Source organism: Phoenix dactylifera, chromosome 2 (genome assembly GCF_051530095.1).
Source record: "Phoenix dactylifera cultivar Ajwa chromosome 2, Ajwa_hap1_PhDact_Kaust_v1.1, whole genome shotgun sequence".
Taxonomy (NCBI): domain Eukaryota; kingdom Viridiplantae; phylum Streptophyta; class Magnoliopsida; order Arecales; family Arecaceae; genus Phoenix; species Phoenix dactylifera.
The window spans coordinates 51,307,236-51,451,414 of NC_143191.1; the positions used below are offsets into that span (position 1 = coordinate 51,307,236).

The window sequence follows — 144,179 nt, forward strand, 5'->3', positions numbered from 1 at the left end:
AGTGTATTGGCTCAATGACTCCTAAACCATTGAATTTGAAGTAAATCTTTTGGAAAGAAGATCAACGTAGATTGTTTAATCGAATTGCTGAGGAAATCCACGGTTAACTTATTTTAAATTAAACCTAGATATTTTGAATTCTAAAATGGTTGTGGAGATCACATAGTGACCTTAAACTTGACTAAAGGATCGGGGGTTAGTTATGGTATGTACACTCTATATAAATTGAGGACAAAAAGATCTAAAGGTTTTGCTCTAGTTCTACTTGGAAATTTGAAATTTGGAGTTTCTTAGTCTCAATGCAAAGTGATACTTTAGTCAGAAATCATTTTGTGACTTTAAAGAATTAAATGAATTAAATCAGAGTGTGCAGCGGAAGTGTGGTGGTTTGACTTATTTTGAAACTGGTTAAGATCATTAATATTTGATCTAAAAGGCATTATGGTGAAATACTTGAGTTAGTTTCAGGAGAATGTTGTTGATTCTATGGATCTCTTATTTGTTGGAATGATGTGGGAGAAAGAAAAGAAAAATTGATTATAGAATATTAAGAGCATTTGATACTAAAGATTTCTCCTATTTCTGTTAAGCTAATTATGATCTCAATGTAGAATCAAGAGAAATTAATTTCGTTGGGATATAATTATGGCATTTTAATCCAAGGTTGGGAGTTTGGAATTCTTTTGAAGGAGATCAAAAGAACTTACTACGTGTGGTAAATAGAAAGGATCAAGTTTTGAGATGCTATGATTTTTGTATGTCAAAATCTTGTGAGTAGGTACTCCGAGAGGGAGACTATTTGAGATCTCAGGGATGATATAACGGATGTATTTTTTTTAAAGTTTGAGGCTTCAAGTAAGTCAATTTCGAGGACGAAATTTTTTTAAGGGGGAGAGAATGTAAAACCCCCCCCCCAAAAAAAAAGGGAAACGGGCCGGCCCAAAAAGACCGGGCCCGTCTCCTCTTTTACGATCGTGCCCTAGGCACGATCGTGGACGAGGGGGGGCTGTAGAGGGGTGAGGGCGGCGGCATTAGAGGGGATCGCCGGAGGAGACCGGATGCCGGAGAGGAGGACAAGCGCCGAGATCCGGCCGGCCACGGGGGAAGCTCCAAAGCCTCGTTTCCTTCGGTGAAGATCATCCACAAATCGGGAGAAGAGAGGAGTTTGATCCGAGCTCGCTTCCTCTCCGATTTCTCGTCGGAAAGGTCGCCGGAGCATGCCGTCGGACCGAGGTAAGTGGGGCTCCCTTCCTTATGCTTCATTTCCTTGACTTAGGGCGGTGATGGTGGGGATTTGACCGACGAGACCGTCGGAGAAGGATCCGAAACAGGGTACCCCTGTTTCGGCTTTTCTCCTTCGGATTTCGTCGCCGCCGGCCGCCGGTTGGCCGGGATCCATGGCATTGGGGGGTTGATCGAGTTTGTGGCAGGATTTGGGAGGGATTACAGGTTGTTTGGAGATGAGGGATGGCGGATCCGAGGCCTTCTTCCTCGTGATCCCATCCTCTCCTTCTCCTTCCCCTCGTTGGTTGGCCGCCGGCCGGCGACGACGGTGGTTGGCCACCGGCGGCGACAATGGCAAGGGGGAGTTCACTGGGGTTGCCGCCGGGTGGGAGGTCGATCCACTATCAGTGGATCTTCGGTTGGTGATGAAGGAGGGAGGAAACCTTTCGGGTGTTGGGGAAAGAAGAAGAAGAGGGACCTCCTCTTCTCTCTTTCTTTTGGCCGGCCACCATTGCCGGCGACTGCAGCGGAGGCGGCCGGCGATGGTTCGGCCAGCGGTGGCCGAGGGTCGGGAGGGTGGCGGCCGAGGATTGGGCAGGTGGCGGCTGCTGCCCTTGGACCAAGAAATGGAGAAGGGGAGATGTATTCCCAACCATGAAGAGAGAGGAATCATCCATTCTTTTGGTCTCTTCAACGGGACCAATCATCGTCGCGGCGTGGCTGCGGCCACGGCTGGCGACGACGTAGGCTGGTGGTACGGAGTGGGAGTCGGGCCACCCCGACTGCCCTAGATCTGGAGAGATTGAGATGTTTGGGGACCTGGTGATGGACCCCATAGCAGATGTGAATTATAGTTTTGAATATTTAAATATTAAATGATTTAGTTGTGATTTATAATTGATGTTGTAGAGGAAGAGTCGGCGGTGCCAGGAGATTTTGATCAGGGGACTCAGCACCCCAGCGCGTAGGTGTGATTCGGACTGTGTTTGAGTCAGTCTACAATTTCTGTAAGAATCCCTACATCTGAGCACTTCTATGCATATATTGATTTATCGTTGGATTTATTTACGGTTTTGATGTTATTGCTTGTGAGTTGATATGATACATATGAGACGAATTTTTATCAACATATTTTCATTATTATGTTGTTATTGTTTATGAGTTGATGCGGCACCTATGAGGCGTGCATGTTGTTTATAATGAAAATATTGAGATAAATTCATTTGGGAACAAATAACATATTTTTGAAAATTTATGAAAATATGTGATGTGATGGGAATGTGATTGAACATGTAAAACTAGACATGTAATATGGGTTGGACTAACCTTGTCATGAGATAGCCTCTACGAGCTTATGCGTAGGATAGCGGCCACGAGCTGATGCGTGGGATAGCCTCCACGGGCTTACGCGTGGGATAGCCTCTACGAGCTTATGCGTAGGATAGCGGCCACGAGCTGATGCGTGGGATAGCCTCCACGGGCTTACGCGTGGGATAGCCTCTACGGGCTTATGCGTGGGATAGCCTCCACGGGCTTACGCGTGGGATAGCTGCCACGAGCTTATGCGTGGGATTTGTGCAGTCTTGGACTGGGACATAATCTTGGTTAGTCCAACGCCAGAAATGAAAAGTTTGAAAACTTTGGAATTTGAGTAATATGGGAATGGATCACATAATGTGAAAAAGGATTTGTGTATATGTACTGATTACATATATTTGTTGTTTGTTGAGCTTTTGAAATGATGAAATGATATATATATTTTGATACTTGATTATTTTATGATTTTATCGTGTGTGGCTGTTGGGATTCTTACTGGGCTGGAAAAGCTCATACTATTCTTACTTTTTTTTTTTCAGAGGCACTGGATTTGTAGAGTCCATCGGGTGGGACGAGAAATGAGATCAGCATGGAGTCTGATTGCTGGATAGATAGGAGTTAATCTATCTTTTATTTATGGACATTTGAAATTATGTAATCATTCAGTACATTGTAGCTGGATTTGATTGAATTACATTAATCTTTGATTTTGGCATATATGTGAATATTGTACCTTTTAGGCCTTGCATGATCTTTAGGGCACTGCTCTAGGGCTTATGCGGCCGGTCGCGTACCGGACCCGGGCGCTGGGTTTGTAGCTGGATTTGATTGAATTACATTAATCTTTGATTTTGGCATATATGTGAATATTGTACCTTTTAGGCCTTGCATGATCTTTAGGGCATTGCTCTAGGGCTCATGCGGCCGGTCGCGTGCCGGACCCGGGTGATGGGTTCGGGGCGTGACAAGGATACACCTTCCTTCGCGCCCAACAACTATTGGATCCATGCCATTGCACAGATCTCAAAGCGGTCTGACTCAATCATTCATCTCCTGCACAAATCTCAAATCGAGCAGTATACGATCCAACGGTCGAAGGGCGTGAAGAAAGGTGTATCCTTCTTTCATGCATGGGATACAATGACAATCACTAAGCACCATTTAGTGCTCGTTGTTAATCTATAATTAGTTCTTCTGCAGCATAATAATCATTCATAGAATATCCCAGTAGAACATAATTACATGGAATATTGTGATGCACATAAACTAAAATATATCGTCGTTATTAGTTTATTCACTTATTTTGAGTTTTATAAAGGATTCCAATAGCAAGCTTTATTTGTTAGTTTGTCCAAAACTGTCTTTTTTGGATAATAATGCGAAGTTATCTAAATTTGCTTGAGATTAAACCTTTATTATGGCTTTAATTGATTATGTGATTTATTCACCCTCAAAGCCTTCCAAATAGTTATTTACTTTTTTATTCTTTTATTTCCATGAGATCTTGTCCAAAAAGGTCATGTATCTAAGATTTTTAATACTTGTTCTCTTTTCTTATGTAACTTATGATGTAATCTTTGTTTGTTGAGAGTAAAATATATTTAATGAGCCTTGTCTATGATTAAAACTTCAAACACAGGGACTTTGCTAGATGTTAAGGTCCTCATATCTTTGGATAGGGTAATCAGCCTCATGATTAATTGGCTTCCTATCATTAATGAGCCCTTTTTTTTGGACAAAAAAAAAGTATGTACTTTTTCTCATGCTGATGAGAACCATTTGTTATCTCATGGTAATGAGTTAGGATGTACTTTTTCCAAAATTGATTAATGAGGCGTTCCATTTGCCTCAAAAGAAGAAAGAGGAAGAAGAGCCTTGCCTCTTGAATTGCAATCTCAACTGCGCTTCCTTTTAGTTTTTTGGAGTATTTCTGAGAGATTATAGGTGGTTTTAATCCAATTGCTTCTTTCTCTTTTTATAATTTCAAGGTGAGTTGGAGACATATACTATCATAATATGGGAAAACGATTTTTTATTTTATTCCAAAAGTTCAAAGGAATACAAATTAACAAATTCAGAAATCCCAAGAATATAAATAACATAAAAATACAAAAGATAACAAAAGTTTTTCTCCTCATCTCATTCTTATTACAAGGTACAAAATTATTTTTAAATCTCACTCCTTCATGCATCTAGTCATCCTTTATTTAAAATAATCTAGATTTTCTCTCATAATACGACTCATGGATGTATAGCCATACATGCTTCTCACCTTCTCTTATGTGTATGGTGGAAACTTTAATTGATAATTATCCCTTAAGGTGGCCCCCACACCACATTCATGTACATCTTTTTTGATAAATCGAAGAGTTGGATAAACATCATTATGAGGTAGTTGTGGAGTTAACCAAAATCAACGTATCTGTACAGTATCTGTTATTATTCTGTGATGGATTGAATGCTAATATTTATTACAATAGAGAATCAAGGGTCCCTAGTCTTGCCTATAAAAAGGGCCTGTGCACATCCATCAGTATGTCCCATAATGTTAGGAAAAGACTAGAAGTCCCTTTTTTACTGAAGTGTTTCTTGTCGAGTTATCTTGATCGGGACTTCAACGCAAGAGCTTTACGTTCCTATTTCCGCTACTTTATATATGATATTCGGATTATTCATATATGTTTAATGCTTTCATTTGGTATCAGAGCAAGCCTCCTTGTCTGGTGTTTGTCGCTTTTGAGATTTGCTCTGTGCATATTTTAATATACTGGGATCATATCTTATTGACACGCATAAAGTAAATATTGTTTTTTTATTTTATCTCGAGATTAATTTTACTATCCGAGAAAATCATTTAAACCCAAAAGCTAAGTTACTGGTCAAAGACAATGCCTTTTTTTTTTTTGAAACTTTCCTCTCAAAACACATTCTGGGTTGTCTTTCACCATTTTCGTCCTTTTCCTTGTTTAAAGCTATAACACTCTCACGGCAAGAATGCTATTGGGTTTCTCACGATCTTGGCTTGATTTCTCTTGGATGGAAGCATGAAAGGTAAATGGTTTTCTGGGTTTTGCTCGGACATACTTTGGGTTTTCATGTTCCTATAATCCAAGTGTATGCATGTATCTGAATGGGTTATTTTTGCATTTCTGTTGAATCCCGAAGTGGGCTTTCAATCGGTGAAGATGGGATAATTTGCAACTGTATTTTCTGTTCTTGCTGCACGAATTCTTCTTTGTGTTTAAACTTCCGTTATAGATCTTGGGCTATCTTGTTTCTAAAGCCGACTGGGATTTCAATTGCTGGAATTCAATGGGTTCTTTGCTCAAAATTAACCGCATTTGTAGCAAACAATGTTTTTGCTTAACTTTGTGAATCTGTTGTTCTTGTTGGTTGTCAACTTTGTTGTCATTCTCGAACTTGTTCTATGAAGTCAGGATTAATTTTTTGGTTGGTCGGGCTTTCTGTTTTATGGAAGTCGAAATGAAGTGCTCTACTACCCAGAGGGTCTTCTCGATTTTTAAGCAATTATTTTGTAAATACCATAAAGTAGTGTTTTATTGTTATTATTAGGGGTCCAGCCACAGCGCCCTAATAGTTTTGGAAAATCACATTTAGATTGAACTTCATAAGGATCTGGTATTGAATTGTGATTGGGTCACAGTTATTAATATTTTATCCCCACAAGAAATTTATTAGTTTCTTGTGATTTAATTATAATGGGAAAATGGATTTAGAGCATTGACGGTAATTTTATCCTCTTGCCCACAGGTGTGGATATCTTTATTTGTTGATGTTTTAAATTATATGTCCCATTAATAAAGTAAAGTAAATCCATGCTGTTGCAACCTTTGCCCACAGGTAGGTGAGAATTTGCTTTAAGGAAATGCCTCATACACTAAAGATATTTTCCTTGGTTACTGCAGCTATACCAAAATCTTTTATCAAAAATGGTGAATACATTCCACTGCTTGATAATCGCAACTTTTTTGTCTGGAAGGATGCTATTGAGTTTACCTTGGGGTATAGAGATCTTGATCTGGCGCTTCATGAGGACTCTCCACCTGTCCCCACAAATACGGATGCGTCTAGTGTCACTGAAAAGTACCAATTGTGGGAGAAAAGCAATCGCTTGGAACTACTATTTATTAAATCTTGAGTTAGTAGAAGCATAAGGGGTGCTATCAGTGACTGTACCACTCTCAAGGCTTTTATGAAGGCTGTTGAAGAGCAATTTTCTCGATCGGATAAAGCCTTGGTGAGTACTTTGATCAAGAAGCTCACAGCCAAAACTTATGACAATTCGAAGGGCGTGCATGAGCACATTAGGGAGATGAGGGACTTAGCTGTTCAGCTTAAGTCTCTAAAGATAGATATGTCTGAGTCATTCTTGGTTCACTTCATTCTGAACTCTCTCCCGTCCAAATGTGGACCTTTCAAGATTTCTTATAACACACATAAGGAAGAATGGTCAATCAATAATTACTGGCCATGTGTGTTCAGGAAGAGAAAAGGATGAAGCACGATTAACCTAAAAAGGCTCATATGGTTGTTTGTGATAAAGAAAAGACCAAGAAAGGCAAGAATGGCCAAAAGAGAGAATACAAGGCACCACCAAAATTTAATGACAATTAAGGTTAACTATTTTTTCTGCAAAAGAAAGGGCCATGTCAAGAAAAATTGCCCGAAATACCAAAAGTGGCTAGAAAGGAAAGGTATATCTATCTATCTTGTATGTCATGAATCATTTTTCACTTATGCTCCTAAAAATTCATGGTGGGTTGACTCTGGTTCTTCAATCCATATTGTAAATACTTTGTAGGAATTTTTCAGCCAAAGGAAGCCAACAACAAGTGAACAATGGGTTTTCTCTGGAAACAAAGGTCGTTCACAAGTTGTGGCGGTTGGGACTTTCTGGATAGTTTTAGATTTAAACAATGTCTTTTACATATCAGATTTTAGTAGAAACTTGGTTTCTATTTCCCAATTGGTTGTAAAAGGATATGGGTTTTATTTGAAAATGAAATGACTATTTTTCTTGATAAAATTCCTATTGGTTCTTGTTCAATGATTAATAATTTATTTAAAATAAATTTAGATTCCGATTTTGAGCAAAACTATATGTCCCTACATACAGTTGGTGTTAAAAAAAATCTTTTGAACGAAAGTTCTTCTCTACTATAGCATAAGAGATTGGGACACATCTTTGTAGAAAGAATGAAGAGGTTAGTGAGAGAAGGAGTCTCACCGACTCTTGATTTCACTTATCTCAAAAGTTGTGTGGACTGCATAAAGGGTAAGCAGACCACCAAGTCATCTAAAGGTTCAAGAAAGAGCACAGAAAATCTAGAAATCATACACACAGATATTTGTGGATCTTTTCCTACTCCTTACTTTAATGGTTAGAGGTATTTTATCTTATTCATAGATGATCATTCAAGGTACATGTATCTCTATTTTCTGAATGAGAAGGCTGAGGCACTTGATGCTTTTAAGTCTTATAAGGCAGAAGTAGAAAATCAAAGTGAAAGGAAAATCAAGATTGTAAGATTTGATAGAGGAGGAAAACATTATGGAAGGTATACAGAAAAGAGACAAGTGAAGGAACCATTTGCAATTTTTTTTGAAAGTGAGGGTATAGTTGCTCAATACACTATGCCTAGCACACCACAACAAAATAGTGTTGCTGAAAGAAGAAATCATATGCTCATAGATATGGTGAGGAGCATGATTAGTAACTCTAGTCTACCTCCGTCCTTATGGAGTGAAGCTCTTAAAACTGCAGTGTATATTTTAAATAGAGTTCCATCCAAGGCCGTTCCCAAAACACCTTTTGAATTATGAAAAGAATGGAAGCCTAGTCTAAATCATGTATACATATGGGGTTATCCAGCTAAAGTAAGAATTTATAATCCTCACATAAAGAAGTTGGATTCAAGAACAACTAGCAGTTTTTTCATTGGCTATCTAGTTAACTCCAAAGGATACAAATTTTACTGTCCATCTCATAGCCCAAAAATTGTTGAGTCAATAAATGTGAGGTTTCTTGAGGATATTGAGCCTAGTGGGACGTCGGATTGAATTTGAGGAAACACTCGAACAGGATGTACTTTCTTCAGTTAGAGGACCTTCGATTGTGGTAAGGAATGTTGAGGTACAACCGAGTCCTGTACAACCTGTTTATCAGGAAGAGGTTCAAACTAAGGTTATTGAGCCAGTGCAGTCTAAGCCGACCAAGTTATCTTGGGAAGGTGGAAGCATGGCTTTAAGGAAATCCTCAAGAATAAGGAGACCTATCATTCCCAATGACTATATTGTATACCTCGCTAAGTCTGATTTTGATGTTGGACCTAAGGATGATCCTACTACATTTTCACAAGCCGTGAATGGAGAGTCACTACCAGAAAATACGCATATAGTGACGGAGATTTCCGTCACTATACCGTGTTTTCGGTTACTAATACGGAATTTGTGACCAAGGCTCCCGTCACTGAATTGGTTACAAAAACACGCGTCACTAAATTCTCAGTGATGGCGGCGATTTCCGTCACTAAATACTCTCTGGCTAGATGCCATGAAGGATGAGTTAGAATCAATGGCCAAAAATCAAGTTGGGGATCTCGTTGACTTACCTAAGGATGCAGTTGTTATTAGCTGCAGATGGGTTTTTAAAACCAAAAGGAATTTCTCAAAAAATGTCAAACGATATAAGGCCTGACTTGTGGCTAGGGATTTAAATAAAAAAGAAGGCATCGACTATCATGAAACCTTCTCTCCAGTTTCTAAGAAGGATTTATTAAGGATTATCATAGCTTTGGTAGCTCATTTTGATCTCAAGCTACATTAGATAGATGTGAAAACAACTTTTCTTAATTGGGATCTTCAGGAAGAAGTGTACATGTGTCAACCTGAAGGTTTTAACAGTAACAATCCGAAAGTATGCAAGTTAAAAAAATCTATCTATGGATTAAAACAGGCTTCCCGACAATGGTATTTAAGGTTTCATAAGGTTATCTCTTCATTTGGTTTCATTGAGAACCTTGTCAATCAATGTATATACCGTAAGGCAAGTGGGAGCAAATTCATTTTTTTAATCCTATATGTAGATGATATTCTTCTTGCTAGCAGTGATTAAGGTTTGCTACATGAGTCCAAATAGTTTCTCTTCCAAAACTTTGAAATGAAAGATATAAGTGAAGCCTCTTATATCATCGGTATAGAGATTCACAGAGATAGGAAATAAAGAACTTTAGGACTGTCTCAAAAAGCCTACACTAAAAAAAATTTGGAGAGATTTAGTATGCAGAATTGTAAGCCCTCTGTAGCTCCCATAATCAAAGGAGATAAATTTTCTAAGGATCAGTCACCCCAAAATGCATTGGAACAAGAGCAGATGAAAGATATTCCATATGCATATGCGGTCGGAAGCTTGATGTATGCTCAGGTCTGTACTAGACCCGACATATGCTTGGCTGTTGATATACTCGGGCGCTTCCAAAGTAATCCCGGTTTCCTACATTGGGTAGCTACAAAGAAAGTTATGCGGTATTTGCAAAGCACCAAGAACTACAGACTGACTTTTAGACATACCGACATGTTGGATGTAGTCGGTTATTCAGATTCGGATTTTGCCGGTTGTGTAGACTCCAGAAAGTCAACTTCAGGATATATCTTCCTTCTTGCTGGAGGAACTATATCTTGAAGGAGTACTAAACAGACTATTGTTGCTACGTCTACTATGGAGGCAGAATTCATTACTTGTTATGAGGCAACTACACAGGTCTTATGGTTGAAGAATTTCATATGCGGTCTTAAAGTTGTCGATTTTATAGAGATACCTCTCAGGATATACTGCGATAACAGTGCTGCGGTGTTCTTTTCAAAGATCAATAAAAGTGGCAGCCGGAGTAAACACGTGACATAAAGTATCTCAGTATGAGAGAGAACATCAAGAGTAGTACGGTCTCTATTCACCACACCACTACAGACTTGATGATTGCATATCCAATGACAAAAGGTTTACCGGTTAAACAGTTTAAGGGTCATGTGGATTCTATGGGCATATGCATTTAGTTCTCTCATTGTACTCTCTTGTTTCACAAATATTATCAATGAATTCAGTTTGAGTATTGCATAATAAAGTTTGTGAATTCATTTATCCGTCAGAATGATAAAGTTGGACCCGAGTGACTTGCTAGTCATTCATAAAGTTTTCTCATAAAGCACTACTTAAGGGGTAGAGTTCATCATAGCATAGGGAAGGGACGATTTCGATAAATAGAGCCTTACCGCCATGGTTCGTGTATGATGTTTCTTGAGTTAGTGAGAGTATCCACAGTAAATGATGTATAAAATTTGGCCATACTAAAGTTGCCAATTCTATACGGTTTGAATGTGTCATGTGGGCCAAGTGGAAGAAAATGTAAACTTTAATTGATAATTGTCCCTTAAGGTGGCCCCCACACCATATTCATGTACAGCTTTCTTGATAAACCGAAGAATTGGATAAACATCATTATAACTAAAATCAACGTATTTGTATAATGTCTATTAATATTTTGCGATGGATTGAATGCTAATATTTATTACAATAGAGAATCAAGGTCCCTGGTCTTGCCTATAAAAGGGGCCTGTGCACATCCATCAGTATGTCCCGTAAGGTTAGGAAAAGACTAAAGGTCCCTTTTCTCACTAAAGTGTTTCTTGTCGAGTTATCTTGATCGGGACTTCAACACTGGAGCTTAAAAGACAAAAGACATTCACTATGACAGGAGGTATACATTCCTATTTCTGGTGCTCTATATATGATATTCGGATTATTAATATATGTTTAAGGCTTTCATATAGTATGTGCTAAATACTAGTTAACAAAATAAGCAAAAAGAGAGAAAGGTTGCGATCACTTTCGTAGAAAAGAATATTTTGTTTTATCTAGCTTAGCAATGAACCAAATATGTGTAGAAGAAAAACAGATGTGTAGTAGACAACATCTTGATTGTGGTTTTTGCCTTTTGTCAAAGATCTCCTCTTGATACCAACAAGTTTCTACAATCAAGCGTTCATGATATACCATTTATTATAAAATACCAATTTTTTCCTTCCATCCATACCAAATTAATATATCCTCGTAATGTGCATGGGCACTTAAAACTTAACTATAGTTGTTTTAGAGCGATAAATATTTTAAAATCTCAAGGGAGCATGTTAATCATTAAAGGTTCCCACCATAATTGAGAGGATATAGGATAACAAGGTTCAATAAGATTTGATTCTTTTGAAAGAGTTTTTGATGCCTTCAAAGTTGCTCCTTGCACCCATTCTTAAACACCTTATTTCCCACCCTTTTCCAAGCTTGAGAGCCCAACTCTGAGTGCATGCATGTTGCCCATAAATCCACGTATCAGTGAGAGTGTTGGATTGGTGATTTCAGCAGTAGGGGCATCAAAAATTATGCTGTCTATGCATAAGATCTTACCACCTAATTGTTTAAATTTAATATAGAGGTGATAGCTAGCCACTACCTAGCTAGTAAAGTATTTTGGGTTTGTACCAGAGAAATTAGGTTGAATCTTATGTAATGGGAACTGGAAGATTTTGGAACATTGGCTGGCCTACTGTCTTGGGAACAAAAAATGATAAAAAAATCAAGAAATTAAATCTCCTATGTATATGGATGTTGCCACTTGCCAATCAGCATCAAAGAGTTTTGTAAATCCAGTAGTCTTAATAGGACTTACCAAAGCCTATACCACTTGAGTGCACCACTGTCTTGTACATGAGGATGTAGGTTAAGTTTGGACATGATATATATAATGCTAATCATTTGTTTTTTCAGTACTGTTTATAAGATGATCCACCATCTCAATGTTATAATAGTTGTTTTAAAGATCTCTCATGCATCTCTTTAGTTATAGATAGATATACACAAGTTTCGAAACATATAGATGCACCTGCATGCATGCACATGAAGCATATATTAATTGTATCGTTATTTGGCTATAACATTATCATAGTAATAGCTGTTATATATATAATAGAAGTAACTGAATATTTATTTCTCTTTCTTTTATTTAAATATTTTTTTCTAACAGTGATTGCTTAGAAATTTGAAGGTGTTGATCTAAAAAATAATTACACTATTTTCATCAAAAAAATAATTCCATTTTTTTTGGTAAGATAAATTACACTTACTAGCTGGTCCTTCATATATAATATTCCTATCCAATACATGAGAGTTCTCAAATATGTTTTCACAAAATTTGAGAACAATATCATGCAACTCATATTTTAATAATATTCCTTTCCTATGTCATTCGAAATCATGCAACTCGTATTTTTTAATAGAAATATATTTGATGAAAGCTTGATATAACTTTCCTTACCAAACCGTTTCTGATGCTCATTGTTTAGTTTTCCCTTGACTTTCAGCACAGCTGGGAAAACTAAGTCCTTGGTTTTGGAGAATGTATTTTTTTTTTCCTTAACGAAAAAGGGGGCAAAAGTTTGTCATGACTGCAAAACATCAAACGAAGTTTAGAGGATCTTCCAAGTAATCATTTGACCCCACCAACTCCAAATCTCATCGATCACACTCATTCTCACACAACGAAGGCAAATTTGTTTAGTATAGACATGCAGCAGTTGTACTTTGTTTTTCCTTTTCTTTTTTAAAAGAAACGCAATCTTTTATATAGTCCTTGATTGTAAAATGAGATGGTTCAAAAACGAGTGGAATTAAAACAAAAGAAAACTAAGAGAATATCAAGAAAAAAATATGAATTTTGAAAAAATATACAAAAAATAGCAAAAAAAAAGTAAATTCACATTTTGACATTAATATATCCTTGTACAATAAAAATATTGGGAAAGATTAATATTATAATACATCCATATATAGATTTCAATGAATATAGATACATTTCTTAGAACTTAAATGAAATAAGAAAATATTAAGCTAGGAAATATCCTACATGCATGCACGTTCCCAACAGAAGGTCTTTTGCCCTCTTTGGTCATAGATGCCATAACTCACTCCCTGTTTCCAAGAATTGGAGACTATCCTTCCGTGCACGACAAATATTGTGGGGATATCACCAAGGCCTCATTTGGAGAAACTTTTGGAGGGTCAAAAAATACTTTCTAGCTTTTCAAAAGTACTTTTATATGAAGTACGTAGGGATATTTAGTAAAAATTTCAGAATGCTATTTTAGCTTTTTTATAAAGCTAAAAATAGCTTTTTGGAAGAAGCTCCATTTTGGAGCTTTCCGGAAAACCACTTTTAGGCTCGTTCAAAAACTTATTTTTTTTACTAAAATACCCATAATAAAATTTAATAATTACACAAAATGTCCTTTTAATAATTGTTTAACCAATTTTATCACCTAGCTAGAAAATTTATTATATTATGAAAAAATAATTTACACTAATAATTATAATATTTTATACCTTTATTATTGTATTATACTATAAATATAATATTAAATTACATATTATATTATATTATATTAAATAATTTATTATTATATTTAATTATTATGCTACAATATATAATATTATATTACTATATTATTATAATATTATATTACATTACAGTAATATTATACTATATCATATATTTATATATTAATATATATTATATTTTATTATGCACTATTGTATAATACTATGTAGTATCCTTTATAGTCATTTTATCATACCAAAAGTATTTTCTCAGTTTGTTTACCAAATACATATTAAAGTGGCATAATACTTTAGAAATATAGTTAGTAAACAACAAACAGCTTTTTATAAAAATTCTATTTTAGAAAGTTCTACTTCTAAAAGCTCTACTGCTAACAGGTCCTCCAAACGAAGCCTTTTAAAAAAAATGGTGTATTCATGACTTTTGCAGTCTAGTTTGATGAGTTGGCATATTCCTATTGGCCGACGAAGTGAGACCCACATGTCATCCTTTATAATATTTATTTTCTGGGTAGAGCAAAACATTGGAGAACTTAATTCCTGCACTATTCCATGACACCCGATTTATCCCGACTATTCCGAGGTCAGAAGACCTCCATTTGCCGTTTCAAATCAGTGGATAAGATCCTTCGTGACATCATAAAGCTGGCTGCGGATATGTAGCCTAAGGGATCGGGTCAAACTTGAAGTCTAAACAAGAAACACTACCCGCTTATACAAGACATGACCTCAAACTTGGCTTTGTGGGTATGGTGTACCCAAGGAATCATCAGCTTGTGCGTGGGAATTTAGCATGACATGATGGTTAACTTCTTTGAGGAATGTTTGCAGCACCACAGACCAAAATCTAGGAACCACTTTAGAAACACCTCCAATTAAGATTTGGAAACATGTCCTCCTCTCAAGTAGAGAAAGGATACAACCACCGGCCAGAGCCGGCTCAACCCTTAAGCAATTGAGACGGTCGTCTAAGACTCCAACCTAAACACTCTTAGTTATAAATGTATTGAGGCCTCCAAATAATTTCTAAATATATTTATTATTATTATTAGTGAGTTCATCTTATGTTTTCAGATTTATTGAGCTGCTTCTGTCACCAAATAACTAAATGGTTTTCTATTGCTAGCCACCACCACTTCTCTGGCAAGTTATGTCAAGGATACTGCCATAGATGATTTGTTCCCTTCCTTTTGTTCCCTATTCAATTCATTTTTCTTAAACCAAAAATCATTATCAAACTATCCTCTAAACGGTCACCAAGAATAACTTAATTCCAGCCAAACAACAGCTAGGCATATTTGACAAGTAACATAAACAAAACCAATATTTCAACTTAAGCATCCTAAACAAAACTAATATTTGCAACGACCATCAAAGAGTTGATGATGGTTAAGAAGGTGGGAAACACATTAGCTGAAATTATTCTTGCAGTCTATGTGGACTGATAGCCACTTTGCTTCCCCATCACTCATGGAGAAGATTAACATACTAATATTAATTAACTCAACAACAATATAATCATAGTTACGTACAAGAAACCTCTTCCAATTTCCAGCCATGAATGAACTCTGCCACCGAAACGGCAGTCTACCATTCAAAATACGAACAGCGTGTAGCTGCTGCCGCCTTCAACCTATATAAATATTCCCATATACCCCTCTTCCGGTCCCAAGTTTATATGATCTTTAGCCAACTTTATAACTTCTAGCAATAATTCCCATATAGAGACCATGGCTACCACTGAGGTGATCACTGAGACCACCACCACCACCGATTACGGCAAGACCATGCCGGAATCCGGTTACGTTCCTCCCAGCTCTCCCCCCAACTTCTTCGTTGTGGACTTCGCCCTAAGGCTTCTCCTTCTGGCGTCGACGGTGTCTTCGCTTGTGGTGCTGGTTACAAGCAAGCAAACCAGAACCTTGCCCGCCAACTTTGCCCCACCATTTTCATTTGTCACCCGTGATGCCTACTTCAAAGATTCTCCAGCCTTGATGTAAGTTGTCTTCTTTCCTTTTCTTTTGCTTATTTTCTTGAGAAAATAAGTTGCCTGCAGATCAGCAAAGGCACCATAGCAGTGCAACTTAATTAGGTTAGGTAAACTTGGATATAAACCGATCCAACATGAATTTTAATATATTTTTAAATTTGGTATTGTTGGACTTATATGTGTATTTGCATGTGATATAGAATCTCTAGTGCAACTCATATATTCTCCAATATCACTTTCTTACTTTAAGTTAATTGTCTTAGTTTATTCTATTGGTCATAATATTAATCATCTTCTCTCTCTTTCATATTGCTTTTTGAAAAAATAATATATAATTCTTCTCCCAAGTTAAGATTTTTTGTCTTCTAGATTCTTGTAAATTGTTTACATAATATTATTCTGATTTTGTCTTCTCCCAAACCCTCACTGTGTTTGGATTGCAAGAATATAAATTGGATGTAAGTAAAGTTTTGTTTGGTTTGGGAATGAACTGGTCCATAACCTAACCCAACAAAGCTATTTTAGCCACACTCCTAAATTAATGCATGTAATTGTTTAATAACTTCTCCATCTGTGGTGGTTTGCAGATACCTATTGGTGGCGCTTTCAGTTGCTGGTTTGTACAGCATCATCACAATCCTTGCTTCCGGCTTTGCCATCTCACGCCCCTCTCCATCAACAAAGCTGTTGTTCCATTTAATTGTCTTTGATGCAGTAAGTTGAACAAATGAGTCACTTTCTTGTTTCTTACCATTCTTCAGAAGGTGTAAAAAAAAACAACTAACCATTACTTAAATTTTGTTTTGCAGTTGATGGCAGCAATTTTGGCTTCAGCCACAGGTACTGCAGGATCGGTCGCATACATTGGTTTGAAGGGAAACTCTCATGTTGGATGGACCAAGATTTGCAATGTCTATGGAAAATTTTGCAGGCACATTGGGGCCTCAGCAGCCGTCGCTCTCGTGGCATCAATCGTCCTAGTCTTACTCGTCGTGCTCTCATCGTACTCGCTCTACCGTCGAAGCCATTGATCGCAAGCTTTAAATCCATAGGCCTCATAGTTATCCCCTCCTTGGCATGTAAAATGGTGTGCAGAGTTATGCTTGCTTCCTAATTTGTAAGATATGTGTGTGTTGTGTAGTCTTGAATCTTGTTGTGTAATTGTTGTTGTTTCATCTCTTTGATTGTAATCTGATTGAAAACTACTTCTATAATTTAATGGACCCTTTTGTGGTTGTGTTGAATCTTGGCCAAGCTGGAACTGAAGCATTTACATTTGTTGTACCCAAATCAGGTTGGCAATTCTTCTATCCAATATTTATTGTAGTGTAGATAGGGATATGAGAAAAAAATTGAAGTGTCTGGAAACTTTGAAAGTGGCGGCTAAAAGATAGAGGAGATATTTTTATATCATCCAATAACAAAGTGGATTTGTGTTAGGTGATGACTTTAAGGAGGAAAATGACATTGAGAACGAAATGAACTCATATGTATGTCTAAAGTTGTTCCCACTTGCATCAAAAAAAAAAAAAGTTCATACTTATGGAGCAAGAAAGCAGGACCTCAATAGGATGTTTGGACTTAAATTTTGTAGATGGAGTTCCAAAAGTGATATATAATTAGATGGTGCTGGTCTTCTTCACAGAAACATAGCTAGTTTGCTTAAAAAATTAGGTAGAATAATACTATGCATGCCATGAAGGCTGTGGAAGGGATCTCAACACTCCATGGATTACATGCCAATGACATTAGATTTGGGGTAGCATTTGCATGACATGAACCCTATGATTCCTGTTCTGCATATAACTAGGAGATAAGCCATGCTCTTTTAATTTGGATTCAATTAATCGTCCTAGATTATGCATTTCCAACAATATCTTGAAGAATTTTCAATATTCATGTGAAGAGTCGAGAAGATGAGTAAACTAGACTAATCTGTTGCAGGCCAATTAATCTGGTGATTAAATTGTATCAGCATATGAGAATTGGGTCAAAAAATTTAAATCCAAATTTAATTCCACTTCTATATAGTTTGGTCAAATTATGTATTATTTTGTCACATTAACTCTCGTTTTGATACTGATTATACCAAGCCCATGTTTCGCAGGCAATGGTTTGGCCTAGCCAAGATGGGATAGGTACATGATAATAGATGGAGAATAGCCCCTCCTAGTCTCATAAAAAACTATTTATAAGAAAAATTAATTAATTTTCTAAGAAGTTACTATCAACGACATGTTAGTTTCTTAAATTTGAGAAGGTTCAAGATGGGCGAAGGAAAATCTAGTTTTAGGTTAGTTCGGGTTCATATTAGGTTTCATATACCTTGACTGTATTTGAAATTGGTTAGATTTTTCGATCCAAACCTAATGTAGATGGCTTTGGCTTGTATTAGATCAAGTTATTTTCAAGTTAATCTCAGTTGATAACTGGTCAAAATATCCATCCGTAGTCTTGTCATAAAGCATGTTTAAAAACAGACAAATTTGTTTGCTCATAGAAGACCATACAATTGTATATATGTAAGGGTGTAAATAGGTCGGGTCGGACCGTCTTATAAGTGACTTTGATCCAATCCAGTTCCTTATATGGATCCTAATGTTGGACCCAGATGCAACCTAATAAAAGATTAGGTTGGGTCAGGTCGGGTTTACAGCTACAATTTTTGACCCAACGGGTCATTCGGGTCTGGTCGGATCCATGTTTAATCCGGTCCCAACCCAAAAAATTCAAGTCCGAGTCAGGTCCATGTATAAAACTACATTACAGAAGTATGACACGACTTAGATGCTAGGGTAGAATTTATCTATGTCTTAGTGCTCCTTCTTATTAGTTTCTTTGAGCTCTGACAGAAAAAACAAAATGGACAGAACACCTTTGCTTAAATAAAAAAGAAGAATATATATGTCGTTGCAAGCTTATATTTAGATGCACTTCAACACAATTGCATGTGTATAAGATATATTATCAGCCTCCTGAACTTAAACTACAGAGAAAAATTTGATATACATGCATATATGAGCATATGATGTCGACCTTGTTATGCTGCAATAAGCTTAACAACACTAGTACCTGCCATGTTTAGTGCACTCGAAATATCAAACTTACATGTTGCTTCCTGAACAAGTTCTGATGTCTATCTTGCAAACTAGCAACCACAACCAAATCTGCTTGACTCTTAGTCACACCATTCCTGTTTATAATCAATTGAGAGCCCCTAGTGTGAAAGCATTTAGCTGCAAAAGACACTGTCGCTGGATTTATTCTTCAAACTAGTGACAAGGATCATGCCTTTGTGGTAAATAGAGTTCTCTAGCTTCACCAAGAAGTTCAACATCGCTGTGCTGTGCTTTCCTTGAGATGCTAACTTTTTCAGTGTAATTTCATAGAAGTTGATTTCTCAATCTTTGATTTATGACTTGCACGGCGAAGTTTCGCATAAGATTCACTTGCAACTGCCTGGTGATTAATTCAGCTGTAGATTTGGTAGGTTCTGCATAGATTCTTCACCCTTGCAGCCTGCGGGTCCAAATGGTTTATCGGGTTTGGGTCGGTTGAGTCGTATGGTTGAAACTCAAAATTGTATAAATTTCAAACGGATCGAGCTGGATCGGATCAGCATTCAGAAAATCCAGATCCGGCTTCGAAAATGGATAGGTCCAATTTTGGAATCTAGCCCGACCCCACGAGTTCTTTAAAACGGGTCAAATCGAGTCTAACCGGGTCGGGTCATATATCAACCCGGCCTCACACACGTGCGGGGCCCTGCCTTGTCAGTTTCATATTGTTAGGTAGGTTTTTCAAGTATTAATTTTATCCACTACTCTATCTTCTCATGACGCTATCGACAGTTTGGCAAGAAAATTTGCATCACAAACTTCTCCATCTATCCTCTATGAGATCCAAATGCTTTAGTCTTTTACCTAACGAATTAACGACAAGCGATGAGTTGTCGGATGAGGACGGGTTTGGGAGAATCCTATTCGTGGTGATTTGATTGCTTTGGTTCAAATAAAAAAAAGAGAGGCAAAATCAAATAAAAAAATGCTGCAACCATCACGATAAAAGAAAAAATAATATAATAACATCGTATTAAAATCCAAGTTGGAAACTTTTACAAGAATTCAAAACTTGTTTCTTCTTTTTTTTGGTGTTATTGATAAATCTACAGCCCAATTGTATTAAATATTAAATACAACCAGCATAGAGTATGGCGAAGAAAAGTCGACAAACAAGTATTAGTATAGCGAACAATATATGTAATGCTGCCCAGTCGATCTAGATGTATACATGTATGTATGTATACATGTACAGTCAGCAAGTCATCCTCAATCCAAACTCTACAAGCTTGTAGCTGACACCAATCCAATAATTCATTACTTGTCATTAATATGTCTCTTAATTGCCAATGAATTTTTTGCGCCCATTTCTTCTAGAGTGATGGAGTTACAAATGCCACAAGAAAAAAATACAGAGATTTTTGTGGATAACAAATCTTAGATTGTAGAATTTTAGCTTTGGAACATTGATCATATCCAATAAAGATATGTTTTTTATTTTTATCATCAAGCTTGAACCTCTCTTAACCGAATACATGAACATAGCCAATGCTTCAAAAAAATTTAAATGGGAAACTGATGTAGGTGCAGGAGTCCGAGTCATCCTAGATATGCGTCGTATTTGGATCATCGCTTGGGTGTGCCCGAAACATAATGGATCCAATATTTTCAATACTTAGTTACATTGACTTCTTAATTTGGGTTTGTAATTTGCTGATTTGAGTTTCAAATCAGCTTTGGGTCCAACCAATTTCAGCTATTATCCACCAAAAATCTAGCAACTTTTCCACCCCGACTGCGTCAGAAACACTTGACTTTCTTCCACTTCATACTTTTTGGAGAATTTTGTCCCATAAATTTTTTTATTGGACACCAATTGGATAAGTGACACAAATATAAATATTACAACAAATATAGATGTTATGTGACAAAATAAACCATTATTTTGTTTCTTTCAAGAACTTAAGGGTGGCCCACCTTCCCAAGTTGCAATTGGAATTAATAATCTGCCTCTCTTCAGGATCATGGTTTGAATGTGTCAAAAGTCTTGTCAATGCAAATATGAGAGTTAGCTAACAACAGTGCCAACAATAATTGTATCTAGGAGGAAAGATAGGCTTTGGAGGAATCCTTATCTTAGTGAGTTGATTTCTTAGGCTCATGGGTCCTGCCTAGATGGTGTTGTTCCTATGAAATGACACCACCATTCTTAATTAGAGCTTGCATGTCTTCCCAAAAGAACAAAAAAATCTCTCCCCATATCACAGTCATTGGAGTTAAAAAGACAAAACAAGAAGAAATCATCTTGGCTCAACAACAAAATCCAAGTTGGTGAGGTCCAACCAACACACCATGTAGGCCTCCCTTCAGCTTCCTTCCACTTGACCAATAGACATAAAAACAAAAGCCAACTGCATGCCTTATCAGCTAGCCTAACCCAGGCATTATCACCACCACAAGTACACTTAATTGGTGACCTCCAACGGCACGTCTCCTCATATCGCCTTGACTCGTGACTACCAAGTTCCTAACCACAAGTCCTTATATTATATCAATCAGCTGCTTCCATTGATTCCTATTCCAAGCTTAGCCACTGCCATTGCTACCACCATGGCCTCCACCGACCCGAAACCTGAACTCAGCAAGATGACTACTGAGTCGAGGCCTGTCAGGCCGACGACGCCGATCAACTTCCTCCAAGCTGACCTAGCCCTTAGGTTCTTATTGTTCTCTACGACGCTGGTATCTCTTGTTCTCATGGTCACAAGCAAGCAAACTAAGCTTGTGAATGTTCCACTCTATCCAATTCCTGTGATCATGCATGCAAAATTTAACTACTCACCTGCCCTCATGTGAGTGTCGAAAAGATGCATTCGAGCTTCTTTTGGTCTTCTCTAATTAAGTTGGTGGTGAAATATTTCTAAGAAAAATTGGTTTTGAGAATTGTTCTAATTGAAGCTTTAGGAGTGTGAATTGGAGATTTTGGACAATAATTTGGGTTAATGATGGTTGCAGATATTTTGTCGCGGCGATTTCTTTGGCTTTATTGCATAGTGTGCTGACAGGGCTTGTATCTGCCCTTTCGATCTATAAACCAGCACCAGCAACTAAGTTGTTGTTAGTTTTAGCCTTCTTGGATTCGGTATCTCTCTCTCTCTCTCTCTCTTCCTAGTTAAATATTTATGAATAGCATCTGATGCTTGCATAAACTTCATTTCATGAGTTTATTTTCGAATTTATGATAAATTATCTTGGATTTTGTATATTTCTCCTGGCATGGGTGCGATATAAATCTAAACATGGTCCGATCTATCGCCACCTTGACCCAAAAGGTCAAGAAGTAGTTGGTTTAACTTTGAGCTTTTAGCCCCACCTAGTAGGTTCCTAGGTTAATTGGGTTAAACTCATTTAAGTCAGGCCAGAGTCCTGAGCAAGAGTTCAAGGTATTCCTTGCTTGATTGGAAGCATATACAGATTCCTAGGTTAGCTTTTTCTCACAAGAAGAGGAGGTTCTAGGGCCAATCTTGGTGTATTTCTACTATATTTTGTTCTAAAAACAATTAATTCGACCTTTTTACTGCAATTGAAGTATGAAAGAAAGGTCACAGTGACTGCTGCATAGGAGTTCCGAGCCATAATTTTGCCTGAAATCATTTGGTGGTGGCTTAACCCAAAGGCTCACCAACTCCACCCAAAACGAGCTTTTTTCATGCTAGTTTTGGACACGGGTTGTATATTTCGTGTGAAATAAGGATTCACCTTCTCTTGCATGAATCTACCGTTGGATTGCATAATGACTGCTTCGAGATCTGTGCAGACTGATGAAAGGATGCGGTCGTAGTGCTTTGAGATCTGTATGGGACTTGATCCAACGGTCAAGGTCGCAAAAGAATGATCAATAATTCTTTCATGCAGAACACACAACCCGAACCTGTCTTTACCTTGGAGAAGAGAGGACTATATTTTTCTGGGCTTTTGAGGCCTTTGAGACTGGCATAGAAAAAGTCTTTAGGTTAGCAAAGCACTGACTATGCCACCATGATGAAGTGAACCAGAGGGACATATACCTAGGGTCCCAACTTTTACTAAAGATTCTACACAGATTAATTATTTGTATTCAACTAGAATCTAGAGATGCAACCACAATCAAATGTTAAAGCATGTAAAACTCCAGCTTCTATATACTACTAGAGAGACAAGATTAGTTCTTGTACTAGTGGCCACCCACTCAATGACACAATTATTTTTGTTGCCATGTCAAGTGGGAGAGATTGGTGCAATTTATATGGCTTGGGGCATTGCTTGGGGGGTTGGTTAAACCAGGAGCTATCAAACCAGAACCCACAGGCTTCAGTGGTTTTTAAATAAAAAAAGTCTCCTCTTCTCTCCCTCCCTCCTTCCTTCCCTCTCTTCCCATCTCCTATTGTGCAGTCTATTATATAAAGTTGAGTGATAGAAAGAAAACTAGATATGTTTTTATGCATTAAAAAGGTGAGAGAAAAGATACAAGAAATTAAGTCCCTTAGCTTCTGTCATTCCATATTTTATCTCCTCTGCCCATACATGCTTCTAGCTTATTCATTTCCAAATTGCAGAAAAATGGTATATGGCTAGCATATTATTTTCTTACCTTGATATATTTTTATAAATAATTATGTTTAAAATTTTGTTCGATGTAGTTAATCCTGGGGGTGGTCGCTTCAGCTACCGGAGCAGTGGCCTCTATTGCATACATTGGATTGAAGGGAAACTCTCATATTGATTGGCATAAAGTATGTAATATCTATGATAAATTTTGCCGATATGTTGGAAGCTCAGTTATTATCTCTCTGGTGGCCTCAATTATCCTAGTATTACTTGTAATGATTTCTACATACTCCCTTTACCATCGAAGCAAATAGCTTCATTGAAATTAGTTCTAATTATTGATCTCTAATGGGATAGTTATGTGTTCAAACAGAAAATGTACCTTTAAATATACTTATATGTATATTGTAGTGAATGAGCATTTGAAGTCAAGAAATTAAAAATAATATGGTATTTCTTACCTATAGTCACATGTGTCTTTTTTCTGTCATTCCATTAGGGCAATGTTTATGTATGCGAGAATTCATGAAGTATACATCTGCATAAGATATCTTATCTTCTTTTTAATATCGATACATAGATTTCATTTTAAGTTAGCAGAAACCTCTTCTTGACAAAAGGAAAAATAATTAATTTCTAATTTCACCAATCAAGAAAAATGAGTAATTTCAAAATTTGTCCATTGCATGCATTGCTTTCTAAATTGATTTTTCAGAATTTTTTTTTGTTGGGGAATATGGTTTGCATTATTATTAATGTTCAAATGTGAATAAGTAAACAACATTAACTCTAGCCACTACATGGAAAATCATGGGAAGTGTAATTCTAACTTAATATGTCTAAGGAATCTAGAAAAGAATCCCCATTGCTTAGTAATTTGATAGCATATGGTGCATCATGTCATTCTTAGACATGATTCTGTTATTCTATTCTAGAAAGAATAAAATAGTGATATAAGTATCTTCAGACTAAATTTAATTGTGATAATTGGTTATTTGCCATATCTGCAGCAGTTTGGCACAAAATTGCTAATGCTTGGATTTGATATAACTTATTTGACTGCTACTCGGTTCATTATACTTTTATACTATATTTTTGTCTCCCTAATATTGAGCAAGTACATAAATAAAACATATTTATTATCATTATATGCATGATGGATATCTGACATATATCAGAGTTGATATATACAAAATATGAAAGCAATAGGTTTTTATATGTTCTTTATATGCCTTTATGGCTTCTTCCTTCTTTTTTTTTTCTTTTTTTTTTTTTTGCTAATGCGGGTGGATCATACTCGACGGGTACGGATACACCCAATAAAGTCAAAAAATAGGATACCTCGGAGTGTCAAAGGCAGCTCCCTATCTCCAGTCCATAAGATGCCTTCGGAATGACTAGCTACATACGCAGCCACCCTATCCGCTGCACCATTGGCTTCACGGTAAATATGCTTGGCCTGAAAAGCCCATCTATCCCTCACCATAGCCCAAATGTCCCGGAGCAAGGGATGGTTGCTACCGTCACCCCTATGGCTTCTTCCTTCCCCTTACCTATTGCACTCCCTGCCCCACTTCCTCTAATATTTTCCTCTAATATTCTCCATCTGCACTCTCACCAAAACACATAATAGAGAAAGAAGAAAAAAAAACAAACAAACCACCATGCATGCCTTGGCTCGACTCTTTGTGAAAAAGCTTTCGCTCATCTTCCCTCATGAGCCCTTTTTGATAGTATCACATTGGTCCACAATTGGATTCCTTGCTCTCTTCTTGATTGAGAGGCAGGTGCACCCATATCTTATGCTTCAAATACATGTGGGCTGTGACAACAAACTTCTCATCCAGTTGGATTGCTACAACCATATAATAGCACAACCAAAATTAAAATTTTAGACATAGTTGAACTTTTGCAAAGCTTGGTCGATATCATCATCATCATGCCCCCTCAAGCGAATTGGGAGGATGGACATGTGCATGAGTTAAATTTGAGTGGAAGATGATATCCGCTACTTGATCAATGGTAGAGAGGAAGTGAACATTGAATTCCTTATGGGCCACGCTCTCATAGAGAAGTAGAAGTCAATCTCAATGTGTTTGGTTCATTCATGGAAGAAAGCATTTGCGCTAATACACAACAATACTAGTAAGTAAGGTCGAGAAACATGGAGCTCTTGGAGAAGATACTAAAGCTAACAAAGTTTAGCTTTAGTATGAGCACGAGCATGATATTGAACTTTTGTACTACATCGAGCTACTACTATTTAATTGCTTTTTAGTACTCCAAAATATGAGATTAGGCTTAAGATGTATGCATAATCATTTGTGGAGCATCCATCGTCAAGACAACGGTCGATCGACATCTTGGAAGTAGAGCTGATCATGAGCTGGGTTTGGGCACAGAAAATGTCAAATTAAGGAGATTAGATGGAAATGGGTCAAAAGGGTAGGAGTAGCAATGAGAGCATGTCCAATAATTGTGGCAACGAAGAATGGTCACAATTAGGTCACGGTAGTGCCAAGAAAATAGAAATGGGCTTGTGGTGAGCTCGAGTTGGGCCATGAAAAAGTGTGCTCATCATGAAGGGTTTCATAAGGTGTTTTTCCTTTAAGACCCGAATCAGAAGCTGGTTTATGAGATACACAGCTGCATTGAAGCCTACAAGCCAAACAAGGTTGAAGCTTGAAGCATGATAAAAGAGAGAAAGTCTCATATTTCAATTGCATGCCCTATTTTTCTCTCATCAATACCATTTTTTCTGGGTATCGCTTTTTTTTAAAAAAAATCTGCAATATTATTTTTAAACATACTTAAAAAATAAATTATTGAGTATTAGAGTTTAGCTTGTTTTCAATAGGATCATAGGGTTTTTACGATATATTGGAAAATAATAAGTGTCCTATATTCTTCATAAATTGCAAGTATTAGTTTGCAGTTCACCTTTATTTTTCCTATCAATAATTCAGAATATTCTTTGAAGGCGTGATTAATTGATACAAAATAGAAATGCTAGCCAAGAGTACATATCAATACTAGGTTCGGTTCTGATTCCAAATAAGAATGTACAAAATCGATATGGGCAGAATCTCGATCACAGATTCAATCAGATTTGTACTTAGGTATCCTAAAAATTATACATCATTAAATAAAATATATATGATATAAAACTCCTAAAAGTTTATGTATTAAATACCATCGTTACTCTATAATCACAAGATAAATGAAATTATCTATATTTTAAAGAACTTTTATGAAAGAATTATATATAAGTATAGCAATATGTTGAAGCTATCGATATTTCTAATATTTTAAACAGAATAGTTTTGAAGATATCATAAAGAATAAAACAAAGTTACTCATTTTTTTATATTCAATCAAAAAGAAAATGATTTAATATTTATAAAAATAATTATTAAAATATAAAATGCCATAATATACTCCAAATAAGTATATTATATAATGCGAATAAGTTTTTAATAGAGCTTATAATAAATCCTAACTTTAATAAAATATATAACTTGTTGTCATGGTGGCTGGATGGTTCTTAGCCAATTAAAGGATTATTAGTTTGATTCCCCCTATGAGTGGTGTATAAAATAGCCCTTCTAGGTGCCATTGGATTAGGAGTGATTTCCTGGCTCAAGATTGCTGCATGAATGTCTTCTTTAAGGATGAGCCAAAGTTCTCTGGAAGTGGAGAAACCAAGAGCTTGGTGAGCAGGTAATTGAAAGAGAGTTGCATTGATGCAACTCACTACAAAGCATTCTCACTGAGGATTAAGGATGGTTTTGTGGTCTTTTTGGCGACTGTTCGATGTGGAGCAATGAGAGATCGATCGATGTATCCGATGAGATCGGTGCCGATGAGGATCCAAGTTAATTACACACTCATGTCCGCTAATCGCATGCATTGCACATACCAGATAATACTAGCATTTGGCAACATGTGAGAACATGGTTTGGTTTAAGTCCAAGTTAAGATCCACTTCGAGATTGAATTAGAGAAATCCAGTTTTGAAATCACAGCCATTCGTGAAACAGGTGATCATTTGTGATTTATCGGCATGTGTCGCACACGGGTAGCACATTGGAAGATGCTCGTAGAGCTCACCCACTTATGGGCTATTTTGTGGTTCATGGATGACTATGTTTGCAAGATCTGGTTCAACGCCAAACTAGAGAAGTTCCAAACTCAAGTTCATTGGCAAGTGAAAGTTTTGGGTCCAAGTTCGAACTTAAGACCTCTACTCTGATACCATATTAAAATCACCAATTGTCCCAAAAACTTAAACTAATAGAATGAGATAAATTTATTTATATATTTTATATTTTATATTTTCTTACATGATAAATGAGATACTACTAATTGAAATTAAATCTTGTAAAAGAAAAAAAATAAAATGATGAATTGAAAATAAGAGTCTGAGAAAAACATATTTTTGATAGGAATGTTGCCTCCAAGATAAAGATGTCTCTTGAAAAAGAAGTCATAAAATCTTGCATGCATTTCGTGTGTCTGGTGCTACTTCGCTTTTCATTGATTTGATGGTAGCTGTTTTTGAATAGAACCAATGGGCAGGTGCATTGTATATGATCACGAGAGTAAAAGTACTTCAACGGGGACCATAATCTGGAGCTCAGAAGGTAAGCATCAAGATATGAGTTTACTATATTTTATATAGGTTTTTTTTGCATGAATATCCTCGTAAATATCGAATTTTACATGAATATCCTTCCAAAATTAATATTTGCATACATATCCTCGTAAAACACATGTTTTTCCATTCTATCCTTTTTTTTTTACATTTTTGTTTTTGCATATATACCCATGCTATCTAATAACGTTAAAAAATTAACGGTTTCAAATTAAAATAACTAAAATACCCTTAATGGGTAGGCATGCAAATAGATCGTGATTCCGATAGCAGGAGAAAAAAACAGGGACACTAGCATAATTTTAAAATTTTATTTTATTTTTAATTAATATAAATATGATTTTTCTTAACACCATTAGAACAACCGTCATATTACGGGCATTTGTATAATAACAGAGATTTATGAGGGTATACATGCAAATATCAATTTTGGAAGGGTCTTCATGCAAAATCCGATATTTAGAAGGGTATCCATCCAAAAAAACCCTTTTATATAATATAAATATATGCATACATACTTATATATATATACACACACACACCCAAAGATGGACTATGTTTTTTTTCCTCGAGAAACAAACGAGAGTATCGACTCTTCTTAATTCCAAAATCAATAACAAAGAACCATATTGTTGATTACGATCTATATTAGAAAACATGTCTAGAAACCAAAACTTATATACTCCAATGATTTCTAATATACATGTCATGTGCATTCCTAGTTACATTATATGTATGCCATTGAGTTACATTAGTTTGACCTAACTTTCTCGGAGTGCCACGAAGCTATATATATATAGATATGCCATTGAGTTACATTAGTTTGATCTAACTTTTCTCGGAGTGCCACGAAGCTGGCCCTTTATTTTTCCTCAAAAGGATATACGATCATAGTTTGATGCAATCTTTTCCTTTGGAAAAGCAGGCCAGCTTAACGGGCAGTATATGGTTCTTTCTGCTTGGTTGCAGCAATAGGACGTAAGGCTGCCTTCTTTTTTGTTTGGTTACAAGTCAGGCCACTTTCATTATAGGCACGTAGCACGCTTCATGGCCACCCGTTTCACTTCTCTCATCCTATATATCTCCGTCGCCATCCACAGAAGCTTAGGAACAGTCAAATGTTTATCATATGTACCATAAAGGAATTTATGATCATTTAAAGAGAGTTTCTATAGGAGTTAAAACATCATACGAATTTAACATAAGCAACATGTTGGCCCCTCCTAAGTTGTGACCACCTCATTATCTAAAATCTGAGAGCATCGTGCATGCACATATTTTAAATTGCCATATCCCATAACTCTCTCTCTCTCTCTCTCTCTCTCTCTCTCTCTCTCTCTCACTCACCTATGAATGATTCAGCTGTGTAAAGTTAGAACCTCGTAGAAGAATTTTCCATACATTATATGTGAACTATAGTCCCTACATTTTCTGAGTTTCTTTTCTTTTTCGATACACACATTTTTTAAGGTTTTTTAATAAGAAGATAGATCGCACAAATCTAGTAGGAATATTTTTTAAAAATTAAAAAATAAAACATGATGGAAAGGAGGAAGGATCACATCGTAGCAGCCCAATCAGCTGCACGTGAGTGACAAGGAAAAGCTTTTTTTTATATAGTTTGAAATCCTAATTTTTCATCGTCAGGACCGGCCCAACTCGTAAGCGACTGAGGCGGTCGCCTAAGGACTCGGCCCAAAAAAGGCCCACTGCACGAAATACATTAAAGACAAAATGAAAAAGAAAAGGCTTCTGTGAGTTTGCCTTAGGCCGGCCTACTGCAGAAAAGGTTTAAAAGATAAAATAGCTTTAGGCCCCTAAATACATTTGGCCGCTCCAGTAGACTGCTCACAATTTACCAAAATTGTGAAGGAAGGGAAAGGGACTGGTCACCAACTGATTCCCGCTGAAACCGGCTTCTGTGGTCCTCTGCGAAGCCAAAGTGCAGTACTCCTTCCCACGCCGCCGGGCCCTCTCCCCTGCCGACCATCCCAGGGAAGGGCCATTACAACATAATAATGGCTATTATAACTGCATCTTAGTCTTAGCAGCTACTATTTAATTTTTAACCATTGTATGATAAATTGCTAGCTTTAAAATTAATATCTTAACAAATGCAGAACTAGTGATGCTAGGGTGTATCATCTAATTTTTGCCGTTATTGGTAAGTCTAGATTAATTAAATATATAAAAATGCATTTTATTTTGTTTTATTCAGAAGTTTCGATCCATTGGGAAGACCAATTATGGATTTTTCACAGTAGTGAAAAATTTGATAAAACAAATTTGTAAAAGAACTAAACTTAAATTCTTAATTAAGTAGTATTATATAAGTTTGTATGAATTTTAAGTATTAGTTGCATGGACCTATGTGCTAGTAAGGTGAGGGTTAATGGTATTTTTATCCAGTTTGGATTCTTTTGAAATTGAGATTGAATCAAAGTGATCTAATTATAGTATATCGATTATTCTTGAGTTTTAGAATGGTTGATAATTAAATAGGATTCACCTATTCGGATAAAACTCCATCAAACCATCAACCATTTTGCGATGGATAACCATCGATCGTTCTGCAAAAGATGAATCACTAGTGATTTAATAGCCCTCATCACTTTGGTTCAATCCTATAATTTCCAGCTCAACCCTGCAAATAAAAATGTGCTTCATTTTCGTCACAAGAAGAACAATCATACTATTTGTATTTTCAGTGCAAAATACAAATAGTAAAATTAAGATGCTATTTGGCATAAAAAAATAAAAATTATGTTTTTGATTTTTCTAAATTTAAAATATAAATATATTGATATAATTAATAATTTTTAAAATATAGATACGATGGTTAGCAAAAGTGACGATAATAATAATCGAAGATGGTGGATATCTTGATGGTGTCAATGATGGCAATGCTAATAGTATGGTGAAAATGTAGTAATAGTAGCAGCGGTGCGATAGCGGTAGCGGTAGCGGAGCACCAATGATATGAAAGTGGCAAAGGTACTGAGTACTTAGTGGAGACAATAATGATGGTAATAATATGTTGAAGGCAATCATGGTAATGTAGAGCAATGGTCATAGTGGATGGGGTGGTGAATTTTTTGAAAATATTGGAAAGAAGAATTTTGTACTTCCATTTTCCTAAAAATAATAACATAATTTTAAAATAATAATAATAATAATAACACTAAAAGTATTTTTTTATCTTGATTTTTATTTTTTTAATTTTAGAAATGGTGAATAATAATAAAAGATGCCGATCAGGTTACCTTCGTTTGCAAAAATTATCCTCGAAGGTATGGCTGCAATTATTCCTCTGTTGTAACGTGGTTTTATTACTCGCAATTCCGCATTCCATTTATTTCCATGGCCAATTCTCCCCTCTGCTCTCGCCAAATCTTGTCCCATTTCGCTTCCCTTGGCCCACCTTCGCACACCGCGGCCTCTCTCTCTCTCTCCCGCCATCCATGGCCATCCCACCCTCTGCTCTCCCCAAATCGTGTCGCATTTCGCCTCCCTTCTCTTGGCCCACCTTCGCCCACCGCGGCCTCTCTCTCTCTCTCTCTCTCTCTCTCTCTCTCTCTCAATCATTCAAAACTTATATCTCCAACATTTCCCACCATCTACTCACTTCGCCGACCTTCCCCTGTTCTCCTTCCTCCCATTTCCTTCTCGGCCTCTCGCCATGCTTCTGTCTTCCGCGCAACTTCCCTTCCTTCCCCTCCGAAACCCAGCATCTCCGTTTCACTCCCCGAAGAGGTGTCGGCTCGCCGCGGTTAGCGAGAACCAAGTGAAGCATGCGTCAAGTTTGGAGCTTGATCGGTCTCGGCCCGGAATTGAGGATTCCCATGCCGGGAAGAAGGCGAAGGCGCCGGGAATCGAGGCTGGAGAATTGAGCGTGCTCTATGATGATGGATTCGGGGCGAAGAGCGTGAAGGACTACGTCGACATGGCGAAGGAGATCATCAAGCCCGACGGGGGGCCCCCTCGCTGGTTCTGCCCTGTCGAGTGTGGACCGCCGATAAAGGACTCTCCTTTGCTGTTCTTTTTACCTGGTAGGTTATAAAGTTTACTCCTTTGTTAAGGAGATTTGTTTTTTTTTTTGATAACACGGAGCAAGTTGGGGCAAAAAAGTTGCAACCTTAGGATTTTTTGGGGAATCCACGAACTAAATTTTGATGTCTTATGGTCTGCAGGTATTGATGGCACTGGAATGGGACTCGTTCGGCATCAAAAATCACTTGGAAAGTATGTTGTCTTGTCGAGCTATTTTTTAGAACTCGTGTAATTGTTTACTTGCACACCTAAAGAAAATGAGAAAAAATCATGTCTAATTCTAAATTGAGGCATTTTGTTTTCTAGAGATTTAATCACTGTTATAGATATGTCTGAATGCAATACAGTTGAATTGATAACTTTGACTCCTTGTTGATATTTTGCAAGAAATAATTATGACCAAGTGTAAGATATTATGGATTTAGGAGTGAATTAAAAACTCATGCAATATGTCTAGGGGATTTTACTTTTTTGTAATGTACCCTGAATTAGTACTATATTCCAATATTGGAAATGGCAAGGATCATTTATTTTAATTTCATCTTATGCAATAGCCGCTACATTGATCCCACGACACAAATGATATTCCTAATTGGTCAAAATAGTACTAATATAGAGATGTACCAGTATCTTGTTAACGAATATCTAATATCTGTACTTTCCCAGTTGAAACCTGTCAATATATGGACCCTGAAAGTGACAATGTGTTTCATCACAGCAATTAGTGATTTCCAGATTTTCAGTGGCACAGGTTTTACAAAGATAAAAGGAAGAAAACAAGAAAAGATTAAGAAAAGAGAGAAAGAGGAAGAGAGAAAAGGGAGTTCTCAAGGTGGAAAATAGATGGGAGAAAGAGCGCTGTTTGGTTTAATTTGCTACCCTGGCAGTCCTCTACTTGCAGAGGTTGTTCTTTCCAACCACAATTGAGGAAAAATCATAGGGAAAATTTATCCCATATAGGTGACCGATTACATGAATGCTATATTAGTGCTAATTCACAATTAAAATTCTAAACTAGACCTTGATTACAATCAACTATTTATGCATGAATCAACCCATGATAGCTATCATGTAGTGCAGAATATTATTTAGTATTGCCACAGTCTTTCATCACATTTTATAGAATCTTCGCAATCTTTTTTAAAATATTTCAAGTCTCTCGAAATGGAGCATTGGTCTCAGTCAAATTAGAGAGCTATGTTTAGCATAACTGCCGACCGGATCTCATACCGAGCGAATAGTGTGGAGATCTTGTGGTTAAACCACCTTCTTCAATAAAATATCAGTCAACCTCGACAAACTTGCTTCATTCATGAAACACAAGATCTCTAGCAATATATAGCAGCTTGGTTCTCAGACAGTAATGGAACAGAAACATGCTCAACCATGTTAGCTCTCATGTAGTTGGAGTCATAGATTTAAACTCAGTCTCTGCACTAGAGAAAAATCCAATGGTTGAAGTGCATGTAATCAGAGGTAGACTGTTAGTCAGATGGGCAATTTGAGTTAGTGCATCTTAAAACTTCAAGTTGTCCTTATGCAGATGCAATCGGAGGTAGATCGTTTGTTGGATGGGCAATTAGATTTAGTGCATCTTAAAAACTTCAATAGGTCCTCATTCAGATTCGTTGAAAACACCAGACCCCTTGTAGGATCACTATTAAGGTTCCATAAATGCTCTACTTGATGGGCACATAGTCTCAAGTTGGTTTTCTACAGGGAATTCTATTGCTTGTCTCCAGAAAGTGTTACAGCATAAGTCCCACCCTTGCATGCTGATTGTGCATCTTTCTTGGAATGATGCTACTTCAATGCCAAGAATAAAATGAAGCTGCCCTAAATCCTTGATTTCAGATCTTTGCTGCATAAGTTTCTTTAAAGTATCAATCTCAATCAAATAATTATTCTATATCATTGAATAGGCAATACGCATAAGTGCACAACGTGTCAGTGAGAGGTTCTTCTGGGGAATAAAGATTGATCAAGTTGGCTGCTTATATGTCCAAGTTTGAAGAATAGATGGCTAAATTTGCCAAACCAAACATCCAGAGATTCCTTGGGTTGATCTTAGGAGGCAAATCCAAATACACTTCTTCATGTAAGTCAGCATGCAGAAACACATTCTTGACATTTAATTGGAATAACGTCTATCTTAGATTAACTGCATTACAGATTAGTCCTTAACAAAATTTAATTTGATTGAGATGAAAATTTCTTGAAAAAAATTCGATCGATAAATGTGATCGTAGCTTCACAACTAATTGTTGCCTTGATATTTGATAATCTATATCCCACGACATCGTATTATATGTTTTCCTTCAGATATGGCTACTAATTCACAGGTGTTCTTCTTTCTACATACCTCCATTTCATCTAATATAGCATTTTGTTAGTCAGAAATATGTGCAATGCTTCATTAACTGACTTGGGAGTAGATATAGATGAGATAAGAAAGGTAAAGTTTTTATAAACAGGAGAAAGAGGCATAAAATAAACAAAGTGATTATACGATAAGAAGCACATTTTCCTTTCTGCTTCCTAATGCATATACGTATGAATTCACACATAGTAGTATATATTTATGGGCTTACTTGTTTTTCTGATGATGTAGGGTTTTTGAAGTTTGGTGCTTGCACGTTCCAGTAAATGATCGAACACCATTTGAAGGTTTTGCTCTCTTCTTTTCATATGCCGAAATGTTCTAGTCGAGCATTTCATCTTTAATTCTTTTCCTGACTATTTGACTTTCTATAATTAATTATTATTAAATGTTTTCATATCGGACCAATATAACTCTGTTTCTTTTTTTTTCTTTTAAGAACTTTCTTCTTATGCTGATTATTTGCTTACACATCAAATTGTAATTTATATATCTTTTTTTAAAGAAAATAGATAATCAATTTTCTAGTTGTTATTATCAGTGCCATCAAGATTGACAGAGATGCAACTTAATGTTTGCTGTATGTATATATCCTTTTTAACTATTTATAATTCCTAAAACGAAAAATATCACAAATTGGTGATATTAATCACACATAATGTTAACAGCAACATAGCTTATTTGCAATGAGAATTACACTGTCCTTGTTATGAGCGGTACATAACAAAATTAACTAAAGAAGAAGAAACAACCACATAATGCGAGAGCTAAAGTGAGTGATCTTTTCATTTGTAAATTTATTTCTTTTTTATATTAAGCAATTAACTGAAAGAATAGTTTCGTTTGTCCGTGTAAGAAAATAGTAAGATAACTCAAAACACTGATGATTACTATAAATTTAATAAAAGGTATCCCACTTGATGAATTCTATTACTTTAGTCTTTCGTCTACAGTGGCTTTAGACTTGCACTGTCGGTACCCATTGGTTACATCAGGCATTCCAACATGGAAAGCTTTGAACTATAAGGTTTAAGTAATTTTAAAAAATATTTATTCTTGAATACTTAATCCAACATTAGCTCAGTAGGGGTGTTTTGGTTTCTTTTTTTAATATATCTATGTATTTATTTTTGGAAGACCAGCAAGGGTTTTCAAATGATCAGTTGATTCAGAATTCGATGTTGTTTTCTTCCGTTCTCATGTACTCTAAAAAATTTAATAAGAAAATTTTCTTGTACTTTAGAAAGTGATTCATAATTCTGCGTTGTTTTCTTCTATTCTAATGTATTCTAAAAAACTTAATAGGAAAATTGTCTTGTACCTTAGAAACTTGCTTTTCTTCTTTATGTAAAAGTTTTGTGACTTTCTTAAAGATTCTGTATATTATAAGGTTCTTTTTTTAAAGATAAAAATTTTATGGAATAAGAGAAAGATAAGTTCTTCTTTTTGAGCATGTTAGATATTTCAGATCTCTATCATGATTAATGTTGAAGAAGTTCGCACCTTCTTTATGAAAAGGTGTTTCCTAAAATTTAAAACCATATGATTACAACCCATTCACAAATGCAAGTAGAATTTGTAAAACTATTAAGCAAATTTTCCTTAAACTTTATTGATCCATATTTGAGCTTCCTTACCTGATTTGATTCAAATAGTCATTCTTCATAGTCAAAGCTAGAAGATAGAATTAAAATATATAGATGTAAAAACCTAGGATCTTGCCCAAAAAGGCTAGATGGAAGGTATTATTTGGGTTTCTTGGCCCTGAATAAATTTCCAAGATCTACCTTCAATACATAATCGATGTAGGGCTAAACACATGTCTGCACGGGTTCTTACATACTCCATCTATTTAAGTCCTGGCGGCCTCATCTATTCAAATCCACTTACAACCATAAATCCATTCACAAACATCATAATCGGCTTGTGTTCAGCTCAAATAGGCTTGTGCTACAGTGTCTCCTAGTCCACATGTCACAAAGCAAGACCATTTTAATTTCTTTTGTAACAACCTAGAATCTACCCAAAAAAGCTAGCAGATAGGTATTATATGGGTTCCTTGATCCTATATAAGTATCTAAGATTTGCTCAGTGCATAGCCAATATGGGACTAAACGTATGTCCGCATACCATGCTTTATGGTATACATTGTCTAGGCCATTCCATCCATTAGCACAGTCTTTTAGCAGCATCATGAATTAAACTATCCAACTTCTCAATGATACCCTCTTTTTGGTATGCATTGAATTCCATCATTGTCCAAATATTAGAAAATTAAGCAAGACTTTTGTTTACATTTTTCATGCCAAAGTAATCATACATCTACTTTGTCAATTTATTACTTTTCTATATGTTTATAAGTACTGAAAGGCAGTTTCCATTTTGAGTGTGTTGTTGAACAGAATAATTTTCTTTTTGAATTTCGGTGAGTTGATTTTTTTCTTATTTTTTTGCACGAAGGACTTGTGAAATTCGTGGAACGGTCGGTGAATTCTGAGCATACTATGTCTACAAATAAGCCAATATACCTTGTAGGAGATTCCTTCGGGGGATGCTTAGCACTTGCTGTTGCTGCTCGCAACCCTACTGTTGACATTGTACTGATATTAGTCAATCCAGGTTGGTAAAAACTATGCATAAAACCTGTTAACTTTATTGTCCATAATTTTGAAAATCCTCCTTCATTATCTGCATTAATTATTCAGTGATGGTTACTGATGTATTTGCCATTTTCTTCAGCAACATCATTTGCCAAGTCACAATTGCAGCCTTTATTTCCTGTCTTGGAGGCACTACCAAGCAACCTCCACATCACTGTTCCTTACCTTCTTAGCTTTGTCATGGGTACTCATCCGTTTCATTATTTTTATTCTTAATCTGCAAAGTTTATGGTGCTCATTGTTAGATTATTTCTCTCATGGCAATAGGTGATCCTGTGAAGATGGCAATGGCCAGTGTTTCAAAAGACCTTCCTCTTCCACAAACATTCGAGGAATTGTCAAAACGTCTTACTTCTTTGTTACCTATACTCTCAGTAAGATAACTCTAGGTCCTGCTGGAACATCTTTTCATTATGTTTTTCTGTAGTTTATGTTACATATCATTATTATGCAATAAGTTGAATAGATAAATTCTTCTTCATTCATGGTAGTGACTCCATGCCCAAGGTTGAGTGCCTTAAAAAAATGTGAAGATTCCTAAATATGTTACGCAATCATGATTACTCCATTGTACTTATCTCTTGTTAGTTTCCATTTCTTCATCTTCTTTCTTCAAAACACTTTGTCTTAAAGCCTTATAGAAGCCTAGAAGCATAGATTCTAGGATACATTTTTCTATATAGATATTTTTCTGCTCTGTAACCTTTTAAATTTATCTGTAAGTTAGTCAGACCTGCTCTAGAAGTTACAGCAAACCAGAGATTTAGCTTGCTCCATCACAAAATCAGCCACCAGAAACCAATTATAGCCTGTTTGCTAGGCCTTACTCAACTATCAAGTGATCTCCAGGAAAATCATCTTTATTAGTTTCAGTGGGATCCATATATCAGATAAATTGAGATTCCTTAAATTATACTTGGATTTTCTAAATTCTAATATCATAGACTGTACCCAAATAAATCCTGCATCAAATGGTCAGATAGATAAATTTCATGGATCAATGTTTTTAGACAATTTGTGTTTTAAGGTCTTAATGTTTTTGAATTCCTCTTATGCTGAATTCCTGAAATTAGAACCTTTATATTTTAAAATCTTTAACATTGGTCATTTTGAAGAGGATCAATTGCGAGTATCTTAGGATGGAGTCCCTTTTAACTTTTTATATTTGTAACCTTGAAGTAAACATAAGGTATGATGCTTTATAATTTTTTTCGCGTTAATTCTTCTATAAGAACCATTTTTAAGTTATGATCTACATTGAGTAATCAACCCTAAATTAACACCAAGGTATGTATAACAAAATAAATCCTTGGCACGATATTAGTTTGTGTTGGTTAATGTAGAACTAAATTAGTGACTAGGATGATGCAAGTATCAAGAACACACCTTTATGAAACCTTGCATAGTGAGTATAATAGAGGAAAATCTATCCAGTCCGTCATCCTATAGTATCGTATTTTTTATGTTCGTTCATAATTTGATATAGTGAACTTTATCATCATCTCCTTTAAGTGATTTTAAATTTTAAAACTTGATAAAGTCCTTTTTTGTCAAATTAGTTTTTTGCTGTCTTTCTCGAAATCGATTTTTGATATGCATTCTGAAAGTTGTGAAGGCCATTGATTAAAATAAACCAGAGGGTGCATTTTCCATCTCTTTAAGAAGCATATATAGTGATGCATTTTGCATGTTATGCATCTTCTTCACATCAGGCTTTTTCTCTCTCTCTTTTTTTTAAAGCCAATTGTGGTTGTAAATAAAGAAAAGGGAAAAAAGTCATGTATGGGTATTGTGGACCTCAAAAATGTCTCTATTAATGTAGGACTCTATGTTAGGTTTTAGATATGGTGGTTTCTTTTAATTTTTGTGTGATAACAGGATTTGGCAGATATTATACCAAGGGACACTCTTTTGTGGAAACTTAAGCTTCTCAAGTCAGCTTCCGCTTATGCCAATTCTCGTCTACATGCTGTAGAAGCTGAAGTTCTACTGCTTGCCAGGTTTCTTTTTTCTGTGATTTTCTTCCGCTTTTATCTTCTTTCAGTGTGTCCCTGTTAACTCCTTTGTTCAAGCATCAATGACATGAATAACATCCTTACCCATCTGATCTGATAAAGTTCTCCTATATGTGCCTAGGATGTCATATTTGGACTTATTTTCGGAAATATTTGAGCAATGTGTTAGGAGAAATTTCTTTAACATTGACACTTATCCGAGTATAATATGGAACCAGCAAATTTATGAAGACAAGTTAGATATTGTATATGTGGTTTTTTGCCAACTGCTTAGATGCAAGTACCTGATTTGATTTATAACTCAAATTTTATCTCTTCTTGTGAGTTCATATCTGACTGTATACTCATGATTTAGTGGAAAGGACAACTTGCTACCAAGTGGAGAAGAAGCAGATCGACTTTGGAATTCACTAAAAAATTGCAGAGTTCGATACTTCAAAGACAATGGTCACACCTTACTTTTGGTCAGCGAACATTTCTAGTTAAATCCTTATCACTCATTGTAGAGTTGCCCTTAATTGATATATTAATAGTTGCCAGTATTAGTGATGGTGTCAATTATGTTGATTCTTGCTTAGAGTTATCATGCTAGAACGTGATATTTATTTAACTCTTTCGTTAATACCTGAGTGCATGAAATATAGAAATAAGAAAGTTTTCTCCAGTTTATGAGTTTATTAGCTTTGTCAAAAATTACAAAGTTTCATATTTTTCATTCTTCATTTTGCAGAAAGATTTCTAGTATGAGATGTAGGCTGAATGATACCTCTCAGTAATTTCTTCCTTTCATATTTATTATTTTAGAAACACTCAAATTTTAAATCAAAGAAAAAACAGAAAAAGTTTAGTTTCATTAGCTGACAGTGAAACACTCAATGTTTGAATCTGTTGTGATGATGCAGGAAGATGGAATCAATTTGTTGAGTATAATCAAGGGTACCTGCATTTATCGTCGTTGTAGACAACATGATTATGTCACAGATTACCTTCCTCCTACTCACAGTGAATACAAAAAACATATTGAACAATATTATAGGTACATGTTCCATGTTCTTAGAATAGTTACCAATGCTCAACCATGCAAAGCATTTTCATACTGTTTCATCTTATGCTGAATAACTACAGATGGTTTCTCCTTGCAACAAGTTCAGTCATGTTTTCAACTCTGAAAGATGGAAGGATAGTGAAGGGTCTTGCTGGGGTTCCTGACAAAGGTCCTGTCTTGTTAGTGGGTGATCACATGCTGATGGGGTTTGAACTTAGCCCACTTTACAGAGCATTCTTGAAAGAGAAGAATATTATAATTCGGGGCATGGGACACCCAACATTGTTTTCAAGGAAATTTGAAACTTCACGACAGGAGTTCTCCTACTTTGATATGATTAATATCTTTGGTGCATTACCTGTTGCTCCAATCAACATGTATAGGCTGTTTTCAAGAAGATCATTTGTGCTCCTTTATCCTGGAGGTGCCCGTGAGGCTCTACATCGGAAGGTGTGCTAAATTGCTTTTTTCACTTCATTATTAAAGATATCTTTGATCATCTAACTTTACTGTGCTATGTATCAGTACATAACTATAACCATGCTATAGATAGATATAGATAGATGGATGGATGGATGCCTTGCAAATACATTGACCACACATAGGCTTATAGGATAAAAAATTGGGGATATTTTCTATATGCCCTTTAAAATTCCCTTGTTTACTTATTTACCCTTTAAAACACTGATAGTGCATATATGCCACTCTTGATGTCTAAAATTTTACCTATGCTGTTTGTTTCGTGCTGCATTCACTTCTGTCGGTCTAATTTTAGCTAGATTAAGAGCCGACATAATTTGTCCATTGACTATTTTTCCATATGCATATTGTTTGAAAACCTTAAGGGAAATATAGGAAATTTTGTGCCTGTGGCACATGCATACTTCTCAGAATTAGAAGGATTACTAAGCAACTAAGCACTATTTGCAGAGTATATGTTAAAAAACATCTACAAGGTAACACAATAAAATAATTTGATAATGTCACTTTTCATTTGCAGACTTAATCAGCCCACAAGGGCATATATGCAAGTTTCTGATTTTAGAGTGGCATACATGCAAGTACTTTAGAGCGGTATATGTGTAAGTTTTGTACATCTTGATATATGTGCCCAGTTCATTTTCTATAGGTCTACAAGCATATTGGCTCTTTTTATAGGGTATATATACAAATTTCAGAAGTCTGGAAAAAATTTAAGGGGCGTCCGGATCAGATGGTCAGTAGAGGTGCAATACTAAGTAATTCATGATTAGATGCAAAAATTAGAATTGTCTCAATGATTATTTGCAATAATGCATAATCATGGTTTGACATATGCAAATGCAGAGAATTCAGACCAAATAGAAGACTGAGTCATGATATTTTGTCATGATGTTTTGCATGCAGTAGACAAAACTATATTAGCCTATTCTTTTTATTCTTCAACCAGTAAGTGCATGGAATCGATGTATGAAGCTTGACCAAGCCCTAATGGGAATAGTGCGTTGATTCCAAAATTTTATTTTAATTTCCATTTAGCAAAGTTGAATTGGGGCCTAGGGCCATTTGCCATGTCTCAAAGACTTAAACATAATGCACCAACTAATATATGAGTATACATTTGGGGATCATGCTGGTTAGTACATGTTGTGATGTATATCTACTGTTATAGGCCACTTCAATTCTCTAACAATCAATTTTGATGCATGAATGGTCGGCAGGGTGAAGAATATAAATTGTTTTGGCCAGATCGGCCTGAATTTGTGAGAATGGCTGCTCGATTTGGGGTCACGATTGTACCATTTGGGGTTGTTGGAGAAGATGATGTAGCAGAGGTAAAAATTTCATTTAGTTTGGTAGAATTCTACTAAACAAATTTTAAAATAATGCATATTTTTGGAAAACTATTGTCTAAAAAATAAGGATTCAATTGACAGCTTGTGCCGGTTGGTACATGCCATGCTGGGCCAGTACCAGCATGCAACCTTGGATTGGTATATCGTCGAGCTGACTAAGTGCCTTTGCATGAGCATTTCGTCCCAACATGTGCTGTGTGTCAGCCAAGGTTTGAAGAACTGGCTGTACCACAGTATGGTATTCCTAGGGATGTAACAGAGCCAAGCTCGATCAAGCTTGGGCCTAATCAATCTCGGTTTGAAATCAATTTCAAGATGGAACTCTAAGATCAATCTTGATTTGTTTACATAACTTGAACCAAGCCAATCATGAGCATAATTAATCCTAAAATTAAGTTCAGCTCAAACTTGAATAAAACATTGATTCAAGCTTGATTTTAACTTGGTTCAAGCCTGTTTTAACATTTAATTGATTCAAAAAATAAAAGGAACTAATTATAACCTGGATCCAATGATCCACTGTCTATATAATATATAATATACATATAATGTATAATATAAAAATACAATGCATAAATATATTCTAACCTTATTGAGCCAAGCCTAATTAAGCTGGAATGATTTCTGACTACTAGGCCTGAAATTAATTCCGAGCCTGTTTTGTTGGTTCAAGCTTTGGTTAGCTTCAAACTGAGCTTGATTCAAGCTTTTCTCAAGCTGACCTCAAGCTGCTTTGTTTGACAGCCCTTGGTATGCCTTATACTGAGGCACACTGAGGAATGTACCATGGCATATGGGTCCATGAGTAGTTACAGGGTCATACATAGTGTGCTGGTACATTACCAGTATGCCCCTGTTCCATGATTCTTCAAACCTGTCAGGATGATACTATAAGTGTTCTGCTGGCCATTTTACCAGCATGCCCCGTGCTGGCAGCACTTAGATCCTTCATGATTGTTTCAATTTGACATTGTGACAAGATGTCAATTTCAATTTTGATCTATATAAATATCAATATCCATGTAAATGACTTCTTTTTTGTTGACTCGTTTACTCCATTAAGGACTACTGTAAGTTGCTTAAAAAATACAGTAATAAATGTTGTCAAGGGACAATATCAAGTGCATGAGGCTATGATCCTATCAAACAGTAATCTAGTAAAAGTTGCTCCCAAGGAAAAATTAGGTTTAAAACAAACTGGAAATTTTCCTAGATTTACAATACAATTGGTTAGATCATAAGTACCCTTTTCCTCCTGTGAGATTACTAATTGCCAAACTATTGATCTTTAGACACTCATCTAACATGCTATACATTCTACTCTATACAATGTCCTGGATATGCAAATATCAGGCACTTTTGCTATTCAAGCTTATGTACAGAAGATAACAATAATGAATTTAGATAAGTTGATTAAAGCAGAATGCCGTCAAATGATATCTGCACTCAAAAAATACACCACACTGGATGAGTGAGTTGTTCAAATGAAACCATGAGCTCAAAAGGAAAGGGTCGTGAATTTAACCATTTTTTTGTGCTAATATGAATCTAGGCTGCATTTGACGTCAGTACCACATCTCTTGTTTTTAGAAACAAAAAACATGAATTCATTTTCTACCCCAGTTGTCTGAAGTAAGAAGCATATTTAGTAGCTATAATGATATATAATTATAAACATACATACATAAATTCATAAACACATACATGTTACATACTTACATGCCCATATGCATACATGCACATGCACATATCCATACATGGCCTAATAAGAGTTCCCATTCACCCAGACCTAACCAAAGGAGATTCCAACTGTTGGATTGCATTGTTGTAACGCCTAGCATCACTGCAACAGTTGAGTGTTTTGGTTAAGAATTTCATGAGTATCCTACTATCCTTTTGTTGTTGAACCATTGTGAATAGTTCTCGACTTCTGGCACTTATTACTCCTACCATGGATAGATTTTGAATCAACAGGGGGGGAGGTTGTGTTGACTTATATCTTCATTCTTGAGTCATTCAAGTGTTTTGAGGATTCCATAAACATTATCATACTGTCTTGTTGGCCAGCTATGTCATAATCTCAGGTTGATTTGATACCAAAACACTAATCATTTCAATTTTCTCTAGGTGATAAAGAAAAACCTTTCCAGCCTTTATCTGATTTTCTCTAATGCAATTATGGTTCTCATATGATCTTGTGATCTATTTACACTAGTTATTGATGAATTTCAATGCGCAGAGTCAATCAGTTAGCAGTGTACTGTAATCCAGACCCTCTAACTTTGTCAACCCAAACCTCGCCAATCATTCTTTACCATTCATCAATATTGTTTTGTTAGCTTTGGGGGCTCTCTTTTCTGTTATGTTAAGGATGCATCTTTGGCTCCTGTTACCTTGCTAATTTATCACTTGCAGATAATTTATTTACAGTTGAGGTGGTCAATATTTTCAGCTTTTCATGGCTAAGGCTCTCTTTTTTGTTTTCCCGTAGAATAATTCATGTTCTTCTAAATTCTATTTGTTGATTAATAGCTTGTGAATATGTCGACAGTTGGTTCTCGATTACAATGATCAAAAGAGCATTCCATTTATCCGAGAATGGATGGAAGAAAACAATAAAGATGTAACTCTAAGGTATCCATTCTGTATCGGTTGTTCGTAATTATTTAGTTGAGATGGTTAGTCTTTTCTTATCTCCATGCTGTATAACTATCAATGGAGATTTCTCATATTGCTAAATGCATGCTAAACAGGAGCATTCCTTGGTTGTAGGTCTGATTCCAGTGGGGAGGTATCTGAGCAACAGCTTTATCTTCCGGGACTTCTCCCGAAATTACCTGGGCGTTTTTATTATCTATTTGGGAGACCATTTGAAACACGAGGAACGGACATTCTAAAGGACAGAAGTAAAGCAAATATAATGTATATGCAGATTAAATCAGAAATTGAGAATATACTTTCTTATCTGAAGCGAAAGAGAGAGGAGGATCCATATAGGAGCATCATACAGCGGACTCTATATCAGGCTTCTTCGGGTTCCTCAGCTCAAGTCCCCACCTTTGAGCCATGACGGTCTTGGATTGTAAAGATGCAACTCTTGCTCTGATATCTATATCACACTCTCGGTTCGATCATGGAGATGGTAGTATTTAAACTGCATAGTCTGCAAAGCATGAGCAAAGAATTCAGCATGGGTGCAGAAAACTGAGAGTAACAACAGAAAGCATGCCATTTTCTTATTCCAATAAAGTTGAGGAGAAAAGCAGCCTTGCTAATTGCATCCGAAATGATAGGCTTTTTGGCTTAGGATACTCTGCTGATAGAGTGGTATGATAAGCTGACAGTCTCTGTTACTCAAGATAGTGGTAAGTGAGATCGTGAAGTGGTTAATATTCAGAGATAAGGATCGGTAGTTCTTAGCTGCTGTTGGGTTAATATCAAGCTGTTAATGATCTCATTGCATGCTGTAAAGCTGCCAGTAGTCCAATAAACATATGCCTGCGAAAACAGCAAATTCTCCAATTAACATTAAGGAATATTACGTTTCTTTCATTTTATCATCAGCCATGACCAAGAGAGAGATTAAGAAGGAAAAACTTAAAACTGAATTCTTGATTGTGACAAATTTTGGCATCTTTTGAGATCAGAAGAGATAGGTGAATAAACGAATTTTGGTAAATCATGGATTTTGCATATGATTGTGCTTTGTAACAAAAATAACAAGAATGTCTACTTTATTTAATTCCTCATTTTGTATGTATTGGTCATTATATATCATTCATAATCTTCAAAGTATCGTCACATTTATGTAAAGGTGCATTATTCACTGGACTCCGGCTCAAAGGATTTGTTGGACAAAATTGTCTTGCAATATCTGATGTGTTAAAATCGTTCTTAAGGACCTTATTTTACTGAAATCACCTATAGTTTGCTTCTATTGTTAATTGCAGTTCTGCAAGTCACCACCTGTTTCACCTCCACCTTGTGGGCTAAGCAGCTATCAGAGTGGAAAAGCTAACATGGCAAGAAACTTGGCTAAAAAGATTCCTGGTCCCAACCTAGGCATTAAACAACATGGTAGTCCTCCTAAATGCCCTTCTTTGCTGCAACTGAGTATTAATCACCATTCTGGAGAAAATTGAACTTCAATTAGGCAGCAGCTCTATTTGAACAGCACCCTTACAAGGTGATGATTGTGCCTAATTGAAACTGTTTGGGAAAAAAAAAAAACTTTCCAGAAAATGCGGCAGATTCTTCGATAAAAAATTATGTTTGGAAAGAAACTTCAAAGGGAGAAATCTGAGAAAAGTTTTATGATTTGTTTTGAGCACAACATTTTTATTTGAATTTTTGTTCAGTATTACCTGTACAAAAAAGAGACAAAATGGATACCATGGAACAATGCTGCCAGGGGCTGGGATACAATATTTAGGGGTAAAAAAAAAGCTTCCACTTTTTCTCAAGGATCCCCTACCAAAGGGTGTGAATGCTTTTTTTTTTTTGTGTGTGTTGCATATGAGATCTAGTAGTTATTTTCTTTTGTTCTCTTTTATTCTACAAAATTATCTTCTGGCACTCATATATAAACTAGCAAACAGGTATGCAGGATGGGCGTTTTCTAACAAAAAAAAAATAAAAATAGATTAGATAAAATAATAGTAAATAAGTCTTATGATTCTGAATAAATATTGAAATATAAGAACAATAATAGTTCAAGCTGCGATAATTTTAAATATTATTAAATAAATAAAAAAGCAAACTACAACAATAATAATTCAAGATGTGACAGAAATTAGACGCAAGGTAAGATTTTCAATGAATCGCATAATAATCAAGATAAAATTTGAAGTGCTTTAAGATCTGTGCAGAGTGTGAACTAATGATCGACCTCGTGATAGATGATCTATCATTCCTACGTACAAACGAAAAATGCAACCCGGACTCAAATTCAAATGTCAGAGAGAGGATTAAGATTAGTTATGTATCTTTTTATATTAAAACAATCATGATTAGGATTATTATATAATAAAAAAAATTTATGAATCAAATAATATTTCATTAGTGGACAAATTTGATGGACCAAAGGATCCCAACGATCCTTATAATTTCTTGACACAATAATTCCTTTTTCATGGACTTGGGCTTAACCCAACTAACCCAAGCCCAACTCTTGGACAAGCCATCCGACTGAAATCTAAATCCAATCTATCTAAAGCTAGGGTTTTCCTCGCTCCCAAGAGCCCGTCCTTCTCCATACGCGCGCACACAGAGAGAGAGGAGGGGGAGAGAGAGAGAGAGAGAGAGAGAGAGCAGATGAAGAACCGCGACGGGGAGGGTGGATCTGAGAGGAGAACAAGCGCCAACTATGAGAAGAATGATTGGAAGACGAAGAGGAACAAGAGGAGGTTGGGAGGGAAGGGCCTCTCGCTCGACGCCTTCGCCAACGCGAAGTCCAAGCCCTCGGGATACAACCCTTCGCTCATCAGTAAGATCAATCCCCTGAGTATTTCTTTCCAATTCCTTGGAAGAGTTTATTCAATCAACCCTAATTCACATGCCCATTTGATCTGTTATTTCGTATTGAGAACTGAATTGCTATCTTGATGAACAAGTTGGAATTTTTATTTCCATCCGTTATGGACGTGCAATTAAAAGGTACAAACTTGATAGAATTTATGTAGTATTGCGCGCTATTTTGGTTTTTTGAAGAATCATTGTGTTACGGCACTGTGGAATTAATGATCGAACTAGTTGATTGGAATAAACTGTATCTTTCTAATTTTATGCAATGTGAACATTTTGATTTACGTTTGGAGTAGGCCTAAATTAGTTTGAGCAGGGGATGTTTAAAATTTGCTATGGAAAGAAACAGGTGGAGAGGCTCACATCTGGCAGGATTTTGAGCCAATTACTTATCTTTGGTATGTTTATTGTTCCTTGATCTCTTGCAATGCCAAGGATTAGATTGTTCTGTATTTTGCTGGTGTTCGCTAGGGATCAGCAAGGTATGCATAGCATCAACACCTCAATATGCACCTTTGAAAGATATTATTATGTCAAGGTACATAATTAACACACAAGGTTTCACTTTTAAAATAATTCTATTTGAAGTAGGCCGCTTTTGGTTTGCTTCCCAGTCAGGAATAGACATTTTCGAACATGTAGTAATTTGTTTTGGCACATTCTAGGAAAAATATATCTGTCAGCTTGTTTCGTACTGTGGTTTATGCTTATTGGTGATAACTGGTATTTGTGACTAGCAAACAAGCAGCAACCTAAAAAATTGTGATTTAAGTTAAAAGTCGTCGACAATCATGTAATTGGTGAAAGTTACCATTTTACTATTAACTATGCACATGTTACACAACATGTAAGAAATAAATGATGCATATTTTACACCAGTTATCCCACATTGAATCTGGGAAAATATTTGTAGAGGGTAACATTGTGTCATGCAAATACAAGGTTTAACTTTGTTGAAAAATTCAAAAGTTGAGAAATTTTTTGAACCTAAAAATGTTAAGAAAAGGCAACCCATATACCTCTTGGATTGGTCTTATCTCTTCTTTTGTACATGATTTAGAGTTGATTGGATGACAAAGTAATAGATTGGAGCCTCAAAATGTTGAAAACTTGGGGCTAAGGAGGAGAGAATGGCTCCAGAATGTTCTTACAAAAAAACTTTTTTTAAAACAGGTCAGCTATTTTTTTGACAGAAAAGCACCTGAGTCAGTATGAGTATGTATGATGATCTCTATATTGTGCCAACCAGGCAGTGGTTCTTTATGCATCAGGCTATATGATATGATATTGCTTTGATACCCAGATCCTTGTATAGAGGATATACTATGTGCATGTGGAACTTGAACTTCTTCTCTGGGTCTTTAGAGGGTTATTTGCAGGTTAATCTAGATTGAAGGTGGGGGAATCATTAAATCCTCCCCACCATTGGAGAGGTTTAATAGGTGCTAGTTCTGGTCTTGCACACTGCAGGAGGATTTTATGTCTTGAACTTGTATGCATTGGCCAATCTTTAGTTATCTTGATGTAGGGGTGCAAGTAGTGATGGGAGAATATTTAGATTACACCTATTTTAGAATTTTATTTAAGATAGATTCGCAATTGTTTTGATTGAGAACCACAAGCCCTTTAATTCACTTTTGGCTTCTGCCTACCAATACTTAGGTTTCAATCTGATTCGATAACAATCTGTATAGGACTTCAGTTTCAGTGCAAATTGGCCCGCATACACCTTAACTGAGCTAAGCATGGTGAAGTTTTTCTCTCTGTGTTGAGAAATTCAGTTAGACCATTCAATTGTAGCCAGCTAGGACTTGTATTCACTAGAAGCACTGATTGTCTGAATCACCAGAATATGACTAAAATAGATAATATGCTAATTCTAAAGCATCTCAATGGACATGAGTTATAACTGCTTTTGCCTTCTATTGTTGAGATTTGTAATCTAGCCTACTGCGGTTCTTGTCCATGTTCACCTTCATATTTATAACAATAAACTTTTGGGTTTTTTTTTAAAAAAAATCAACAGCATAAGCCATAAAGTTTGCAAAAGGACTGCTGCTTATTAAATTTCAATGACTAAAATAATGGATAATGTAAATAAAAGATTAAAAGAAAGCAAGGCAATCAGGATAGAAGGTGAGGAGCAGGACCACTACCATAAGATTGTAATCACCTTATTATGTGCGCTGGTGGCTGTTTATGATTCTAAGGGGCGAGCCAAGATCAGATGTTACTCATCCATGTGCATGTCCTCATCATGACAAAGTAACCCTTTGATATGCTAGATGAAGGACGGCTATAGAACCTTTGCTGCATGAATACATAAAAAAAAATATGAAAAAGCAGATGCATGAGAATCTATCTTCTCTCTCTTTGTCCATTGTTTGTATTTTTCTAGAGAAGGCATAGGATGCATAAGACACTGAAGGAAGGCCTCTCACGGCTACCCTAATGGGTTTGCAACAGTAGTTTCCCTTTTCCCCATGAGAAACAATGCAACAGTATGGAGAGCACTTGCATCTAATAGTTCAAATAAAATACAGTTTTAGTGGCTACCTGGCTGGAGGCCAGCTTACTTCATTGACACAACCCTCAGCCTATTGTACTGGCATTCATGTAAGCATCAGTTTTTAACCCAAAAGCTCATTTGCATGACCAAGTCAGGAGGAGAAAAGTAATATATCCTCATTGAAGGATCTTTTTCTTTCCAATATGGGACTGAAACCAACCAAACAAAAGAAACCAAGCTTCTAAAGCTGGATCTTGTATATAAGGATCCTACATATAGTTAAAACCATTCATGCTATTGTCCTGTTAAAATTTGGAGAAAAAATTAGTAAAAATCACGGAGAAATCAGGTAAAATCATTGAATCATAATAGCTAATAGAGAATGTCCAAAAAAAATTTACTTTCTCATGTTTGAATGGTTGCATGTTATGCTTGCCTTCCTTTCAACTTATTATTAATGTTGAACACTAAGAATCTTCATCAACATAATAAGGCATATTAAAATTCAGTGAGCATATCATACAACCTGGTGAAGGACCTGCCTGCTCATTCTCATTGTGGCTGATCCAATTAACGATGCAATGAATTTTCAAAGCAAAGAGCTGGCTTTCAAAAACACTTTAGGCCTTGGAAGTTGTTTGGCATTGTAAACAATTGGGAAGGAGAAATATTCATCTCTTGTACGCCCACTAAATTCCCATTTTGTCTCTTGTTGAGAAGCAACTATGGGTGGATTTTTACACACATTTTTTTTGTCTCTAGTTTTGTTTCTCCAAGAATATTGGGAAAGAGGAAGGTCCTTTTACTAGAGAGGTATCGAGGATGTTCATGTCATGCATAGCAAAACTGAGGACAAGTTTTGCCAGTAAAAAATCAAATATGCTGTGTGCTTGCAGACAAAGAAAAATTTCCATACATTTTTGTTGATATGCTTACATTTAAAAACATCAGCTGTGTGGAAATAAGCATGACTGATTTGAAAGGTCTGGGTTGTGCCAACTGGAGTGGAGTGACATTTTAGAATCTAAAAATGCATTACAGTGATTAAAAAAATAAAAAGGAAATAAATATAGCAATCTTGGCTGCTTCAAGCAAAAAAATACTAAATGCCAACAATTGCTGTTGGCTGAAGGATTTGAAGTTGAACACTCAACTTCAGGGAGACATGAATACTGTCAAATGAGCAATGTACGGATGCATGTGTGCTTGTAGGAGTATCGACCAAGGGGATATCCTCTATCAACTGCTATTGTTTACATATTAAGAAAGCATATTAAGCGCATGGGTTGGGAGCAATAGAAAAACCATCATAAGAGGGCTTTGTTGAAGTTTCCATTCACTTGGTTGATTTTCAAAATGTCTCTTAGTTTAATCTTTATCATTTCAAAAACCTGTTAGCGAACTTTGATGGTTTCAAACACAGAGAAGGGAAGGGAGGGGTCGGGTTTGGCTTTAAGTTTGCTCCTTTACTGACGACCATCATTCATGGTAACCTTATAATACTTTGCTTGTGTGAATCTGCAATATGGCTTCCTTAGTGATTATAATTTTTTGTTTGAGTACTTCAAAAGTAACTGAAATTTTAACTGGATTTCTCATGTTGTCGCTGAAACATGATGATCTTGTGTTTTCATGGTTCCAGAAAAGCAAAAGGAGTTCTATAGAAATGCCAGATATGTGAGCAAGTATAAGAAGTTGCTAAATCAGCAAAACCAGGCCAGTGACCTTCTTTCAACAGCATCAGAGCATGAGGTTTGCTTTTTCCTGTCTCTCTATAATTGCTGATCTTGATGTACACGGAAGTGGGAGTAAGAGAGATGATATGCAACCTTAAAGCAAATTAAAGTTAGTGGATATGCTGACTTGTTCCTAGGGCTTAGGTTACTTATCTGAACTCTTCTGTTGACTTCTTATCTAAATTTAGGAGCTTCTGTAAAAAGGATTTACTCTTGCCTATTTATATGTGAGGCATTAAATATTTTTATTGAAAATTTCACTCTGAAGTCCGAAAACAAGGAAAGAATGATGAGCAATGAACTGCCTTTATACTTGGCATTCGATGGTCAACTGGACTGAGTTGAATTCAGTCAAAGTTGGTTCATTGAGGTGGTTGTGCCAGTACAAGAATGAAATGTTCTAGCTGTTCAACCTGGAACAAAATGGCTTCAATTCTTTAAGATCTGCGCATTCATGGGAAGAGTGAAACGTTGCTCTATGGACTTTCTCATCCTACTGCACATGGTCGTAGAAAGAAACCATGTGGTTCTGTATCTTAGTGTGGCTCACTTTAGTTTTTCTTTTTTAACATTGACTTCAAGACTTATGGAGAGTTTTGTATTGCCTTTGCAGGTTGGGAATGATAAAGAAAATGTTCCAAAGCAAAGCAGGAATAAGAAGAAGAAAAATAGTTTACAGAGCTTGAGAGAGGAGTATGAGAAGAAGCGTGAAGAAGACGAGAAGGCAAGGATGGAGAGAGAAGGCATCATTCAAGCAAAGAAGGAAGAAAGAGCAAAGGCTGAAGCTAGAAGGAAGTCTTTGAGGGAGAAGATGTTTAAGAAGACCAGATCTGGTCAACCTGTTATGAAATACAGAATTGAGCATCTTTTAGAAGGTTTAATGGAAAGTTCTAAGAAGTAGATGGTACATGTGAAGTTCTTGTGAACAATTGTTTCTTAACTAGTTTTGACCATATGTATGTTGTTTCTTGCCCTTCGTAAACCAGTAGCTTGTTACTGGTAAGTTGGAGGTCGACCAGAATGCTGTGTGTCACTCATACCATCAGCTGTGGGCCCTCATGATTCTGGTTAAGAACAGATCCTCTGTTTCATATTCCTTTATATGGAGTATTGACTCCACAAACAATAGGGAAACTAAATGCAGTGGGAAATGGGAGAGTTCATGTGTTCTAATTTTACGAACCTGACATGGGGAGTAATGCTGTAACCTCTCCACTTATCTTTAAGTTGACAAGATTGTTTGATAATACATTAGTTATGTGACTTGATGCCTGCAGGGTAATTTTGCAGTATGACCATTGCAAGCCAATCAAATGAAGCCATCATGCCATCTTCTTTTCTTCTTATTTTATAGCCAAAGTTAGTATCAGTAACTCTAATTATAGCTTTACAGTATCTAGCAGTAGCATGGAAGATATTTCTTTTCTGAAGAATAATCAAGGAAGAGTCTGAATGGATCCTTCCAATAATTTGGATACCAAGAGGTGCATTTTGATCAGTCTTATCCTGTTAGGCTGTGAAGGACTGTAGTAATAGTTTAAAGTTGGGTGATCAATGAGACAGTTAAGAATCCTTGGTACCATTGAATGCTTCTAAACAGGTCCTCATGTGATGGGTGTACAAAATATTGGTTGGCCTGTTATACTTAAATCAATTTCCTGGTACCTCTGATGGAGGGCACAAAGCATGTGAACCCCCCTACTCAGCCAAAGACTTTAGGTTGATCTCTCTGACAGTTTGCACAATCCTAATTTATTAAATGCAATGGCTTAAGTGTTGCCAGCTGTTCAGGACAAAATGTAGTCTGAAATTTTCAAGAAACAAATCATTTAAGCACTTTGCCAGTTAACTTTTAGGCTCTTAAAAGTGGTGCATATATCCAGTTAATCAGCCCAATGCTCCTCCGAACCTTATCTTCTCAAACAGTGAAAAACAAGATATGTCATTATCAGTCTGAATCAGATGGTACGGAGCGTATCATATCGATATGGATGGCATACCAATACTCGGTGCGTCAAAAAAAATTCTATATCGTATCAACACCATTCTACTGTGGCACTGGTGCGGGGTCCAATACCGAAATGACGAATCTTGGTGAAGAGTCTTAAATACTTATTCTTTTTAGTGTTTTTCGATTGAAGTGAAGATTTTGAAATTTATCGTAACCTTCTTGCTGGTGAAAACCACAGATACTTGGTTTCTTGGCCATGTTTGTGAATGCTATTCGCACTTCAAATGAAAACCAAGTTTCATGAGAGGCCAGGACTGTTACACTTATAAGATGGCAGGTGTTATCTTGTGAGAGAAACATGTTGATCGCTTTGATCCCATCTTATAAGTGCACCCACATTCAAATGATGCAGTCTTTTCCTGTTTCTCCCCATTAAGAAAGCACTGAACTAATTAAGTGCATTAATATTAAATAAGATGTGTGTACAAAATGTCTCACAGATTTGGAGGCACTGCAGCTCTTTAGCTTAAAAATAGGATCAGGGATCATGGCTGATGGCTTAAGTAGTTATCTCAGTAGAGATAAATTCTCAGACATTGAGGCTCTTAACTGTAATTCCCAAATCTCTTGTTTGGTGTCAAAATGGAGCAAAAGAAAGAAACTTGGACCGCACAAGACCTGGACCCAACCCACACCCTATCAGAGCCGGCAGATTCATGGGTTGACCATGGGTCACGAGATACCTATAAATGGGTTTGGATCTGCTTTCTTTATGGTAGCATAATTTAGGGATGACGTAGCAGCCTGCATCACTCATAATATTTTTTTTATTAGTGTGATTCTGTACTAATATATATTATTATTTTTTTGTTAGCATGATTTTCTTAAAGTGATTTTAGGTATCACATAAGAACTTGTATCAATCAATAATATTTTCTATTTTTAGTGTGATCTCTTATCAGTGTATATTACTTTTCTTGTAGCGAGTCTGTATACGAGTATATGTAACTTCTGAGATATATCAAATTTGCTGGAACAAAAAAATAAAATTATTTTTTTCTTATTTATTTTTATTTTATAAATATTTTAATATTTTACATGTGTACTCGATCCAAATCGATCTGATCCAATCATATAATATGATAAGATTTTGCCGAAACCAGAAGCGATAGTTCACCTCACTTATCATAGACATAGAATATATTAGTTTTTTATGAAAAGTATGAAATAGAATTGTCCTTTTTGTCTTTTTTTTGTCTTATTTTTATAAAAAAAGATTTGTTGAAGGATGTTGAAGGAAATGGACCTATCAAATGCTTCGTCCAATAGATTCCTCCCTTTTTCAACCGAGATCTATATCTCCTCCTCTTTGGCCAATGAAAATTGTGGGATAATAGATTCCGATTAAAAAAAGATTGACTTATCTTATCCCTCAAATTCAGGGATTATGTGTGGCTCTCTCCATTATACCATTCTCTTTGACCCAATTGGTCTTATGAGACCTCACCTATCGAACCCAGCCCCGACGACCTACTGAGCTCTTTGATGAATACATTGTGAATCAAAACTTATTCCGTCACCTCATAATGGGTTCGGGTCCATGTAGGGTTGCACCCACTAGCTAGTCCAAATCCAACTCAACCAACCATCGTCCTAGGTGCATGTACACAATAAAATCTTTTTGGCCATTAATCTCATCTAAATTATCTTTCCCTGGAAATTATAGCAAGGCTGGTCATGGGGCTAGTTGTATGCTCTCAACACATAATATTAGCATTAGCATGCATCTTTATACTCTCATCGATAATAATATACTATCCAACGTAGCATACCAAGAGCACAATAAAATTTATTATCAAATAAGTTTCGGTTGCTCACCATGAACCAATTCTACCATCTTTAGCAGCACAATATAATTTATGACGCACATTTTCATAATGATGTCTCTTGAGAACCTTATGGTTACCAAAAACTCTCACTCCAATTTGACAATAACTCAGTAAACAAATTAACCATCAAATTTATATATAGTTTGATATTAAATCCAAACTCTCAAGTTCCACATTATTTGTGAAATTGCGCGCCACCATGTCAAAATAAAAGAAAAGAAACAAGAGTAGTAAGCCTTCTAAAATTAGGTGTTTTTAAGTGAAATAGAAAATTACCATGCAGCATGCTTGTCCCTTGCCAAACTGTAGTTAGAAATTAATTTCAACAACTTCAAATTTAAACTGGCATGATCCAAATCCAAGCTAGTGGACTAAAATACCCTCATGGTAGCAGCCAAATCCACACAACAAACCTGGCTATCTACAGGGAGAATGCAAGTAAAAAATGGCCACCTTTTACATTTTTTTTTTGTTTCCTTCTGAAAACCTAATTCTGAGGTCTGTATTTATGAGCTTTGGGGAGGGATGATGGTGGAAAAGGCAAAGCTTACCTCCTTTTGTCATTAGTGCTGGAGTCGGCAACTAGTGGCAACAGAGGAACAGCACATGCCACTAAGCCCCCCATCACAGAGAGGGAAGCCTATCACTTGCCATCGTTGCTTCCCATTGCACCCCTTCTTCGCCCACCTTTACTTCTCTCCCAGTTTCTATAGCTTTAATCCTCTGCGGCGATCTTCCGGTGGCTCCCAAGAGGAAATCCGCCGGCTTCGGATTGAGGTCAGGACCCATTTCCCCTTTCCTTTGACGCTCTCCTTCTCCTTCTTCGAGCTCTGATCTGAGGGGGTTGCTGGGTTGTTTCCGTTGTTCCGGGAGACTTATTGATGGGATCTTTGATTCAAAGATGCTTTTTTTATCTTTTTTTTTTTTTTTGGTTTTGGGGGGGGGGGGGGGGGGGGGGGGGGGGGATGGTTTCAGACTGATTTGGCAAGGTTGTGAATGTTAGATTTGGAATTTTTTTGTGAATTTGGAGCGTTTCGGGTTTGGATTATTGATTGGATTTTGTTAAATTTGATTTTTTTTTTTTTTTTTTTTTTTTTTTTTTTTGCTGTTGTTGTTGGTGAAATTTTCTTGGGGGGAGTCTTTTTTGATTATTTAAATTGTAAAAAAGGTAACTTTTCTTTTTAATTTTATTTGATGGGGGTGTTTCTTTGAGGTGGGGAGTTCACTCCATGTCCCCTTTGCATTGCTTTATTCAGAGCTTTTTCTGAAGTCTCATGATGATCTACGAGCTCTTAAAGTTTCTTTATCGTATAAAATACGGCTTTAGAGTACTGTTTGCCCATTTCAAAATTGGCTTTTTTTCCTCCTCAGAGATTTTCTTTTCCGTCTGCTATATTTGTCCTGTACTAATAAATTCTAAAAGTACCCACTGGTTACTTTGAGACCTTTAGTACACAATTTGTTATCGGAATGGCTATTTTTTTTCCTGTCGTCATATGAGCTTAATCTCTTGAAACTAATACATGTATTTACATTATGGGTGTATGTTGTTTGCTTATTGGGTGCAGGCATGTATAAGAACCAGTTGCAGGAGCTTGCTCAGAGAAGCTGTTTCAACTTACCATCTTATGCATGTATCCGGGAGGGGCCGGATCATGCTCCAAGGTTCAAGGCGACAGTTAATTTTAATGGAGAGATCTTTGAGAGCCCGGCCTTCTGTTCCACGCTGAGGCAGGCAGAGCATGCCGCTGCCGAGGTAGCTCTGAATACCCTTTCAAAGAGGGGCCCTTCTAGATCGCTCGCTGCAAAAGTTCTGGTACACAAGAGATCTTATCCATTCTGTGAAACATTAAATGTTTTGGTGGCCTTTATCTTTCAGACTTTACCAAGGCTAGGTTGTTTCATGTATTGGAGAAGCAAAGTACCTATATCTATTTGGATTAATGGGAAAGTGGAGAGGCATAAGCATTAAATTTGGCTAATATCTTATGTTGTGCCATTCATGTTAAAATACACATGCAAATCAGAGATGCTTTTATTTGATGACTATTTGTTACGAAACTTCCACCAATTCCCTTCTCGTTTCCCCCCTTGGTTGACATGAGTGCAGAGTTCAGTGAATCATACACTGTATACCTTCATTATCTGACTTGAGAGTGTCTTGAGATGCCATTGCTAGTTCATATTTATACTTGCTACTGCCATTTAAAAGGTGATGGAGATGCTTGGTTAGTCCATAAAGTCTCCCAGAGTCAGGCTATTTGTTTCTGTGGAAACCTGATTGTACCTGCAGGATAGAACATCTTGCCTTAGGCTAAAAATTTTCAGTGTAATGAAAACATATGGAGACAAAATGTAGTCAAGATGGATAAAATAGCCAAACTGAACTAAAATGTACTTTACTATTAGTTTCTTTCTGTCTCATACTGCTTAGGTAAACATTTCTGGTTTAAGTCAATGTTATCCATTTCATGTATTTAGATGCATTGTATTCATAAGATCTACAATCAAGATGCTTTCTTGCTATTCCAATTTGTGTTTTGTACCATGGAAGCTTTGATTCCCATTCAGAATACACTGCTTATTCTTGCTTCGGGCACACTTTGTTGATCTTTAGAATGTTTAGTTGATCTTTTAGGTCTGGAATGAAAACATGTTAGGTTTCTAGTGAGGCATATGGCCTAGACCTAATCTGTTAGATGATTGACCCAAATTCAGGGCTGATTTAAAACATGAATTGATTTGAAGGTGGCAAGTGTTTTGACTTTTGCAAAGAGTGGACTTAAAAAAAGAAAAAGAAAATGATTTGAAGATATATGAGGCCTATACATTTCATGGCAAGAACCTAATTTGATTAGTAAAATTGATTAGACACCTGGACCTGGACTTGACCTAGATCAACTCTAAATTAGGCTTGAATATGCCTAATGAGAGAGCATTTTGACAAATCTAACAGAAGATCAGGTTTTTTGAGATCATAATTGCATAATTATGGGTGTTGTCAGTTGCAAGCCATCCTCTTTGACTGGGTATGGATTGGTAGCAAATGTATGAGAAAACTTCATTTTTGTGGATTCCCTAAATGGACTAGCCACTAGTTGGCTAACTTATCCGAATATGAGTTTTTGTGGTAGACCTAGGGAACTAATTTCGGTATCAGCATTTGGGAACTGGTTAAAGAATATGGAAGGAGTAGTTCTGGTGTTTTCAGGTCGTTTTGACTATGGTGCTTGAAAGATCACAAATGGTCAAGCTTAGCAACTAGGCTTGAGCTCAGACATGGTTGATAGTTTTAACTGATTCAAGTTCAGTTAGCTGAATTAAGATCCTAACTGGCTGGTGATGTAATAGGAAAGAACTAGAAAATGCTTAGATGGTTTGGGTTGCACTAGGAATACGATCAGGTTGTGTTGACTGTTAGGAAGGTGAGATCAGACTAAGAGGAAAACAGGATGGTTGCTTTTTGTGTCGTTGCATTCTTCATGATGCAACTAGGGTTTTTCTTATGTGGAACACATATTACATCTAACATCTTGTCCGTAGTGTGGCAGCAATGTTAAGTTACATGGTAACCATGTTTTTGAAGTTTCTTAGCAGGTGTTAGTAATTAATGGGGAATCCTAAAATCACACATGTTGAGGAAATGATGTTTGTTGCCTTATTGATTAGTCCATAAGAACAAATATGCTGTTTCATACCTGCAAATATATGAAGCCCATGGGACACCATACCTGTCCGTAAGGTGCATATCATGTTGTACTGATACCCAACTAGTATGCAGGATGGGGAGTATCAAGTACCAGTAAACTGAACCAACCCTGGTATCAGGTGTACCAATATTATACCAAGATGGGACCGGTACAAGGTTCGGCAATAATTTTATGAACCTTGATAAAACCACCAATTTATGCTATCAGTTTATTCAGTTGATAGTTTGTGATGTCTGTGAGTGCATTTACATGTTTAGCTGCTGGTCTGAACATCCCTAATGTCAATTTTGCTGAATGTTTCTCAATGTGAGAGTGCCTTTCATTAAATAGAAAACTGTATAGAGATACATCCCTAATTTTGTGCTTCTACCAGCTATCATATCTCTCTAAATATGGGAAGATACATCCCTGATTTTATGCTATCATATCTCTCTAAATTTGGAAAGACACATCCCTGACTTTGTGCTCCTACTAGCTATCATATCTCTCTAAATATAAGAAGCTATTTACGGTAATTATTATACAGATGTGCACAGCTCTTACTTTACAAATATATGGATGTTTTGTGCGGCTAATATGTACATATAAACTGCTAGCATGCGTGTGTCTAAAACCCTAATGGGCTGGGCCAGCACACACCCTAATGGGCTGGGCTAGCACACATGTCTATCATACTGACATCCCCCCTCAAATTGATGCTGGTTGATCAAGAAGCATCAATTTGCCAACTAGAAACTGATGACGTTGCCAGGTTATAGCCTTGGTAAACACATCAGCAATCTGAAGGTCAGTGGAAACATGCGGAAGAGAAATGACATGAGTATCCATAGCTTTCGGAATAGAATGGCAATTCACTTCGATGTGCTTGGTACGCTCATGTAAAACAGGATGTGTAGCAATCTGAATGACACTCGTGTTATCGGCATGGAGAGGAGTGGGATCAGAATGAGAAAATCCAAGCTCAGTTAGGAGCCCATGAAGCCATTCAATTTCGGATCAAGCAACAGACATGACATGATACTTTGACTCAGTCGAAGATTTGGAAACATGATCCTGCTTCTTACTTTTCAAAGATATTAAGAAATCTCTAAGAAACATACACCAACGCGTGACAGAGCAACGAGTATCAGGACATCCTGCCCAATCAACATTATTAAAAGCAATAAGACGAATAGGAGAACCAGCAGGAAAGAACAATCGGCGATTAGGAGAGCCTCGAAGATACCGAATGATATGACGAACAGCCGCCAAATGTGAATGCCGTAGGGATTGCATAAACTGGCTAACTTGCTGGACAATGAAAGAGATATTTGGCCGTGTAATAGTCAAATAATTCAAGTTGCCAACTAACGGCTGAAATCGAGTAGGATCAGGAAAAAGATCGCCCTCCTCACGACGATACTTAACATTTACTTCCATAGGAGTGTCCATAGAGGAAGAGTCCTGAAGACCAGCCAAAGCAACCAAATCCTACATATATTTGTGTTGATGCAAGAACACACCAGAAGGATCAGTATGAACCTCCAATCTCAAGAAGTATGTAAGAGGACCAAGGTCCTTCATATGAAAAGAGTCCTAGAGATGTTGCTGAAGGCGGGTAATCAACAAGGAATCTGTCCCTGTAATAACAATGTCATCTACATAAACAAAGAGGAGAACAATACCAAAGGATGTGTTGCAAAGAAACAAGGAGTCATATTGATTCTGCACAAAAGAGAAGCAAAGAAAGGTAGACCGGAACTTTTCAAACCATGCCCGGGGAGCCTTTTTCAAGCCATACAAAGACCTCTTCAACTTACAGACGTCGGAAGTAGATGTGGAGAGCAAACTAGGTGGAGGTGTCATGTAAATATCCTTCTTGAGATCACCATGGAGAAAAGCATTTTTGACGTCCATTTGATGTAATGGCTAACCCTGTAAAGCAGCAATGGCAATAACTGCATGCATCGTAGTCATTTTCGCCACAGGAGCAAATGTCTCCTCATAGTCCATCCCATACTTCTGCTTGTTACCAAGAGCAACCAACTATACCTTATAGCGATCCAGAGTCCCATCTGAACAAAACTTAACCGCATAAGCCCATTTACATCCAATGGGCTTAACAGTAGAGGGACAAGGAACAATGTCTTATGTATGATTCTCCTGAAGAGCCCAAAGTTTCTCTTGCATTGCCTTCTGCCAGCACTCATGCTTCACAGCCTATGAGTAACACGATGGAACTGAAATAGTGGATAAGCGTAGCATTGAGAGATGTTTGAGGAAAACCATACCAATCAGGAGGATGAGAGACTCTGGTAGTCGAGGAGCAGCCTGAACAGGGTGAGGTGGCGGATTGGTCTTGAGAAGGGGCAAAATCAGTCGACGTCGTTCATACACAAATTCAGGCTTGAACTGCTTAGGAGGAGGGGTCAAGTCATCAAAACTAGGAATAATAGAAACTGCAGGAGATGACTCAACATGAGTGGAAAAGAAATACTGAGTCTCAAAGAAGACAACATTTCGAGAAACACGAATTCTGTTAGAGCGTGGATCATAACAAACAAATTTTTTTTGAGAAACACTATAACCCATAAAGGCGCATTTTACAGATGGAGCAGAAAGTTTGTGGCCTTCATGAGAAGGCAAATGCACAAAACAAACACAGCCAAAAGTATGCAAATCATGATAACTAGGATGTTGATGGTAAAGACGATAATATGGAGAGTCGAGTTTTAACACCTGAGATAGCAATCTATTAATTGAATAAACTGCAATAGACAAAACCTCAACCCAGAATTTAGATGGAACAGAGACTCAAGTAATAAAGCTCGAACGACATCCAAAAGATGACGGTTCTTCCGTTCAGCCACGCTATTTTGCTGTGTATAAGGGCATGAGCGTTGTGAGACAATACATTTCTGATGCAGAAAATTATGAAACTCGCGAGACATATTTTTCACCAGAATCAGATTTGAACACTTTAATACTAGTAGAAAAGTGAGTTTCAACATATGGCAAAAAGGTCTGAAAAACAGAGAAGACCTCAGATTTGGAATGTAGAAAATAGGCGTAATGAACGTCACAAAGTACTTATAGTGAGCATGAGAAATAATAGGTGTAATGCCCCAAACATCACTATGAATAATATCAAAACATCTTTCTGCACGATTACCAAGAGAAGGAAAAGGACAAGTTTTACTCTTTCCTAATTTACATGTAGAACAATCAAAGAAAAGGCTATGAGAAGAAAATTGATCTGTATTGCCCAACAAATCAGAGTTCAACAAATGAGACAAAACAGTAGAATTTGGATGGCCTAAAAGTTTATGCCATACTTCACTGTTATTTTTAACAGTGGTACAAGCCAAAGATATGAAAGCAGGAACGGAAAAGTGTAGCGGAAACAGTCTCCCAACTTTAGGCCCCTTCGCAATTATCGTCTCCGACATCTGATCCTGCACAAGACAACCATTACGAGAAAAATGGACGTCACAGTTGTTATCCACCAATTAACCAAGCGAAATAAGACTAGAAGAAAGTCCAGGCGATACAAAAACATTTTGGAAAGATGAAGTAATATCCCTAACAATAGTAATAGGTAAATTGCTTCCATTAGCAATCTAAATATGTGATGAACTATGATGCGGACAAACATTTCTAAGCATATCAGATGAACTTGTCATATGATTTGATGCACCAGAATTAACAAACCAAGGCTGACATGGTGTAGTACCCTTACCTTGCAACCCTAAGGCTGAAAAGGCCGAAACAATCATCTGCCACACTATTTCAGAAGTAAAAACAGCTGGTCCAGCAATCGTAGAAGTGCTGGTAGGCACTGCAGGAGTAAACTGATTGCTGGTCCCTGCTGAAGACTAACCATTTGGAGAAGAAGTGCTAGCCGTAGCCCGACAAGTATTGGCTTGGCGGTTTTGAGGGCGAGTGGGGCACTCCTTGATGATGTGTCCTTGCTATTTACAGTAGTTGCAGAACCTTTTGTCACTATTGATCGCAATGTGTCCGTATTCTTTGTAGCTGTAGCACTGCACCATGCCCATATCCCTACCCTTCCCCTTCCCTTGAGCCGCATAAGCAACCGTAATAGCATTAGATGGCATCCTCTCCTGCTCGAAAGTAGCCTGTGTGAGAATACGCTGCTCTTCACGAAGTAATTCTCCAAAACAAACATCTAAGGATGGAGGGTCATGGTTCATCAAATTGGAGCGAATAACCCCAAATTCAGGTCGCAACTTCATCAAAAACTGATCTCTCTTGCTTTGCTCGTGAACTACCTGAATAGTAGAGAGAGATTCGGCGGGTACCTTAGCATATACAATGTCAAAAAATTCTGTCTATAAGTTCTGAAAGCCAAGTAGTCCTGGATGGGAGATTGCCCTTGAGAGTAACTAGCAATCTCATACTCCAACTAAAAGCGTCTTGTTGTATTGTCCTGATTGTAAACCATTTTTAAATAAACCCACATGGTTTTGGCAGTCTTATATGGCCTCAGATTAAGAACAATAAGAGGGTCAACAGATCCTAATATCCAGGTCATCGCCCGACCATCTTTGATCTTCCATTGAGCCAGCTTTGTAGGATCTGTAGGGGTTGGATCACTTCCATCTATATGACCGCACAAAACCTTCCTTATGACAAATATTTGAAACTGAAATTCTCAGGCAGAATAGTTCTTATCAGTGAATCGAACACTGAAAGCATCAGAATTGCTTGCAGACATGGTGAAAGAATGTCGTCAATTCACAACACGGCAGCACAGGAATAACACAAGGATTTTCGAACAGCACAACACCAAGAAAACCAGAAAATCCGAAAGACCAAGAGCACCAGAAAACACGTTGCAATAGATCCAGAAATCTAGAAAACACGCTGCAGAGAAAGCCGAAACTCAAGAGCCCTAGATATCTAGGACTAAACACCAAAGAAAGCCAAGAAAACCAGAAAACTTAAAGAGCACAAATGGCTCTGATACCATATCAATTTTGCTGAATGTCTCTCAATGTGAGAGTGCCTTTCATTAATTAGAAAACTGTATAGAGATACATCCCTGATTTTGTGCTCCTACCAGCTATCATATCTCTCTAAATATGGGAAGCTATTTACGGTAATTATTATACAGATGTGTACAGCTCTTACTTTACAAATATATGGCTGTTTTTTGTGGCTAATATGTGCATGTAAACTGCTAACATGCGCGTGTCTAAAACCCTAATGGGCTGGGCTAGCACACACCCTAACCGACTGGGTTAGCACACACGTCTATCATACTGACACCTAACAGTAAAAAAATCTCATATTTTCATATTGATATATGTTTTGCATGAGCCTGCATGCACAGTTGCACATGATTCTGTTGCTTAAATGGAAGCTGGTGTCTTAGGCAAAAATTAGTCATGGTATTTCTTGGATGGGAAGAGATGGAATGGTCTTGTGATGTTTATTAGAAGCAAAGACAAACTTTTCCTTGGTAAGAATTTTGTGTGAGCCATGAAAATTAACAAGGTGGTATGGTAAGAGAAGCACTCTTTTTCAGATTTCAATAGATTGGTGACAGAGTTCTCATCACTTATATAATACTAGTGCACATTAATATAACTTTTCCGTGAATGCATATCATTGACAAAAAACAATATTTGGTATAACTTAAACAATTGATAAATTTTGATTTACTAGTAAATGGAGCTGTTGCATTAAACAAAGAAATGTGGTTCTTTTGTGTTGATTGTTTTGTAGGTCTTAGGCATTATATAAGTTTATTTTGGCTGAAAAGATGGCCCTTGTTTGCAAAATTAATTATTAATCAGCTCAGAACAGATGAACTTTGATAATTTTAGGACACCCTCCTACCTCTCTCTCAATATTAGAAAGTCTGAATTGTGTGCATATGGGAAATGTTCTGTAGAGGAGGCAGACATTACTGTGAAAATTCAGAAAAATAAAAAAATAAACTTTTGCATCTTTATACATTTCCAATTGATAGAAAGGTTTGAATATGTTGAACTTTTGTAGTGATAGTAGAATGGCTTGGAGTATTTGGTATAAGGTTGGTATAACACAAATAACACTTGCTCTCTTCTTTCATGTGACTCATTACCTGTGTGGTCACATGGCATGCTTCTGGAGTAATTAATCCTTACGGTTTTAAATTGATGGTAAATTATGTGCTGTAACTTTAATGCTGTCTTACTTGAGGAGTTAAAAATGAATTATGATTGTCTATCAATGTTAGCATGGTGGTTTTTCTTTTGCTTTAAACATTTTAAAATATGGTCTAAAATGGTGAGGGTTATTAAACTTTTACACTAAAAAATAAATTACGTAAAAGCTTTATCTTGGTTTCTTGATAAACAATTAAAAGAAGGAAAAGAAAACTAGTCGCCAACGTCTCATCTTGAGTAAGATGGGGTAGAACCACCTCTCAAAGAATAGTTATTGAATAAGATTCATATATACTCAACATTTAGCATGTTTTTCTGGCTTGCTTTAAATTCCTGGGTTAGTGAATGTGTTGCTGGTCATATATGCTGTATATTCACCGATATTTCCCTTTAGCTGACTTTAGCACTCTTTGTAATGTTATTGTTCTTCTGGACATCATTTTTCATAAAGCGCCTACTTTCTTCTGCTGGTATTGCATGTTTTTGTTGTGCTTGGTTTTTTAGAAATCTAATGTTCTATATTTAGGCATTCAATGATAAAGAATGGAAATACTGATGAGATTATTAGTCATGTCATGAGGCCTCTGCTTGAAAATTTCACACTAATATCATTCTTCATGGTTGATGGTCCATTCATTTTGTTGCTCTGATTACAGGATGAGACTGGTATTTACAAGAATTTACTTCAAGAAACAGCTCATAGAGCTGGGTTGAAATTGCCTGTTTATACCACTATTCGATCTGGACCGGGTCATACACCTGTCTTCACATGCACAGTCGAGCTTGCAGGAATGAGCTTCACTGGCGATCCTGCCAAGACTAAGAAGCAGGCTCAGAAGAATGCTGCCATGGCTGCCTGGTCTGCATTGAAGAAATGTGAGGATACCTCTCCTTTCTCATATTACTCTTTTATTTCCTTGTGACACTAACATTCATATGCCTCCGAATATTTATGCAAATAATAACAGAATCAACCAAGCTATATGAAAGGTAATAGCAATAGCTTGTGACAATAATTTAAATTTATCTGAAAAAATGGTTGATATTTGATAAGCTTTTTTTGCCTTGTGAACAGCTGGACCACTGTTGCTAGTCTCACTCTAAGACATTATTATACTTACAAAGTCTTACCATATTATATTGTGACGTGCATCAACGTTTCTATGCATTACTATTTTTGGAGTATGTGGGCTCATGAGTTTTTGGTTTGATTTATTTCTACACTTTGTCTTTCTTTTTGGTTTGAGTTTTTCTCGTGAGGATACCAACTTAAAGCCCTTATTTTGATTCGTTTTATGCAGAAATATCTCAAAACTGCTCAGAGTACAGATATCATTATCCATTATCTCACCACCACCAAAACAATGTCCATTTGTTCTGTCATTTTATTTCACTTGCACGCACAAATATTTCATATTTAAACACTCAATTAGTTTTTCTTCCTGTTACTAATTTTTCTAGTTTATATTTTCTTATTCAATTGTCATCAAGAATAGGCTTATGTTTAATTGTACAAAGTGTCAGGTCCGTTATGCCTATTGACGCTGACCTGACCTTAATTAGTTTTGTTGTTCAAAACAACAGCAACAATATATATATATATATATATATATATATATATCAATTTTACTATAAAACCTGAAAACTTTGAGTGGCTGCATTTGTAAGGCTTCTGGTCATCTTTGTATCCGTCTCCACATTGTTTGACTCCCTCCCTCCTCTCTTTTAAATCCCATTAGAAGCTGCAAGCCTCAATCTGCTAGATGCAGCCCATCAAGTGGCATATCTGTGATTACTCAATGCAATCAGGACTTCTTCCATCATCCCATCATGACTATGCTGTAATTTGCATCCAATGGACTCATTTCCTTACTTCTTTTATGCATCATACTGCAGCCTGCATCCCTCTTTTCAGCAAACGAAAACTCCTCATGGGACGATTAAAATGTTTTGTAAGCAAAAGTAAGACATGCCTGGGATAGGCTCTTTAACCATCCCTATGCTTCAACATGCATTGGATATGCTGAACCCTACTCATACAAGCAACCGCATGCTTGAGCGGTAGATAAAAACTTGTGCAGAATTGTATAATTCCAAGTGCACCTCTAAAAGCTAAAATGGATCTCATCTGGACTCCAAGAGACTCAATTTCCACCCCTTTCAACTCATAAGACTTGCTAGCAATCCTGTTTGGATTCTAACTAGTTTTTCGCCCACCCCTTTCTAGACAAAACCTTAAATGAAAAAAGCAATTTTGTCATGCTACGTATGGCTAACCAATCTATATGACATGGCATCCCGACATCTCAAAAAGTGGTCATGTATGGGTTGATCCATCAGCAAATTTTGAAGGGATAAATCCACCTTCCATAATGGTTTTGAATTAATGGAAACATGCTTAGGTATAATCATATTGGTATTCTTCTTTATTTGGATAATAAAAATAATCCTATGAGGATTTGGTCAGAATGTGTTCTGGTAGATAGTTAAGATCAGGAAACAGACTCTAACTAGCATTTTTACATATAATAGGTACATAATGGATTCTTCTTATTATAAATTTGAATTATACTGTCTGTAATAATTCGTCAGTCTTTATTGTTCAATTCTACTGTGCAGTGCCACATTTGGGCTCATCATCATCGTCACCATCATCGCCAACATTGGAACATGAGGGCAATGACGAACAAGAACAGGTCATTATTGCTCGTGCACTTGCAAGTTTGCATCAGCCGCAAGGAAACAAGTTGAATTTTCAAAATGACCGTCGGCGTAATCGGCGGAGGCCAGCTCCTATCCGAAAAGATATGCATCCAGCAGCCAATATATCTTTCTATCCGATGCCTTTTCAGGGTTGGACATACCCGAGTTTTTCACCAGAATCAGCAATGTACCAAATGTGGCAGCAAGCACAAGCATCTCAACAACAGACACACTTGTTGGCACTACCAGCTCCCTCACATCCCATTAATCCTAGATTTATCCCAACTCTACGGTCCATATATCAGCCAACTCAAAGACAATTCTTCCCATCATTTGACCAAGATTCTGTTAGTTCTGTCCCTTGCTTCACAGAATCTGCTCCTGTCCTGCCAGCGTACTTCTCAGACTATTCTGTATCTGTTCCACCTAAAAGTCAGTCCCAGGTGACCATACAAGAGATACAGGAGGAGCAAAACCAAGGGGAAGGGAAGGAATGGCTCAATCTCCCATCGGAAGCAGCAGTGTTCTCTTCATTTGATATTTCAGATTCTAATCTTCCAGTGGATGATGCTGGTCTTGTGCCAAAAGTTCAGGAGCCACCTGAAGATAAGGAAGGAAACAGTTCTCATGGAAGCACAGAAGTAACCCCTGAGATAGAAACCAATATTGCTCCTGGCTTTAAGCCAGTCGTGACTACTTCAAACCCATCAATGATTCAAGATTCCACAGATGTTGCAAAGATTCAGGAAAGTCAGCAGGTGGAGAGAAGCCAAATGAAACCATTCGAATGGGTGCCTGGGGCATCAATCTGGCCTGGGCCATCAACTCCAAACCATTGTCCAAATTTGCAACAGAACGTCAATTCCTTCAACCCTACCCTGTCTGCCCTTGGAGTCCATCATCCGTCATCAAGGAGTTCTTCCAGTCTTCCCAGGGGAACTAGGCCGCCTCTTATCGCAGCTCCAGTGGCAGCAAGAACTGCGGTTTCGGTACGATCATCGGGTCCCAGAGCTGAAGCATTGAGACCTCGAGTCCGGTCACTGGCTGCCCCTGTGACGATCAGAACTGCTGTTCCTGTGTGTTCAGCAAGGCCTGCAGCAGTAAATCCCAGCACTGAGGTGCCTCGCGCCAGGTTCATGGCACCTGCCGTCCATGTCAGGTCTGTCATACCAGTCTGTTCGGCCCCACCATCAAGAAAACCTGACTCAAGCCAAATGGGTACCCAGGAGCCAGAAGGCATTGCAGCAGTGAATTCAGAAATTGGTAAGCTTCAGATATGAGCAAAAGTTTTGGATTATTTAGCTAGACTTTGTAGGCCTACCCATTTGGTGGGTGTCTGCCTCACCGCCTTGTAAAACTTTTTAATAGATAGCTTGGTCTATGGGAATGTTATGGGGTTGTGCTACCAATCTGTGAGCTCAATGCATTCATTTGCACTAGTAGAGTTAAGAAAATAAACAAACAATTCGATTTAGAGTGTATCAAAAATATTTTCTTTTGTGATTAAGGAAAGATGTCTGATCGGACGGGGCCATTCACTGAAAGTTTGGTGACCTTTGTCGCCAAGAAGGTTGTTTCTTGTTGTCAAAAATGACTATCTACTTGACAATGTTTATGAGCTTGAAATTTGATTATTCTATTTCCGAACCTCCTGAGATGATTTTATTGTACTTTCTATCTCTCACTTCACTTGATGACTACCCATAGTGGAGTATCTTAGAATTATGGTGATGGGTTTTAATTCTGATCACCAAACTTTTCATTAGTTGTAGAGTATGGAAAGATTTTGAGAAGATACCGGATGGTTGAGCAACTTTTATGTTATTTCTGTCTCTGCTGTATTACTGGGTCCTTGCAAGCCACTTTGACCTGGTTCCCTAGCTATACTTTCATTTGTTATACTGTGTAATTGTATATATTTGATTGTATGGGTAGATGTGGTCTCATCACAAGCAATATGTGTTTGATTTGGAAGCAAGAATATTTGTAACGACAATGGATGCTAGTGGCTAATCCTGGTGGAAGAATGTTTTGATGGTGCCTATCTATATCTAGATAGATAGATGTAGATAGATAGATACAGATAGATAAATATATGTATGTATGTATATATGTATTTGTATGTGGATGAATTTGATCATTTCAGCATCATTTGCTTTTTCCATTTATTACTTGCGATTAGGGTTGGAAATTGGATCGAGTCAGGTTTGGGCTAGGCTCAAAAGAGTTTATACTGGGTTTGGGCTTAAATATAGAGCATCTTTATTTTTTGGGTCAAGCTCGGGTATGTCATTGGAACGGCCAGAGCCTGAGTTAGAACAAAACCCGAAACAGAGTTTGTATTTATGCCCGAATTAATTTATTTTTATATATTGTCATTTAAAGAGAATAATGAGGAAGTAAATGATAAATTAAAATGTGTTTAGCTAAGAATAATATATCATGTATTATTTTCTTATGTTATAGGAGAGAGTCTAATTTTTAACTAGATTATTTACTTGTGAAGCAAAATTAAGAAATATTAAACTTCAATCGGGCCAGACCTATTTTTGGCTCAAATGGATAATTCGGGCTGGTCCAATCGGGCTTAGACCTGAATTATCTAAAAATTTTCGAGCCTAAGTTCAGCACGAATCTCAAAAAAATTCGGGCCGAGTTCGGGTAGGGGCATGGCCTGACCCGCCCCACTTCCAGCCTTGCAGGCGATTATGATCTAATCGCAACAATGCACCAAATTCATTCAAGTGAAAAAAAGTTATTTAATGGATGGTTGTGATTTCATTGCATGCATTCCACATGATGCTCTAATTGTACATTAAAACAGCCTCTATCAGGTAACACCAAATAATGCCTTTCCATTTTATTAATGCTATGCACCTCCTTATTGGTTATATATACGCTGAGCATGCTCATCCCATTCTACAGTCCAAATAGTGATTAAGTGAAACAAATTATAGCTAGGAAAAAAAGAAAAGAAAAGAAAAGAAAAGAAGAGAAAAGAAACTGTGCATTAGTTAAGATGGAAGGCTCACCTCGAGAAGGAAGAAAGAGAAAAAGACCGATATCTTCCTCCAAAGACTTTGGAAAAATAAGTTTTGCTACAATTTACGTGTTCAAAGCCCAATTTTGCTGCAAGGAGTTCAGCGGCAGAAATTTTGGTAACATTTTCTTTAGTCGTGCTGTATTGGATGCCCGATAGGAATTTCCTGTGATAAGGTTACAAAGAATCCTCCCTCAATGGTAGCTTGCTCTCTGAAAAGCATCTCATTTCCAAACATAAGGCTAGTTGGAAGGTGGGAGTTTTGAATGCAATCACAAAATTGATAATAATTCTTTTTAGCTATTAAGGGGGTTGGAAAAAATCCGTATCTCGCATAAAAGGGCTGGTTCGGAGGTTATCAATTGGATCCTTGACCTGTTTAATTATCTAAGACCACCCAAACACACACCAATATGGGGCCTAAATGCATGGGGTCCTCGCAACCACTCTCTCTTCTCTCTTTTTCTTTTTCTCACAGTTTGAGATCTAGCATTGTCAAAAAAATATCAAATCAAAAATATAAACACCATGCATATTCAGATATATAGTCGTATGCAGAATTCTCAATCGCACTTTCAAAATCCTATGGGCGGAGATTGGATGAGTAGTGTGCACCATTGGATTACTATACTATGACTGAGTCATCTATTTTTTTCTAATGTCTTCTTTGTAATGATAATGATGGTAGTCAGTCAAGATTGATCTGTTAGACGAATAGTCAGCTCATGATTAGCCTTAGCAAGACATCCTCTAGCTACATATATAGTTTTTTTTTTCCTTTAACGGGTTCTTCATACAATGCGCGTACGAATACACCCAAGAAAATCAAAAAACACAGGCTCGCGGAGTGCTAGTGGTAGCTCCTCCTCTCCTGACCACAAGATGTATTCTGAGTGGTGGGCCGCATAGGCAGCCACTCAGTCAGCCGCCCCGTTGGCCTCTCTAAATACATGCTTGGCCTCGAAGGCCACCCCATCCCTCACAATCATCCCAATGTCCCGGATTAGGGAGTGGTCCGTGCTCTCACCACTCGAACCCCTCCGAATTTACCCCAATGACCGTAGCCGAATCGTCCTCCAGAATGATTGAACCGGCCTGCAGCACCTGCCTATTAGATGTATGCCTTAGAAGCCAATCTGGCGGACACATTAATAATTCTGGGACATAAATTTGTACTTGACTTTATTATTATTGAATAATAAATGGGCATCTTTTCATTCATATTGTTTATGTGTCTATGAATCGTCCAAGAAATTAATAAGATGATGATACATATTCTCAAGAGTTGAGAATTTGAGCCATGTATCATTGGTGATTAATTTCTAAATGCTCCTGATCAATGGATCATCACGAGGACGGTGATCGATCCGATCAGTGCACAGATCGCTTTCCTTATGGATGGACGAGACTCGAGTCCACAGTATAGGGATACTGAAGTGATGGTACAGGTGCTTGTTAGAGAACAAGGGTACTGAGCGTGACCAAGACAAGAAGTCACTTGGATGTCTATCCACTCGTCAGTGACTTGTTTGATGTTGCAGTAGTGTGACTGGTCCTTTGACCTGCGGTGCTTCGCCTATTCACAGTGAGGTTATTGTAGTTTGATTGCACATATACATGGTCTCTAGTCATATGGGTCCTTGTTGTGTAGATTGGCTGCAGTAGGTTCACTGTAGGAGTAGGGTATGCACTTACATGGAATCTATCGACCTTGATAGAAGAGGAGTGATCCTATGTGATTTATTAGACTGAGTTCTAAGACCTTGTCCAGGGTAGTAATATAAAGTGGAGAAAGAGTTTTCCACTATCGAACTCAGGTCGAATAAAACTAGACATATGACAGACAACGGGGTTTGACGAGTTATCCATGACCTCCGGTCTGTAGGGATCCACGATAGAAGGACTGTATCATACGACAACTGCACCTAGAGGTTCATCATTCTATTCTGCTGGGTAGTCACTACATATTGCTAGGTGTCACTGGTGGATGGTGAAACTCACAGGGATCATCTCGATGGTCGATAATCCTTGGTGAGTTGAGTTGGAATTATTTCAACTCATTGAAAGGAGTTTTCAATGATATTGTGATAGAGATTGCAATATATCTCACTACCACTCAGAATAGAACCTATGGGGTCACACATATTAGAAGTATTGACCGATCCGATGGTTGAATTGTGATTAATTATCACATATGATTAATTAGATTGATAAATTGAAAACCCGCTAAGAGTTAGTAGTTAGAAGATGGAATAATTACAATCGGATTGCAATTTAATTTAATTAATTGGACTTGATCATGAGTCCTACTTGGAGTGGGATTCATGAAGTCCTAATTGGATTAGGATTTCAAATTAAATTAGAGTTCTACTTGGAATAGGATTTCTAAAGTCCTAATTGTCTTAGGGCTGAAATTTGAACAAGTCCTGATTAAATTAGGATTTTCTCAAGTCCTAATTAATTTTAATTTTAATCTAATTAATTAAATGACTCCTAATTGGATTAGGATTGAAGAGTTCAATAGAGTAATGATTCAATTAAATTCTAATTGGATTAGGATTTGGAGGAATTGAATTGGGTTCATCTAATCCTTTTTAGAAAAGGATTGAGTCCCTATGAATGTGGCTAAACCCACCCCACTTAATGTGATTAAGTGGGGTGTGAGAATAGAGGGGAGAAGAAAAGGAGGGGGCTACGCCCCTCCTTGCTTGCCACATAAGGGATAAGAATGAGTTCCTAAAAAATAGGAACTCATCTTTATCCCTTAGCATTTCAAAAGGACCTCTTGATTTCGGCCAGCATTCATGGGTTTTTCTTGGTAATTCATGGCAGCAAGCACTCTCCTCTCATTCCTCTCTTCAGCCACAAGAACAAGGGAAGAAACCAAGGGCGACGTGATCTCTTTCTTCTTCTTCTTTTGGTTCTAGCGCAAGGAAAAGTAAAAGGCTGCGAAGAGCCTTCGTTTCTTCTTCCTTGACACTTCCTTCTTCTTCCTCCTCTCAAGGCAATCAAAGGTTGATTCAAAGGAGAGGACTTCAGCCATCCATAGCCTTTTCTGCAAGAGAGCTAGCACCCCGGGGGATCCAAAGGCTTCGATCGACTCACCACTTCGTGTGGATACCTGTAGAGGCCGGACGCGTGTGCGGCTTCCATTGAGCCCTCATCAAATACCACGTGAATCAGATTTGCGGAGACCATCTACCCGCACAAGGTGAAGATTTGATCTTTTTAATCATGATTTTAAAATGATTTAATAAGAATTTAATTCTGATCTATCTACAAAAGGTTTTAAAATACGTTCATGCGATGAACGGGATATGCACATGTCTTTCCGCTGCATATCTGAAAATTTTTGAATTTTCAGCGGCATGTGACAGATCCTAACACTGCCGTGCATGGTGAAGACCTGCCCAGGCAACTCACAACTCTGCCCCCAGAACTAATATATTGAACAACTGGCAGCCGCCCGCTGCTACTGCCCTGGAGTGAGGGTCCCGTATAACAAAGTTTGCACCGCCTCGCGTACCTCCATTCAGCACTGACCCGTCAAAGTTGACCGTGAGGAAGCTCGGAGGTGGGGGCTCCTAGGTGAAAAACACTGTCCGAGGAGCTGTCTGAGCAGAGAGGGAACCCCAGATATCCCGAGTTATCAAGGGTATATCTGAAGGGAGGGTGGGTCTGAACTCCATCGCCAGTACTCGAGCGGTCTCCGCAACAAACCTCGGCGACATCCTATGCTCGCCGAAGGTGCGAGCGTTTCTTGCCAGCCAGACCTGACGGGCCGTGCAAGTCGCTCTGATGGCCTGTTGACATGTCCAAGAACTGGCCAACCACTGTCGTATCATTTGTAGAAAAAATGGCCTCTCACGCCAAGCCTCCTTCGGGATCCCTATCCACTGCCATGTCGATCTCGCCCATGTGCACTGGAATAGCACATAGTCCACTGACTCTTCTGCACTGCAAGTCCCGCACTTCGCAGGGATCCACATATATAGTGTTCAAGGGTTGGTTTAGAAGCCATTTTATAGTAATTTAGGGCTTCACCTAAAAAAATGGATGTTAAGTTTTTCGTTGGATCTTTGGCTTTCTTTAAGCATCTAAGACGCATAAACCACCCTAATGCACAGCCATGAGGGTTTAGACTGAGGTTCCCATGGATCCTTACATCCATATAACAAAGTAAATAAATAATCATGAAAGAAAACTATTAAATTAAGATAGTTGTTACTGAAAATTATGTAAAATCAATTAAATTGATGAAGGCCTTGCAAAGCTTAAGACATACTATGTACTATCTTTCCTATTTTAAGATGCAGTACTTTTAAATTTGGAGAATATTCTATCATGATTTTATCTGTCATTTTCTTGTTGGACATACCTTTTCACTTGTCTATAATATATAATTAATTTCTTATAAAATTGTAATCCTTAGTAAACTATTTCAGATATTTGAATTTCATTAATTTAGGGTGGAAAAAGAAAAACAAAATCTTGAACTTAGGTAAAAGGAAAAAGAAACTAACTGGTTCAAATTCCTATTTTTTAGAGAGGAAAGTTTTTGGTGCCTGATTTTTCACTCTCTTTTGAACCTAGAATGAGTATAATATCTCTTTATTGAGCATTATAATTTAAAAAATATGACAAATATAATATTTTTCTTTTAAATTTTTGTATATAATATAAATAAAATCTATACCTAAATATTTCTTGGACATGTATTCGGTTGCTACTCATTAAAGAAATAAATCCAAACTTTTGTACAAATTTTTCGACAGTTTTCTTGAGTTAAAACAAGCTTGAACTACTTTGTGGTATTAGCACACTAGCACCATCATAGAATTTGTTTGACTACGTAAACAGAAACTTAAAACCTATGAATTGAGAAATTTATAAGAAAAAATTAACTCTTTTTATTTCACTCTGAAAACTGGCTGCCCATAACTTCACTTGTATGCAACATATTATTCGAAATTACAAGTAACATTGCGATAAGTTTACTTGTAAGTGTATCTATCTAGTTTGTCTACAATAATTGTAGATATAGCAATCGATTTTTTTTTCCTAAAGTATTACAATTAAAATTGTAAATGCTGTTACTATATTTGCTTGTTTGTTGCTGAAAAAGGTGTGGTAACTATAAGTAACTAAGTTTTAGTTTATTCCCTCCTGAAACTATAAATGTGATATTCTATAATGTGATAATAGAATATCATATTATTATAATGTATATAATATACTATAATTACAATATAGCAAGGTACTAAATTATCATAAAATTATCTACCATTGTTCAATATATTGTAGACTTTATCATCTTAGCATACTTTTCATTATATTATGCTAATATGCTGTACCTAAATTATGCAAAATACTAATTTACTATGTACTATATAATATTATCTTTTACTTCAATAATTGGTCTTTCTCCGTTTTTCTTCTCATTTCTCATTTGTATTGCCTTTCTCCTGGGCATCTGGTTCCCGGAATTAGAATCGAAATAAAAATTAAAATGGAAATCAGATATTCTCGAGTGTTTCATTTATAACCAAAATAGAAATCAGAATTAGAATGAAATTTGAATATTAGGAATAGATAGTGATTAGATTTTAGAAGATTGGGCTATTCTAATTCTCTCTAGAACCGGAATTAAAATTGGGACCTTCCTAACCAAACAGCTGGAACGGAAATCACTTATTTCTATTTTTATTGCAGAGTCAGATTCTTCCCAACCAAATACGCCCTAAGTGCAAACTAAATAACATAGTTAGATGCCTCTATCCAAATACAACCAAATATTTATTTGCTTTAGTTGTTGATATATATGTAATAGAATATGAAATGCAATCATAACTTGAGATAGCTATATTATTTTAATTTATGAGGGGTGGCAACTAGTGTCTAAACCTCCTCTCTATTGTATTAGCTTTCAAGAACAATCATTGTAATATAACTCCATGGCATGAGCCGGAATTCTGCATCATGAATCCAATGGAGGGGTAAATCGGATGATTTAAATTAACTGAAGGATGTCTAATTTAAGGATTTATCTGTCTTATATATATATATATATATATATATATATATATATATATATATATATATATATATATATATATATATATATATATATATATATATATATATATATATATAGGGTCAACTTATTTCTCTTTAAACTAACGGTGTGATTCTCTCCTCCACACAGTATCTCTCAATCCCTGTGGCGACTCACACCTGTATATATCCTGCCGGCCGCCTCGTTCTATAAAAGCCCCCCTCCCCCACCCTCTAAAACCCTTAAACCCGACACATCCGACGCCGCCTCCTCTCTCCGCCGCTCCCACCCGACCTCCAAAGATTTTTCCCGACGAGTGGTAGGAGCTTTCTCTCTCGTCTCGATAGCCCTAAAGATCAGACCTTGATCTACTGGTTCTGCTCCAAATTTCGGATTTGTGCTATTTTTCCGCTTAGTTCACAAAATCCTTTTTTGTTCGCCCCCTTTTTCCTCGTCGGTTTCTGTTGATTGAAGAGGGCGGTGATAATTTCGTATTAAGTTTATGTTTTGGATGGAATCGATTTATTTTACCTTATTGTGCACTTTTTTTTGGTTTGTCTGATTTTTAGGTGCCAGGGGATTGAGCGGAGTAAGAAATGCTGGTGCTTTTCGAGACTCCTGCGGGCTTCGCCCTGTTCAAAGTTCTGGATGAGGGGAAGCTCTCCAAAGTTGAAGTACTGAGCCTATTTCTCCTTCCATTGTTTAATAATGTTGTTTTTCTAATGGATCATTGTTGGAGTTCAGATTTTTCATGTTGTGTTTCTGCTTCTTTTTACCTCCAGGACTTGTGGAAGGAGTTTGCGACATCTGAATCAGCTAGACAGGTCACTTATTCTGTTCATGCAATTACTCTTGCTGCCTGTTTAATTATTTGGGCTATTTTCTTTCTGAGAAAACCCCAACACTGGGAAAGTACCAAAATTTAGAATTTGGATGACGCTGAAATTTAATTGGAGTATTATAGATCTGGCATCTCTATGATTTGTATTTTGTACTGTGCACGGATTTCAATAGGATGTAGATGTCGAATGAAATTTCATGGAATTACAAACTGCATGCTGTGGAAGAAGCTTTCTTTTTGTAATATTAACCTTTTAACGATTATTTGGTTTTAGTGTTTTTGTAGAAATTTCTTTTTTGATTAATCTCTTTATCTTTTACTTGATGAATGATGGGCATCTTTTCTTTGTACAATATATAGCTAAAATTCCTTTGTCATGCATTTCTTGTGAAGCCAATTGAGTGCTCTTAGTCTCTCTCAAAAACATAAAAGAGTTAATAGATGCTTCCATGTCTTTCGTGAAAGATATTGCTGTTGTCATCTGAAATGACATGTCCATATTTGATGGGGTGTTCGAAGTGTTGCTATACTTTCTTAATTTTCTGTAGCACCTTTGTTTCCTATACGAATCACTCTTGTCCAACGTTTCCTTGCAGTAACTTTTTTAAAATTTAGTTTTCATGCTTTATAAAAGCATGTCTTGACAATAAAAAAAAATATGCCCAACAGAAACATGTGTGAAATATGTAGCCATACTAGTGACTGAAATGCAGAATTGTGGGAGATTTTGTTGAAGAATCATAGTATGATATTTGGTACACCTGAAGTTTGTTAGTTATAATTTTATGCCCAATTGAAAGAGAACATTGAATTAGTTAAAAGTTTGAGGGGAACTATGTCACCAAGGTTCTTTAAAAAGTGGCCAGGGAGGGTGGGTTTGAAGGAGAAGGGAAGGAGAAGGAGGGCAGAGTGGAAGGAAACTAAGGAGAGGAGAACATTGAATTAGTTAAAAGTTTGAGGGGAACTATGTCACCAAGTTTCTTTAAAAAGCGGCTAGGGAGGGCGGGGTTAAAGGAGAAGGGAAGGCGGGCAGAGTGTATGGAAACTAAGGAGAGGAGATGAGCTTGAGGAGGACAAGAGGAGATGGGGTGGTGAAGTTATTTATGCTGTATATATGTTGTAGTGCTTGACTTGCATATGCTGGCTGACTTGGATGTATGAGCGGCCCAATATACCTCTTTGTAGAGCAGTGACATTGCTGAATGCCTCTGGATGTTTCCCATGTTTATGAAGCCAATAATAAGCAAGCATCCTTTTCAAGAAAGGAAAATTACTTGCAAAATTTGAATGTATGTTTTAAACATGGATCACTATGCTTAAACCAAGGTTCGTCGAACTGGTACCGAGAATCATACCGATCGGCGACCAGTACGGTTCGGTACCGGTTCGAATCGGATAGAACCATTCGAACCGGATGGAACCGTTTTGTTCCGTCAATTTTCGGCCAGTTCTGGCCAGTTTCTGCTGGTTCCGGCCCTAGGGGGCCGAAATCATTTTCTATTGGAGAACCGACTCGGTTGGAGATCAGGTCGGCTCGGTGCGGGTTGAACTGGCCGGTTCGGCTCGGTTCAGCAATTATTGGCTTAAACACAAAGAGATGTTTGCATCTAAACTTTCTATAATTTGCCATAGCTCTCCTGCTAGTTATCAGGCTTGAAATTTCTGTATGTATGTCTGTATGTTTGTACTTATGTCTCTGTGTGTATGTATGTCTGTGTGTGTCTGTGCATGTATGTATGTTTGTGTGTATGTATGTATGTATGCATTTGTGTATGTATGTAGGTATGTGTATGTCTGTGTATATATGTATGTGTACGTATTTTTGTACAAGCACATATGAACCCCCTCTTGGTCTTTTTTCCCCCTCCTAACCTCCTCTTTCTAGTCTATAAAAAGATAAAAAAGGATAGTTTATCTTAAAAAGATATAAAAAAATTCATCATAGGACGGAGATTCTTGCACTATTCAGCCTTGTGAAGTGCGAAGCATCCCCGTGCAAGAAGCCTAAGATGGAAGCTAAGAGACATACTCTTTATAATAGATATACTTTCTCTTGGCTTGGATCTTGCTATGTGCTGTTACATGAATGAACGTATAGAAAGTCTATATTAAAAACTGGAGCTTATTTATGAAGTTTTCATTTTTTTTTGTTTTTTCTGAGTTTTTACTGATTTTGATGAAATTTCTGAATATTTGCCACTATTCATATACTCCATTTTTTTGGCAAATGTATGATGAATTTTCTTCAAAAAAAAACAATGCTTCTCCTTTTCATTGAGCACCCTCCTTTTTTTTGACTTTTGAAACTTTAATTTATTTTCTCCTAATTTGTTCCCATGTTTCAAGCTACTCTCCTTGGCGAACTAATCCAAATCCTGGATATCATGCCATGCTTTTTAATTATATTTCACTGTTGAAGTGGATACTGAAGAAAATGATTTAATGTTATCTTAAAGGTCCAAAATGGTTCTGACATTGTCGTGAGATTATCTTTAATTTGTAAATGAGTTTAAATATTAGTGGTATTAGATTTATTTATGAATCATAATATAATGAATTCAGTCTTGAGCTAACTATGGTACTGACTTAAAATTAATAATGCTGCATTTAGTTTTCTAACTAAGTTGAACAGATAAGTTAATGGATCCTGTTTGTCTAAAATCAGTGCTCCATGTGGGGTTCTAGTGAGAATCTCATATAATAATTTGCCACATAGTTGCCACCATTTTTGGACTAAAGGGAATCCCCTATACTGCGTCTAATATATAACCTGTTACTTCAAGTAATCGCACGTGGAACAGCAGTAACTACCTAGATTCCCTTTTTAACCGATGTTCCTTTTATTAATTATTTAGTTGGTATGACCGAAAAAACACCTTTAGTTATCTTTATTTTGTATGACTTTTCTTTTTCCTCATTGGTATTCAATAAGATTTTGGTTATTGCATCTTCAACAGGTGGTAAAATTGAAGGCATTCAGTAAATTTGAGAACACTGCAGAAGCTCTATCAGCAGCAACCTTGTTGATTGATGGCAAGCCAAGCAAGGGTCTCCGCAAGTTTCTGCGTGCTCACTGTGATGGCGAAACGTTAGCTGTGGCCGATTCCAAACTTGGAAATGCAATAAAAGAAAAACTGGTTAGCTATATTTTAGCGACCACAGTATTTATACTTGATCTTTTTTTTAATGTATAATTGTTTTTTTTTTTTTTGAATTACAGAAAATAGATTGCCTTCACAGCAATGCTGTCATGGAGCTGATGAGGGGATTGAGAAGCCAACTGACGGAACTCATATCAGGGTTGGCTGTGCAGGATTTGGCTCCAATGAGTTTAGGGTTGTCGCACAGCCTATCTAGATACAAGCTAAAGTTCAGCCCTGATAAAGTAAATTCCTTTTTTTTATGCCTTTCAGTCTCTTTGCCATATCTCTGAGTCCAAATAAATGTGTCTGTAGTATATACTTCAGCATTTAACTTAAGAGTATAAGCTTATTGATTTATCCCACAATGGGAATGTTCGACTTGGATCCAAATATTTAAACCAACCAGATCTAGTTGCCTAAGGTGGTAGCCAACAATCAATGATTGGCCTAGTTTCACAAGTTATAACCACAACTGAATTCATTTCCTAGCATATTAATAGAACTTCTGTTTGAACTTAGCTTGTGTTTTCAGGTAATAAAAGTTTTTTAACTGATTTATATGTAAAGATAAAAAATGACTGGTTAAGTTAGAGGTCGAGGATTTTGTGCATCAGGAAAGAAGTACCTGTAAGAAAAAGATGTGACTGCAAAAAGAGTCTGCTTTTGGGACCAGACATTATAATGGCATAATTCATGCTTGAAGGCAAAGATAACATTCAAATTTGTAAAAGAAAAATTGTAAGTTGTTTTGAGTTGTTCATTTAGTATGATGTGATTTTGAGTCATTTTATGACAGGAAAAGGCTTGGATGATGATGGTGGTGGAATTAGACTCCTATTATCATGCTTGATCCCTGCATTTGAGAAAAAATATACTTTTAAGAGAGTTTCAGCCAGACAAAGCTGTACTTTTAATAGAAAACCAATGACTTAAGCTTCTCATATTTCATTCTGGGTTTTGCTGTATTGTTCAAAATGAGTTAAGTTAGGGGCAATTCTCTCTCTCTCTCTCTCTCTCTCTCACTCTTGGTAAGGGGCAATCTTTTCTAAAATCTAAAAAAAAGCATGAAAATAAATATTTCAATGGAATAGGCTGGTGATAATTTGACCGAATTTTCTTTTGTTTGGCATGGTGGCCTTTATGTTCTTTTACTCCAAACTTTGGTTTTTGTTAACATCGTAAGCTTTTGAACCTTCCTAGGTCTCATCAATTCTGGATGGAAGCATGAAAATCTTCGTAGCAAGCACTGACATCCTGATGTTTTTTCATTTTGGCTGATTTACTAAAGTTGTTGAACTTATCCTATTATCCTCATCTCTGCTCCTTATTACTGCTATACATGTCTGGCACGATTTATTTAGATCAATTGTATTCTTTTTTTTAAAATGGGTGACTGCTGAACCATTATTCTATGAAAAGGCAAATGCTGGATCCTGGAGGATGCTTTGTTTGCATATTATATATGTATCTTTTATTTTTATTTAAATGAATTTAGGACTCTGTTATAAGGATGTAACTGGTATGTTGGTTCTCTCTCCAGGTTGATACAATGATTATTCAAGCAATTGGCTTGTTGGACGATCTTGACAAAGAGCTCAATACTTATGCCATGAGAGTTCGTGAATGGTATGGCTGGCATTTTCCTGAGCTTGCTAAAATTATACAGGACAATATTCAGTATGCAAAGGCTGTGAAGCTGATGGGCTGTCGTGCTAATGCAGTAAACCTTGATTTCTCTGAGGTATTTCATCTTGGCCTCCTACATCATCAGCAAATGATTTTTTTAACTGCCACTGATATAATATTCCTCATTTCAACAGATATTGTCAGAGGAGGTTGAGACAGAGCTGAAGGCATCTGCAGAAATATCCATGGGAACTGAAGTCAGTGACCTAGACTTAGCGAATATCAAAGACCTATGTGACCAAGTACTTTCTCTTTCAGAGTATAGAGCTCAATTGTATGACTACCTGAGAAGCAGAATGAATACCATTGCACCAAACTTGACAGCCCTTGTTGGGGAATTAGTTGGAGCTCGTCTTATAGCTCATGGTGGCAGTTTGTTGAATTTGGCAAAGCAACCTGGAAGCACAGTTCAGATTCTTGGTGCAGAGAAGGTGTGTTTTACTTTTGATTTCTTATGTGAGATGAATCTTCTTTTAAAATTTGTGTCAAGGGAATCTTTTAGATAAAATTTATCTAGTTTCTTTTATTGCATATATACAAATAGTAGGATTTGCCTCATTTGATGCTTTAGGTTATCTGAAAGTCTTATATTTATTCGATACAAAATCGTGGACTTGTACTTTTCCATTTTTACTGACAATAAATTTTATCTTTCAAGTTCAAAGATGTTACACAAAATTTTGTTGCAAGATTAACCAATATTCTACATTTATGATAAATATCTTGATGAGCATGGAAAATAAGGACCTTTAGAGTGATTATAAAGAAGGATTTGGATACCAAATACAAACACTCGCTATTTGGTTGGTAATTTAGAATTTTCCTATGAAAACTTTTATGTTTGAACTATCTCTAGAAAAGGATGGCTCAGTGCACAAGACTTCCGCTATTGTAGGTCAGATATACGCAGCCTTACCCTGTCTAGGGAGGTCAGATATGCGCAGCCTTACCCTATGTGTGGAGAAGTTGTTTTCGTGTTCCGAACCTCTGACCTCTAGATCATAATGGAGCACCTTACCATTGTGCCAAGTCTCACCCTCTACTCTTTTTGTATTTTTTATGATAACCCTAATATGGCAATAGGGTCGAAACCTTGAGTAGAAAAGCTTTGGGCAAGGACGTATGAAGATGGAATAGCAACTTGCGTTTTTTATTCAAACTTGTTAAGCTTTTCCAAAGGAGTTTTATGTGCATTACTTCCTCGATCATTTGGAAACTAGATTTCAAGTATATGTTGCAGATATTTATTTTTCAGTCTCCATGAATTGGTTATTTGCTACTGTTAATCAGAGAAACTCAAAGATATTCTTTGTTGACGCTTGCAGAGTAGAGGAGAATGTGAAGTATCTAATGGATCATTAAAAAAGGACATCAAAAATCTAGGGGAATGTTTATAAGATTTTTTAGATGTTTTAGATGTCTGGATCATTGAACACCCACTTAGATGTTGACGCTTGTGCACTTTTTCCCTTATGAGATTGCATGACATGAAAAATCTATATGTTGATGTCTCTTTTTATGGATCTCCGAGGAAGAATTTGTTACTTATTGACCCAGTGAATTAAGGCATGAAGTTGAACAGCAGCATGAGTCCAAGAATAGGTCATTAAAGTGGACAGTAGTCTGTCCTACAAATGCAGCAGCTATAAGATTGGCTTGTAAGAGGACATGATTTGAATCTTAATGCAAGATCAAGACCATTGCACGGTTCAAAGAAAGCATCAAAAGCATCCAAATTGGAATGGGGATACCATGATAAATTTATTTCTCTGCCCAATAGCGGTTTTTGGGTGCAAAAAATTATTCTATTATTTGGATTCTTACATCCTTAAATATCGGTAGAAGTTTGTTTATAGTGTTATTTGGTGTTCAGGGTTACTTCTGATCAAATAAGAACAGATGAATTTTAACCAAATTGTCCTGATTTTTCTGTTTACTTGGTACAAGACTTAATCATGTTTCTCGCTTTCACAGTATAGGTGACACCGATGTTTTGTACATTTGTCATAAACATGCTAGCAACAAAAAGCTTGGAATAGAACCTTGAGATCAACTTCAATATAATTTCTGTCATGAATGTTTGATTGGTATCTTGTGTTAGGCAGGAAGTTCAGGTTCTAAAATGGTATCCCAGCTTATTGTTTCTCCTTGTTTTGGATTCCAGTAGATAGAGCGTGGAAATTGGAGGTATACAGAGAAACTTTTTGTGGTAAATGGAAATATGGGAAAATATAGGTGATTTCCAGCAAGGGTGTTCAAGAAAGTTGTACACATAAAGGGCTAAGGACATTTGGAATTACAAAGATGAGGAAATTAGATTTCTTTTAATTTGTTTCTTTTGAGGCGCTTAATGCTTCTTTTAGATATTGACAAGCAGAAAACACATTATTAGTGAAAGTAGTACAGCATATGGACCAAGTTAACTTGTGAGGAAACCGTTCATATTGAATTTAGATGTTGACAGAGATATTAACCTGGTTTAGTTGTGTCGAGACAACTAGTACTCTCTTTTGTCAAGTGTTCAGATTATGTATTGCAATAAGAGCTGGGAAAAGAAGAATGCATACTCTTTAGGAGCCACGACTTGTAATGAATATTTCAGTACAACGTAAAAAACAAAAGAACGCGGGCAGGTAAGGATTAAGACATTGGTTCAAGTTGGGCTTTCTTGCTGAATATTTTGGTGGGTGTAGGAACAAGAATTCTGCTGCCTGGTGCTGCATTACTGTTTCTCTGTATCTGGAGTAACATGATATCCTTTCTCCAATTATATGTCGGCAAAAAAGCAAAAGAAATTCGGTGTTTACAGGACTGTGGCTTCCAATGTCTATTTTTAATAATAGGTCAATTTTACTATGTTTTGCACATGCATCATCACAATAGACTATCATATATGTCCACTTTATCGATATGAATATGTCTGCATGATTTCAAACTCAGGCACTTTTTAGAGCTCTGAAGACAAAGCATGCTACACCAAAATATGGTCTTATCTTCCATGCATCCTTAATTGGTCAAGCAGCTCCAAGATTCAAGGGAAAGATTTCTCGTTCCCTCGCTGCAAAGACAGCACTGGCCGTGAGATATGATGCCCTTGGTGATAGTCAAGACAACACTATGGGATTAGAGAATCGTGCCAAGGTAATAAATATCTCTGATACTATTGCTACTATTTTTTCACGTGTAACCATGAAATCCCTGAAAACACTTGCATCCATATACATTTGAATAGCTTGAAGCTCGCTTGAGGGTTCTTGAGGGCAGAGAACTGGGTCGTTCTGCTGGGTCGTCAAAAGGCAAGCCCAAGATTGAAGTTTATGACAAAGACCGGAAGAAAGGTGCAGGAGCATTGATTACTGCTGCCAAGGTATGCATCATTTAGTCAGACGAATCTGTTCTTTAAATAGGTTTTCCATCATTGATGCATCAAAACTTCTGGCACCAGCTTGTTCTAATTCTTGTTTTCTGGGTTTGCAGACGTACAATCCATCATCTGATTTAGTACTTGGAGGAACCATTGAACCATCTGGTGAGCAGGAAAGAGCACCTTCAAAGAAGAGGAAGCATGAAGATGTGGAACCAACATCTGCTGGGGAGGCTCCTGTCCGAGAAGGAGAAGGGGATGATGAAGAGAAAAAGCAGAAAAAAAAGAAGAAAAGGAAAGTTGAGGTAGAGAGCACCAAGTTGGAAAATAATGACCAGGTTCCTGGAGCAGCAGCAGAAGAGCCAGCTAAGAAGAAGAAGAAAAAGAAAACTGAAGCTCAAGGCAGTGAAGTGGAGAATCAGGGTCAGACTGATGTACCAGAAGCTGATCAGGTCCCTGACACAAAAGAAAAGAAGAAGAAGAAGAAGAAGAAGCATACTGAAGCACACGAGGAACCAGAAGCTGAAATGCAAAGCAAGAAAAAGAAGAAAAAAGAGAGAAAGGGCGAGTGATGCATTGGAGGGAGAATGCTGTTCATCGTGATACTGAAGGTTAAGGCCTGATGCAGTTTTTGCCTCGTTGATATAGGTTTCATGGTGACAAGATTCAGAGTAATTGTCTTCTTTCGTTAGTTTTGTCGGCTTGAATTAGTAGTGTCTACGATGTTCATTTCAGTTCTGACCAGCATGATCTGCCAGAGATGCACCAGGCATTGTTACGCCAACTCCTTATGCACACCCATTAAATGTTCGTGAAATCAAAGTCGAGAGAGATCAGATATTGTCGGATTGTTTCTGTAGGAAGTTTGGTTCAATCATCTACTGTCTAGTTCATTCATACTCTGGGCAGGAATTGATTTTAAAGTATCTGTTTATGTTAGACATGATAAAAGTCATTTTCCAATGGACTATCCTATAAAAAACAGTTTAATTCAAACTTTGCTAATTTTGTGGAAATTTGCCCTTCAATGGGACCTGTAACTAAGAATGGAGCAGAAACACTGTTCATCATCCCTGCTGGATTTTACAATACCTGCTCTTCTAATACATGAGGTCCTGAAGGCCTTCTGTAAGCTATCATGACAAATTTTTCTCTATTCACGCAATATCTTGGCAACATTTCCACTCACTTTTGCAGTGCTTATTACAGAGGCTAAATTTCAAAAACTAGCAATGAAGAAAAAAAGAGGAAATTTTTCATCCGCTGCCTTCTGGTTGTCGGGGCTGATCTGCTAGACTATGCTTTATTTCTCAGCTGCCCCTTAATTTGCACAGCTTGTGATCTTATCCTGCAAAATATAATTAGAATACTGCACTAATTCAAGCTTTTATCCATAACCATCTTACTAAGCCGGTACAACAAAGCAGTGTCATCTACAGATAAAGCAAAACAGAGTTTCCTTGGCAAAGGACAGTACCATGGAAGCCAAGCGGAGAAGCCAAAGCAGCATTCAGTAACAGTGGGGACGGCACGCCACGTATCTACAACGCCGTCGTGGTTTGCATGGTTTGAAGCAGACGGCCATGATCGTCAAGGCAATGACCAAAACCGCGATCAGCCATATGGGATTAAATCCTCCTCCATCATCATCGTTAGATTGCGTGCAGCAAAGACTTCCCATGATGTTTGTGTATTTGTGTGTGTGTGAGACACACACACACAGAGAGAGAGAGAGAGAGAGAGAGAGAGAGAGAGAGAGAGAGATGGTGCTTATTAAGAAGCAGAAGAAGAAGAGAGATAGATGGTGCTTATTAAGAAGAAGAAGAAGTAGAAGAAGAATCATATCGATGATGACTTCTGGTCAATCAGTTCTATAAAAATGGAAGTAGTTAAAGCATCACTATCTACTACTAGGCTGGAATAGAAGAGCATGTGGTGGTTTCAAGACTCTTACCTGGCAGTCATAGGTTTTAATCATTAATTTATTCTCCTTGTGCTTTGGATTTTCCTGCCTGGTTTGCTTTCATTGCCTGTCTAAATGGATGCTGAAAAAAAATGCACTAAATTCGGCATCTGCCACCATTCCAAGTCAAGTCTACGAGGAAGCTGTGAAGCTCCTCTGGTTTCTTATTCCCGTGATTCAGAAGTTTAATCCAAGGATGGCCTGCCGCTCACCAAACTTGGAAGTCACGACGCTATGAATTCCAAGCAGACCGCACTATGTCTTCGTCCCCACTTCTCACTCACCCACCAAGCTGGTGTCAATTTGTTAATGGAGGAGCCTGTCATGCGGGCACATGGTCCTTCTCTCCCAGTCCAGTCATAATTGAAGCAATGATTTGGTTCCATGATGAGATTATCTCCCTCATCATGGCTTCTACTTTTATTTTTGAAAAATAAAATGTGGTTTTTTAAATCCACTGCAGAGATTCAGATCTGCCTTCCATAGCAGTGAATTATCAGCTCTTGTGGTTCTGTGGATGTAGTTAGCAGCAGACTTTTTCTCATCTGCAGGAAAGTTAGACAAGGTAAATTAGCATGAAGCCAGCACATTGTTCTTCTAATTCTTCTTCTTTTTTCTTTTTTTTTTTAACCCATCATATGTTTCTATCAAATTTTCTTTCGGTAGATTCAAAACTAGCTTTAGGAATGTTAATAAACATGGTTCTCAAGATGGAAATAGAAAATACGATGCAGCAAGAGCTTGTTCTTCCTTTTCTGAAAAAGAAATTAAGAAGATAGTGCAACCTACTATAAAGTGTGAAGCACATAATTTTTTCAAGAAAAAAAATTCATTTCATAATAATTGCCCCAGCATAATGCATGAGGAGAATGGTGCTAGTAGCTTTCAGCATCAAAAAAAAAAAAAAAGTTGGAATCATATTCAAACCATACAGCAATTAGCTTAATTTCCTTTCAACAGTAGAAAAGGCCCGTTTAATTGTGTACCTATAGATCACTCAAACCGAAGATTGACGACAAATTAATTAATTTCTGAAAGTTTCCTTTGCCCTCAGTAACTACACATTGGAAAAAAATAACATGAGAGGAACAAGGAACTCTTCAGAAGACTAGTATGTCTGCCCCTTCAAGTCAACATTATTTGTCTTCGACTAGGAGGTGTCCAATTGGTGAAAATTTTCTTTCAAGTGGCTGAAATCTCTTGCCAACCGAATAGATAACTCCCCCTCCAAGATTCTACAGCTGAACCAACCCCCTCTTGGGAAATAATAATCCAAGTCCATGTGAAACAAACCTAAACATACAGTTAATACAACTTACCAATGAGCTGGCCCAGAAAGGGAATCTGGAAAGGAAAACCAACAAATCTAGAACCAAAGAAGGACTACTCGTGATGAGCTATTTAAAGAAATCTTTCGCTGTATGGCCTCTGAAGCTTCTGCGAATATATTTTCTTTGAGTTTTCACGGAGGAACCGTGAACAGCTCTTTGCCTTTTTGGCTTCACCTGAGGATGAAGGTAGTAGAACAGGAGCCGCAAAGATTAGATCACAGTCTTTCTATATGCGTCTTCGTTGTTCAAGCGAAACTCACTTTCTAATAGCGAATGAATGTAGCTTGGGCAGAGGCGGTCGGGATTAGGATGAAATCAAAAGTGTTGCGCAAAGCATGTAGATCCCAAGTAAGGTCTAAGTTTGTCTAATAAGTTTGAGATAGCAAGTTTGTCTCCTAGGTAATGAAACATTTAATGTATGACCACATGCCAACCTAGTGGATGAGTCAAAGAATTCCAACTTGTTGGGCTTGTGCGGAGTCGAAGAGGTATGCATGTGGTGGTGATGGTCAAGATGCAAAACTCTTGAAGTAGTTGTTTATGCTGTTAGGGCAAAATTGGACATTGCATCAAGGGCCAACTTGAGTATTCCTGTGCTCTGCAAGCAACTTGATCTAGCCCTTTGGTTAGTGATTGGACATCATTTTTGATACAGTGTTGGTTAAATGATTGGAAGCCCTATTAGCTAATTAAATGCCAGATTCTTGATTGTTTTGATGTAATTTCTATTTTCTACCTTTGCCAAGTCTTGTTATTCTAGTGTGTGGAAATATCCGAGAGGTGGAGTAGGATGTGACATGATGGGCCTCGTTGATCCTTTTGTTTTCTTTGATTTTTGTTTTCTATGATTTTTATGAAACTATATATGCCCATAGTTAAAAAATAGGCTAGTTTCCATTTTTTTTATAAAAAAAAAAGGAATTTATGTAATGAAATAAGTATCTATAATATTGTATATGTTTTTCTAGATATAGTTACAAACCCAGCAATGTCACCTAAAATGTCAAACAATAAACAAGACTTATGATACCATATTTTCCTTCAGTGAGCAATTGTATTATTATGTTCTTTGAGATTAACAATAAGAAAGATAATAAATTTGGAGTCATTTTTTAGCTTAATTAAATTAATTCTTTGAAAGTAATATTATCTATCCAAAATTGTTTATCTTGTCATACTTTGGTAATTCGACAAAAATATCTCAATCAATATGATAATATTGCGGGAGACATTCTGGTTACTATTTGCTATTATTCTTAATTATGCTGCAATGGATAATTATAGCTATTATAGCCCAAGAAAAGGAAAATATGCTACATAAATAGATTTTTTGATGCTTCATAGGTTGATTGCAGTTCCTTACAACATTTAATGGCAAATAATAGTTTGCTCAAGAGTCATGAGAAACATGATTGCTAACTAAAATAAAATTCATGTTGAGAGGAGAATTCTTACATCATTTCGTGCCACTGTCCTTATCTTACTCACAAAACACATTCATCATAGGTACAAGGGTTGTAGATAAGGCCCAATGCTACTTGAACTTTGCTTTTGTATGATGCTTAAGGTATTTCTATAGCTTCTACATGATGTGTCTCCAGGTTTCTCAGGCATGCAGGGTCCATCTGACTAATCGAAGGTATTGGTAGCTCCCCATGCCTTCATAATCTGAGGAATCTGCATTTCATTGATGACTCCCTCTTATTCTGTGCAGGGAGGAGAGAAAGTACCATAGCCATGAAGTCCATTTTGCTTGCATTTGAGGAGGCATCAGGTTGAACATTACTTTTCATGAACGCTCGGTAATTTGCTTCAACATGGATGCCACTCTATTGAATTGCAGAAAAGGAAGTTTGCCTTTCATATATCTCCGCCTACCACTTCATGATACGAAACTACTGAAAGAGTGTTGGTTGCCGCTTATAGAGAAAGCGAGTAAGCGTCTTTCTTCTTGGAAAGGTAGATTACTCTCGATTGGTGGCCGAATCTATCTTATTAATGCAGTGCTCACAGCCCTTCCTTCTTATTTCATATCAGTCTTCAAATTTCCAGAGTCTTTAATTTGGAAGGGGAGAGAGAATATCAATGGCTTTCACTGCTTAGCTAATTGGAATACAATACGCCAGGACAAGAGAGAAGGTGGGTTGGGCATCAAAAGCCTAAAGAATCTAAATCTCTCTCTTCTCGCTAAATGGACGTGGAAGCTGCTTGAAAGCCCTGACCGCTCTATGGCAAGTGAAACTTCTTGGAGGAGACTCACAAAGACTGCTTACTATTCTAGATGTCATCTTGGCACGCAAACTAAGAGAAGGCTTTCCTTAACGTCCCCCATCTGAAGGGACGCTTGGATCTACCTAATACCTATCGCCTCTCTTTCTTAGGATCTGTACCTCAGGGCTATGAAGTAGGTGGCCCTATTTGGGAGTATGGCTGTTAATGAGCCGAGCTGCTCGGACTCGGCTCGGGCTCGGGCTTGGCTCGTTAGTCAAACGAGCCCGAGCCCGAGCCTAATATGAGGCTCGTTTACACCCGAGCCCAAGCCCGAGCAGCTCACGAGCCCAAACGAGCTCTAGTCTCCCACTGAAAAATTTTATTTCAGCACTATAATTCATAAAAATCTGACCACATAGAGAAAAATAGCCTGTTATCAAGCCCGAGCCCGAGCTCGAGCCCGATTACGAGCTCGAGCTCGTTCTGGAGCTTGTAATTGAAACGAGCTTTACGAGCTCAAGCCCGAGCCTTTGCTTTGCCAAGCGAGCCCGAGCTCGAGCCCAATATAGAGCTCGTTACCGAGCTCGAGCCCGAGCCCGAGCCCGAGCTTCTGTGAAACGAGCCGAGCCGAGCTCTCCCAGGCTCGGGCTCGGCTCGGCTCGTTAACAGCCCTATTTGGGAGAGCTGTTGTTGGCAGTAAAGCTTTTAGAAGTAGAGCTTTCTGAAGTAGAACTTTTATAAAAAGCTGTTTGCTGTTTCGTAACTACATTTTTAAAGTGTTGTGGCACTTTAAAATGTGTTTGATAAACAAACTGAGAAAGTACTTTTGTATGGCAAAATTACCATAAACGACATTGCATAGTATTATACAACAGAGCATAATAAAATATAATATATATTAATATATAAATATATGATATAGTATAATATTACTTTACTGTAATATAATATTATTATAATATAGTAATATAATATTGTATACTATAGCATAATAATTTAATATAATATTAAATTATTTAACATAACATATCAATGTATTATGATATAATGTAATATAATATTATATTTATAGTATAATACAATAATAAAGGTACAAAATATTATAATTATTAGCATACATTAATTTTCCATTACATAACATAATATTAAATTGTTTAACATAACATATTAATGTATTATAATATAATGTAATATAATATTATATTTATAGTATAATACAATAATAAATGTATAAAATATTATAATTATTAGTGTAAATTAATTTTTCATAATATAACATAATATTAAATTATTTAACATAACATATTAATGTATTATGATATAATATAATATTATATTATATTTATAGTATAATATAATGATAAAGGTATAAAATAATAATAAGAAATAAGAATACCTTTTTTTGCACAAAAGGGAGTTCTTTGTTAGGGCTCTAGCAGATTTTTAGGTTTATAAAGGGACAAAGTATGTAATTGTTATATTTTATTATGGATATTTTGGTCAAAAAAATAGCTTTCCGACAAAGCTCAAAATAGCTTTTTCGGAAAGCTCTAAAATAGAGCTTCTTCCGAAATTTTTACCAAACACCCTTTTTTATCCAAAAAGTGCTTTTGGAGGGCCAGAAAGTACTTTTTGGCCCTCCAAAAGCTCCCCCAACCGGGCCGAAGTCATCTATAACTGCCCTTTGGAGCCATGGAGGGAGGGTTCCGACGATCAGAGTCGGGGCCACTTTGTCCCGCCCAAATTTGGAGCATGATTTTATGCATGGAAAGTATGACCATTTGAAAATTAGTAAGAAGTAGAAGACTTACTCTTTCATCTTAAGCCGTCAAACTTCACTAGGCAATTCAATTACCCTATTAAAAATATCAAAAGCAGGATTAACTTCTATTCGAATTAAAATAAATAAGAAAGAAGACGGTTAGTTGGATGATAGTGTTCGGCGGTTTCGGATGGATCAGGCCTAAGTGATTCGATCAACAAATATAGGGTATGGACTCGATCGAGGCTAAGGTTAATCAATATGGTTTATGAATGAAGGTTTCAAAAACAATCAACAGGGCCTAGATGATCGGTTCAGTAGGTAGCCCGAGCACCAAGACAGATCAGGGCTCTTTACAGGGTCAACTCGAGTTCATAGATCATGTCGATAGACCCGATACTGGGTTTCTTGGACATTCTAGAGAGAGAAAATAGAGAAAAAGTGGAGAAAGAAGAGAGAAAACATGAGAGAGGAAGAGGGGGATGGTTCTCTCTCTCCTCCTCCTCTTCTTTCTTTCTTTCTTTCATTTTTGGTAAATAGGGGAGAAAGGGAAGGTGAGAAAGTTAAATAGGCGAGGTCTTCGAGTCCTAGACAAATTCGGATTGCAAGCCGGTCAATGGACCGGGCCCTCACATTCTTTCCCTCTTAATAGAGTTTTGTCCTCAAAACTTAACGTTCCTTAATTCTTAAACAAATGGAGGTACTTAGTCTTTAATCTAACATTCCATCATGCTTTCGCTGCACAACTTTGATCTAACAAACTCTTTTCTACACTCATCCTATGCCTAACATTATGAATTCTAAACTTAAGCTTAAGTTCTACATATGGCTAGACTTTATGTATTACCTAGGATCAAACCTATTGCTCTAATACTATAATTGTCACACCCCAGATCCGACGCCTGATTTTATGCATGAAAGACATGATCATTCAAAAATTAGTAAGGAGTAAAAGGCTTACTTGCCGCTTTCATCTTAAGCTATCAAAATTCACTAGGCAATTCATTTACCTTATTAAAAATATGAAAAAGCAAGATTAACTTCTATTCGAATTAAAATAAATAAGAAAGGAGATGGTTGGTCAGGTGACAGTATTCGGCTTTTTCGGGTGTGAGGATGATAGTGTTATTTTGATGATTAACAAGCAATTATCTAGAGTATGTTATAAGTTAAATTGATACTTCATTTATAAGACTATTAGTCTCAGGATATTTGTATAAAGTGATATAGATATATTTCATTGTTTATTTGAATGAATCTAACCTTGAGATGCAGCAAAGTGTGGATTGAGTCGACCCAAAGGACGATTGGGTCGACCCCGGCACATCAAGAAATCATTTGGCACACTTCTGCAAAAATAGCACAGATGAACAGTGAGTTGGGTCGACCCAAGAAAAGCATGAGTCGACCCAAACATCAAGATCCTCAAAACAAGACAGAACAATGGTTCTCTGGATTCACTGAGAGGGTCGACCCAAGAAGTAGTTGAGTCGACCCAAGCTTGAGTCGACCCAAACCCTGAGAGGATCGACCCAAAGGCAAGACAGGAAAGAAGAGAGAAAATGGTTCTCTGGAATTACTGAGAGGGTCGACCCAAGAAGAAGTTGAGTCGACCCAAGTGAACTTTGAGTCGACCCAAAGAATGGTTGGGTCGACCCAAGGGAAGGAAGGCTGAATTTCAAGTTTCTGTGTTTTCTGAGAGAGTCGACCCAAGGAATGTTTGAGTCGACCCAAGTGAAAGTTGGGTCGACCCAAGGACAGGTTGAGCCGACCCAAGCACGGGCTGAAGCATAACGGCTAGTTCTGCAGATGTACTTTTTGTCCTTTCCAAAGTCAGTAACGGCTAGTTTTTGAATTCTAACCATTGGGGCTTGTCCAATGGATGTAGGAGACTATTTAAAGTGGCACTATTCATCAGATAGAACAACTTTTGAAAGGAATATCAAAGAGTACACAAGAAAACAAAAGTGCCCTAATCTTCTTCATCCAAGTGCTTCATTCAAGAATCAAAGAAAGGGGTTGAGCAGATTCAAAGAGTCATCAAGAGCTCCATCCTCCCTTGTAGAGTGAAGCATCCTTGACAAAGAAGAGAGAAGCCACTTCAAAGCGATAAATATTTTCTATACTCTTCTTTGTAGTTTATATTGTTTCATTTGCTCATTTAGGAGTTTAAATCTTCTTTTTTTATTTGTTAAACAACTTGTAAAGGTTGGTTGGTGAGCCCGAAAAACCAACGGAGTAGGTTGATTGGTGAACCCGGAAAACCAATTGTAAAGGTTCGTTGGTGAGCCCGTAAAACCAACAAAGGTTTTTGGTGAACCCGGAAAACCAAAGTGTAAAGGTTCGTTGGTGAGCCCGTAAAACCAACAAAGGTTTTTGGATTGTGAGCCCGGAAAACAATCCAACTGTAATCCGCGAGATTATAGTGAATTCCCAAGGGGTCGCTTGGGGAGTGGACGTAGGTGCTAAGGAGAGCACCGAACCACTATACTTTGTGTTGTTTGTGTTGTGATTTGCTTTAGCTTACTAACCATCCATTTGACTTGAGTAAGATAGTTTAAATTTAAAAGAAACCAATTCACCCCCCCCCCTCTTGGCTTGTCACCTTGGGTAACAAGTGGTATCAGAGCAAGGTGCTCTAATAGTACTCATTGATCTCACAATCAAGAGTTAAAGATCATGACAACCCAAGTGGGATGTTCTATGAGTGAGGGGCAATCCACAAATAGACCACCTCTATTTAATGGCACAAACTACACATATTGGAAAGCTAGAATGAGGATATTCATTCAAGCTTCAGACTATGAACTATGGCAAATCATCACTAGAGGACCTCACACACCCACACTCAACATAGAGGGCACTATCATACCCAAACCAGAAATGGATTGGAATGAAAGTGATAGAAGATTAGCACAGTTAAATGCAAAAGCTATAAATATACTTTACTGCTCATTAGATGTAAATGAATTTAATAGAATATCTACTTGCACTACTGCCAAAGAAATTTGGGACAGCCTTGAGGTCACACATGAAGGGACCAATCAAGTTAAGGAGTCAAAGATAAACATATTAGTACACAAGTATGAATTGTTTAAAATGGAATCTACTGAGTCCATAACTGATATGTTTACTCGTTTTACTGACATTATAAATGGGCTTAAGAGTTTAGGAAAGTCTTACTCTAACTCTAATTTGGTGCGAAAAATTCTCAGGTCTCTACCAAGGAATTGGGAGGCCAAGGTAACTGCTATTCAAGAAGCAAAGGACCTCAACACACTGCAGTTAGAGAAGCTTCTAGGATCACTCATGACCCATGAGTTGATAATGAGGCAAAATTCAGAAGATGAGGTCAAGAGAAGAAAGCCCATTGCCCTAAAGACTACCACCCCTAAACAACTAACTGAATCAGAAGATTCAGATGATGATGAAGAAATCGATGAAGAAGGGATGGCTGTGTTTGGGAGAAAATTCAGAAAATTTATGAGAGGTAAGAATAGGTTCCATAAAAAGAAACCCTTCCTTAAAGGTAACTCAAGCAAAGAAAAGGGTAAGGACAAAGAAAAGGAAAAAGAAACTCCCATTTGCTATGAGTGTAACAAACCCGGGCATTATAAGATAGATTGCCCAGATTTGAAGTGGATGGCAAGAAAATTGAAAAAGAAGAATTTCATGGCTGAATGGAGTGAAAGTGAGGAATCAAGTTCGGAGGAGGAAGATCATCAAGAGACGGCCCAAATGTGTCATATGGCCAATGACGATGAGGTAGATTCTGAACTTGACTGTGATTTTACTGTTGATGAATTACATGATGCATTCTTAGAACTCATGGAAGAACATAAGAAACTAATTAATAGAAATAAAGTTCTAAAAGAAGAAAATCAATCTCTTATTAAGGACAAGTTAAAACTGTCTCATACCTGTGAAACTTTGAGTAGGAAACTTACAAATGAAACCAAGGATTTAATTGCTGAAAATATCAAGCTAAAAGAAAATGCTGAAAAATATAAATCCTTGGTAGATAAATTTACACTTAGTTCTACCAAATTAAATATGATTCTTGATAGCCAAAAAAGCTGTATATGATAACGCTGGTTTAGGATATAGAACAAATAGGAAACAAAAATTCTTAAAGAATATTTTTGTAAAAGCTAAAAGTGAAAATATTACTTGTTATTGCTGCAATAAGTTAGGACATAGAGCATATGAATGTAACTTTAGAAAGTCCAGTCAAAACAAATCAAGTTATAATCAAAAGATTAAATTCAAGAAAGTTTGGGTTCCAAAAGGAACATGGAGTACTAACCCTAAAGGACCCAACTTAGTTTGGGTACCTAAAGTTTCTTCTTGATCTTGATTGCAGGTGTGTCTTACAGCTGATAAAGTGAAAAAATGATGGTATCTAGATAGCGGCTGTTCAAGACACATGACCGGTGACGTAGATCAATTTGTCACCTTGGAATCAAAGAAAGGTGGAGTAGTAACCTATGGAGACAATGGTAAAGGGCATATCATTGGAAAGGGTAAAATTTTCATTGCTCCATCTATTTTTATAGAAAATGTCTTATTAGTTAAGGGTTTGAAACATAACCTTCTTAGTATAAGTCAATTTTGTGATAAAGGGTTTAAAGTTACATTTGAAGCATCTGTATGCATAATCACTAATCCTAAAGATAATAGCATTGTACTTGTAGGACAAAGGCAAAGAAATATTTACTTAGTAGATCTTCATGAGTTAGGCAGGAAAAATGGTTTATGCTTAATTACTAATGAAAAAAAGAAAAATGAAACTAGTTGGCTTTGGCATCGAAGATTAGGACATGCTAGTATGGAATTAATATCAAAACTAGTTAAGAAGGAATTAATAAAAGATGTGCCAAAATTGATCTTTGAAAAGGACAAAATATGTGGACCATGTTCATTGGGAAAACAAACTAAATCATCTTTCAAATCGAAGAATGTAGTATCAACAACTAGACCATTTGAACTTATACACATGGATTTATTTGGACCTACTAGAACTACAAGTCTAAGAGGGAAGAAATATGGACTAGTTATTGTTGATGATTTTTCAAGGTATACATGGGTTTCATTTTTGGCACATAAGAATGAAGCATTTTCAGAATTTTTGAAACTATATAATAATATCATAAATGAAAAAAAACTCACCTTAGTAGCAATTCGAAGTGATCATGGTACGAAATTTGAAAATCAACACTTTGAAGAATTTTGCACTAAAAATGGAATATCACATCAATTTTCAGCACCTAGAACGCCTCAACAAAATGGGGTTGTTGAAAGATAAAATAGGACATTGGCAGAAATGGCACGCACAATGTTGTGTGAGTCAAATCTTCCAAAGTACTTTTGGGCTGAAGCTATAAACACTGCTTGCCATATTCTTAATCGAGTTTTACTACGACCTATAACCAAGAAAACTCCTTATGAACTCTGGAAGAATAAGAAACCAACTGCTAAATATCTTAAAATTTTTGGATGTAGATGTTTCATCTTAAACAATGGCAATGAGGATCTAAGTAAATTTGATGCCAAGTCAGATGAAGGTATCTTCTTAGGATACTCCACATCTAGCAGGGCATACAAAGTATTCAATAAAAGAACCTTAGTAGTGGAAGAGTCAGTCAATATTATATTTGATGAGTCTGATAGTGAGTCTGCTAGGAAAGAAAATATTGTTGATGATGATACAGGAATTATCGACTTTGAAAAGTTGAATATTGATGACGTGCCAAATCAAGATAAGGGAGATGATAGCGTGCCACCACAATCCCAAAACTTGCCAAAGGAATGGAGGTATGCATATGGACATCCTAAAGACTTAATCATTGGTGATCCATCTCAAGGGGTAAGAACTCGATCATCTCTTAGGAATTTAAATGATTATCTTGCTTTCGTTTCACAATTAGAACCTAAGACTTATGAAGAAGCTGAAAAAGATACTAACTGGATAAATGCCATGCAAGAAGAATTAAATCAATTCAAAAGAAGTAATGTATGGACATTAACTGAAAGACCAAAGCATAATTCAGTAATTGGAACAAAATGGATATTTAGAAATAAATTAGATGAAAATGGATTAGTTATAAGAAATAAGGCTAGACTTGTAGCTAAGGGATACAATCAAGAAGAATGAATAGATTTTGATGAGACATTTGCTCCTGTAGCTAGATTAGAGGCTATTAGATTACTTCTAGCATTTGCATGTTTCATGGATTTCAAATTATATCAAATAGATGTGAAGAGTGCATTCTTAAATGGTTTTATTGAGAAGGAAGTATATGTAGAACAACCTCCAGGTTTTGAGAATCATGAATTGCCAAATCATGTCTTTAAACTACATAAGGCATTATATGGATTAAAGCAAGCACCTAGGGCTTGGTATGATCGATTAAGCAAATTTCTGCTTAATAATGACTTTAGTAGAGGAAATATAGATAAAACTCTATTTCTCAAAAGAAAGGACAAAAATCTATTAGTGGTACAAATATATGTAGATGACATAATCTTTGGTGCCACAAATGATACTCTTTGCAAAGAATTTGCTGATTTAATGCATGGAGAATTTGAAATGAGTTTGATGGGAGAACTAAGCTTCTTTCTAGGATTACAAATCAAACAAACTAAAGAAGGCATTTTCATTCATCAAACTAAGTATACAAAGGAAATACTAAAGAAGTTTGGGAATGAAAATCATAAGGGAGTAGGCACTCCAATGAATCCTACTAGCAAGCTAGACAAGGATGAAAAAGGAAAGAGTATTGATATCAAGCTCTATAGAGGACTAATTGGATCCTTGCTCTATCTTACTGCTAGTAGACCCGACATCGTATTTAGTATAGGAATATGTGCTAGATACCAATCGGATCCTAAGGAGTCACATTTAAGTGCTGTTAAGAGAATCCTTAGATATTTAAGAGGAACTACCAATATAGGGCTATGGTACTCAAGGGACTCCTGTCTAAATTTGCTTGCGTATTCAGATGCTGATTTTGCCGGATGCAAATTAGATAGGAAGAGCACAAGTGGCACATGTCAATTCTTAGGAAATAACTTAGTATCATGGTTTAGCAAAAAGCAGAATTCAGTGGCACTGTCCACAGCTGAAGCTGAATATATAGCTGCTGGTAGTTGTTGTGCTCAAGTATTATAGCTTAAGCAACAACTAGAAGACTATGGAGTTAAACTAGATAATATTCCTATTAAGTGTGATAATACTAGTGCCATCAATCTTACTGTTGCCCAGATAGACAACCCAAGAGGGGGGGGTGAATTGGGTTTTAAATTAATTTGAATAATTAAAACGATGTGGTTGACTAATTAAAAACTATTGCAAGTTATTTAATTAATGCTAAGTGCTGTGAGTGATGTGAGGGGAAGAAGAAGAGAGACAATCCAACACAAACACAAGGTTTTATAGTGGTTCGGAGCTAACCCTTGCTCCTACGTCCACTCCCCAAGTCTCACTTGGGAATTCACTATAACCCCCTTGGATTACAGCCGGTTGTTTTCCAAGCTCACAACCAAACTTGTTGTTTTACGAGCTCACAACGAACTCGGTCGGTTTTCCCAGGCTCACCGACTAGAACCGCTCCGATTATTTTCCCGGGATCACAATCAAACCCTTGAACACGTTGGTTTTAACTCGGCTCACCAACCAACCTCAGTCCCTTTGATTCAATCCCCGATTGAACCAAGTAAATACAAGTTGTAGAAAGAAAACAGAAAATGAGCTTCTCAAAAAGCAGATGAAAACAATATGAACAATAAATGAAGTTAAGAAGCCTCAAACGCTTTTAGATTGGAGATGAGGAATGGCTTCTTAAACTTCTGGTCTCCTCTAGAAAGAGTAGTCGACTTGAATGCAGGAGAAGGAGGCTTTAATTGCTGGGAAGATGTAGTTGGAAGCAGTAAATGCAGATCTTCCTCTTTTTCATTGAAGAGCACGTTGCAGAGCTTGAATGCTTGATTAGTTGGAGTGGAATGGTTGTTCTCTACCTTGCTACAGTCCTCTGTGGCTATTTAAGCCAACCCCCACGGAAACTAGCCGTTAGAGTGCTTTTTCTGCCCGTTCTGAACACTCTGCGCAGCCTGACAATATGACCGTTGGTGGGTTGGAGTCGACTCGCGCGATCAGGAGTCGACTCGGCTGTAGCGGGAGTCGACTCAAGCTTTTCCGGAGTCGACTCGGCAACTGTTCCAAATTTGAATTAAAGTTGCCTTCACGACTGGGAGTCGACTCGTCTTGACCTGGAGTCGACTCGCCAACTTCTGGAGCTGACTTGGCAATTTTGGAGTCGGCTCATCCACTGAAGTCCGTGGATCCAATTTTGAATTTTGTCCACTCGAGTCGACTCGACTGTCCTGGGAGTCGACTCGAATCTCAGAGCCCGAACTCCCGATCCTCTGTCTTTTGGCTCGTCCAGTCTTGGAGTCGACTCGAATTTCCTCGGAGTCGACTCGGCTCTCAGTTTCCGAAACTTGGTCTTCTGCCTTTTGATGTGAAGCTGTCTTGGAGTCGACTCGAGATGTCTGGGAGTCGACTCGAATCTCAGAGGCAGTAACTTGATCTTCTGTCTGTTGATGATCGCGGAGTCTCGGAGTCGACTCGCGTACTGCGGGAGTCGACTCGAATCTCAAAGTCCCAAAAATGCTCTCTGACTTTTCTGCCTGTGACGGCTTGGAGTCGACTCTTACTTCCTTGGAGTCGACTCGGTGAACATCGGAGTCGACTCGCGCACTTCGGGAGTCGACTCGCTGACAGGTTCTGAGTTGAAGCTTTCTGTCCTTCTGTCTGTTCTCAGTCGGAGTCGACTCGTACTTATCTGGAGTCGACTCGAGCTCGTGCCAGTGAACTTGATACGCTTGGAGTCGACTCGTGATACTCGGGAGTCGACTCGAGTCTCAGACATTGGTTCAAACAGACTCCTTAACTTATCCAAAAATTATGAACTAAGTCTTGGGACACTTAGACAGGATTTTCACTGAAACACTCAATTGAATTCATTAGTAATCAAAAGATATACTCAAATGCTTTGAGCTCATCAAAATCAAATGGGGTTTTAATCAATCACTCCACAATCTCCCCCTTTTTGATGATGACAAAACTTTGAGTATATGTAAAATGAATTGCTCAATAAATAATGAAATAAAATCCATAAATGAATTCAAATGTCTGGTAATTCAATTTATCCAAGCTTGAAAGGAGTGAAACAATAAATTTCGGAGTTAAAGCTCCCCCTTTCATTTGGAATTATATAAGCCTTCATATTATGCAATCAATTATTTGGCTTATATGTCATTAATGATTTAGTTTGATTAAAATTCAGATTCTCCCCCTCAACATATGCATTCAACTATGTTTTGATTCTCTGAATTTTCTTTTAATGCTTTGAAGTTTTTGAACTGAATTTTTTGTATTTAGAGGGAAAATCTGTCAATTTGTTCTTGTGTAGGATTCAGCTAATCTCCGAATATCCCTTGAATAGATTCTGGAGATTACTCCATTAGGAGCCCCAAAAGAGAGATAATGAGCCTCGAGGTACCGAATCCACTTAGAACAAATTTGTGTGTTTTTAAGAGTTTTATGTTTTTATTGATTTCCATTGATTTCTTTTACATATTTCGCCCCTTTTACATACTTTATACATATTTCTCCCCTTTTTTTTTTTACATATTTTATTTCTCCCCCTTTTTGTCATCATATCAAAAAGGAGGTAATCACACACAATCAATGGCACAACCAATCATCAAATGGCACATAATTGAAGATAAAATGTCTACTCATTGTATTGATATGAATGTGAATACATGTGAGAATACAATAAGTAAAGTAAAACAAGACAAAACACAAAAACATCTATGGCCTCCTCGAGGATGAGGCACCTCCTCTCGAGGATGTGGGTCCTCCTCTCGTGGATGTGGCTCCTCCTCTCAATCGGCTCTACTCCATGAGGAGGGTGACTGCATCTGTAACATGGCCAAGCTGCGTGATAATAGACGTAGTGGCTCTGCTATGTGTAGTGGAGAGCTCAGTCACCGACGTCTGAAGCCCAGTCACCGACGTCTGAAGTGCGTCCAGCTTGTCGATGAGTACATTCGACAAGCGCTCGGCCCCCTCGGTGGTGGTGTGCATGTCACGACCTATGTCCTCTCGCATCTGTCGAGTGGTGCTCGTGACCTCACTCATGCTGTGGAACTGGGCCTGGACCAAACTCCGGACATTGTAGATCTCTTCCCGTACATGAGCCGTCATGTCAGTCACGGCTGTCAAGGAAGGGACCAACTGAGAAGATACGGGTGCAGGAGTGGGAGCAGGCACCGCACCTCGGAGCTCCCGAAGCAGCTCATCCCTCATATCTCTGACTATCTCCTGTCGCAGCTCCCGGAGCTGCTCAGGATCAATCCGGACTTCCATGGATGGTGGAGCCGAGGAGGAAGGTCCGGCGGAGGTGGTAGGAGCAGGAGGAGTGGATGGAAGGTCTGGATGGTCTGGAAGGTCTGGGTAGTTTGAATCGGGCTCAGGACTAGGTGAAGGTCTGGTGGTCTGAGCGGTGAGGGTAGACTTCCTAACCCATACCCCCTCTCTCTTCCGAAACCCCATCCTGTGTAGGGTCCCCGCACGCGTGCGATCAGTCCATCGCAAAGCGCGAAAGGGCTCCCCCTCAGGAATGGGAACCTCGTACTCCCTAAAAAGAAGGGTGAAAATCATGCCGTATGGGAGGGTGAGCCTAGGTCTATCTAGGGGCTCACACATATACCTATAGATGAGCTTAGGGAAGTTGATTGGGGTGTCCTGAAGGATATAGAACATAAGAGCTAGGTCTCTCTCATTTACAAAATCAAATCTCCCTGTCTTAGGGAAGATGGACCTAGACAAAATACTCAAGAGGATCCGCACCTCAATCGGTAGTGAGCTCGCGGATACCTCGTCTAGAGGTGACTGGGGTGGATGTCCTAGAACGGCCGTAAGGGCCTCAACCCTATCCTCAGGGTGTGCGGGAGCCACCCCTGCTAATGGAAGGTGGAGGATGTGGGCAACAAGATCCTCCGTGACACGCAAAGGGACACCGGCTACTGTGCCCTCGATACCTCCATCTCCCCGATGGACGGTACCATAGAACTCTCTAATAAGGCCCGGGTATGTGGGGAGGTCCAGTGTAAGGAAGTACTCTAGGCCCTGGGCCCTAAGTCTATCACCTATGGTGAACCCTTCCCGGGAGAGGAAGTCGAAATCGACATACCTCCCGGTGGAGACGACCTTCCCGGCCAATGGCCTCGCGGGAACCGCCCTAGGCGGGGAACGAGCCGGAGGTGGTTGCCTCGCGGGATCGTGCCGCGCCTTGGAGCGCCGCTCGGGATCGGCCTCGGGTCGGGACCTCTTCCTAACTACGGTCTTACGCGGCATTTTGACCTAAACTGAGAGGAAAAACCTAGAGGACGGTGAAGGACCGACGGAAAAGACTCGGAACCGACCGGGAATGACCTAGGAAGGGAGGAGAACTCAATGTCCGGCGAAGAATCGACGGAAAAATGGCTTGGAGACGATCGGGGACGACCTAGGAGTCGGCTCTAGGGCTTTTTGAACAGTGGCGGCTTGAAAGAAAAGTGTTTTCGAAACGACAAATCTAGGGTTAAAAAGTCGGATCCCGACTGCGAGTCGACTCCACTGAGTCGCGAGTCGACTCGACCTCGAGTCGACTCCAGAATATGCGCGAGTCGACTCTCCTTATGCGCCTGTGGACCTCGAGTCGACTCCCGACAGTATGCGAGTCGACTCCCCCTCTGCTGCCATCTTTGCGAGTCGACTCCCGCCAATGCGCGAGTCGACTCCCCCTTAGGAGCCGGCTCTGAAACTTACTCGAGTCGTCTCTAACTTTGGCACGCACCTAAAACTCATGCTATAATCGTGCCGAATGACGGAAAATCACTTAATTAAGATCTGATTTGTTGATCATTGGAAAGAAACTCTATTTTTAACCACATTGTAATCATCAAAATCAATGTATCTAGTGGAACCACTAGGATGGATCAATCACTCCTAATCCCCTCCTAAGCACACTAAACTTCTCTTCACTTAGGGGTTTTGTAAAAATATCTGCTAATTGATTATCAGTACAAACAAATTGGAGTGTCACATCACCATTCAATACATGATCTCTTATGAAGTGATGTCTTATCTCAATGTGTTTAGTTCTTGAATGTTGAATTGGATTTTTAGTTAGGTTTATGGCACTTGTATTATCACAATTAATGGGAATTTTATCTTGTTTAATGCCATAATCTTCTAATTCTTGTTTAATCCATAAGATTTGAGCACAACAACTCCCGGCTGCAACATATTCAGCTTCTGCAGTGGATAATGCAACCGAGTTTTGTTTCTTGCTAAACCATGAGATAAGGTTTTCTCCTAGAAATTGACACGACCCGCTGGTACTTTTTCTATCAAGCTTACATCCAGCGAAGTCTGAATCTGTGTATCCTATTAAGTTTAGGCTAGATTCTTTAGAGTACCATAGCCCTATGTTCTTAGTTCCTATTAGGTATTTAAAAATTCTCTTAACTGCAGCTAGGTGTGATTCTTTAGGATTAGCCTGATATCTAGCACACATGCACACACTAAACATAATATCAGGTCTACTTGCAGTAAGATACAGTAAAGATCCTATCATACCTCTATAAAGTTTTTGATCTACAGATTTACCTGATTCATCTTGGTCTAACTTGCATGATGAGCTCATGGGGGTGCTGATTGATTTGTTTCCCTCCATATCAAACTTCTTGAGCATCTCCTTGATATATTTGGCTTGATTGATGAAGATGCCTCCTTCTGACTGTTTGATTTGTAGCCCGAGGAAGTAGTTCAGCTCTCCCATCATGCTCATCTCAAACTCACTCTGCATCAAATCAGCAAACTCTTCGCAGAGGCGATTGTTAGTAGCACCGAAAATGATATCATCAACATAAATCTGTACTAATAACATATCTTTATTTTGCTTTTTCAGAAATAATGTTGTGTCTACATTTCCCCTAGAGAATTCATGTTCTAATAGAAATTTGCTAAGCCTCTCATACCATGCTCTAGGTGCTTGTTTTAAGCCATAAAGTGCTTTGTTTAGTTTATATACATGATTAGGGTATTGATGATTTTCAAAATCAGGAGGTTGTTCTACATATACCTCCTCATTAATATACCCATTTAAAAATGCACTTTTTACATCCATTTGAAATAGTTTGAAGTCCTTAGAGCATGCATATGCTAATAGTAGTCTAATCGCCTCAAGTCTAGCTACGGAAGCAAAGGTTTCATCAAAATCTATACCTTCTTCTTGATTATACCCCTTTGCTACTAGTCTAGCCTTATTCCTTATAACAATTCCATTTTCATCAAGTTTATTTTTATAAATCCATTTAGTACCAATAATTGGATATTCAGAAGGTCTCTCTACTAGATTCCACACTTTGTTTCTAGTAAATTGGTTTAGTTCTTCTTGCATTGCATTTATCCAATTTACATCATTTTCGGCTTCTTCTATATGTTTGGGCTCAAAGTGTGAAACAAAAGCTAGATGGTTATTCAAATTCCTAAGAGATGCTCTAGTCCTAACGGGTTGAGATGGATCATCTAGAATTAGTTCCTTAGGATGCCCATGAGCATACCTCCAAGCTTTAGTTAGCCCATGATCCATAATAGCCTCTTGGCTTGATGATTCTCCTTCAATCAACTTTTGATTATCATCTTGTAATCCCATCTCATCTATCTTTTCTTCAAGTATTTCAACATCATCATCAAAATTAACCTTCTTACTAGACGAGATGTCACTAGAGTCATCAAAAACAACATGTATAGATTCTTCTATAACTAAGGTTCTTTTATTAAAGACTCTATAGGCTTTACTAGTTGTAGAATAACCTAAGAATATTCCTTCATCAGATTTAGGGTCAAATTTCCCTAGATTATCTTTCCCATTATTATGCACAAAACACCTACATCCAAAAACATGAAAATAATTAACCTTTGGTTTTCTGTTTTTCCACAGTTCATAAGGTGTTTTCTTTATAATGGGTCTCAATAGAACTCTATTTAGTATGTGACAAGAGGTATTAATGGATTCTCCCCAAAAGTACTTAGGGAGGTTACTTTCACATAATATAGTTCTAGCCATTTTCTCTAGTGTTCTATTCTTCCTTTCTACCACTCCATTTTGTTGTGGTGTTCTAGGTGCTGAGAAATTATGGGTTATCCCCTTCTTACTACAAAATTCATTAAATGACTGATTTTCGAATTCGGTACCATGGTCACTTCTAATGGCTATGACTGAAGACTCTCTAGCATTTGTTACTTCCTTATGGAACTTCTTAAACATAGAAAATGCTTGATCCTTATGCACTAGGAACATGACCCATGTGTACCTAGAGTAATCATCTACTATAACTAGACCATATTTATTTCCACCTAGGCTTGTTGTTCTAGTTGGACCAAATAGGTCCATGTGTAATAATTCTAGAGGCCTAGAGGTAGAGACACATTTTATGGATTTAAAAGAGTTCCTAGATTGTTTGCCAAATTGACATGCCTCACATATTTTGTTCTTTTCAAATTTTAATTTTGGCAAACCTATCACGGAGTCTCTTTTAACTAGTTTAGTTATTGTGTCCATGCTTGCATGACCTAACTTACGGTGCCATAACCAACTAGCATCATTATCTTTAGTTTCATTTACAACTAGACATTGGTTATGTTTTGCAAGATCTTCTAGGTCTACAACATATACATTTCCACGTCTAATCCCTTTAAAAACTAAACTATTATCATTAGGATTTGTTATAATGCATAGTGATGGTTTAAACATAACATCATATCCTTTATCACATAATTGACTAATGCTTAACAAGTTATGCTTAAGACCATCAACATATCTAACATTATCAATAAAAGTAGAAGGGGTGATTTGAACTTTACCAATACCAATGATGTGACCTTGGTTGTTGTCTCCAAAAGTCACAGCACCTCCCTTCTTAGCTTCAAGGGTGAAAAATTGATCTTTGTCACCCGTCATGTGCCTTGAGCAGCCACTATCCAAGTACCAGCAGTTTTTGTTGACCTTGGCTGCAAGACACTCCTACACAAGCAAATCATGTCATCTTAGGTACCCAAGTTTTCTTGGGTCCTTCATGGTTAGTCAAGTTGGTTCCTTTTGGAACCCATACCCTTTTAATTTTCCTTTTTGTTTTATTTTTCCTAAAATTACACACATTTGCTTTATGACCTATAGTACCACAGCAAAAGCAAGTTATTTTCTTAGTTTTAGTTTCCCCAGCTTTAACAAAGAAGTTACTAAGAAGTTTTTGTTTATTTCTTGGTTTATACCCTAAACCTGCTTTATTAAATACGGCTCGTTGACTATTAAGTATCATGTTTAATTTTTCAGAACTATATGTAAATTTTTCAACTAAGGGTTTGTATTTGTTAAGTTCTTTAGTTAGAGTTTGATTTTCTGCTTTTAGGTCATTAAGTTCTTTTGTGAGATCCTTATTTAAGATTTGTTTATGATTTTTAAGTTCTGAAAGTTCCTTAGTTAGTTTTTCATTATCTTTAGGTAAGGTACTATTCTTTTGAGTTAAAAGTTGGTTGCTTGTCTTAAGTTCTATATTTTCTTTGATGATTAAATCCTTATCCTTAACTAATTTATCGTATTTATGTAGGTATGATTGATTAGCTATTTTTAGTTCTTTATTCTTAAGATTTATGGCCTTATATTCTACCATTAATTCATTAAATGCATCATAAAGTTCATCAAAAGAAAAATCAAGATGCGTATCGGAAGTTACCTCGTTTTCGTTGGCCATGAAGCAGAAATTGGCCTTCTCTTCTTGTTCATCATCTGATGAGGAGGATGATGAGTCGGAGTCGGATAGTGTAGTGACAAGAGCCTTCTTCTTCTTGTACTTACTCTCCTTCTTCAGTAAGGGGCACTCTGCTCTTATGTGACCCGGCTTCTTGCACTCGTAACACCCAATCCCCTCATTTTCCCTTTCCTTACCTTTGTCCTTGCGGTAGGAATTTGAGGGGCCTCTCCTTTGATGATACGCCTTCTTGTGGTTGATAAATTTCTTGAACTTGCGCACAAGAAGTGCCTCACCATCATCTTCCTCATCTTCTTCTTTTTCACTGCTGCTGCTGCAAGATAAGTCCTTGTTAGATGAAGTAGATTTTAGTGCTAATACCTTTTTCTTATGAGAGGACTCTTCCTCGTTGTGTTGCTTCATGGTTAGCTCGTGCGTCATCAAGGATCCAAGGAGCTCCTCGAGTGGTAATTTGTTCAAGTCCTTGGCTTCTTGGATTGCCGTCACTTTAGCTTCCCAAGACCTTGGTAGACACCGAAGGATTTTCCTGACAAGCTCACTGTTAGTATAGTTCTTGCCAAGGCTTTTTAGGCCATTGACAATATCAGTAAACCTAGTGAACATGCATGTAATTGTTTCATTAGAATCCATTTTAAATAGTTCATATTTATGAACCAATATATTAATTTTGGATTCTTTAACTTGATTTGTGCCCTCATGGGTCACTTCAAGTCTATCCCAGATCTCTTTTGCAGAGTTGCAAGTAGAGACCCTATTAAATTCATTTCTATCTAAGGCACAATAAAGTACATTCATAGCTTTAGAATTAAGTTGTGCCTTCCTCATGTCATGTTCATCCCAATCCTTTTCTAGTTTGGGTACCTTGACACCCTCTATATATATGGATGGGATGTATGGGCCATTTACTACAATGGTCCACATCTCATAGTCTTGGGCTTGGATGAATATTCTCATCCTAGCCTTCCAGTATGAGTAGTCGGATCCATTAAAGAAAGGAGGTCTTTGGGTGGACTGACCCTCAATGTGGGAAGATCCAAATGGGGTTGTCATTTTGATCTTTTAACTCTTGGGTGGAAGAGTTTTACGCTCTGATACCACTTGTTGCCCAGATAGACAACCCAAGAGGGGGGGTGAATTGGGTTTTAAATTAATTTGAATAATTAAAACGATGTGGTTGACTAATTAAAAACTATTGCAAGTTATTTAATTAATGCTAAGTGCTGTGAGTGATGTGAGGGGAAGAAGAAGAGAGACAATCCAACACAAACACAAGGTTTTATAGTGGTTCGGAGCTAACCCTTGCTCCTACGTCCACTCCCCAAGTCTCACTTGGGAATTCACTATAACCCCCTTGGATTACAGCCGGTTGTTTTCCAAGCTCACAACCAAACTTGTTGTTTTACGAGCTCACAACGAACTCGGTCGGTTTTCCCAGGCTCACCGACTAGAACCGCCCCGATTGTTTTTCCGGGATCACAATCAAACCCTTGAATACATTGGTTTTAACTCGGCTCACCAACCAACCTCAGTCCCCTTGATTCAATCCCCGATTGAACCAAGTAAATACAAGTTGTAGAAAGAAAACAGAAAATGAGCTTCTCAAAAAGCAGATGAAAACAATATGAACAATAAATGAAGTTAAGAAGCCTCAAACGCTTTTAGATTGGAGATGAGGAATGGCTTCTTAAACTTCTGGTCTCCTCTAGAAAGAGTAGTCGACTTGAATGCAGGAGAAGGAGGCTTTAATTGCTGGGAAGATGTAGTTGGAAGTAGTAAATGCAGATCTTCCTCTTTTTCGTTGAAGAGCACGTTGCAGAGCTTGAATGCTTGATTAGTTGGAGTGGAATGGTTGTTCTCTACCTTGCTACAGTCCTCTATGGCTATTTAAGCCAACCCCCACGGAAACTAGCCGTTAGAGTGCTTTTTCTGCCCGTTCTGAACACTCTGCGCAGCCTGACAATATGACCGTTGGTGGGTTGGAGTCGACTCGCGCGATCAGGAGTCGACTCGGCTGTAGCGGGAGTCGACTCAAGCTTTTCCGGAGTCGACTCGGCAACTGTTCCAAATTTGAATTAAAGTTGCCTTCACGACTGGGAGTCGACTCGTCTTGACCTGGAGTCGACTCGCCAACTTCTGGAGCTGACTTGGCAATTTTGGAGTCGGCTCATCCACTGAAGTCCGTGGATCCAATTTTGAATTTTGTCCACTCGAGTCGACTCGACTGTCCTGGGAGTCGACTCGAATCTCAGAGCCCGAACTCCCGATCCTCTGTCTTTTGGCTCGTCCAGTCTTGGAGTCGACTCGAATTTCCTCGGAGTCGACTCGGCTCTCAGTTTCCGAAACTTGGTCTTCTGCCTTTTGATGTGAAGCTGTCTTGGAGTCGACTCGAGATGTCTGGGAGTCGACTCGAATCTCAGAGGCAGTAACTTGATCTTCTGTCTGTTGATGATCGCGGAGTCTCGGAGTCGACTTGCGTACTGCGGGAGTCGACTCGAATCTCAGAGTCCCAAAAATGCTCTCTGACTTTTCTGCCTGTGACTGCTTGGAGTCGACTCTTACTTCCTTGGAGTCGACTCGGTGAACATCGGAGTCGACTCGCGCACTTCGGGAGTCGACTCGCTGACAGGTTCTGAGTTGAAGCTTTCTGTCCTTCTGTCTGTTCTCAGTCGGAGTCGACTCGTACTTATCTGGAGTCGACTCGAGCTCGTGCCAGTGAACTTGATACGCTTGGAGTCGACTCGTGATACTCGGGAGTCGACTCGAGTCTCAGACATTGGTTCAAACAGACTCCTTAACTTATCCAAAAATTATGAACCAAGTCTTGGGACACTTAGACAGGATTTTCACTGAAACACTCAATTGAATTCATTAGTAATCAAAAGATATACTCAAATGCTTTGAGCTCATCAAAATCAAATGGGGTTTTAATCAATCACTCCACACTTACTAAAAATCCAGTTCAGCACTCTAAAGCCAAACACATAGAAATAAGGTACCATTTTATTAGGGATCATGTGCAAAATGGAAATATATGTATTGAGCATATATGCACTGAAAAACAATTAGCCGACATATTTACGAAACCATTGAGTGAAGATAGATTCTGCATGCTAAGAAGGGAATTAGGCATATGTGATCCTTTTTATTGAAGAAATATAAAAAAGGGAGCTAGTAGTCTCATGATACATTCTTCCAATTTCTAAAATCCCATGAAACATGAGTCAAATTTGTTATCTAGAGATTCCTTACTCATGTATCATTGTCCCATAAAGAGTTTACAAGGATTGGAAGCAAGGAAAATTCTTAGAAGCAAAAAGGAAGAGAAAAGAAACAATTCTGCACTTGGGTCGACCCAACCCAAAATAGGGTCGACCCAACGTTGAGTCGACCCAAGAAAAATCTTGAGTCGACCCAACGTCGGGACCCCACTGTTAAAAGGGGACCCGAGAGCATTGTTAGGGCACTGTTTGCCCTTGTCCTCTTCTGAATACTCTAATCCCCACTCTCCAAACTCCTCCAAACAGTAGATTACCTTGAGATCTTAGAGAAATGGGACCCAAAAGAGCCGTAGCCAAGAGATCCGGAAGAGTCACACGGATCCAACAGGAGGAAAGGCAACCTACGGAGCCATCTACCGTGTCTCCACGACGTGAGGCACGTGCGGAGGCCCCTCCTCCTTCCCCCTCAGTGATACTTGCAAGATTTGCGGGGAGACCGGTTACAACGGGGAGAAGGATCCATTCCGAGTTCTTTGATCAAGAAGGGTTTCGGTTGAGAGAATGGATCCAAAGGCAAGGTTGGGAGTATCTTTGCTCCCTAGACGTGATGATCTACCCCGGATTGGCTCAGGAGTTCTATGCCTTCCTCAAAACTGGTATGGGAGGGCTTGTTTCGGAAGTTCGAGGGGTTCGAGTTCGAGTTTCCGAGGAGAGCTTGAGTGAGCTACTTCATCTACCCTGCGTAGGAGCCACTCCGGAAAAGCCTGAAAACAAAATGAGAGCTCTACAGTTGATCATGGAAAATGAGAACTGATGCAAAAATAAAATTGTTCTCCCAAGTGCAGGAGAATCGCACAAGTAGTAAATTCTCGGGAGTCCGAGGTCGAATCCTCAGGGAACGAACTATAGATTATTAGCGTAATTTTTAGATGTAATCTTCAGTTGAATAAATTTGTGGATTAAAATGATGCTTTGATTTTCAGAAATTAAATGCAAAGAATAATAAACAAAATTCAATGAAATAAAGATGGTAGGGATCTGGAATCCCCCTTGATGATATTGCATCCAAGGAATAAACTCTATGGTTCTTGATTAAAGATTAGTGGTAGGATAGATCTAATCATGGTATATGTTTCATGAACATATGAACTCAATTTCTAAGCATTCGTCGTGCTTTCTACGTCTACGACGAATCAAATACTAAAGCAATCCATATATCAATAATCATAATCCATTTAAGAACTATCTACGAAATAACTATGCATGAATCAAGAACATATCAATAAATATAAACCATTGAAAGCAAAAGTTTAGAGTTTACTTCAAAAGCAATACATCAAAGGTTCCTCCATCTCCCTCCCTAAGAAATCAGCCCTCCATTAACATAAAAGAAAACTCCTTTTTTTTTTTCTTTTCTTTTTTTTTCGGAAACAGGGGCTCCCCTGTTTCCCTCTCTTCTTTTCTCTAATGACAGGGGGAGCTCTCCTCTTCACAGCCGAGAGGGCCCTCCTTATATAGATCCCCCCGAGCCCTAATGATAACGCTGGATTCCCTGATCGCACGTGGAGAGGAGAGGGCACGGACGGCTGGGATTTTGCTGGGACTCGGATGGACGCGGAAGCGAAAGACGCGGACGGGTGAAGCTTGAAACCATCACAGACGGCTAGGACGCGTGGAGCGCAGATGGATCGGAAGCTTGGGCTCTCTCGATCGCCAACGGATGCTTGGATGCAGGATCTTCGGTCGCTGTGGAGCTTGGGATGCGAACGGATGAACTCGGACGCGAAAGAAGCGGACGGAAGCTGAGATTGGGAATGGATGCTGGCCCGCGGACGCCGTGGAAGATCTGGGGATGCTGGAAGGCTTCACAGATCCGATTCGGAAGCATGGGATGCGGAGGATTGATGCTAGGATTCGGATGATGTTCGCGGGATGATGAGCTGCACTCGGACGAACGTGGCATGCTGGGATGAAGTCGGGAATCAGGGAGATCTGATCGTGAATTCCGCGGGCTGGGAGGTTGATCATGAACAGTTGATCGCAGCTGGTAACATGCGGATGAAGCGGGATCTTTGCTGGCTCTTGGCTGAACACGTGGACGCTGGGAGCTGATCACATGGACACGGGATGAGGAGTCGCACGCTGGGAGAAGCTTCATGGGCAAATCGCTGAGAAGAGGTGGACGGCTGAGAGCTGATCACACGCGCTGGGGCGCGGTGGAATCGCCACGGACGGCCGGATGTTGGACTCGGGACGCTGAATGCTTCGTGGACGCACGAGAGAAACACTTGATCGCAGGTTCCAAGAGCTGGGAGAAAGGCTGATCGCGGCATGATTTGATCACGGATCCTGAGACGCGGACGGGTCTTGAGAGGGCTGATGTGGCTCACGGACACGACAAGGATGCTGAAGTGCTTATGAACGGCTGAATCTGGGCTCTGTTCTGCAGCTGGGAAGAGATGAATTTATATAATGATAAAAATTATAATAAGTGCTAAGGGTAAAATATTTAAACATGTAAATGTTAACACCTATTATTTTCATTATTTTGCTAGCATTAGGCTAAGTTAATTGGTACTTAGATCGCACTTTTGTGCTCTCATCACACCCCCCAACTAGCTTATTGCTAGTCTCTAGCAATTAACGAGCAGATAATAAAATGAGAGTGCAAAAGGTGTTGGTTGATCCTTTGATGTTTTATTAGAACTAATTGCATAAAATTAAGATAAATACTCACTTTCGTAGGAATCACGATTGCACTTAGCACGTGCAACAAGCCGTTAAACCCCTAGGTTATCCTAGTGGACGAGTGTTGTCTCGTGAGGGTTTTCAGGGATGCTACCCACAAACATTATGAATGATATGACATGAGATTCTAATAGAAATATGAAATAAATCTTAAGCTAATACACATGTAATTAATTGATATATATTTTCAAGCATGGCAACTGTTAAGGCAAGGAAATATAAAAGTGTAGTGTGCATCAAACCGCATGACTTTCTCAGAGTACTAATATCTCCACCCCAACAGAGCACCGCCTGAGTTTTAGGTGCACTACTCAAGTCCACAAATGTTTTCTACACTTTATTAGAACCTGATCCATCAAATTTTCAGAATATCACATGTTGTCTAAATTTGTCAAGAATGGTTCGCATGTAAAGAAAGAGCTATCAATCTCAACTAAACAACCCGGGTACACAAAGGTCCAATACAATGGAGTCAAACCAGCCATTACCACATGTCACTAGGTTCAGCCTAACCAACTCATTCATGCTTATTTTTATTTCATTTTTTTTTTTCAATACACATGACAACTACAGCTATCCAACCCCATTAGGCTCTAGTAAGGTCCATGTAGCGAGCTTTCAGTCAATGACCCCCGATCCAGTTGGCTCAAGACATTAGGTGAAACACCCCTCGGACTTAATTACTCGAACCAGACTACGCCACGAGGCCAGACTTGTCATCATAAGTATTTTTTTTTTGAATAATAATTATGCAAGAAAAGAAATGATAGACTGAACCATATATATATTTTTATTATATATGTGACTGCATCATGACTATAGGTCAACCAAAGTCGGATCATAAGGCACCTAAGTAATCTAGTCGGGATATTCAACCTCTATCTTTATGTGAAAACCAAATCCTGAACCTTATGGTACGAACAAGGATACTCATACTTCTTTTATGGATAAGGCTAACAAAAATGCAGTTAACAAATATGAACTCCTGAGGCCTTCCTATTGTCATTAAGTACACGTGTGGGGATCTAATAATAGGTCTCTGATCAGTCATAGTATGCATGTGTTCCTTGCCTTAATAGTTGCACAAACTCAATATGAAAATACATGTGCATTTGCTCAGAAAAGAAAACAATAGAATAAATCAAATGCAAAAATAAGTTTTTTTTTTTTTTTTTTAATAGTTGCACAAACTCAATATGAAAATACATGTGCATTTGCTCAGAAAAGAAAGCAATAGAATAAATCAAATGCAAAAACAAGTTTTTTTTTTTTTTTTTTGATCAAAATATTTTCCTCCCCCCAACTTAAACATTGCATTGTCCTCAATGTAAAAAAATACAAGAAAACTATATATGAGAGACAATAGAGAAAATAATAGAGAGAAGAAGAATACCTTGAGCTGTTGATTTCCAGAAAAGAAGACCTACAAAATAAGAAGAAAACTAGAAATAAAAGAAAAAATTTAATTCTAACTAATATACACGTACCTTGGCCGTCATGCTCAGTCATAAGAAGGCTCCTCCAAGGGAAAGGAGTCCTTTTCATCTGCAAAATTCTCAAGAAAAGGTTTTAATCTTTGTCCATTTACTTTAAAAATTATGTCATCCTGTGGATTTTCAATTTCAACTGCCCCTGGTTTGATTTCAAAGTGTCCAACATTTTCAGGAATAATCATGCATGAAGGTTGACTAGTCCTAGTGGGATGTAAATATTGTCGAAGTGTCATAACTGGGGGTCTACCTTCATCACCATGGTGACTTCCTATATCATCAGGAAAATTTGCCATCTCACAAGGTGTGAGATACTGCGAAGGAATTTCAAGGATGTGTCCTAAGGGATGATCTAAAGTTGTACGACTTAATCGACCGGTGTCGTCCCTATTCCACCCTAGCATACAAAGTTTCAGAGTTTATTTATTTATTTATTCTTTTAATGATCACCCTTGATCTTTTCTTAAAGTTCTTATCAATTTTCAACTAGCAACAAGGGTTAATGAGATATGATAATAATAAAATTCTGATTCTAAAAAAAAAAAAAAAAATTTAAACACAGAAAATTCAAAACAGACAGCAGCAAGGTTTCAGATTAATATAATGGTCGTAAAAGTATCCAAATGTCAATCAGACCGTTCGGATGAACGAAACATGTGTCCTACAACAGCCGACGGAATTTGAATGCAATCAGACGGTGGATTACTCAGATATCAGAGTTTGATGCAGACTGTGCAGGGAATAAAAAAAACAGCAATAAAGATTTTTTTTTTCAGTTTTAGTTTTACTATAATGTTCAATCTAACTGATAGGGTACTTAAATCTAAAACTATACTAATAACTAAGCCGTTCCCCGGCAACGGCGCCAAAAACTTGATGCAAAAATAAAATTGTTCTTCCAAGTGCAGGAGAATCGCACAAGTAGTAAATTCTCGGGAGTCCGAGGTCGAATCCTCAGGGAACGAACTATAGATTATTAGCGTAATTTTTAGATGTAATCTTCAGTTGAATAAATTTGTGGATTAAAATGATGCTTTGATTTTCAGAAATTAAATGCAAAGAATAATAAACAAAATTCAATGAAATAAAGATGGTAGGGATCTGGAATCCCCCTTGATGATATTGCATCCAAGGAATAAACTCTATGGTTCTTGATTAAAGATTAGTGGTAGGATAGATCTAATCATGGTATATGTTTCATGAACATATGAACTCAATTTCTAAGCATTCGTCGTACTTTCTACGTCTACGACGAATCAAATACTAAAGCAATCCATATATCAATAATCATAATCCATTTAAGAACTATCTACGAAATAACTATGCATGAATCAAGAACATATCAATAAATATAAACCATTGAAAGCAAAAGTTTAGAGTTTACTTCAAAAAGCAATACATCAAAGGTTCCTCCATCTCCCTCCCTAAGAAATCAGCCCTCCATTAACATAAAAGAAAACTCCTTTTTTTTTTTCTTTTCTTTTTTTTTTCGGAAACAGGGGCTCCCCTGTTTCCCTAACAGGGGCTCCCCTGTTTCCCTCTCTTCTTTTCTCTAATGACAGGGGGAGCTCTCCTCTTCACAGCCGAGAGGGCCCTCCTTATATAGATCCCCCCGAGCCCTAATGATAACGCTGGATTCCCTGATCGCACGTGGAGAGGAGAGGGCACGGACGGCTGGGATTTTGCTGGGACTCGGATGGACGCGGAAGCGAAAGACGCGGACGGGTGAAGCTTGAAACCATCACAGACGGCTAGGACGCGTGGAGCGCAGATGGATCGGAAGCTTGGGCTCTCTCGATCGCCAACGGATGCTTGGATGCAGGATCTTCGGTCGCTGTGGAGCTTGGGATGCGAACGGATGAACTCGGACGCGAAAGAAGCGGACGGAAGCTGAGATTGGGAATGGATGCTGGCCCGCGGACGCCGTGGAAGATCTGGGGATGCTGGAAGGCTTCACAGATCCGATTCGGAAGCATGGGATGCGGAGGATTGATGCTAGGATTCGGATGATGTTCGCGGGATGATGAGCTACACTCGGACGAACGTGGCATGCTGGGATGAAGTCGGGAATCAGGGAGATCTGATCGTGAATTTCGCGGGCTGGGAGGTTGATCATGAACAGTTGATCGCAGCTGGTAACATGCGGATGAAGCGGGATCTTTGCTGGCTCTTGGCTGAACACGTGGACGCTGGGAGCTGATCACATGGACATGGGATGAGGAGTCGCACGCTGGGAGAAGCTTCATGGGCAAATCGCTGAGAAGAGGTGGACGGCTGAGAGCTGATCACACACGCTGGGGCGCGGTGGAATCGCCACGGACGGCCGGATGTTGGACTCGGGACGCTGAATGCTTCGTGGACGCACGAGAGAAACACTTGATCGCAGGTTCCAAGAGCTGGGAGAAAGGCTGATCGCGGCATGATTTGATCACGGATCCTGAGACGCGGACGGGTCTTGAGAGGGCTGATGTGGCTCACGGACACGACAAGGATGCTGAAGTGCTTATGAACGGCTGAATCTGGGCTCTGTTCTGCAGCTGGGAAGAGATGAATTTATATAATGATAAAAATTATAATAAGTGCTAAGGGTAAAATATTTAAACATGTAAATGTTAACACCTATTATTTTCATTATTTTGCTAGCATTAGGCTAAGTTAATTGGTACTTAGATCGCACTTTTGTGCTCTCATCAAGAACTTCGACTTTTCTGCGAAGGTAATAGCTAGTTCTCTTACTGCTGAAATGAGATTACTGCTCAGTATAATAAATAGAATCTTATTTCCAAAGACCGGGAGATTCGATCTCATCACAGAGCGAGATCTAGCAGTGATGGAGTGTATGATTCAGGGGATTCCCCTAAATCTTCCGGCCATGATACTGAGACAGATGAGGAAGGTGATGTGCAACTCCAGGGTATCACTACCTTATGGTATGATACTCACCTTGATTTTTCGACAGCACGGTTTAGCTCTCGAGGAGGAGGCATCCAAGAGTCTGCATCATACTGACACATACACTGCACGGACACTTATACGCATGGGATATGAGAAAGTGAACGGGCAGTGGATTCACACTGGAGCAGGCATTCAGGGTGAGGCACCAGAGGGAGATGCACCAGAGGATGAGGATGAGGAGCATATGGATCATCCTACTGCACCTTCAGAGGCTGGACCATCATCATCCGTTCCTCCGAGAGATACGGATGAGTTCTGGAGCAGGATGACTGAGCTCATGTCAGCTCAGGCGAGGACTATCACTGACGGGCTGACGAGCCGATTGGACGCCCGATTGGACGTCATGTCTGCTGAGATCAGTAATCTGAGGCAGCAGATAGGAGCACTCCGGAGAGAGAGAGAGACCCATGGACCATCTGTGCCACAGGCTGCTGAGTCAGAGATTTCGGCACAGAGTCATCCAGCTCGTCGTGCTCCACGCCAGACACAGTCTCACCAGGCTCGACTTCCCCTCGCCACGTACACTAGGAGGATGAGGACTAGATCCCAGCCGTTAGAGTCTCCCTAGGCTGATCTTAGCATCTATGTTTAGAGCCTAGGCTAGATATCTAGTTCTCATATGTATTTTGCTTTTATCATGTATCTTTAAACCTTGATTCAGGAACATTGTATCTGTTTTTGTTTTTGGCATGAATGTATGAAAATGTTCCCATTTTGATCAATGAAGTTTGAAGTTTGGTATTTATTGCTTCTTTCCCATGTATCTTTTTGTTGATAACAAAAAGGGGGAGAAGTAAAGAAAGAGTATTTATTTTAGGAGAAGTAAAGATCTTAGGGGAGAAGTAAAGATATTGTTTAGAGTAAATAAAGTAACAAAAAGGGGAGAACTAAAGATATCTTTAAAGTAAGTAAAGAAAGAATAATAAGAGCAAAAGTAAAGAAAGTTAAAGAAAGGAGAAATAAAGAAAAAGAAATAAGAAGTTATGCAAAGAAAGAGAAATAAGAACTTATGCAAGAAAAGAGAAATAATTGGGCAAACAAATTGAAAATCTTATAAGAAAGCTTATACATCTAAGGGGGAGCAATTTGTAACAATGAAAATCATCAAATCAAAAATTTCTATCAAATTTCAGAATTTGGCACATATAATTTCAGAATTTGGCACGCACCTCTCGCACCCCGATACATAACCTGAAACTCATATTTTATCTCAAATTTTTGAAGTTTCATCGTTAATGAATTATAAATGAAAGGGGGAGCAATTCAAAAAGTCAAATTGGCAACATTTAAATGAAATAGGGGGAGATTTCACTCTTATATATGAAAAGCTAAAATTCAGCAAGTTAAGCCCTTTCAAAAACTGATCTTAAAGACAAGTATCAATAGGCTCATACTCTTTATTTTGTAATCATCAAAAAGGGGGAGATTGAGGATGATAGTGTTATTTTGATGATTAATAAGCAATTATCTAGAGTATGTTATAAGTTAAATTGATACTTCATTTATAAGACTATTATTCTCAGGATATTTGTATAAAGTGATATAGATACATTTCATTGTTTATTTGAATGAATCTAACCTTGAGATGCAGCAAAGTGTGGATTGAGTCGACCCAAAGGATGATTGGGTCGACCCCGGCACATCAAGAAATCATTTGGCACACTTCTGCAAAAATAGCACAGATGAACAGTGAGTTGGGTCGACCCAAGGAAAGCATGAGTCGACCCAAACATCAAGATCCTCAAAACAAGACAGAACAATGGTTCTCTGTTTTCACTGAGAGGGTCGACCCAAGAAGTAGTTGAGTCGACCCAAGCTTGAGTCGACCCAAACCCTGAAAGGGTCGACCCAAAGGCAAGACAGAAAAGAAGAGAGAAAATGGTTCTCTGGAATTACTGAGAGGGTCGACCCAAGAAGAAGTTGAGTTGACCCAAGTGAACTTTGAGTCGACCCAAAGAATGGTTGGGTCGACCCAAGGGAAGGAAGGCTGAATTTCAAGTTTCTGTATTTTCTGAGAGAGTCGACCCAAGGATTGTTTGAGTCGACCCAAGTGAAAGTTGGGTCGACCCAAGGACAGGTTGAGCCGACCCAAGCACGGGTTGAAGCATAACGGCTAGTTCTGCAGATGTACTTTTTGTCCTTCCCAAAGTCAGTAACGGCTAGTTTTTGAATTCTAACCATTGGGGCTTGTCCAATGGATGTAGGAGACTATTTAAAGTGGCACTATTCATCAGATAGAACAACTTTTGAAAGGAATATCAAAGAGTACACAAGAAAATAAAAGTGCCCTAATCTTCTTCATCCAAGTGCTTCATTCAAGAATCAAAGAAAGGGGTTGAGCAGATTCAAAGAGTCATCAAGAGCTCCATCCTCCCTTGTAGAGTGAAGCATCCTTGACAAAGAAGAGAGAAGCCACTTCAAAGCGATAAATATTTTTTATACTCTTCTTTGTAGTTTATATTGTTTCATTTGCTCATTTAGGAGTTTAAATCTTCTTTCTTTATTTGTTAAACAACTTGTAAAGGTTGGTTGGTGAGCCCGGAAAACCAACGGAGTAGGTTGATTGGTGAACCCGGAAAACCAATTGTAAAGGTTCGTTGGTGAGCCCGTAAAACCAACAAAGGTTTTTGGTGAACCCGGAAAACCAAAGTGTAAAGGTTCGTTGGTGAGCCCGTAAAACCAACAAAGGTTTTTGGATTGTGAGCCCGTAAAACCAACAAAGGTTTTTGGTGAACCCGGAAAACCAAAGTGTAAAGGTTCGTTGGTGAGCCCGTAAAACCAACAAAGGTTTTTGGATTGTGAGCCCGGAAAACAATCCAACTGTAATCCGCGAGATTATAGTGAATTCCTAAGGGGTCGCTTGGGGAGTGGACGTAGGTGCTAAGGAGAGCACCGAACCACTATACTTTGTGTTGTTTGTGTTGTGATTTGCTTTAGCTTACTAACCATCCATTTGACTTGAGTAAGATAGTTTAAATTTAAAAGAAACCAATTCACCCCCCCCTCTTGGCTTGTCACCTTGGGCAACAGGGTGGATCAGGCCTAAGTGATTCGATCCACGAATCATAAGGCACGGGCTCGATCGAGGCCAAGGCTAATCAATATGGTTTATCAATCAAGGTTTCAAAAACATTTAACAGGCTAGGGTGATGGTCCAGTTGGCAGCTCGAGCACCAAGACGGATCAAGCCCCTTTACATGGGTCAACTCGAGTTCGTAGATCAGGTCGATAGGACCCGATACTGAGTTTCTTAGACATTCTAGAGAGAGAAAGTGGAGAGAAGAGAGAGAGAGAAAACGGTTGGTCGGGTGACAATGTTCAGCGGTTCCAAGTGGGTCAGGCCTAAGTGATTCGATCAACAAATCATAAAAAATGAACTCGATCGAGGCCAAGGTCAATCAATATGGTTTATCAATGAAGATTTCAAGGACATTCAATAGGGCTTGGATGATCGGTCCACTAGATAGCCCAAGCACCAGAATGGATCAGGGCCCTTTACAAAGGGTCAACTTGGGTTCGTAGATCAGGTCGACATGTGCCGATACTGGGTTTCTTGGACATTCTAGAGAGAGAAAATAGAGAGACAAAGTAAGAGAGAAGAGAGAGAAATCAAGAGAGAGAGTAGAGAGAAAATATGAGAGAGAAAGAGAGGGATGGTTCTCTCTCTCCTCCTCCTCCTCTTCTTCTTCTTTCTCTCTTTCTTTCTTTCTTTCTTTCTCGGTAAATAGGGGAGAAAGGGAAGGTGGGGAGGTTAAATAGGCGAGGTCTCCACGTCTTAGATGAACTTGGTTGTCCTGGGAGTTCTCGATTCTTGCCGGATACAGAGGAGAAAGGAGTTGAGTCTTCTTCTTCTGTTGCTTCATGCCAGAGCGCCCAATGGGACCTTGGGCCTAGCCTCTTCAGGCTGGCCCATTGGCCCCGGTCAATGGACCGAGCCCTCGCACACTCTCCCTTACTTCAGCATTGATTGTTCTTCACAAGACTCTCCACTCCTTTTCTATGGGGCTTACTCTATGTTTAGCTAAATGCTCTTTGGGCCATAAGGATCTTTCCTCTAGACTATCTCCCCTTCTGCTGCAGCCTTATCTTTTGCTCTATCATCCTTCTCCACATCCTTTGTAATTAGTAGTACATTCTCTATAAATAAATAGAGGGAAGTTTCTCACTTCCTCCAATTTCCATCCAAAAAAAAAATCTTCATAACTTTTTACATTCAATTTGTATTTTAAAAATGTAATGGCTGTCCATCGAAATTCTACTAGGACTCTTGAACACACTGCTGTAGCATGTGGAATCCTCAATTCCACAAGATGCTTGTTTATCTCTAAGTATAGCTTAGTGCCAAAATTATTTAGTAAACTCCACACAAACGCAGTTGGCAGCAGGATAGTGGAGCATTAACCATTGTCCTAAATTTTTTGTATCTCATAGTGGTGCTATACCACACAGATCCTATGTGAATCAGAGGCAAGACAGAATTAATTAAGAAGAAAGCATGTTTGGCTTGCACCATGCGATCCATGTAATTTTCTTCCGAACACCCGAATCTTGCAATCACTACTCCTGAAATTGGAGGCGACACTCAGAAATGTGCAATATTTACCAAGCCACAATGGTGATTTAAGTTTTTTCATGCCTACTTATGGGTCATCCAATAAAAGCATAGATCAGATCTGACTTGTGATATATATTATGTAGTCCTTGTCTATTGCCTTTCCTTTCATGCTAGCAATGGTGGTTCATTATACATTAGATGCATAGTAGGAAAAAAGTCTCTACTAACTGAGATCAAGCATGGTGCGCTTGGCTCAAGTTCAGCTCATTTTGTAAAAGCTCGAACACATCTTATTTTTGTAAACAACTCATTTAAGAGATCCTGTAAGAACTTAATATCTTTCAAAATTATCATTTTTCATTTCAAGATGATTATACAGACTATACCTTAATTCAAGAGTTCAAATTATTTAAGTTATAATATATAATAATTAATTTATATATATGATAAATAAAAATATTAAATATATATTATATGTAAATTATTTATATATTTATATTGTGAGATTAATGAAGATAACTCGAGCAAGCGAAGTCTAGTCGTAGCTTGGCCCACTTGCTAATTGGTCAAGCCGGACTTGATTTGAATTCTGAGCCCAAGAGTTGGATAAGAACAACTCGCTCCGATCCTATAGGACCAAGTGTATTTCTCTTTCTACTACGTAGGACTTGTACAAACTTACGGTGCATATGATAGAGAGATTAACACCAAGGGCTGCAGCTAAAGCTCCCTAATAAACAAACAAGAGTAATTAATTTCTCCTCGTGCTTGCATGGTAAATTAATAGATAGCCAAAGACATTAATAAACTCCGAAACAAGTGCAACCCTTCGTAGAAGTTGCAAGACTTCTCCTATCAGCTACTTCTTTCACGATGAGTTTGAAGCAATTGAATTGCTATCACTGATCGCAAAGATCCAATCCTAAGATAAGATTTTCTTCTTTGATTTTCTTTTTTCTTTAAAGCAAAACAGTCGAGAAACAGCTTTTCATTTGAACAGATCCACATTAAGATAGTTTACGTCACCACAAAAAGTACCTCGATTTATCAATACAAAGCATAGCTAGTCATAGACACACTCCGAGGGGGAATAACGGTACTCTTGCTTGAGGTCACGGACAGTGACACTGGGATAGCTGGATTGGCTTGTTTGATGCTTCTTAAATGATGGATGGCCTTGCACGTCAAAGGATTGGTTCGGTAGACTAAGTCTGGTCAAGAAGAAGATAAGGAGAGCCTAATTAGTTATGATATTTAAGAAAATATTATTCTAATATTTTGCTTCTTATGCTTGTAAAGCCTTTGCTGGATCAAGCTACTGGCAGATTTAACTTCTAATCACATGCATTCTCTCAAAGAAAGGGGGCATGACTTCCGAGAAAACTGGAATTTAAACGAGCAGTTGTGATCGAGGAACATATTTTTTTTGATAAATTCCAAGGGAATGATGTTTTGAAAGAAATTTGATAAATTACCGCTTGCAATTTATCAAAAAAAAAGAAAAGAAACATAGCAAAATTCTATTTTTCATGATAAATAGCAAAGGAAAATGCAACCTAGGTGGCTTGATGGTATTGTAATGGTAGTTGCATCTTACCCACCAACTAGTGTAGAGTTAACTCCTTGATACAATGGAACCTTCTCCATGCTTTTGCAATCCACCAATGAAAATCAACAATAGCATGGTTTAAGTGCCAATACACATAGATATGTGTCCTGCAGATATGTAAGTTCAAGATATTTGTAGAGTATACCAAAGACATCAATAGCATCCAAGGCATGAGCAAGCATATGCATTTTCCCTTCTATCTCATGGTATGCTTGCTTCTTAAGGTGCAGTTGCTGGCCATCCTAAAAGAGTATTTTACTGCGAAGCATGTATACCGTGAAGCCAATGGGGCTACGGATTGAGTGGCTGCTTATGTAGCCTGTCACTCCGGCGGCATCCTGTGGGTTGGAGATGGAGAGTTGCCCTTCGTACTCCGAGGTATCCTATTTTTTGACTTTATTGGGTGTATCCGTACTCGTCAGGTATGATCCATCCGTCCTAGCAAAAAAAAAAAAAGAAGAGTATTTTACTCCTCAAAAACTACAATCCACTTTCTACCATGTTGTGTTCGAAACTGGGGAGATTGACTGCCGCACAACTGAAAAACATGTTTGTAAAAATAAATAAAAAGAACAAGAAGAAGCAATATTAACAACTACCAGAACTATGACAATAATAATTCTGACAAGTGTACCAACCGTCCAAGTCAGTAAAAATCTCTTGTTTTGGTACAGCAGATCCGAGTTTGTTCCTGCCCTCATTTTGATATTCAGCTTGGTTTCCATCCGTCCAAGTTCTCAAAAAAGTTGTAATAGTGATGACAGTAACAATAAAACAAGTGGTAAAGAAGAATGCAATCTGTGACAAGATCATAACTGTAACACGTCTTACTAGTGAATCATCTAGGGATCAAAATTAGATGCATGGAGTGAACCCATACAAATAGGCCGCATTGCTTGCGAGCCCATAACCTAGCTTTAAAAGATTCTCTGTTGAAGAGGCCTATTGTTTCCTCTTGTTAGGATGGTCAACTAATAATATACGCTGCGGAGTGAACTTATTGGCGTTAGTTTGTTGGCAGAATCCCAAGCAAACCGCCCTCTGGTCTTCTATTAACCATAAAATCAAAAGCCATATCGATCTCTCTTTCTCCACCTTCTTCCAAACCGTTTAAACCCGTTTTTATATTTTTCTCTCTTATATCTTCTCTTTTCACGAACGCGAATCTTTTCTCTCTTATTTGCTTCTGCTTTCAAGAGCACCATGGAGGAAACAGACCGAAAAGGAAAGAATGGCGATAACTCGAAAGCATTCGAAGACGGCGATCCTCTTGCCCTCTGCCTCTCTCCTCCGTCCTGCCGCCCTAATCCTCCAACCCCACCCCCTCCCCTTCCCCCCCCTTCCCCCGGGCCATCACAGCACTCCTTCCCTCCCCCTCCTCCCCCGCCGCCACCTCTTCTTCTCCCCGACTTCATCTCCGTCCCCTCCTCCGCCGCCTCCGCCGTCGCCGTAGCAGCCGACCCCCCTGCCCGCCCCCTCCGCGCCCGCCGCAAACACTCCCAGGGCCCCCGCGGCGCCCACAAGTCCGACACCGTCCCACCTCCCTTTTCTTGGGCAACCACTCGCCGCGCCACCGTCCACTCCCTCAACCATCTTCTCTCTCGGAACATCAAGAACATCTACGGCGACGCACAGTGCAAGCGCTGCGAGGCCTCCCAGGTCATCTCCTACGATCTTGTATCCAAGTTCAACGAGGTGGCGGCGTTCATCCGGGCGCGGAAGCATTGGATGCATGACCGCGCGCCGGCTGAGTGGATGACCCCGGCGTTCCCGGATTGCCGGTCCTGCGGGCAGCCCAACTGCATGCGCCCAGTGGTGGCGGCCAAGAAACGATCTATCAACTGGCTGTTCATGCTGTTAGGCCAAACCCTAGGATGTTGCACCCTGGATCAACTCAAGTACTTTTGCAAGCACACCAAGAACCACCGCACCGGGGCCAAGGACCGCATCCTCTACCTCACCTACCTTGGACTCTGCAAGCAGCTCGATCCTGCTGGACCCTTTGATCGGTGATCGGTCTCTCCAATCCACCAATGGATGATCATTGGCTGCTGTTTTTCGTGTTCTTTTCTTTTCTTCTTTTGGCATACCTAAAGCCAGAACAATTATTCAGGGTTAGATTTTGCTTGCCGATAGAGTTGAAACACAAAATCTCTTCTTGGTGGTGGCGTTGATATGATGCTAATGCTCTTCTCTTCTTTGTGCAGTAAGTGGTATATACGTAGGATTAGAGAACAAAGGGAGAGCAGAACGTGACATGTTGCACCTCGTTGTATCTTCTGCTTCCTTTCTTTCTTATGGAGTTACTTATGAAACTATACTACTACTATTAATTACTTCTTATTAAGAGTATAGGTGATAGGCGTCGCTTCTAGTGCCGTTACCATCAGTGGAAATGAAGCTTCTTTGAATGTGATACGTGAGATCTTGGTTAGTTGAGATGCAAGAAAAATAATCATTTTTGAATCGTTCATACTTTTTCAAATATGATATCTCTCTTGATATATTAGTAGAGACTTATAGATGCGACTTTCAAACATTTGCAATGCAAGAATTATACATCTATTCATGTTTTCGACATTATTTTTCATATTTTCATTAAGCATATATACATTTTCAAGACTGACTAGAATGAAAGCATATGCTCGACAGAAATTATAATAACAAATTTGCTTTGAGGAATAATTAGATCTCCTGCATGGTTTCAAATGCTTGGTTCATGATGAAATTCCAACGTACAACCTTGGAAGGACTGACTCTGGTTACTTCTATGCTTTAAATCATCTCTTTTTGTATATATAATCATCAAGTTATTTCAACACTGGATCCTGATACAAATATTTTTTTGGCGTAATATGGTACAATATAAGATTTTCTCCTAACACAAATAAAGGAACTGTGACATATGCAGATACAAAATATCTACATATGTGCAGATATAACAGGTTAAAAATGGATCAACAATTGTTTTATTTAAATGGAAAGTCTGTGTGTTTTGCGTACACGAGTCCATATTAATTCCTTGTAAATTTTTGTTGGGTTTTCTTTCTTCCTTTTGAATCTTGAATGCATTTTTCTTATTATTTCTTAGAAGTATTGTGCGTCATAGTTTATATAAGACAATTTAAGTGCTCTATAAGACCAATTATTTACTCGTCCCTTACACTTCTATTCACCATAGAATATGTCCTATGAGATTAAAAATACTAAATATCACATAAATGTCTTGCATTGTTTTGTAAAAGTATATAATAGAAACATATACAAGTTACATAGTAATGATATATTTGAGTACATAGCACTGGTTGATTAAATCCATCATTCCAACTTATATGAAAATCATTAAAAAAAATGAAGTTTTTGATATATAACTTGCATATTAAGGTAAATCATGATTCTCATGACTCATAGGATATATATGACAACCAATTCAATCATTTAGGGCATGTTTCAGCTATCCATTGTTGGATTAGGATGCCCATTTGTGCATAATAGCCCATGTCAATCTAATAGCCCCTCCAGCCCGAATCCTATGGAAGAAAAAAAAAAGATGATGTTCATGTTCTTCTTTCTAGCATGGGGCTTGATATTGTCCTGATAGTTATAATCTGGGACTTTGGACGGGTCAATAGTCCCAATTCTTGTAGGATATTCCTCGAGGAATGGCCAAATAGACCTTTAGAGTTGATTTAATGAAACAATATAAAATTGAGAAATTTCTAAATTACAATGATTTACGTATCATGTTTTATGAAGTTAATAAACACTCAAACACATAATTTGATCATATTACTTTTGACTATTTTCTGTCCAACTTTTTTGAATGAGTGATGGTTAATAACTAACTCCTACATGGGAACTAATATGCATAAATATAATTACTTTAAAGAAAGAGATTTCCTATTGCTCACATAAGAAAGAGCCAAAATCATTCTGTTCTTCATGGTTAACAAGACTTTCCATGCATGCATGTACAGCAAAGACTACCCTCCAGCTCTCTTTCCATGCATGACTAAGAATCTTTCTTTGGATTTCTTTTACAATTTTTCAAGATGATTTTAGCAACTAATTCTAAGGATTTCATTGTTTCCAGGATTTAGTTTTTTTTTTTTCATTTGGGAAAAATGGAGAAGAATAGATCATCCGTGTTTTTTTGGTGAATTTCTCAGATTATAGGGGGCTGGGGAAGATCAGTAATTGTTTCATTGGTTTTTTAGCTAATTAGATTCCTTCCTTTTGAGTGTGTGTGTTTTTTAAGCCGGTTTGGGGGATCTATGGTAGAATAGTGTGAACTTTTATGGCAAATTGAACGTCCGATTCGAGAAATTAAATCTCACCGTGAGAAAATTTTTAGGTTTGTGGCAATAATGGAAGTCATTTGATTGCTGAATTTTGTAACGTTACATGTTGATGGATAGAGCAACAACTTTAGCTAGAATTAGCTTTAGAACCTGGGAGCAAAAATAGATGAAATTTAGTGCTGCTGTTTTTCGTGTTCTTTTCTTTTCTTCTTTTGGCATAGCTAAAGCCAGAACAATTATTCAGGGTTAGATTTTACTTGTCGATAGAGTTGAAACACAAAATCTTGAATGCAACTACTTGGATATCTGAATTGGAACATCCATTAAAATCTAAGCATTGGCTGCTGCAAACAGCATGCTGGGGTAATCCAAAATCTGAAGATCCGCCATTCGTTTTTTGCATTCATGAGATGAACTATTTTCTGCCTAATATTAGAGAGAGAAAGAAAGCCGAAAAGGAGTTCACTTTTCCAAGTTTTATTATAACTTTAATCATCAAATCCATTCAATGACATTTACTCGAAACTTGGAACGAAACAGCAAAAGAACCACCTCAGTCTGTTTGCCTCAAAGTTTTGGAGTTATCCATCCTCTTCCCTAAAGGACCATCAGTGCCTGGAAATTGAAATATCCATTTCAATTGAAAGGCCTGCAGAAAGAGGATTGCAACTTTTACAGGGAAATGAAATAAAAAAAAGTAGGTACTTGCCCGTAAAACCCTGGAGCTTCTTGTTAAAATCCACTTTGGTTCAGAAAATCTATTATTTCTTGCCTGCAGAAAGGAAACGAGTGGATAACGAACAAACCAGGAATATGCGACCAGGATAATAACTACAATAATCCATTTGGCAGGGAACAGATACATATATAATGGCATGCTCCGACAAGTTTTATATTATGAATATGAATGACGAAGCAAAGTATGGGAACCTGGAGAGAGGATGATTGTCACAGCCCAGGAAAATTCTACCCCGAAACTTATTTTGCATGACGGTAATCAAGAGGGAAGCATCCTCCTGTTAAAAAAAGATCCCTACACTTGGTCTTGGGGACAGAGACAGCGAATATATGAATGTTAGATTTGATTTCAAAGTTCAAAACAATCAAGAAAAGAATTTAAAACAATCAGGCACGAATCAATCCTATAATCCCAATCCTGAAATATGAAACATGCTTAAACTGTTTATATTTTAAATTAAGAAAACTTACTGTCATAACGTAACAGGAAATTACAGAAAAAATCTGAAAAGAACCATGCAAGAAAACAACTTCTTTATGCATTGATTTTTGCTCTACTTTGGGGAAAATGTGCCAGTCTGTCCCTATTTAATCTATAGCAATATTGTACAAATGACTAAAAAATAAAAAGCATAAATAACCAGCATTATTTTAGATTCCATATCATAATCATCAGAACAATACCATAATTTGCAGAACCACTGTAACAAAGAAGGTTGTGACCTCACAGTAAATAAGATTTAGTATATGATATCTGGAAGTATCATAAAACAAATAAAACAACATAAACATTAGAAATAACCAGCACTGTTTCAGATATTACATCATAACCAACAACAAAACATTGATTTATAAAACTACTGATACCAAGAAGGCTGTAACCTCGTAATGAATAAGATTTAGTATATGATCTGGATGGGCATTAACAGATCCTTTCTTTAACCAATAAACATGGGCACCTCTATCTGCTTTGTGTCATCGGCTAAGAAAATAATGTCAAATGGTTGTTGCTTTCGTGATTTCTTGTTCGCACACATGCATGCCTGCCTCATAATATAGCCAATAACCAAGGTTCGCAATACCAGTTTCAAAATCCTTACCGGTACCATATTTGCATAGTGTCAGTACAGGTTGGCTCAGTGTGCTGCACTTAGTACACCCCCCATACCAAGTATCGGCTTGGCACCAATATGGCATGGGGCAATATGCACCCATATGACGAACCTTAGCCGATAGTATTATGTAAGGATATATATAAAGCCCTGCTAGCCTTGGAATGCATCCCCCAGCTTCCAGAGTTGCATTTTCTGCTTTTAGAAGTACATCTGTCCGAGGATTTGTACCAATCGGCGCAATTGGACTATCCTACATGAAAGTGAATAAGAGAGAATAAGAAATTTGTGACATTCCACAAATGAATGCTAGAAAACTGCAGAAGAAAGGCATATAACTCAAGGCGATACGTGGATATGAAAGTTTTAAGTGCAAGATTGGAACTACTCATCATCACTTAAGAAAAGAAACGATCTCTAGTTTTAAAGGAGATACATTTATTTGTCAAAAAATAAAAAGAAAATCCATTAACCAAACACGAAGGTTGGATCAAAGTTTTTCAAATAGTAAATGAAAATTATGTTTCATTGGATCTCAAAAACATATAGAGCCTTACTTTTGTAGAAATCAATTTACATCCTAATACACTGTTATACTCCTGCTTCAAACAATGAACTCAAAAGTCAATGAAACTTCAACTTCCAAGTTTACCACCAAAAAAAAAAAAAAAAACAATAGACCAACCTAGATCTAGTAGCACTTGACCAGGCCATATTGAAAAAATAATTACTATCAATTAAGTTTACTATCATGAGTTCACTCAATTATTGCAGTTTAGCCAACACTACAGGAGAGAAGATTGAAGCATCAAATTATTAAAGAAATGTCATTTGTATTACAATGAAAGTGAAACAAATATGTTAACATCAGAGCAATGTGTTTATATGAGATGTTACACCTCATTGCAAAAACCATTATCACTGCAATCATATGCAGCTACTTGATGTGAACAGGAAAGAACCTTCATGATGCCGGACAGCAAGGAAGAGGGAGAAGGAAAAAGAAAAGAAAGGGGAGGAAGGGAACTAGGCTTCACACCTAGCTCTTGCTCTTGGCTTCACACCAGGGCTAAAAGAAAGAGAACCAATTTTTCATTCATAGTATACCACCTACAAACATATGGTCCAACATATATATATAGGACCCAAAATGCAAAAAGACCCTTACAAAGAAGCTAATCTCACAAAGACCCTCAAAGATAAAAAAATACCTAAATAAGCCCAAAGGCTATCAAAATTAAACAAAAATTACTCTAACCATAACGAAATTGGCTGAACCATTCTCCTGCGGCGACTGTAGACCCGAGTGATGGGTGATCTGGTATTGGTATCCGCACCACTTCACCACTCCAGTTTGATCTGCCAATCTGCATATTTCTTAAAACCCAAACATGTCATATACGTCCAAGATCTGCATTTCTATCAAATATAGGACAATAAAGTGCATAAACATACCATAGACACAGTAGATATAAAATTGTCAAAAAAAAGTTGCTCGTACAAGAAGATTGGCATGTATTATCCATCAGTAAATGTGAATCTTATGAAGGCACAATAACATGTTCATCAGTTCTCCACAGACTACTATGTCTGCCTGATTCTTTTACATCTAGAATTACCCTAATATAACAATTTAGCAACATTTACAGTTACCCAAGACTCACATTTCGAAAATCCATACATAATCAGTGGAGTCTGTCACTAAAAGACAGGTTGAAATTTCCTTTTCCAGGTTAGTATGTAAGACATCACCTTTAGCCAACATGTCTTCCATCTTGCTTCTTTTTGGTTAAGAGAAATTTGTTATACGGGTAATTAAATGTTGAAGCAAGTAGTACCTCATTGGTTGGGATGCAAAGTGCTAGGCAAACAAAAGAGGCATCACGGCTGCACCCTCACAAAGTAAAGAAGTAGAACCACCAATTGAGTAATGAGGGTTCATTCTTCTACGTGCCTATATGCCAAGTCAGGCCTAATGATCTCTACTGACATTGCCTACAAGCCTATGCATAGCCTGCATTCTTCCTTAGTTGCGGCCATAAAGACTTAAGGATTAACTCCAACCTATATTAAATGGACATGGCTTCATGTGTCAGGTGTGAATGTGTGTCTAAGCGTTATATCCTTTCAATATCTAAAAAATCCCTTCTTGGAGAAATGTTTGAGCATCACATCAATGTTCATGTTTTAAGTATCAGGAGCAATTACTTGGGCTATGTCAAAAGATCCAGGTAACACATACTCCTCAGCTTCCGCATTAGCTTAGGCAGGTTCATGCTCCGATATTTGCATGTAGACTTTGAAAGCCAACGATCAGACCAGTGATCTGAGACCTTCGTTATGGACCTTTCATAAGGACATCTTGATGAAGGTCTGATGTCAAAATAATTGGCTGCTAATTTACCCAGTAATGTTCTAGAAGCATATATCTTCCTGGCTTCATATATCTAGGAAAAATACATCATATAAAAAACAGCTGCGAGGAAAAGATTACGAGGGACAAGAGGAACAATATATCAGGTTAAGCTTGTGGCCTAAGACAAAAAGGTTTGTAGCAGAACTGTTGAAAACATGATGTGAAACTATTCTTTTACTGTTAAATATGTTACAGAACGGCCAAATCATATCCTAACCTCCACTAGTCAGACTTTATAACAGAACAACATGATATGAAACTATTCCTTTACTGCTAGATATGTGTTACTAGCAGAAATATCATCTCCTATACTTGTAATACTCAATCTTTACCTGACATCGCCAGGGTAATCTGCAGTTCAAGATGGAGAAGCATAGAATATAACATATGGAAATTGTAGTTCCTCCCAGAGAAGGAATAATCCCAACTTCTATCAATTCATCATGGTGATCTGTAGTCATTGTCTGTCCAAAAATTTGGCAACCTGAATTTTCCTGTTGACAGATTATAGGAAGAATATTTTATCACTTCAAAAAAAAAAAATGTAATATAATTTTAATACTTATGAACTTATTGATTTATTTTATGTAAAAAATCACTTTGATAAGTATATGAAACTTTTGCATTCTCAAAAATAAAAGAAAAAGGGTAAGTTTAGATGTCCAAAATTAAAATGCAATGGAGAATGTTGGGTGCACGAATCACTTGTCATGCTTGAAAGGGTGTATCCTGTCACCATTAGAATCTAGTATAAAAGAACAGAAAAAAAAATGTCGCCTCTAGACCAATCTGGTTCTCTGTTCCATGTTTAAGAAAAAGAATAAAGAAAAAAAAAAGAATTATTTAATTTTAAGAATGAACTTTAATAGCATGTAATATCAATACCCGATGCTCTCAATCTTAGTAGAATTTTAAATATAGATGTTGATAATCAAATATCCATCCGAGTTCCTTCTACCTGTTAGCTAATTCAAATATTGTTAGAAAATGAAGCATAACATTTCGGCTTAGGGGAATTGATACACAATTGTTGGCTTTACAAGATAGTTTACGTCACCATATAAACTACCACGATTTATCAATACAAAGCACAGCTAGTCATAGACACGCTTCGAGAGGGCACGGCGCTAGTTTGTTCGCAGAATCCCAAGCAAACCGCCCTCTGGTCTTCTATTAAACATAAAATCAAAAGCCATATCTATGCCTCCTCCTTTAGTTGGTTAGTTTCTGAATTTAAGATATCCTTTCAGATTTCGAACTTTAAAATAAATATCCCCTCCCTTACTGAGTCTCTCCTACAGCACTAGTTTATTTGAACTTCAAAATAGATTTCCTCCCTTATCTCTTTCCTCCTCGTCTCTATCCCTTCCTTTTTTTTCTGTTATCTCATACTTTATTTGGACTCTCTCTCCAACTTATTCCAAACCTCTTAAACTCTATCCCTCGAGAGTCCTTTTTTCTTTATATCTCTCTTATTTCCTGACTCCTTTTTCAACAATACCAATCGTTCCGTCTCTCCCTTTCTCCACCTTCTTCCAAACCCTTTAAAGTTTAAACCCTAACGTTGAACGCCAATCTTTTTTCTCTCTTATTTGCTTATCCATCAGTAAATGTGAATCTTATGAAGGCACAATAACATGTTCATCAGTTCTCCACAGACTACTATGTCTGCCTAATTCTTTTACATCTAGAATTACCCTAATCTAACAATTTAGCAACATTTACAGTTACCCAAGACTAATATTTCGAAAATCCATACATAATCAGTGGAGTTTGTCACTAAAAGACAGGTTGAAATTTCCTTTTGCAGGTTAGTATGTAAGACATCACCCTTAGCCAACATGTCTTCCATCTTGCTTCTTTTTAATTAAGTGAAATTTGTTATACGGGTAATTAAATGTTGAAGCAAATAGTGCCTCATTGGTTGGGATGCAAAGTGCTAGGCAAACAAAAGAGGCATCATGGCTGCACCCTCCCAAACTAAAGAAGTAGAACCACCAATTGAGTAACGAGGGTTCATTTTTTTACGTACCTATATGCCAGGTCAGGCCTAATGATCTCTACTGACATTGCCTACAAGCCTATGCATAGCCTGCATTCGTCCTTAATTCCGACCATCAGGACTTAAGGATTAACTCCAACCTATATTAAATGGACATGGGTTCATGTGTCAGGTGTGAATGTGTATGTTAGCGTTATATCCTTTCAATATCTAAAAAATTCCTTCTTGGAGAAATGTTTGAGCGCCACATCAATGTTCATGTTTTAAGTATCACGAGCAATTACTTGGGCTATATCAAAAGATCCAGGTAACACAAACTCCAACACATACTCCTCAGGTTCTGCAATAGCATAGGCAGGTTCATGCTCGGATATTTGCATGTAGACTTTGAAAGCCGACGATCAGACCAATGAACTGAGACCTTTGTTATGGACCTTTCATAAGGACATCTTGATGAAGGTCTGATGTCAAAATAATTGGCTGCTAATTTACCCAGTAATGTTCTAGAAGCATATATCTTCCTGCCTTCATATATCTAGGAAAAATACATCATATAAAAAACAGCTGCGTGGAAAAGATTATGAGGGACGAGGAACAATATATCAGGTTAAGCTTGTGGCCCAAGACAGAAAGGTTTACAGCAGAACTGTTGAAAACATGATGTGAAACTATTCTTTCTGTTAAATATGTTAGAGAATGGCCAAATCATATCCTAACCTCCACCAGTCAAACTTTATAACAGAACAACATGATATGAAACTATTCCTTTACTGCTAGATATATGTTACTAGCAGAAATATCATCTCCTACACTTGTAATACTCAATCTTTACCTGACATCACTAGGGTAATCTGCAGTTCAAGATGGAGGAGCACAGAATATAACGTACGGGAATTGTAGTTCCTCCCAGAGAAGGAATAATCCCAACTTCTATCAATTCATCATGGTGATCAGTAGTCATTGTCTGTCCAAAAATTTGGCAACCTGGATTTTCCTCTTAACAGATCATAGGAAGAATATTTTATCACTCCAAAAAAAATGTAATATAATTTTAATACTTATGAACTCATTGATTTATTTTATGTGAAAAATCACTTTGATAAATATACGAATTTTTTGCATTCTCAAAAATAAAAGAAAAAGGGTAAGTTTAGATGTCCAAAATTAAAATGCAATGGAGAATGTTGGGTGCATGAATCACTTGTCATGCTTGAAAGGACGTATCCTATCACTATTAGAATCTAGTATAAAATAACAGAAAAAAATGTCGTCTCTAGACCAATCTGGTTCTCTGTTCCACGTTTAAAAAAAAGAATAAAGGAAAAAAATGAGCATTATATAATTTTAAGAATGAATTTTAATAGCATGTATATCAACAGCCGGTGCTCTCAATCTTGGTAGAATTTTAAATATAGATGTTGATAATCAAATATTATCCATCTGAATTCCTTCTACCTGTTAGCTAATTCAAATATTGTTAGAAAATGAAGCATAACATTTCTGCTTAGGGGAATTGATACTCAATTGTTGGCTTTACAAGGTGAGATCAAAATAGGATGGCAGAAAGGATAAGAATAATTGTATGTAAGATTTATGAATTGTACAAAACTACAGCCCAGATCTTTCTATGCTGTTCTAGGTCTTCAAATCATAACACTGTCTTACTGTATGTCTTACTGTATCTCTGGATTCACAAGGCAAAAACCTAACAGATTAGTTAGCTAAACATGTAATTAGCTTAGGAGCTATGATTAGGCAATACTTGCTCATGTTTTCTTTTTTACAAATTAATTTATTTTTCCAAAATTCTTATAGTATAGAATTCCCTTTGGACAGTTGGCTTTTCTCAGAGTCTCTGTGCATTGAAATTGGCATTTTCAAGGAGAGCGAGAAAGAAACATGAATAGTGTATCTCATAAAAGATAATAAATCAGATAGGTAACTAGTTCAATTATCTTTACAAGGATTTGAATGAACCTGTCGACATGTTTCAGCTACCATACGACCAAGTACACCTGGCCCTACAATCACTAAATCATTCTCCCCGACAACACCAGGTGATGATACCTTCACTCCCGCATCATGAGATGTTCCTGCATTCATCAAAGCAAAAGTGGACTTTCACAATCCTTCAAATCAGTCATCTCTGACAGTTTATAATGTTGAACATGCATAATGAAGTTTTGAAATTCCATAGCATGCGACAACTCTAATGCAAGAAAAGTCTCGATTATATCCAGTAATGAGATCAGATACTAAAATTTCCTGATTGCTAATTCAAAATTAATAATTGCAGCACCCAGAAAATAAACTTCAAGATTTCATTAAAATCAAGTGCTTAATTCATGACATAGACACTAAATTTAATTCCATATTAAATGTGTTTTGCTGATTAGCGAAAAACCAAACGATTTTGTCCCAATCTGGCTTTATTAGATTATTTCCACCCCGAATCTATTTTAATACACAAGGACTCTAAGACAATTAAGATGGAAGATAGAGGGATAATCTGGAATATTTTTGCCCAAGTTCAAACAAAAAATCATGGTCGCACTTCTCTCCTCCATCCCCACCAATCGCTCGAACTCATCTTCTTTCCCGTACCAAAAGAGTAAAACTATCCAAAAAAAAATTGGAGTGAGAGAGAGAGAGAGGGGGGGGAAGAAGAAGAAGAGGAGAACGAACTCTAAATCTAGGGTTCCCAAGTTGGCGGGAACTCCGATCCCGCTCCGAGCCCCGGCGGCGATGATAAGCAATGGGCTGCGCCTTCGGCAAAGACGCGTCCCCCGCCCCCTCCTCCGCCTCCGTCAGGCGGAAGAAGGAGCGGACCGCGCGCCCCGTCGCCTCCGACCGCAAGTCCCAGGCCGCCCTCTCCAAGTTCGAGACCGCCGTCGTCGATGCCCCTGCTGCCGCCGCCGCGGTCCGGGCGGAGAAGGCGGAGCGCCTGGCCGGGGAGCGGACCGCGCGCCCCGTCGCCTCCGACCGCAAGTCCCAGGCCGCCCTCTCCAAGTTCGAGACCGCCGTCGTCGATGCCCCTGCGGCCGCCGCCGCGGTAGCAGGGCGGCGGCGGCAGCGGGCCGATCCTAGCCTGGGCAACCACCCGGGGCATGTACACGGCGAGCAGGTCGCCGCCGGGTGGCCTTCCTGGCTCTCCATCGTCGCCGGAGAGGCCATCAAGGGGTGGACGCCCCGCCGGGCCGATACCTTCGAGAAGCTCGCGAAGGCAAGCATCTTTTTTTGCTTCTACCGCCACTTTTTCTTGGTTTCCTTTTTGTGGTTTTGTTACTAAAGACAGCATCTTTCTTGTGCATTAGATTGGGCAAGGGACTTATAGTAATGTTTACAAGGCTAGACACATTATCGGGTAAAATTGTGGCATTGAAGAAGGTCCTCGACGAGGTCGACCGAGTGGCTGACTCGGCCCTGGTTGCCTCTGGGCCCAATGAGCCGAGTCGGGGTTGCGCTAAGCGGGCCAGGGCCCCGGCAGGCCCTGGTCCGCCAAGGGGCCCAGGCAAGCAGGCCCAGTCGATTAGGCTGGGCCGCCGAGCCCGGGCCTTCAGAGCTCGGCGCGGGGCCCACGGCGCGCCCCGCGCCGATGGCGCGCCCCGCGCCGATGGCGGGACGCGCGTGGGTAGCAGGCCGCGCCCGTTGGCTTCGCGACGGGCGGGGGCAGTGCGGGCCCAGCTGGGCGCACGGGCGGTGACGGGCCACACTCCTCTCTCGCGGGCTCTCCGTGGGCTACGCGGGATATGCCGGCCTGGATCACGGCCCTTGCTGCAGGGACGGGGCCCGCCAGCTCTATTGGGGGGGGATCCTAGTGGACCATCAGCGGGGGGCCTACAAGCCCAGTCAGGGGCTGCGCAGGACTCTCAGGATTTGCAGGTCCAGGATGATCCGACCTTGGATCCCGGGGAGCCAGCTGGTCCTTTCCAGTATAGATCTCCAGGTCGGGGACCTGTCCCAGTGCAGGGGACCCACCTGCTTGTTGGTCAGACCCCTCCTGGAAGGGACCCCTGGGATTCACTTGAGGGCCCTGGGAGAGGGCCTGATGGTGTCTACCGGTTTGGTACCCTGACCCAAGCTCTGGGCGAGCAGCACATGGCTAGCCCAGGGATGCCACGGGAGGTAGGTCGGGTAGAGCCTCTGATGCCACGTGATGAGGCGTCAGGGGTGCCGCTCGGAGAGGCGCCACATGAGGGTCTCCCAGAGGTAGATGCCAGCGGTGACTGCTCCACGGGTTTAGCTGCGGCAGAGGGGGACCACCCAGCTGTCGTGCGACTCATCAAGGCGGCAGTCATGTGCGAGGTATCTGGTGAGGTTGAGCAGCTGGGGGATTTAGGGCGCCAGCCTGAGCTAGCTCCCGAGGCCCAGGGGGAGGATGTACTTGAGGCCGACCGAGCAGTTGTTGATCCATGAGGATTCTAGCCTGGAACTGCAGGGGGGCGGCCAAGCCGGCCTTCATGTCCTCCTTTAAACGGCTAGTACAGCTCCACTGTCCTGAGATTTGTTTTCTCTGCGAGACACGTTTGTCCGGTGATGGGCTTGGTCGACTGAGGCGACGCCTGGGGAGGGACTGGGAGACCTATGCAGTCGAGTCCCAGGGGCTGTCTGGTGGCCTTTTGATCCTGTGGAGGCGGGGGGTGGCTAGGATTGATGTCTTCCACAACTGTTCTCAACAGGTAGTGATGGTTGTATCGGAACCTGAGGCGGACCCTTGGGTGCTGTGCGGTGTATATGCGAGCACGGATTACAGGGTCAGGAGAATCCTCTGGCAAGAGATTACCAACTTGCTTGCCCAGGGTATCCCAACGGTGGCAGTTGGTGATTTTAACTGTATCCAAAGTGCGGATGAAAAGAGGGGAGGTGCGCCCTTCACTGATAGGATTGATAGGAGGGAGTTCCGCGACTTTGTGCAGCTAAATGGCTTGGTGGACTTAGGCTTTTCGGGGCCACGGTTCACCTGGTGCAACAATCAACCTGGCGGTGCTAGGGTGTGGGAGCGGCTAGATAGGGCCTTTGCTTCCCCAGGCTGGATCCTTCGCTTCCCTACCTGCCGAGTCAGCCACTTACCCCGGATTGCATCAGATCATTGCCCCTTGTTGATTTCGACCTCGTCGGTATCGGGTCACCAGAGTCCTTTTCGTTTCGAGAAGATTTGGCTTTCGTACCCCCAGTCCTGGGACATCGTTCGCGATGCGTGGCGTGTTCCGGTGCGGGGGGACGCGATGCGGCAAGTCTCACGCAAACTCGAGTTGACCAAACGGCGGCTTCGCCGTTGGAATCGCGAGGTAGTGGGCGATATTTTTCGGAGATTGGAGGGGGTGGAGGAGGAGATCACGGCACTACGGAGGAGAGAAGACCTACGGGGTGCACTCCCGGAGGATGACATGACTCATCTTCGGGGGCTTCTTGCGACGCACCACTCACTGCTACGGCAGCATGAGATTTTCTGGCGACAGAAATCTCGGGTCCAATGGGTTAACGAGGGTGATCGCAACACCAGGTTCTTTCACCGGACGACTGTTATTCGGCGTCAGCGGAGTATGATCCACTCACTGCGTGATGGGTCTGGCCGCCGAGTGGAGGGTGAGCCTGCTGTTAGACAGGTTCTACTTGACTTTTTCCGCGCCAGATGGACTGAGGATGAAGGCCTTGGTGCTGATGACCACTTTCCGCGGGTTGATGCAGGTATTGCTGATGATGAGAATACGACCCTGATACGGCCGGTGTCGGCGGAGGAGGTGCAGGAGGCTGTCTGGGCGCTGGCAGCAGACAAAGCTCCAGGACCAGATGGTTTTCCCCCTTTCTTCTTCCGTAGATATTGGGGTATCATTCGGGGAGCTGTGATCGAGGCTGTTCAGTGTTTCTTCACTCAGGCAGCCATGCCTGAGGATTGGAAGGCCACCTTCATTACGCTCATCCCGAAGCGCCAAGAGGCAGTAGAGCCGGGGCACTTTAGGCCCATCAGTCTGTGCACAACCTTGTACAAGGTTGTGGCGAGGATTATGGTGGGCAGGATAAAGCCCCTACTGTCGGGCATCATCAGCCAAGAGCAGGGGGCATTCATTGCGGGAAGGAACATTTCCCACAATGTCATGCTGGCTCAGGAGATGATGTGGGATCTCCAGCGAGCATCGAAGCGGGGCAGTTTGATGGCAGTCAAGCTGCATATGGAGAGGGCTTATGACAGGATCAGATGGAGCTTTCTCCGGAGGGCTCTGGAGGCTTATGGCTTCCACAGGCGATGGATTGGATGGGTCCTAGGGTGTGTCCAGGGGCCGAGGTTCTCTATTTTGTTCAACGGCACTCCTTCGGTGTTTTTTGAGTCTACTATGGGGTTGCAGCAGGGATGTCCCTTATCCCCTTACTTATTTATCATTTGTTCTGACATATTGTCCCGTGCCCTCCAGAGGGCGTGTGTAAGCCGGGAGCTGGAGTCCTATGTTCCAGCACCGGGGGCGGGACCTGTCTCTCACCTACTTTTTGCTGATGATTGTCTTCTTTTGTCCAGGGCGCGGGTTTCGGAGGCACGTGTACTTCGCAGAGTGTTGGCAGATTACTGTGCGGCATCCGGACAGAGAATTAATTTCACGAAGTCAGCTATCCAGTTCAGCCCTAGCACAGAGAGCAGAGTCGGACAGGAGATCAGGAGTATTTTGCAGATGCCCGAGCAGGAGGGGACTCTGGTTTACCTGGGAGTTCCCATCACAGGCCCGAGGCTACGAGTGGCGGAGTGCTCGGGGTTGGTGCAGCGGGTCGAGAGTAGGCTGGAGGGATGGAGGGCATCATCTCTATCCATGATGGGGAGGCTGACACTTGTCAGATCGGTGCTTGGGTCCATGCCGGTATATCTCATGGCCAACACTGTGGTCCCTAAGACGACTCTGTTGAAGATTGAACGTCTTCTCCGGAGCTTCCTCTGGGGGTCCCATGGTGGGGGTCGTGGGGTACATTTGGTGGCCTGGGAGCGGGTATGCCGGCCTACCAGTGAGGGTGGTCTGGGAGTTCAGTCCCTTCTGGAGCGGCGTGAGACACTCATTGCACGGCATGCAGCTCGTTTTTTGTTGGAGCACATGGGCTTTGGAGTCGGGTGATGGCAGCTAGATATGGCCGAGGGAGCCCCGAGGTGGCACGGCGTGGTCGCCGCATCTCTTTCATGTGGCGTGAGATTGGGAGGTACCTGCCGACTGTGTTAGCTCATACCATGTGGCTGATGGGCGATGGCCGGACTATTGTTGTGACTGATGACCCGTGGGTGGATACCATCCCCTTGAGATATTGGCCGACGACGGTGGATTTCG

The 144,179-nt window shown here is 38.5% G+C and overlaps 8 protein-coding genes and 2 long non-coding RNA genes across 17 annotated transcripts; 8 read left to right on the top strand and 2 right to left on the bottom strand.

Moving 5' to 3' along the window:
* Positions 1-15,525: 15,525 nt before the first annotated feature.
* Positions 15,526-17,236, top strand: LOC103713988 (CASP-like protein 1D1). Its single transcript, XM_008801068.5, has 3 exons — positions 15,526-15,998; positions 16,580-16,706; positions 16,802-17,236. Exons 1-3 carry the CDS (start codon positions 15,733-15,735, stop codon positions 17,021-17,023), a joined length of 615 nt encoding a protein of 204 aa, XP_008799290.1. The 5' UTR covers positions 15,526-15,732; the 3' UTR covers positions 17,024-17,236.
* A 4,314-nt stretch (positions 17,237-21,550) lies between these two features.
* On the top strand, positions 21,551-24,104 carry LOC103713989 (CASP-like protein 1D1). The gene is made up of 3 exons (XM_008801069.6): positions 21,551-21,903; positions 22,067-22,193; positions 23,731-24,104. Exons 1-3 carry the CDS (start codon positions 21,662-21,664, stop codon positions 23,950-23,952), a joined length of 591 nt encoding a protein of 196 aa, XP_008799291.3. The 5' UTR covers positions 21,551-21,661; the 3' UTR covers positions 23,953-24,104.
* A 7,530-nt stretch (positions 24,105-31,634) lies between these two features.
* PES1 (Esterase/lipase/thioesterase family protein) lies at positions 31,635-46,070 on the top strand. Of its 5 annotated transcripts, none has more exons than XM_088716858.2 (13): positions 31,635-32,341; positions 32,483-32,534; positions 34,954-35,009; positions 37,183-37,341; positions 37,462-37,566; positions 37,650-37,756; positions 39,261-39,382; positions 39,753-39,861; positions 40,300-40,433; positions 40,523-40,892; positions 42,143-42,256; positions 44,829-44,911; positions 45,050-46,070. In XM_088716858.2, the coding sequence occupies exons 1-13, from the start codon at positions 31,972-31,974 to the stop codon at positions 45,345-45,347; spliced, it is 2,079 nt and encodes a 692-aa protein (XP_088572984.2). In that variant the 5' UTR covers positions 31,635-31,971; the 3' UTR covers positions 45,348-46,070. The 5 variants fall into 5 exon arrangements, with proteins under 5 accessions (XP_088572984.2, XP_088572987.2, XP_088572986.2 ...); XM_088716861.2 differs by having other exon boundaries at positions 31,659-32,341; positions 45,031-46,070; XM_088716860.2 differs by having other exon boundaries at positions 31,659-32,341; positions 44,829-44,955; positions 45,050-45,190.
* Positions 46,071-47,498: 1,428 nt separating this feature from the next.
* Positions 47,499-53,294, top strand: LOC103713991 (uncharacterized). Its single transcript, XM_008801074.6, has 3 exons — positions 47,499-47,762; positions 51,952-52,061; positions 52,659-53,294. The coding sequence occupies exons 1-3, from the start codon at positions 47,591-47,593 to the stop codon at positions 52,944-52,946; spliced, it is 570 nt and encodes a 189-aa protein (XP_008799296.4). The 5' UTR covers positions 47,499-47,590; the 3' UTR covers positions 52,947-53,294.
* Positions 53,295-56,310: 3,016 nt separating this feature from the next.
* On the top strand, positions 56,311-70,100 carry LOC103713992 (double-stranded RNA-binding protein 2-like). The gene is made up of 4 exons (XM_008801075.6): positions 56,311-56,662; positions 57,454-57,701; positions 66,407-66,626; positions 68,370-70,100. Exons 2-4 carry the CDS (start codon positions 57,456-57,458, stop codon positions 69,731-69,733), a joined length of 1,830 nt encoding a protein of 609 aa, XP_008799297.3. The 5' UTR covers positions 56,311-56,662; positions 57,454-57,455; the 3' UTR covers positions 69,734-70,100.
* Positions 70,101-77,769: 7,669 nt separating this feature from the next.
* LOC103713994 (putative nucleolar protein 5-2) lies at positions 77,770-87,578 on the top strand. Of its 2 annotated transcripts, none has more exons than XM_008801077.6 (10): positions 77,770-77,867; positions 78,118-78,222; positions 78,331-78,372; positions 81,347-81,526; positions 81,610-81,774; positions 83,073-83,273; positions 83,353-83,649; positions 86,159-86,359; positions 86,451-86,585; positions 86,696-87,578. In XM_008801077.6, exons 2-10 carry the CDS (start codon positions 78,145-78,147, stop codon positions 87,152-87,154), a joined length of 1,758 nt encoding a protein of 585 aa, XP_008799299.3. In that variant the 5' UTR covers positions 77,770-77,867; positions 78,118-78,144; the 3' UTR covers positions 87,155-87,578. The 2 variants fall into 2 exon arrangements, with proteins under 2 accessions (XP_008799299.3, XP_008799300.3); XM_008801078.5 differs by having other exon boundaries at positions 77,779-77,922.
* A 689-nt stretch (positions 87,579-88,267) lies between these two features.
* LOC148714894 (uncharacterized) lies at positions 88,268-89,236 on the bottom strand. Its single transcript, XR_015975796.2, has 2 exons — positions 88,537-89,236; positions 88,268-88,453 (listed from the first exon to the last, which is right to left on the bottom strand). It is a non-coding gene; the product is annotated as an uncharacterized LOC148714894 (long non-coding RNA).
* Positions 89,237-127,512: 38,276 nt separating this feature from the next.
* On the top strand, positions 127,513-128,468 carry LOC120104258 (uncharacterized). Its single transcript, XM_039115121.3, has one exon. It carries the CDS (start codon positions 127,513-127,515, stop codon positions 128,320-128,322), a length of 810 nt encoding a protein of 269 aa, XP_038971049.1. The 3' UTR covers positions 128,323-128,468.
* Positions 128,469-131,060: 2,592 nt separating this feature from the next.
* LOC120104256 (uncharacterized) lies at positions 131,061-139,681 on the bottom strand. 3 transcript variants are annotated; one of them, XR_016399544.1, is made up of 7 exons: positions 139,564-139,681; positions 138,856-138,971; positions 135,209-135,370; positions 133,719-133,827; positions 131,541-132,713; positions 131,320-131,382; positions 131,061-131,225 (listed from the first exon to the last, which is right to left on the bottom strand). It is a non-coding gene; the product is annotated as an uncharacterized LOC120104256 (long non-coding RNA). The 3 variants fall into 3 exon arrangements; XR_016399545.1 differs by having other exon boundaries at positions 133,719-133,837; XR_016399546.1 differs by lacking the exon at positions 135,209-135,370.
* LOC149768390 (uncharacterized) lies at positions 139,162-140,269 on the top strand. Its single transcript, XM_089929165.1, has 2 exons — positions 139,162-140,101; positions 140,193-140,269. The coding sequence occupies exons 1-2, from the start codon at positions 139,634-139,636 to the stop codon at positions 140,244-140,246; spliced, it is 522 nt and encodes a 173-aa protein (XP_089785291.1). The 5' UTR covers positions 139,162-139,633; the 3' UTR covers positions 140,247-140,269.
* The last annotated feature ends 3,910 nt before the right edge of the window (positions 140,270-144,179 follow it).

What these genes read in the sequence shown, in the direction of transcription:
- LOC103713988 (XM_008801068.5), top strand. Translation starts at nt 15,733, where the DNA reads ATGGCTACCACTGAGGTGATCACTGAGACCACCACCACCACCGATTAC. An exon ending in AAAGATTCTCCAGCCTTGAT is followed by an intron (nt 15,999 to 16,579) that starts GTAAGTTGTCTT and finishes GGTGGTTTGCAG; the next exon opens with ATACCTATTGGTGGCGCTTT. An exon ending in ATTTAATTGTCTTTGATGCA is followed by an intron (nt 16,707 to 16,801) that starts GTAAGTTGAACA and finishes TTTGTTTTGCAG; the next exon opens with TTGATGGCAGCAATTTTGGC.
- LOC103713989 (XM_008801069.6), top strand. Translation starts at nt 21,662, where the DNA reads ATGGCCTCCACCGACCCGAAACCTGAACTCAGCAAGATGACTACTGAG. An exon ending in AACTACTCACCTGCCCTCAT is followed by an intron (nt 21,904 to 22,066) that starts GTGAGTGTCGAA and finishes TGATGGTTGCAG; the next exon opens with ATATTTTGTCGCGGCGATTT. An exon ending in TTTTAGCCTTCTTGGATTCG is followed by an intron (nt 22,194 to 23,730) that starts GTATCTCTCTCT and finishes TGTTCGATGTAG; the next exon opens with TTAATCCTGGGGGTGGTCGC.
- PES1 (XM_088716858.2), top strand. Translation starts at nt 31,972, where the DNA reads ATGCTTCTGTCTTCCGCGCAACTTCCCTTCCTTCCCCTCCGAAACCCA. An exon ending in TTTGCTGTTCTTTTTACCTG is followed by an intron (nt 32,342 to 32,482) that starts GTAGGTTATAAA and finishes TATGGTCTGCAG; the next exon opens with GTATTGATGGCACTGGAATG. An exon ending in GAAGTTCTACTGCTTGCCAG is followed by an intron (nt 39,383 to 39,752) that starts GTTTCTTTTTTC and finishes CTCATGATTTAG; the next exon opens with TGGAAAGGACAACTTGCTAC.
- LOC103713991 (XM_008801074.6), top strand. Translation starts at nt 47,591, where the DNA reads ATGAAGAACCGCGACGGGGAGGGTGGATCTGAGAGGAGAACAAGCGCC. An exon ending in ATACAACCCTTCGCTCATCA is followed by an intron (nt 47,763 to 51,951) that starts GTAAGATCAATC and finishes TCATGGTTCCAG; the next exon opens with AAAAGCAAAAGGAGTTCTAT. An exon ending in CAACAGCATCAGAGCATGAG is followed by an intron (nt 52,062 to 52,658) that starts GTTTGCTTTTTC and finishes TTGCCTTTGCAG; the next exon opens with GTTGGGAATGATAAAGAAAA.
- LOC103713992 (XM_008801075.6), top strand. Translation starts at nt 57,456, where the DNA reads ATGTATAAGAACCAGTTGCAGGAGCTTGCTCAGAGAAGCTGTTTCAAC. An exon ending in CGCTCGCTGCAAAAGTTCTG is followed by an intron (nt 57,702 to 66,406) that starts GTACACAAGAGA and finishes CTCTGATTACAG; the next exon opens with GATGAGACTGGTATTTACAA. An exon ending in CTGGTCTGCATTGAAGAAAT is followed by an intron (nt 66,627 to 68,369) that starts GTGAGGATACCT and finishes TCTACTGTGCAG; the next exon opens with TGCCACATTTGGGCTCATCA.
- LOC103713994 (XM_008801077.6), top strand. Translation starts at nt 78,145, where the DNA reads ATGCTGGTGCTTTTCGAGACTCCTGCGGGCTTCGCCCTGTTCAAAGTT. An exon ending in ATGCAATAAAAGAAAAACTG is followed by an intron (nt 81,527 to 81,609) that starts GTTAGCTATATT and finishes TTTGAATTACAG; the next exon opens with AAAATAGATTGCCTTCACAG. An exon ending in GATTAGAGAATCGTGCCAAG is followed by an intron (nt 86,360 to 86,450) that starts GTAATAAATATC and finishes ACATTTGAATAG; the next exon opens with CTTGAAGCTCGCTTGAGGGT.
- LOC120104258 (XM_039115121.3), top strand. Translation starts at nt 127,513, where the DNA reads ATGGAGGAAACAGACCGAAAAGGAAAGAATGGCGATAACTCGAAAGCA.
- LOC149768390 (XM_089929165.1), top strand. Translation starts at nt 139,634, where the DNA reads ATGGGCTGCGCCTTCGGCAAAGACGCGTCCCCCGCCCCCTCCTCCGCC. An exon ending in CCTTCGAGAAGCTCGCGAAG is followed by an intron (nt 140,102 to 140,192) that starts GCAAGCATCTTT and finishes CTTGTGCATTAG; the next exon opens with ATTGGGCAAGGGACTTATAG.